The sequence below is a fragment of the Argopecten irradians genome, chromosome 7, assembly GCF_041381155.1.
Source record: "Argopecten irradians isolate NY chromosome 7, Ai_NY, whole genome shotgun sequence".
Classification (NCBI taxonomy): Eukaryota; Metazoa; Mollusca; class Bivalvia; order Pectinida; family Pectinidae; genus Argopecten; species Argopecten irradians.
The window spans coordinates 42,256,545-42,367,218 of NC_091140.1; the positions used below are offsets into that span (position 1 = coordinate 42,256,545).

Sequence of the window (110,674 nt, forward strand, 5' to 3'; positions counted from 1 at the left end):
CCATGGAGAGCAGGAATGTTTCTTAATTCTTTTTCAGAACTGTTGTCTAAAATGAAATCTCAATCCTCATGACCTTCAAAATGCTGAGAGGGAATTGCATTTTGCTATGGACTCCAGATATAATTATGTAGTAAGATTTCACTGAAAGCAATCTTTAGTGAAATCAATGTTGCATCAACAACTATTATAGTACATAAATGGATGGGTCAAAGAAGTAAACTCAACGGTATAGTACCGTATTTGCCGTAATTAGCACTCCCTCCTCTTCTGGAAAAGGAGTTTAAGTGGTATAAACGCTCCCATCGTATGAAATTAATGATGTTTTACATCTGTGTGAAGCTTCTGACATCAGCATTGTATCCCATAGTAAATGAAAATGGGAGTCTTTCACATTTTAATCACGACGTGAAGATCCATCCCAAAAGGAGGCATATGCTTGTTTACTGTAACATATTGATGTGACATTAGTACAGAAAAATTTAAAATATGGCCGATATTTTCTAAAGAGTTTTTTTAAGTCCGCAACTTACATTTTGGTTCCCCTATGATACAATTTTTAAGTGTCCTGGGTGTTAATTACGGCGAATACGGTGTACATGTACATAAATATGTACCCACTTTTCAAAATAACGACCTCTTGCAAAATGACTAAGCCGTTCTCCACTTCAAGGTTTCTGAAATTATGAATTATTATACAGTCTAGTTGTATCTTGCTAATGATGTTATCTGTGACAGGTTTTAAAAAAAATAAAAACTATGTTGTTGACGAAAAGATTTTTATGATGGATAAAAGAATAAAAGCGAATCCTGTGTTATTTTGTTTTTGGAGATATTATTGAGCATTGTTTATACACTCCATATCTTTCTTTTTAATAGAAAAAATAATTCAATATTTTGTTTACCGTTTGTAACATACATTTTTTCTATGATACAATTTTGAAAGTGTCCTGGGTTTACGGTGTACATGTACATAAATATACGTACCCACTTTTCAAAATAACGACCTCTTGCAAAATTATTAAGCCCGTTCTCCATTCAAAGTTTCTGAAATTATGAATTATTATACAGTCTAGTTGATCTTGTTAATGATGTTATCAGTGACAGGGTTTAAAAAAATAAAAACTATGTTGTTGACGGAAAAGATTTTTATGATGGATAAAAGAATAAAAGCGAATCTTGCGTTATTTTGTTTTTGGAGATATTATTGCGTTTATACACTCCATATATCTTTCATAGAAAAAAATAATTCAATTTTTGTTTGTAACATGGATTTTCGTGGCTGAAATTTTAACTTCATCAGTTCATAAACGAAAGTTAATGCAACAGAATGTCGTTTTTCAGGAAATTAAAGTATAAACTTTTAGAAGTTTGTGGAAATCATAAAGTTAGCAGTTATTTATTCTCCTGCTCACATTTTCGACCAAAGACATGTATGAAATGATTCATTCTTCTACTTACATTTTCAACTAAAGACATATTCATTAGATAATTCATTCTCCTCACATTTTGATCAAAGACAAATGCATTAAATTATTCATTCCTCTACTAACATATTCGACCAGGCATGCATTAAATGAGCCATTCTCCTGCTGACATTTTCGACCCAAGACAAATGCATTAATTGATTCATTTTTCTACTCACATTTTCGACTAACGACATATGCATCACATTAAAGCCAACATGTAGAAGATCCTCTTAAATTCGTTAACGCTAAAAAGTGTGTTACATGTACAGTATATTGAACATTCATGATCACTGGCCACTGTTTTACCGACAATTTTACTAATTCAACAAGCCATCGTATATTGTAGCTGCTAGGACACAACTGCAAGTCGGTGTTTTTTTCTCTGCGACATTCTTTGGCAAAAAATATCAACCCAGTGATATATTGGATTGCGACGCCGAGAAAAAAATGATAGACAAGTGACACGACGTAACGTTATGCTAAAACTCTAACATTGTTAGAACAATACAACTTCCGGTCATGTACAGAATGATGGTAGATGTAAGGAAAAGTATCACACATTTAACAAGTGCCACAAACGTTGATGATGGTCTTGGTAGCCAAAGTTTAGTGTCGTTAATACATAAGATATAATGTAAGAATATGACGTAGATACTGTGTAGAGTAATTTTACTGATCATTTTCAAAAGACATATAAGATCTCTAAAAACGGTCTATAGACACAGGCGGGTCCAACTTTATATCAACAGTAACGAATTCTCAGACCCCTATGGACATACAACATAGACGGAACCTGGACATGTTAAATGATTATTATGCTTATGTTCAACTGAAAAACGATGATTCAGTTTATTTTTATTGAAATATCCCCGACGTTCTACGAATATCATTAGCGCGTTATAGAGATTCCAAGAAAGCCTAAATATCATTCTGTTACATTCATCTCCACATATCTTCTACATATATTCTACATATCTCTCGTGAGAACGAAGGCTGTCGTGTAAACATAGTTACCCTGTTTAATCATGTTTTGATTAGCACGGTTAGACATGATGATGGGTTCAAATATTCTTTACATGGTAACCATGGAATCGTTTACATGGTAACCATGCTACCTTAGTTTCTGCTTTCTGAACTTTGACCTGAGTACTACAATGTTCTCACGGACACATATCTTGCATACAAACACTAAACATAACGAACAGATTCCAGTATACACCTTTCCGTTGATCGATCGCAAATGGGACAGATTTTCTTAAGAACGTACCATCGATATACTAGAGACGGTTACTGAACATTTATTGGGTGATCACATTTACGTCGTAATATTTACATTGTCACTGCACAGTACCTATATGTTGCTTCTAAACTCAATGTATGTTAACTTCCAATATAGGCATTGTCAGTTCTTTCTTATCTTCATGGCAGGCTACAGATCAAACGCTTTGACAAACGCGCCACTTTATGACGTCAAGAATAGACCGCGAAAAGGAAATCCGGCTTACTAATATACCTTCATCAGAGTTAACGAAAAGACAGGGTTTAAGTCAATGTGAGAATTCCCTGAAAGATTGGGTGTTTTAGCATATATATCATGTATATGCCAGAACACCCTGTGTTTGTGACACATCAATGCAGGTCCAAGATATGACCACCAATGCTTACTTAACATCCATAGTCATGACCAACCCTCGAGTATAGTTTGGGTTGTGTGTGTGAAGTGCGTTTGTGTTTTGGGAGACTGCGGTATGTATAACTCTTGTCCTTTTTATAGCGCTTTCTTAATGAAGCATGCAGCTTTTATACTATATATGTATATGGTTGAAATGATTTCCATAAAGTTCCGTATTTTAGATTATTTTTATATTGTTATCCAGTATAACCAATCTGTGCTTCGTTCATTTAAATCATTTAAATTGTGTTTTTCCTTCGTTGTTGTTGTGTTGTTTTTTTGTGTGTGTGTGTCTTGATAAAGAAACAGATTGCCCAGAAAATATGAGAAACAATGTCCGTACTGTTGATATTACTAACACAGGTCTTATATAAATATACATATGGTTCCATATTTCATATATACGCAGAGTAAGCTTCTGGTTACAATTTTCTCTGGCCACACATCTATCCCTCATTGAACGACAGGAAGAACTACACTATCGCAGGAAGTACTCACCTATGACGTACGTGTTTCACAATGTTTTAGTGTTATTTGAGAGCTATACTTAGAAATCTGCAATGGAATCCAAATTAATTTGTCTATTTTGTTTGTTTTAGTTGTATGTTATGAAGAGTAAAATCGATTAGTATTTCATGGACATTACATTACAAGGTTTCCTGTAGAAGGATGTTCTTCAGCTGCTAGCTAGTAAACCCTATACATCGGACTGTAAACAACTAAATTGAGCATGCGATTGAGTTACAGTTACGCGTATTTAATGTGTTGTTATTATTTTCTAAAGTGATCCTGTTTGTAGCTTAAACAAATAACGTGCCATGCTTGAGTACGACTGAAAAGAAATTGCGAAAATAAGTTGGTGCAAAATCTTTAAATTTCAGGAAAAGTAGAATTACAGAAATCTCGATTGCGAAATTCAAATCGCCATGAAAAATCACAAGACATGCAAAACGCGAAACTAAACCTTCGCAAATACTAGTTTGTTTTTAGTAATGTAAGATACATTATTTTCATGTGTTTTTTATATAACTATTATCACTCTTGTCATCACCGATATTTCCATTATCACTATATTTTACTTATATGTATGATTGATGTCGTCTTTAGATGAAGCATGGGACGCTGAACCTTCCAGGACACATGGTTCTATCTCCTTGCATTACTTTTTATCGACCATTTGGTTTTCACACGACGGAAATAAGTTGACTCTCGGTATATGATACGATAATATGTCAATAACCATACTCTTGCTATAAAATACTTTATTACAGTTCCATACACAGTGATGTGACAATACACAATACAACAAACTAAACAAACAGTCGGGAATGCTATATATTACAATGTGATGTTGTCTAGGATGGAAGCAATCTCTCTCAGGGTGCATAGCGGTTCCCATATTTCATTGAATAAGGAGACCGCAATGAACCCTGGGAGAGGCAATGAATCCCAGCCTACAAGCCCCACCCATAAGGGCCTCCAGACTAGCTACAATGAATCCTGGGTCTCCCAGAATGCATAATCCAAGATGGATATTTAATAGAGGCATCAGTATCAAACTGATTTCTGCAAGTTTTTTTCTTTACATAAATTAACATTAAATTAATTTGTTTTACTTCAGTTATTCATTAGAATTAGAGTAGGTCTTAAAATATAAACGTTTGCAGCCAATAGTCGGTATTGATATCAATGATCAATTACTCGGAGGCTTCATCTATAAATCACAATATAATTCAATAATTCAATAGTACTTGTGAAATAACAAAATAATGACGAATAATTCAATTAATAATGCCAGTAATTGGTATTAATTATCCTGAGAGTAAACACATACATGTATATGTATTAATTTTTCTTTTTTCATATGATGTTATATGAAACTGTAAATATTATTAATGAATCGATTGCTTAACGGAGTATTATTCATTACAATTCAAAAATAAAACCGAACTATGTAAATTACATCAAAGTAAAATATTACACAGTGTAGTATTCCATCGATTTGAAGAGTAGTCCAATATAATACTGTTCCGTTTTTTCAAGACATTTTAAAGATATTAAGCAGCTACATGCACAACTGAATTTGAAAATATACACTGTGAATAACATTATGATCAAATATAATACAAGATTCTTTATCATTATTTTAGCTACAAATGACTTTTCAATGTAAATAAAATTAGAGTCCAATATAATACTCTTCCATTATTTTATAGAGTAAATAAGTTACAAATGAATTTATCATATAGAAAACATTATAATCAAATATGATACTATTTTATTGTTTTAGAGGATAAGATAGCTACATTGTACAACTGAACTTAAATGTAAATAGCATCATTGTCAAATATAATACTTCATGTAATCATACAATGTAAATAGTATTATAGCCAAATATAATACTGAATGTATACATGCACTGTAAATAGTATTATAGTCAAATATAATACTTCATGAAATCATACAATGTAAATAGTATTATAGCCAAATATAATAGTATATATTCTTTTCAATTATTTTAACTACAACTGAATTTACAATATATATAAAAATTATAGTCAAATATATGTATAATACTATTCCGTTATTTTATAAAGTAAAGCAGCTACAATAATTATTATACTTATATAACACATTATAATAAAAATATGATACCGTTCCAGTGTTTTAGAGGATAAGGTAGCAACAACTGAACAATTTAAAAAATAAAAAAAATAGTGACAAATAATGCGTTATCATTGTTATCAATATTCGGCAGCCAACGAAAATAAACCATACCGGAAGTTGTTTATCTTGTTCAGTCATGTCAGATCAGAAAGAGGCTAAAACTACGTGTCTTAGGCTATGCATTAGAAAACTCTCCATTCGGATAGTCAGCGGGTTACACATCCGATATGTGTTGTTTGTTCCTTCTTTCCATCTGAAGTTCATACCTCAGATGTTCAAGTTCACGTTTAAGTTCACTGTTCACCTGGGAGTAATAATTCAGCTGAGCAATAGCTTTGTTGTTCTGCAGCAGAGCTCGTTTAAAATCAGAAATACGCCGCATCAGTTCTTCATTGTGAGATTCAACATTTTCGTTCGCCTGTAAAAGATAGGACACCTTTGCTCTCAGCTCTTCGTTTGTCTTTTTCAGATCCTCAGTTTCGTTGATGAAGTCCATTGGATGCTGTACCGGTTGCGGTTTGCTACGTTTTCTCCTTAGGGCCTTGTTTTCCTCGAGTAGTTTCTTTTCTGTCTGTGTTTTCTCTTTCAACTTTTCCGTCAGCACTTTAATCTCATCTTGAAGTTTGGACCTGTGTTCGATAATGTATTTCAGTTTTTGTTGTTGTTGATTCGTTTCGTTTCGCGGGCTATTCTTGACGTCACAAAGTGGCGCGTTCGTCAAAGCGTTTGATCTGTAGCCTGCCATGAAGATAAGAACGAGTTCCGAATGTCTCAATTTATGTTTTGGAAATGGAAATGAATTATATGAAAAACACGTGCTTTACGTGTTTGTTAAGACTCCAAATGGTTTTTTTAGCGTTGATCACGTTCTATTGTCTCAAACACTGGAAATCCACAATCACTAATAAATCCACTATTGAAATACAAGTTTCTGTTGACGTGAAGAGAAACACATGATATTGTCACCATAAACTGTGTCTTTAAATCTAACTCTTCTATTCTCTGTAATCAAATGCTGGTCACCATCCGTTGTGTCGCAAATCACTGCGTCTACATGACCAACCTTGTCTGTTAAATGACATGTTACCCAAACACAGCTGATGCCCGGATGGCTGACAGGTGAGGTTTCCGTTACAAACACCTTCGTCCCACCACCTATAAATTGTATGTTGTACAGTTCACACGGGGCGGAACAACATCAACGTAAACACTAATAGATACAAGCTATATTTACCAATTGGGTCCGTTGTATAATTAGTAGTCAACGCTCCGGGGCGTGTGTTGGGGAGGAAAACACACTGAGAAACCTTATCTGTTTCAATCCCACATCTCAGGAAATGATAAAAATATATCAACCCGCTTCCTGTGTGATAAGAGGTATCGGACGAAATTATAGTTTGAATGCAAAGGCAGAGTTGAAGATGTTGAAACAAGGTTTTAAAGTTCACAGACACCGCTGGTTTAGAGGGCCAGACGCTTGTGCTATCAATCATCCACCGTAGGGCCGCATCTTCTTCCCAAACTGCCAGGTTCAAATGACACAGTCTTAATGTAACTGATTCAAATCATTGAAAAGCTTTGCATCCCAGACTTAAAGCTTTTTATAACGTATATATCAGGAGCAAGCGCTTTGTAAAATGTATTTTCCGTAAGTTACGGTAACATGTCATGTTGAAAATAAACATCTGTATTTCACGTGCAGATGTTTGATATAAGATAACTCTGTATCACTACACTGTTCTTCTGTCCCTACGTGTGTAAGTGTAAAACAAACAAAACTTTTGTATGTTTTTCCCCCATTACAACAGTGCCATCTGCTTTTATCAACAAATAATATTTCATCGGAACTCTATGAGTAATATTACCGTATGGGACCCAGAGAAATTTTGTCCAATCCTTTCAATTGCCAGCATGTAGTACTATTTGATAAGATTAATTTTTGATACATTTGATTCGGTCGTAACATTTCTATCTTTTATCGAACTATATATATATAACTCTTAACTTGCTTCAAATGGTACAAGACCAACTCCTTCCATTGCACAACTCCATGTTAAATCAAATTTATATTTGCAATTAGTGGGCGGAAATTTTGCCATGTTATTTTTTCTTCACTAATCTATTGACAGACGTAAAGTTTGGTGAACTAACCTGTGAAAATCATTCAAATGGACAGACATACATTCATGATGCCTTATGAACATTAGAGTTTTTAACTTCATTAGCTTTTTAACATTACTTAGCAAACACCTTATAATAACACTGTAACATGTTAAATGACATTGTAGACCATAACTTGTCTACATGGTCTGACTTATGTACTCATCGTACCGCATAATAACAGTTAGATGTAAATATAATCATTTTTGGAAGTATTGCCAATCGTTTTTGGTATCGCTAAATCGATGTATTAATCATTCATAATCCATATGGGAGAAACTACGTCACACACATGGTTGCCGTTGCAATCTAAATGGCGGAAAATTGTTCGCTTCAAGGTAGAAAATGGTATGCTGTGTCACGACAATCTCAATAAGACAATGAGTGCACCGTACCCCAGACATTTCCATGTAACTGTAGCAAGTGTTATTTGTGTTATAAATCTCTCTGTTTCTTTTCAAACACTCCAACACAATTTCAAAATAGTGCAACGGCAACCATGTATGTGACGTAGTTTCTCCCACGTATAATCACTTTGCCCAGGATAAGTCAATACAGTGATATATGGGACAGAAAAAATGTTGAACTGGTTCCAAGAAAAGTACCATTGTATAGAGTCTAATTTATTTATTTCTATATGTCCACTTCCAGCAAAATCTGGAGTTGCGATAAGAGATCCGTGACGAGTAGCTTACCAAAGTTTATGCAAAGAGAAAAAAACATCTAAAACCACTAAGATGTGTATGAAAACTTCTGCAAAAACAGAATGAGAATAGAACCTGATTCATCGACGATACCCGCTTTACAAATCTAAATCATGATGATACCCGCCATATAAATCTAGGTCATGGCGCCACCGTTATACAAATGTTGGTCACAGCGACACCTGTCATATAAATCCAGGTCATGGTGACACCGCTATACAGATTCTAGGTCACGGCACCATCCGCCATGCCAATCTAGGTCAAATCAAGTGCAAATTAAATTGCGATCTCAAGGGAGAGAAACTGTTGGTGACAACAAAACACGGTTAATTAGTAATCACTTTGCAAATTTGATCTCAATTCAGAGAGGTGTGTAATGATTGTTCCACCAGTAGACAAGACTGGGTAATATTTTACTGATCAATAAGGATCAATAAGAATGAAATTCCTTGAATAGAATTTTTCAGAGCCCCACGAATTATGTGATAGTTTACATGTGCACCGCACAATACAGCTGTCATGTATCATGCTTGGATTCGTTAGGGATGTTAAATGTCAAAATTTTCTGATCATTGAAGATAAACGCAATTTTTAAAAATCTAACGTGGATCTGACGAAATGAGTAAAATAAATGTGAATGTGTTGGTAATAAACCATATAAGTACACTTTTTCGTTTACATGCCAAACGACGACAGTTTCATATTGGATTCAACATTTATACAAGCTCCACTGTTTTTGTGATAAATATTTTTCGCCAATTCTTGTAGCCTGCACAATACGCGAAAATTAGTTACATGCAAAAATAAGTTTTATAACAGTAAAGCTGTCGTCCAGCCTGGCGCACAAATGCTTTTAGAAATTTGCTGTTACCTTTTGTTATGTTTGGTGGATATTTATAATCGAGCAGAAGGTCTTGAAGGAAGCACGTGTTTTGTCTTATTAACCGTGACGTATGAACCTGTTGCTATAAATAGAACATAATCAGGATAGGATGTGATAAAACACGGACAAATTAGAGACTTAAACGATCTAACAAATGACCCGAAAAATTTTATAACAAGGGCAGCTTCTGTTGTGCGTTGACTGTTGCTCAAGTTTACGAGGGAGAGTTTGTCTATTGCATATACGTTAGCCGGAGGGGTGTATAGTTTACGAGAGAGAGTGGGTGAGAGAGAGAAGGAGAGAGAGAGAGAGAGGGGGGGGGGTTACATACGATTTAGATGGAGGGATAAAGTTACCTGTTACGTAAAATACATTTGTAGATGTCAACAGGTCTCTGTAGATTTAGCATGGAATTACATACTTCAAAAGTACATGTTTCTGTGTGATTTTATTCTAACGTTAAATATTTTCAATTGTAACAATTCGATTAAACTATCATATTTTTCATTCGCTATACTTTTTGGTACTTTCTGACTTTCATCCACTTTCCATCACTTGTAAGTCTATAGAACTTTATTACAAACAACCTTGTTTTAAGTAATTCATGGATACTCAACTAAGTAGCTTTTATTCTTCTTTATATTAGTGACATTCTCTTCTAATAGAAAGGTTTGCGAGATAGATGGCTGGAAAGTAAAAGCATATTAATTTTGGTTCTAATTGAAAGCTACCCAACTTATATTTGTGATTAAGATATTGTCGATCAACGTATTTTCGCAACGATAAAAGATGCTCCACCGCCGACGAATGGTGTTTTTCTTCAGTAAAAAAAGTTACTTATTTTATACCATTACCACCATTGAAAAGCTTTCGCTTCTTATTTTAAATCCTTATTTTAAATCAAGATAAACATATTGAAATTATTATTTGCGTCTCGAAAAAAATCAATGGCATTAATTATGCCCTATATGAAATTAAGTACTGATTGTGCATGCACTAAAACAAAAAATATTATTGTATATGTGATTTTGTCTTAATCTGGCACATATAAAGACGATTATACATCAGTTATTGTTCAAATGATGATTATCGTTTATGCTCTATCGGCGGTGGAGCATCTTTAATTTCGCGTTTTCATTTACATGCATTTTTTTCGCGGCGATTTTATTTTGCGATTAAGAGTCATATTGTCTACTAGATCTACGTCTGACAGTTTTTTCGCAGCGAATAATTTTGCGATTTCTACTCTCCCGCCAAAAACATAAAAAAAATTATCACACGCGAAAATCAGTTTGTTTACAGTATCACTGCTTGACCTAAATAAAATTTACACGTGACGAAGATAAGAACGTGAACGCTATTTACTCCGGAACATTTGGGCTGTTATTCTTTGAATTCTATGTTTATCCCTGCTGCAATTATTTTTGCTGTATGTCGTGTTTTTTTTTAATTTTTTTTTTATCACACAAGGGGCATTGGGGATTTTTTTTACTTTTAATTGTTTTTGTACATAAGGGGCGTTGATAGCAACTTCATTTTGCAACAGTGAACAGTACAGTTCCAGTTTGATCACACTTAACACCAGATAGCATTGACACCTACTGTAGACCTAATAGGAACTCCACGGATGTAAAACATTACATTTGATGTGATAGGTGTAATAATATGTAATTTTCTTCGACGGAAACCTTATAACGCTCAAACTGTGCATAAGAAAATAAATAGTTATTAAAATATTGAACTTCTTCTTTTATGAACGTATTTTAAGAAATTGAATGTAAACATTTCTCCTTCGAGGTGGACAACATACAGCATCGATAAACTAACACTTTTCGAGGGGCTGTGTCCTCGGTGGCAACTAGTTGTTATGAAAAATAGTCCCATATTTTCAAAATGAATGCCCTTGTGTCACATTGTAGGTCGATGCTAATCGAAAGTTACATCCGAGGCGTTCCGATGGATCGTAGACCAGAGCCACTAGCTCCCACCATAAAGTTTGTTCAGTTTTGTATCTTCCCCACAGCAGTAGTAACGGCAGGAAAACAGCAGGTGGACTGATCTGGAGCCATCAGAGAGGGACTTGAGGAAAGATTAGTAAAGGAGTCACTGACCGCCACACTACCCAGAACTTCAAGTCTATCTAAGTGTCAATTTTGCCGTTTCCTGTAGGTGTATCTAATAATTTAATCGCCACGTTTGAAGTAATTAATATTGCGACACTGTTAATAATGTACCAAGTAATTCATTCAACATTTGATTGAAGTGATGTTGTATCTATTATGAAAATCCAAAGGCTCTGTTTCTTTAAAACAATCACAAGGTGTTTGATACACTCACGTATCTTCAAGTTATTTTTAACTCTTTAATTGGTTTAATTGTGTTCGATGCTGGTCGTTTCTATTCAGTTTCGATGTTAGTCGCCTCCATTCAGTTTCGATGTTTGGCGCTTGCGTTCAATTTTGATGTTAGTAGCCTCCATTCAATTTCGATGTTGGTCCCCTCCATTCATTTCCATGTTGGTCCCCTCCATTTATTATCCATGTTGGTCCCCTCCATTCATTATCCATGTTGGTCACCTCCCTGTTGTTTCGATGTTGGTAGCCTCCTTTCATTTTCGATGTTGGTCCCCTCCATTCAATTTCGATGTTGGTCGTCTCCCTGTTGTTTCGATGTTGGTAGCCTCCTTTCATTTTTGATGTTGGTCGCCTCCATTCAATTTCGATGTTGGTCGCCTCCAAATAATTTCGATGTTGGTCACCTCAATTCAGTTTTGATGTTGGTCGCCTCCATACAATTTCGATGATGTTCGCTTCCATTCAATTTCGATGTTGGTAGCCTCCATTCATTTTCGATGTTGGTCGCCTCCATTCATTTTCGATGTCGGTCGCCTTCATTCAGTTTCGATGTTGGTCGCCTCCATTCATTTTCGATGTCGGTCGCCTTCATTCAGTTTCGATGTCGGTCGCCTCCATTCATTTTCGATGTCGGTCGCCTTCATTCAGTTTCGATATTGGTCGTCCCCATACAATTTCGATGTCTGTCGTCCCCATACAATTTCGATGTTGGCCGCCCCATACAATTTCGATGTTGGTCTTTTCCATTCAATTTTGATATTGGTCAAAAAAGCTTTAATGATCCTATATTAAATACTGTCGATTTCTTCTACAAAAACGGCGAAATTACCTATAGCTTCAGGCTAGAAAATTTGCGGGGCATTGGTCAATCAAAACCCCGAAATCAAATATATATATATGTTAAAATATTTGGCGTTGTCTGAGGCATTTCTTACATAAATATTGCAAGTTTTTAATTATCACAAAGCGATATAAACAGGCAATGTGAAGTATAGAAACAATCTTTATTGCTTTTTCATAATCACAGTCCATTCAAAAAGAAAACTGATCAATTTTTAGTGAGTACTCTTGTCTAACGGTAGTTTGCGCTGGTCACCTTGAGCTGTTGATAAAATTAGACAAAGTATGAAAAAATATGTGTTAGAAGAAACAAATGTACTTTTCTGGAGCACACATATTGTACTAAATAATCAAATCCTTATAGTCCATATCATCTATAACACGTAGTTATTCTTCATATTGATATTTGTTTGACATTCGTGTACAAATGTCAATGATCCTCACATTCTGTAGTAGACGTTTGTTATATATTTGGAATGTTACATTATATGTTACATTTTGAAGACATTATATACAGTCGTCATTGGCATCTCAAGGTCAAAATGCCATCAACGTTTCCATCAATATTGTAAGAGTACCTACTACAAAAATACTAATGTGCAAAATTATTTGTTACAATGTATGTGATGTGCTCGAGCTATTTTTTTCTGAAACATGCATTTTTCTGTAATGTACAAACAGTTCAGTGAATTGCATGAGTTCGTAAGGCATATAAAGTGAACCCTTAAGAATGCGAAGAATTTCGTCCCCAATCAAAAACCGTTAGGATCCTTTATTTCGCAAATACCCATATCCGGTTACCAATAATTCCGTCTGAATTGTGCGATTTCTGCATTATTGAGGGTTAAATACTTATGTTCAACGGCACTTGAGTAGTGACAAAATATTATATAACAATTCAGATATGTTAAGGACACTTATGTACCGCGTATAATCACGTGATATACACATAACGAGGAAGTATTTTTTACAGTTTATCAAATTTGACAACACTGCAGATAAAACAAAGGGAAAACACATGTTCTTCAGGAATATGGCGAGTTCTAAATACATATGTCGTGCCCAAGAACCCATTACATACACGTGTTCTCTCTGTGACAGCGAAGCTAATGTAAATTGGTATTGTAATGACTGTCAGGAAGCGTTGTGTGGTCGCTGTAAGGAAGTCCACTCACGCGGAAAGAAAACTAAAAACGACGACATTGTACCGATAGGGCGAGTTGACCGTCAAAACGAACAACCTATACCTGAGGTATGTAAACTACATCCCGGTAAATTCCAGGATCTTTTCTGTTCTGATTGTAAAGAAGTGCTCTGTTCTCTATGTGTCTCCCAAACGCATAAAAAACACAACTGGAAACATTTGGAGGAAACTGTCACAACAGTAAAGAGACATTTAAATGAACACATGACGACAATATCCCAAAAAGTAGAACTTTTTAAGACCAAAATGTCCAAGCTGGAAAGTGCAAACACAGCATCCTTCAAAAACATTGACGCATGTCGGAGAGAAGTAAAATTGCAGAGAACGAAGATATTAGCAGAAGTAAATTCTGTCGCGGATTCAGTGCTCGGTGAGTTATCGGCCTTGGAGAAAGGAGAATTGGAGACATATGAAACAGCTTGTCAACAATATCAGACCAAAGTTCGAGAGCTGACTCGCCTGCATGAACAGGTGAAAGTGGTGATTGCAAGTACAGCAGTTGGATCGATGTTGAAAACAGACTGGTCACTGAGCATAACACTGTCCCGGTATGACACAGAAATGAAGAATGTTGTACCGACACCATCTAGATTTGTGACCGGGAATATCAATCGAGACCTATTGAGGAAAATGTTGGGTGAACTACACCACGAAAGCCAGTACGAGAAGAAAGATATCAACAGTGAAAACATCCAGAAGATCTCCAAGTTTACTGTGACTCAAAAAACCCAAATAAACGGTATTTGTCCGGTGGACAACAATCACGCGTGGTTATCTATATACAAACACAAAGGTCTTGTACTAGTCAGTAAGGAGGGTGTTGTTACAGACACAGTGGTATTGGACTTCATTCCGCTTAGATTGGCCTTGATGGGGACAACAGACATATTGATGACCAGTACTCCAGTAACTACACTTGTGTATAAACTGTCACTACACAACAAACAAGTGACAACATTTGCTGACATCAGTCCATATAAAGCATGTGATGTCAGCATCCACCAGACAGGTGAGGTGTATGTTAGTACCAAAACACCGGATATAGTGATACTGAACCAGTCTGGGAAGATTGTAAGGAAAGTGACCTGTACCAAGAATGGAATCTACATCGCCTGTACGTCCACGGGTATAGCCGTATCATCAGGAATTGATTATATTGCTTCGAATGTATCCATTTTTGACACGTCAGGTACAACTCTACAGACATGGTCAGGTGAACTGGACAACAATCAAACGGCTAGCGACATGCATTTATGTAAGATGTCATATGACAGGTACGACAGATTGTTTGTACCAGACTTCGAAATTCATCGGGTATACGTCCTACAGAGGACTAGTACACGCGCCACGTGTCTTCTGGACCGGAAACATGGAGTGGTCAAACCTACAGTCGTGGGAGTAGATACGTGTGGGGACGTGTGGATCGGGTGTCACGACGGTACTGTCCACGTAATAAAGCTATGAACATTGACCGCAAACAGACATTTCAAATCCAATCCTCTGTCCGCGTTTTATGAGATAATTCTTCAATATACTTACTACCACTGTTCATGTGAAATTTATAAACGGATGATTAGGACATTTACATTTGTCTCGGAGAAACATATCAGATCGAATGCATCGTACACTTATGTAGGACTTTCAGGTTGATCATTTTTTTTATAGTGACACTGAATATGTAGCATTACTTTCTTCGTGTTGTTTGTTTTAATTTGTAAATATTTGTAAGAAACACTACATGTAATTGTATTGTAAATTGTTGTTTAATATTATATCGAGTCAAATCGGCCGATATTGTCATCTTTAGGAAAAAAATTAATACAACCACTTTGTTATAGAAGTCGTACAGTGATTATCTTAATTGTAATCTTTACAAAGAAGACATGGCTGAACGGGACAGTTACGTAGTAGAATTCGTGATATATTGACGATTGAAACAAACATTTTATGACGTCGTTTACCAGTGGCAAACACTTTTCAAAGAAGACGTCGTCTTTTGTCGACTTTTGATGTCAACGTCGGTTACTTCCTATTATAAAATCGTAATCAGATTCTGTCAATTTTCGAAGCAGAAATGGGCAAATTCTATTTTGATAATTTATATTATTACATATACCAGTTTCCACAATAAATTTATGGTTACTTGTACTGAATTCACACAATATTTTTTTTCTCAAAAATTCACTCCTTTTTCTGTATATTCTAATTCAGATTGACATCGATGAATATAAAATGTCATCAAATCATGTAAAAGGAAATTATCACAGAATATTTGCATAAGTTTGTACCCGTTTTGGATTCAAATGTTATGATAAACTCTCAGCTCTAAACTATACATCAGGCCACATTCATTTAAAAGTCGTTCGTATTCCGAAATATGCAGTCTTGGACCGTTCGGATTGAGAATGTTATGAGTTAGTCCTGCTTATTCCACTATGTATTTTCATGTTTCAGGCATTTCAAATTCTGTTCGACAACTTTTGACGGTTCAGGAAGGACATTTGGAGAATCTACTATCAAAGCACAATGCCACAATAATTGATTAGTTTACGGGGATATCTACAGGTTTACTGAGAAATATTATATCGGGACATTTTACTAGGTTGTGATATATCTTTTGTTTTGTACTTACCATTGGCACCATAGCCTAGTTACAATCATACCATGGACATATTCATTCACCCCACCTTCCGCGGTTAGTCTGCATGTGAATGTGTGAGATGAATAATGTGACTAATTAAATTCAAGCAACAATGTAAATATATATAGTTACTGAAAAATATCCAACAATAGAAAATAGAAAGTTAAAAACAGATTTTTGTCAATCCTCATGTGTACGGAAAAAAAAGTCTACAATTATTCTGCCATTTTTGTCAAGTCATAAAAAATTAACGCGAGATTTAAGTTCGTGAAACACGGCGAACCGATTCCTTCTCTATGTTGTCAGAAACTGAAGCGTCCATGGTCTGATTTTATTTATCGAAAATAGATGTTAAAGAAATCCGAATATCTAAATTCGAAATAAACGTATTCAACGAAATGACCACACATAACTTTAATTTGTTTATCAATAAGGGAACTTCGATTTTGTTGTACATGACATAAGCATGTATTGAATGAAACATTTAATTGATATAACGTCATTACATATCTAGACGTATGAAACTTCATAAGTCCCAAAATACTTTGAAGTATCGAGATGGCCTGTATGTAGAGAGAAAAGCAGTCGGAGATTTAGTTGTTTTTAATCAATTGGTGTAACATCTGCCTTCCCTTTCATTTCATTTCTTTCATATGTGCATATCTGTAAGCCTTAAGACTAAACAATTCTCCTGACGACTCTATGGGGGCACATTCTGTATCACTGTAGAACTTATGTTTAAATATAATTTGCATTTTTTTTTATTTATGACGTTACTAGATATGGAAGTAGTACGTAAAAAAGACAATGCTAATTAAAAACCTTTGTGTTCCGCGAGACGTGAATATTGATAATCATACAATATATCACACCTTGATTGTTATAAGATACGCACTAGTAAAACTCTTGATAATTATTAATTTTTAATTTATATTTCATTGTTGTAATCGAATTCTGAAATGTCAATCATCATTATAAAGATAATATTTCGGAATGGTGTCAAATTGACCACTCTAAAGCATAGAGTATCCAAGTGGACACGTTACCATTGGCCACCCATCACTGGGTCGTTAGATCAAAGATTTCTACCGGTTCCATATAACAAGGACTATGCTTATGTCGGTGGTTTTTCTCCTGGTACTCCCGGCTTTCCACGACTTTCTATAACGGACACGTCCCTAACCCTGTTTACTATGAGTAACCTTAACAACATGATATGTTATTGAAGGGTTGGGTCTCGGATATTAACGGCATTAGGACTAACAGGTTTTCGGACAATAAGGGCCTTCGGACTAACAGGCTGGACTATATGGGCCTTCGGACTAATAGGTTTTCGGACAATATGGGCCTTCGGACTAACAGGCTGGACTATATGGGCCTTCGGACTAACAGGTTTTCGAACAATAAGGGCCTTCGGACTAACAGGCTGGACTATATGGGCCTTCGGACTAACAGGTTTTCGGACAATAAGGGCCTTCGGACTAACAGGCTGGACTATATGGGCCTTCGGACTAACAGGTTTTCGAACAATAAGGGCCTTCGGACTAACAGGCTGGACTATATGGGCCTTCGGACTAACAGGTTTTCGGACAATAAGGGCCTTCGGACTAACAGGCTGGACTATATGGGCCTTCGGACTAACAGGTTTTCGGACAATAAGGGCCTTCGGACTAACAGGCTGGACTATATGGGCCTTCGGACTAACAGGTTTTCGGACAATAAGGGCCTTCGGACTAACAGGCTGGACTATATGGGCCTTCGGACTAACAGGTTTTCGGACAATAAGGGCCTTCGGACTAACAGGCTGGACTAACAGGTTTTCGGACAATAAGGGCCTTCGGACTAACAGGCTGGACTATATGGGCCTTCGGACTAACAGGTTTTCGGACAATAAGGGCCTTCGGACTAACAGGCTGGACTATATGGGCCTTCGGACTAACAGGTTTTCGGACAATAAGGGCCTTCGGACTAACAGGCTGGACTATATGGGCCTTCGGACTAACAGGTTTTCGGACAATAAGGGCCTTCGGACTAACAGGCTGGACTATATGGGCCTTCGGACTAACAGGTTTTCGGACAATAAGGGCCTTCGGACTAACAGGCTGGACTATATGGGCCTTCGGACTAACAGGTTTTCGGACAATAAGGGCCTTCGGACTAACAGGCTGGACTATATGGGCCTTCGGACTAACAGGTTTTCGGACAATAAGGGCCTTCGGACTAACAGGCTGGACTATATGGGCCTTCGGACTAACAGGTTTTCGGACAATAAGGGCCTTCGGACTAACAGGCTGGACTATATGGGCTCGGACTAACAGGTTTTCGGACAATAAGGGCCTTCGGACTAACAGGCTGGACTATATGGGCCTTCGGACTAACAGGTTTTCGGACAATAAGGGCCTTCGGACTAACAGGCTGGACTATATGGGCCTTCGGACTAACAGGTTTTCGGACAATAAGGGCCTTCGGACTAACAGGCTGGACTATATGGGCCTTCGGACTAACAGGTTTTCGGACAATAAGGGCCTTCGGACTAACAGGCTGGACTATATGGGCCTTCGGACTAACAGGTTTTCGGATAATAAGGACCTTCGGACTAACAGGCTGGACTATATGGGCCTTCGGACTAACAGGTCTTCGGACAATAAGGGCCTTCGGTCCTCGGACATTAACGGCCTTCGGACATTAAATGTTATCTTTAAAAAGAACAAATAATTTAGTAGTACTTCATAGTTTAACTTTTTAATTGGTTTCTTCAATAGAGTTGTAATTTTGGTCGCCTCAATACCGTTTCGATGCTGGTCGCCACTGTTAATTAAATTTCGATGTGATTTACAGATTATATAAATATTACTTAATTTATACTTTACATGAATCTGGATATCTGTAAAATCGTGCTCAGTCTGCGATTAAGGATTTGTGATAATATAAGTTAGGTTTCTGGGAGACAAAGACCTTTTATATATAATTCCATATACCTGGTCATTGAACGGAGTTCCCATGGTTTGCTGTACATATATAATACACATACAGGATTTAGCATTACGTTATCTACATGTTTCGATCGCCAAATGACGCCATGCGCTAAGACAAGGGCACTCATTAATTGTGTATTGCGTGATTAACTGGTCAATCTAATTAAATTGGTCACGTGGTATACCCGTAACGAGGAAGTAATTTTTCAAAACAGTTTATCAAATATGACAACACCATAGACTAAACAGAAGGACAACACAAGTTCGTCAGGAATCATGGCGAGTTCTAAATCCATAAATCGAGCCCAGGAACCCGTTACTTACACGTGTTCTCTGTGTGACAGTGAAGACAATGTAAACTGGTATTGTAATGACTGTCAGGAGGCGTTGTGTGATCGCTGTAAGGAATATCACTCCCGCGGGAAGAAAACTAAAAACGACGACATTGAACCCATAGGGAGAGCTAACCGTCATGGCGACCAACCTGTACCTGAGGTATGTAAACTACACCCCGGTAAACTCCAGGATCTTTTCTGTTCTGAGTGTAAAGAAGTGCTCTGTTCTATATGTGTCTCCAAAACGCATAAACAACACAACTGGAAACATTTGGAGGAAATTGTCACAACAGTTAAGAGGCATTTAAATGAACACATGACGACAATATCCCAAAAAATAGAACTTTTCAAGACCAAAATGTTGGAAGTGGAAAGTGCTAACAAAGCATCCGTCAAAAACATGGACGCATGTCGGAAAGAAGTGAACTGTCAGAGAACAAAGTTACTAGCAGAAGTAAACGATGTCGCAGATTTAGTGCTCGGAGAGTTATCGGCCTTGGAGAAGGAAGCATTGGAGACGTATCAAACAAATTGTCAACAATATCAGACCAAAGTTCGCGAGTTGACTCGACTGCATGAACAGACGGAAGTGGCGATTACATGTACATCCGTTGGATCGATGTTGGAAACAGACTGGTCACTGAGCACAACTCTACCCGGATATGACGTAGAGGTGAAGACAGTTACACAGAAACCACCGAGATTTGTGACCGGGAATATCAATCGAGATCTGTTGAAGAAAGTATTTGGTGAACTTCACCACGAAAACCAATACGAGAAGAAAAATATCAGCAGTAAACACGTCAAGCAGATCTCCAAGTTTACTGTTACTCAACAAAATCAAATAACATGTATATATCCAATGGATCGCAGTCACGCGTGGTTATCTATAAACAAATACAAGGGTCTGGAACTGGTCAGTAAGGAGGGTGTGGTCACAGACACAGTGGTATTGGACCTAGTGCCGTTAGGCCTGGCCATGGTAGGTACAACAGACATATTGATGACCAGTTATCCAACAACTACCTTTGTGTATAAATTGTCACTACACAACAAACAAGTGACAACGTTTGCTGGTATCAGTCCACATAAAGCATGGGACATCAGCATCCACCAGACAGGCGAGGTGTATGTTAGTACCGGGACACCGGATATAGTGGTACTGAACCAGTCAGGTACGATTGTAAGGAAAGTGAGCTATACCGAGAAGGGAATGTACATCGCCTGTATGTCCGCGGGTATAGCTGCATCAACAGGGAAGAAGTATATTGCTTCGGATGTATCCATCATTGACGAGTCAGGTACGACTCTACAGACATGGTCAGGTGAACTGGACAACGGTCAAACGGCAACCGACAAGATTGTTTGTACCAACGGTCAAACGGCAACCGACAAGATTGTTTGTACCAGACTTCAGAAATCATCATGTGTACGTCCTACCGAGGACTAGTACACGGGTCACGTGTCTTCTGGACCGGAAACATGGAGTGGTGGGCCCTACAGCGGTGGGAGTGGATACGTGTGGGGACGTGTGGATCGGTTGTAGAGACGGTACTGTACACGTCATGAAGCTGTGACCCGGATGTATTTCTCTGTATATTGAATTTAAACAGACATTTGAAATCAAATTCTTCGTTCGCGTTTACGAGATAATTCTTCAATATACTTACTACCAATGCAGACAATATTTCGAATTTATCAACACTGTAGTAAATATTGATAGCTATTCCTGTGGTATTCATGAACGGATGGACAAGACATTTTCACGCGTCTCTTAGAAATCTGTAATGTTTTCCTGTTGAAAGTATTGGACACTTGTGTATGATTAAGAAACAATTATATGCTGTTAAATGCTACTCAATTCTTTTGCGTCAGGTCGATCGATTTTATCATCTTGAAAAATAAACATATTAAATACGATCACTTTGTTAGGTATTTTATTATAGTAATTATCTTGATTTACAAACGTTTGATCATTTAGAAATCGACAATTCTTTTCAAAATATCAAATGTCAAAATTAAAGTTGTATGGTTTATGACTTTCCCTCATTTTTTCATAGAAAAACAATTTAATGTGGTCTACATATTTTTCGCTGCCTCTTTACGTTTTAAACTTTCCATATTTGCAGAGTTTGGTAAAGTTTGTATTTGCAAAGTTATTAAATAATTGAATTTAAAATTGGTTCTTTGTCTGTTCAAAATAGCTACGACCTGTGTCACGCGAATCTCAAGGGATTGCCATATTGTCGATAGTGCACTAGTACATATTTATACTGTATCAAGGTAAATTCCTCCGGCATCGGAGGACCCGCCTATATAATGGTACACACTCCACATGGGATTACTGGGTTGTTATATATTGATCTACGGGAAGTTTGAAACATGATGTTGACTATGGCGGTTCTTTCAAAACGTGTGATATTTCATGCGATATTTACCACAATGTCAATAGTATATTGGCGCTTTAATGGATTTGAACCATCCTATATAAGCGGCCATATCACACATTGTATGTTTTATTACAGTTTGTGGTGGTAAAAATTACAGGAAATACAACTTTTAAGTGATATAGAGGATTTTACATAAATGGTTACTTAATATGAATTTCACTAAACTCGTTAAATAATTTGGTATGCCACGAGCCTTTAACGAGTTCAATTATTTGATAGAAATATTTAACGAGTTTAATAAAGGAAGAAAAATAAAAATTAAAACTTTATTTATTTTACATCGATTGTGAAACAAGTTATACAACTTATACAAATCACTTTCCGGTAAAGCGCGCGAGTGGTCATAGAGTGGAAGGAAACCGGAGTGCCCGTAAAAAACCCATGTGATCGGGTAGGTGACTCCTGACCTTTTCACGTCCGTGCCGGGGATCGAACCCTGGTCGGCTAGGTGAAAGGCGAGCGGTTTAACCACTACACCACCCGATCACAAAAGGAGGGGTATCACTTTAGGCCATTTTACGACCATTCAGTGATAAGCAAAATGTTTTGTATGAAGATACATTAAGTTCAGCTGCATATTGTATGCAATCAAAATATCCGATTTTTTTCTGGGCTCATGGTAATTTCAAAGGTCACAGGGTAAAAATTAATTAAATATTGAAACAAACAGAGAAAGTATTTTTTGCAGTTTTTGCATGTAAATCTTGGGTTTGTGAAGTTCAGTTTAGAAAACTGATGAAAATTAAAGAAATAGGTCACAGTGACCTAGTGAAGCATTTGTTCTATTTAAGCATTGAAAAAGTTTGCCGAAAACTAAAATTTTTCAACGATTTGATAACTTGAATTTAATGTTTAGTATTGCATGTAGATCTTAATATGACCTGCTTAAGATGATTACATCCTATAGTCACATTGGCTAGGTTACGTGCATAAATTAGGCCACATTCTATAAATGGTATCATCTGTACACTAATTATAAGCATCTCCTGTTTCCCCATGTTTAAAGCAGGTTTCTAAGTAATCGTCCGTTACCTGCAACGATAACGTCAGCGGATTCCGTCGATTTTAGGAGCAGAAAACTCAAGAAGTCATATGTGCTGATTGGTCACATGCGGTACTAATATCTGAACCATCAAACCATTAGCATCGATCGTGCACCGCAATAGCCATTTCGATTTGCTTAAATCAGAAGTCCGATGTGGGCTGTCTGTGGATACTATTACCTTTGAAAAATATGCAGGCTCTTATATATATTTCAAATACAAACGAAATAGTAGGTGGATATCTGAGGTACCATCTTACTCTACTAAAGAATTTTCACATGAGCTGATATTCTTGCATTTGGAACCTTACCTATTATCAAACCAACATGATAATGATAACTTTACATGTCTTTAAATAAGCCCATGTCTCCTTTCAAAATGAAATCACTATAGTCCTAACATTTGCAATATATATTTAACTAAATCATAGAAAATGCCTGATTTTGCTTCCCGCAGCAGTGCGGCTTATACATTTGTACACAGGAAATTGCGTACATCTTTTGCTGAACTTGTTAAAACCGACATCTTTGTGCATGTTATAATGACAGATGTTTTCCGATTCATACCCAGATATCGATACCTTCTGGTTTACATCACGACAGCAGCACACAGCCGTATAATCGAGTGCTTACGCATAAAACAAGTCAGATAATTCATCGATAAGGAATGCGTCAAGCCTGTTCAAATCCTACTTTTGGCAATCATAATCATTGGAATGCTAGCTGTATACTGACTAACAGGTCCTCGGACAATAACGGCCTTGGGACTAACAGGTCCTCGGACAATAAGGGCCTTGGGACTAACAGGTCCTCGGACAATAACGGCCTTGGGACTAACAGGTCCTCGGACAATAACGGCCTTGGGACTAACAGGTCCTCGGACATTAATGGCCTTGGGACTAACAGGTCCTCGGACAATAACGGCCTTGGGACTAACAGGTCCTCGGACAATAAGGGCCTTGGGACTAACAGGTCCTCGGACAATAAGGGCCTTGGGACTAACAGGTCCTCGGACATTAACGGCCTTGGGACTAACAGGTCCTCGGACATTAATGGCCTTGGGACTAACAGGTCCTCGGACATTAATGGCCTTGGGACTAACAGGTCCTCGGACATTAACGGCCTTGGGACTAACAGGTCCTCGGACATAATGGCCTTGGGACTAACAGGTCCTCGGACATTAACGGCCTTGGGACTAACAGGTCCTCGGACATTAATGGCCTTGGGACTAACAGGTTCTCGGACATTAATGGCCTTGGGACTAACACGTCCTCGGACATTAACGGCCTTCGGACTAACAGGTCCTTGGACAATAAGGGTGTTCGGACTAACAGGTCCTCGGACAATAAGGGCCTTTGGACTTACACGTCCTCGGACATTAACGGCCTTCGGACTAACAGGTCCTCGGACATTAACGGCCTTCGGACTAACAGGTCCTCGGACAATAACGGCCTTCGGACATTAAATATTATCTTTATATATATATATATATGTATAAATCTAATGAATCTTAGAAGTACTTTTTAATTAGTTTCTTCAATTTCGATGTTGGTCGCCTCCATAGAGTTTTAATTTTGGTCGTCTCCATACCGTTTCGATGCTGGTTACCACTGTTAAATTTCAATGTGATTTACAGATTATATAAATTTTACATAATTTACACTTTACATGCACTTAATATCTATAAAATCGTGCTCAGTCTGCGATTAAGGATTTGAGATAATATAAGTTGCGTTTCTGGGAGACAAAGACCTTTTGTATATAATACCATATACCTGGTCATTGAACGCACAGGTCTTAGCATTACGTTATCTACATGTTTCGATCGCCAAATGACGCCATGCGCTAAGACAAGGGCACTAAGGAACTAAGAACGACGGCATTGTACCGATAGGGCGAGTTGACCGTCAGGACGACCGACCTGTAACTGAGGTTTGTAAACTTCAGGATCTTTTCTGTTCTGAGTGTAAAGAAGTGCTTTGGCTATATGTGTCTCCAAAACGCATAAACAACACAACTGAAAAACATTTGGAGTTTGGAGGAAACTGTCACCACAGTAAAGAGGCATTTAAATGAAAACATGACGACAATATCCCAAAAAATAGAACTTTTCAAGACCAAAATGTTGGAAGTGGAAAGTGCTAACAAAGCATCCGTCAAAGACATTGACGCATGTCGGAAAGAAGTGAACTCTCAGAGAACAAAGTTAATAGCAGAAGTAAACTATGTCGCAGATTTAGTGCTCGGAGAGTTATCGGCCTTGGAGAAGGAAGCATCGGAGACGTATCAAACAAATTGTCAACAATATCAGACCAAAGTTCGCGAGCTGACTCGACTGCATGAACAGACGGAAGTGGCGATTACAAGTACATCCGTTGGATCAATGTTGGAAACAGACTGGTCACTGAGCACATCTCTACCCGGATATGACGTAGAGGTGAAGACAGTTACACAGAAACCACCAAGATTTGTGACCGGGAATATCAATCGAGATCTGTTGAAGAAAGTATTTGGTGAACTTCACCACGAAAACCAATACGAGAAGAAAAATATCAGCAGTAAACACGTCAAGCAGATCTCCAAGTTTACTGTTACTCAAAAAAGTCAAATATATAGTATATGTCCAGTGGACCAAAGTCACGCGTGGTTATCTATATTCAAACACAAAGGTCTTGTACTGGTCAGTAAGGAGGGTGTGGTCACAGACACAGTGGTATTGGACCTAGTGCCGTTAAGCCTGGCCATGGTGGGGACAACAGACATACTGATGACCAGTTATCCAACAACTACCTTTGTGTATAAATTGTCACTACACAACAAACAAGTGACAATATATGCTGACATCAGTCCACATAATGCAAGGTACATCAGCATCAACCAGACAGGTGATGTGTATGTTAGTACCGTGAAATGGGATATAGTGGTACTGAACCAGTCAAGTAGGATTGTAACGAAAGTGTCCTGTACCGAGAAGGGAATGTACATCGCCTGTATGTCCGCGGGTATAGATGCATCAACAGGGAAGGAGTATATTGCTTCGGATGTATCCATCATTGACGAGTCAGGTACGACTCTACAGACATGGTCAGGTGAACTGGACAACGGTCAAACGGCTACCGACAAGCATCTATGTAAGATGTCATGTGACAGGTACGACAGATTGTTTGTACCAGACTTAAGGAACCATCAGGACTAGCTCACGGGCCACGTGTCTTTTGGACCGGAAACATGTAAAACCTGCATCAGTGGGAGTTGATACGCGTGGGGACGTGTGGATCGGGTGTGTAGACGGTACTGTACACGTCATGAAGCTGTGAATATTGAAGCGGATGTATTTTTGTGTACATTAAAGGCAAACATAGAAATAATACTAAAACTTGAAAATGAAAATGAAGCCATTTCGAATCAAATTCCTTATGCGCGTTCTGACTGTCATTGACGACAATTATTTGGATTTTCCAACACAAGAATCAATATCTTCCTGTGGTATTATGGACATGTACCTCGGAGAACTCTTATCAAATTTTCCAGTCAAAAGTGGTGAACACTTGTAGGTTGATAAAATCTGTTATATTGACTAAGAATATGTAATATGACTTTCTTCGTACGTTTGGTTTTGATTTGTAAATACATATAAGAAACAATATTATGTATTGTTAATTGCTGTTTAATTATATCGAGTCGAGTCGTCCGATGTTATCATCTCAAGAAACAAACATATTTAAAACAATCAATTTGTTATAGAAGTCGTACAGTGATGTAATTCAAACGCTTTTGATTCTTTATGAAACAACAATTCATTGTATTTGAAAATGTCCAATTTAGTTGATATACAGGATCCCATATAAATGGTTACTTAATATGAAATTCATTAACTCGTTAAATAATCTGGTACACCACGATCGAGTCTTAAAGTTATATGTGCCGTATTTTTCATACTCACGAATCAAGATGAGCTTTTAATATGTTATTAAACACCAAAAATTACCAACTTTTTGAAAATTACAGTGCTTTCAATGCATAGGTTTTAATTTTACATGTACAATTAAGAGCTCAAAATGATTTTAGGCAGTACTGCCAAAAATCATTGATTTACATCAATAGTGAAGTGAAATGAGTACATACGGTGAGACCATGAAGCCAAATTGTGGTCTACAATTTCATTACACATTTTTACAATGTTTTTGTAATTGTAAAGTGACTTCTGCAGGTATGATTTCATTTAAACATACTTAATGCATAAAAACAACAATTTTCCAGTACAAATTTCTGTGTTGTAACTAAGGTTTATAAGTCATCTGAAGTCATTTGAATGGTTTTTACAGCTTTATTCATCAAACCTTATGGTTTTAATAAATCAATGATGAAAAAAATAGCATGTCAAAATTATCGCCCAGTTACGGCACATATAACGTTAATCGATTTTCATGTTTTTAAATGGTTAAATGAGTTTAATATTTTTCATATTTCTTGTCCCCGGGAATAGGATTTCATTTATCACATGACCTGTATGTAATGAAATATAGATAAAACTTTCAATTTTGTAGTATATAAGAGTGGGAAAATTAGACTCAGATTTGACGTTTGCGTCTACAGAAACAATCATGCCACGTCATATTCGGAGTATGTTGTCATTATTACCTGTGTTGTCACCATAAGTTCAGTGCAATGTGTATATTGTATATTACACGAATGGTGACAAGACTGAACGTGCCAGCCATGTGATAAAATACGTAATACATTGACGATTGAAACAAACATTTTGATGATGTATACCTTTCACAAAGAGAATAATTGCCCATTTAGTCCCACGATAACGTCACCAGATTCCGTCGATTTTAAGAGCAGAAAACTCAATATACAAATGTGTTTATTCGTGACGTCTTGGTATATTATTGCATTAAATTAACACATACAAAAAGTTTTACTCTAAGTTGTAGCCCTTGTCCTTTAATCCAGGATGAATCTTAACGATATCCAATCACATTATTGATTTTTATTCTGGCCAGGAAAAGGGATGAAGTCACAGAGTCTAAAGAAGTTTATGATTATTGTTCTTTTAAATTGGAAACATTTGTCTGGTTTGTATTCAACTTCGATGTCCAATGATATTCAGTACGATACCCTTTTCAGTGAAATTATTGCACTGGATACGAATAGCTAGCAAAGTTAGTTTGCATTCTGATGAAGTCAAAGTGTCTAAAGAAGGTGATGACTATTTCCCTTTTGAATTAAAAATGTATGTCTGGTTTGTATTAACTTCGATAACCAAGGATATTCAGTATGATACTCTCTTTCAGGGAGAGTATTGTACCGAATACCATTGGCGAGTAAAGTTAGTTGCATTCTGACCAGTGAAAGGGATGAAGTCACAGTGTCTAAAGATGTTGATTACTAATTTCCTTCTGAATTGTAAACCTATGAAAGGTCTGTATTCATCTTTCATTAGAAGTATTGTACTGAATACGATTAGCTAACAAAGTTGGTTTGCATTCTGATTTAGTCATAATGTCTAAAGAAATTAAACACGTTTTTACGTCAAGCTTAGGCTTGATGTGTTTTTAATTCCTTACATGTAACAAGTCTTTTGCTAATTTTTCGAAAAGTTGTGTTAAAGGTTTTAACAGCTAACAATTAATTTATTAATACCAGGAACTGCCTTCTTCAGTGATATTCCCGAACACAGTGTTTTACGACTTTCATTTAATGACGCCGTCTGTAGGAATTATTCATAGAAATATTCGCAGAAATTAAAGTTGTATGTGCCGTATTTTTCATAGTAAGCTTTTGATATGTTATTTACTACCAAAAGTTGCCAACATTGTGAGAATTACGGTGCTTTCAATGCATTGGTTTTAATTTTACCAATTACAAATAAGAGACTGAAAAATGATTTTGTTAAGCAGTACTGAAAATCATTATGTTTTAATTGCAGTGAAACTGTCATATCTCAAAATCATTATTTTATGTCACATCTATCAGTTGATTAGTGAAAGTGCTTTCTACAGAATATTTCGTTTAAAATACACACAAGGCATAAAAACAACAATTTGACCAGGGAATTCTGTGCTGCCTAAAATTGTGATCTGACCGAGACCTTTGTTAACTATTTTATTTCACATTTTTCAGTGATTAATATTAGTGTCTAATAATTTTCGCCCCGGTACATATAAAGAAAAAATAAATAAATTTAAAGAAAATGTACATCTTTTTTTCTTTGAACAAAAAAGATGTTTTTCCGATTTTACATTTTATAATATTCGCACAAGGTTTTGAAAACAACAATTTGATGACAGTGATCATAAATCAGAAATTTAATTTAGTAAAATTGACATCTGAAAATAATTTTTCAAATGTGCTAAGGTAATCCTGAATAAAGATATAACACAGGCATTGTGCATTATATTTGAGACACTGCTTTTCATTATTTATAATGCAAGAAACAATCTAAACATAGTTAAGATCAATAAATGAATTTTTGATGTCATATAGCAACTCAAATTTAGAGTTTGGTTTTCCTTACGTTGATCTTATTAAAATAAGAATGTGAGCTGTTTCTGGAAAAAATTGTAACTTCACTCGAATTACATATCTTATACCAAATAAATTAAGTTATTATACTAAAAAATACCATCTATAACAAGTATTATTAGACTTCATAATACACAAAAATCCGACACTCGTTTTACCTTTCTGTACAATAGTAAAGGTCTAACATGGTACAAATATGGTATAAGTGAGGTATTGCGTCTTTCAAATGTCACAAAGAGATCTGAATATACATGTAACACGAGAAAAACGTTTTCAAGAAAAATGGTGACAATAGAGGAAATTGAGACTTATTGATTTTTTTTTTTTACATTTTTTACAAAAATTTAAAGTGTTTTTAATCTTTAGGATGTCACCAATTAAACCACATTTTTAATGGTATTATTAACAGCCGCCATTTGCATCTCAAGGTCAATATGACATCAACGTTTCTACAAATGGTAATAGTCCCTGTTATATACTAGTGAGTAAGATAATGCAATTTTATTCAGTGGTAAAATATGTGTGATATGCACGAGCTACTTTTTTTCTGAAACGTCCATTTTTTTTCTTATTTCTCAGTAATGTATAAACAGCTCAAAGAATTGCGTGTGTCCGTAAGACATGTACAGTGGGCTCTTGATAATCCGAACAAGTTCGCCTCGAGCCAAAAACATCAGCATTGTAAGATATCCAGTCGCTTTTATTCCGTTTATTTCGTAAATAATCCAATCCATTTCGTAATATTTCTGTCCGGTTTGTGAGTTTTATGGAGTATCGACGTCCGTATGTTCACGAGTTCTATGTACTTATGTGATGTAGAGTAAAATTTATCAGTTTGAACTCAGTCTGAGGTTAGAATTTGTTGTCATATAGGATGATTTGTAACGATCCCATGACCTGCCTGAATAATTTAATATATCGGCCTAAACGACTTCACAATTGCATTATAAATACAGTATTACGTTATCTTCTTGTCTTCAATCGATACAATATCTAAATTACGCAATCAGAAAGGTCAAGGATACTTATGTATCGCATGGTGTCAAGTGATATACCCGTAATGAGGAAGTAAATCCGCAATTTATCGAATAGACAACACTATAGACAGAGGGACATTACAAGTTCTTCAGGGAAATGGCGAGTTCTAAATCCATATTTCGTGCCCAAGAACCCATTATTTACATGTGCTCACTGTGTGACAGTGAAGACAATGTAAATTGGTATTGTAATGACTGTCAGGAGGCGTTGTGTGATCGCTGTAAGGAATATCACTCACGCGGGAAAAAAACTAAGAACGACGACATTGTACCGATAGGGAGAGCTAACCGTCAGGGCGACCAACCTGTACCCGAGGTATGTAAACTACACCCCGGTAAACTTCAGGATCTTTTCTGTTTTGACTGTAAGGAACTTATTTGTAATATATGTCTCTCCAAAACACATAAACAACACAACTGGAAACATTTGGAGGAAACTGTCACAACAGTAAAGAGACATTTAAATGAACACATGAGGACAATATCCCAAAAAGTAGAACTTTTCAAGAACAAAATGTTCAAGCTGGAAAGTGATAATAAAGCATCCATCAAAAACATTGACGCATGTCGGAAAGAAGTGAACACTCAAAGAACAAAGTTAATAGCAGAAGTAAACTCTGTCGCGGATTCAGTGCTCGGTGAGTTATCGGCAATGGTGAAAGGAGAATCGGAAATATATAAAACAAATTGTCAGCTATATCAGACCAAAGTTCGCGAGCTGACTCGCCTGCATGAACAGACGGAAGTAGCGATCACAAGTACATCCGTTGGATCAATGTTGGAAACAGACTGGTCACTGAGCAAAACTCTGTACCGGTATGACGTAATGGTGAAAACAGTTGTACTGAAACCACCGAGATTTATCACTGGGAATACAAATCGAGACCTATTGAGGAAAATGTTAGGTGAACTACACCACGAAAACCAGTACCAGAAAAAAGAGATCAACAGTAAACACGTCAAGCAGATCTCCAAGTTTACTACTACTCAAGAAAACGAAATAAGATGTATATGTCCTGTGGTCTACAATCACGCGTGGTTATGTATATCGCGACACAATGGTCTGGTACTGGTCAGTAAGGAGGGTGTGGTCACAGACAAGGTGTCATTGGACTTCAAACCGCTTAGACTAGCCATGGTAGGTACAACAGACATACTGATGATCAGTAATCCAGTAACTAAATTTGTGTATAAACTGTCACTACACAACAAACAAGTGACAATATTTGCTGACACCAGTCCACATAACGCATGCGATCTCAGCATCCACCAGACAGGTGAGGTGTACGTCAGTACCTGGACAACGGATATAGTGGTACTGAACCAGTCAGGTACGATTGTAAGAAAAGTGACCTGTACCAAGAAGGGAATGTACATCGCCTGTATGTCCACGGGTATAGCTATATTAACAGTGGATCGTTTTGCTTCGAAAGTATCCTTCATTGACAGCTCAGGTACGACTCTACAGACATGGTCAGGTGAACTGGACAACGGTCGAACGGCTAAGAACATGTGTTGTTTTAAAATGTCATGTGACAGGTACGACAGATTGTTTGTAGCAGACTACAATAATGATCAGGTGTATGTCCTACCGAGGACCAGTACACGGGCCACGTGTCTTCTGGACCGGAAACATGGAGTGGTAAAACCTACAGCGGTGGGAGTGGATACGTGTGGAGACGTGTGGATTGGGTGTGAAGACGGTACCGTACACGTCATGAAGCTGTGAACATTAACCCGGATGTATTTGGTGTATATCAAATTGATAAAAAGAAATAATAAAGATTTATGGAAATGAAAATGAAAACATTTGGAATCAAACTCCTTGTCTTCGTTATATGAGATAATTCTTCAATCTACTTACCTCCAGCTGGATCGTTGGACAAGCATAAGTTTAAGAAACGTTTGAACAGTATCTATTCGGACAGTGTAGACAATCTTATAGATGTTCGTCAATCTTTGTATGACCTGTCGTTAATGAAATTACGCGATACACCCCCGGTACACCTATCCGGCGTAAAAACGGAGGGAATTCTTCGGCTTTGGATAAATATTTAGAGGATATTTACATCCTATTCCGATGTGTAAATAGTGGGACAGAAGCTCATAAATTCAAATATATGCTGAGAACACACGATACGGGAAATTCGACAATAGATATGCACTCGCCTAACAACACTTCCGACGAATCGCTCCTACTCGGTGATAGTACCGCGTTAAACCATGTATATCCTACCTGTACAAACGAGTCACCCATGCGTAGCGGCGTGCATACCTCCAATAATCTGTTGGACATTGGAAATAATGTAAATAAACAAACTCTTGCTGAGTTGTTTATCCTTATTATGGGGATGAGGAACGAAATGACAGAACAGATGAATGAAATAAACGTCGTTTTGCACGAAGAAATAATGAATTTGAAAAAAGAATTGTGCGCTGTTATCACCGAAAAGGAAAACACGAACAGACAAACAGACAATTTCAACTCTAAAAAGCGACATTAGTGAATTACGCACACAACTTACTCATCGGGAGAAAATCATAACTAATCTAGAGACACGTAACAATACAAATCTAAACGAAGCAAAAATCAAAGTACCAGAAGTACTGAGAGACTCGGCTCAGGAAAACCAGAAACTGGATCCAGTAAATGATTTTATTCAAAAAGCGAGAATAAGCACGTCAAATGTTGATGTATAATCGAACAATGAACCCAGTAAATGCGTACTTTCCTCATACGCTGATGTAACAAGAAAATCGAGAGTTGAGCAGCATCCCAAACAAGTTTTGTCCGTTACACTCGATGATAGCAAACAAGTCGACTCAGAAAGACCACACCGCAATATGACCTTCTTTGGATACAACACACAACAACAAATGGGTCCGGCTGATGAGCATTCAGCACAATACCAATTTCGTGGCGTCAAACGCAATCCCCGAAAAAAACCAGCTTCTTATGTCTAGAATCATTGCGGACGCGTCAGAAGACGATGTAATAAACTCCATCGTTACATATGCGGCAAATGGCGGTATTAAAGTGACATACATGAAGATTATTAAGTTCTGGGGAGGTGAAGTCCCGACATACACAGCCCGACTTAATGTCCGAGAACAGGATTTTGAACAAGCGATGGACCCAAGCTCCTGGCCTGAAAATGTACTCGTACGTGAATGGGAATATCGCGATCGTTTCCATGGAAATTCGCGCCAAAATAAACAATCATCATGGTAGTGAGGCCAGCATACCAAAATCAGATATGTTTACTGTTTGTAATGGTAACCCTACTCACCTGGAACATACGGGGTATAATGAACGGGACCCCGATGCTCTCGAAGCTCTTGAATGGTACAGACATTGCCGTCATCACTGAGCACTGGCTTCTGCCTGAGCAAATTAACTTTCTCAATACCATTGACCACCATTTCAAAGCCTTCGGACTGTGTGATAGCCGTATACCGTTAGAACCCGAAAATAGGACTAGTAATCGTGGTTTTGGTGGAATTGCTATTCTATGGAGAAGCGGAATAAATGTATCGCCTATACTGGACGAAGGGAATGATAGAGTTATCTGCTGTTCCATTGAACTTCGTGACAAATCATGCATATTTTTAATAGGTGTGTTAATGCCATCTACAAATATCTCTATACAGGCATATGTAGATACTTTAAAATGCATATCTGATATCTTTGAACGCTACTCCGAACAAGGTCATGTGATTGTCCTTGGTGATTTTAATGCGCTATTCGACCGATCCTATGGGTGCAAAAACCACAGTAAAGCAAACGACAGAGGAATCCTACTACGCGAACGAAACTTGGTCTCTGTAAATTCGCAGACGTGGACAAATGGCGGGACATCTACTTTTATCTCCAAAGACGGACATGTATCTATAATAGACCATATCTTAATGGAAAATTGCAAAGTTGATTGTGTGCATGAGTGCTCTATATTAGATGACCATTACCTAAACTTGTCTGATCATTTACCTGTATGGATGAGCTATACACTTCCCCACGTCATTCAAAGTAATCATAAATGTAGCATATACTCCGTCAACTGGAAGAAGTGCACGCCTACACAAAATTCGGGCTACGCCAAAAGTATTAACGAGAAAATTTGTCAAAAACAGGCGCTTTTCTCAACGTCTAAAGATATCAACTTTCTTGAAAAGCAGTTCAAGACTAGTTAATTGCATACATGACGCTGCACAAGAAACGCTTCCAAAAAACGCTATCGGCCGTATCTCAAACCCTACTGGAACTACAACCAAGTGAAATATTTGCATAAAGCGATGCGTGAAAAACGCTCTCTTTGGCTTGAGGAAGGTAGACCACGTGGGATGGAATTTCACTCATATCGACAGTATAAAGAACAAAAACGTATTTTTAGGAAAGCACTCGATAACGCGCGGCAACAGTACGAGCAAAACCAGCTTTATGAAGTACAGGTAGCTGCAGAGGTAGATTCTGGAACATTTTACAAGGCAGTTCGTGCTCGAAAAATTAAAGGCCATGAAACGTCCGAACTGAGAATTGATGACAAGATATCTCGTGACTCAGATGTTAATAGACAGGCATGGACATATCACTACAGTGCGCTAGCGAGTCCGACACTCAAACCTCATTTTGTAAGCGCGCATAAATAACTAATAGACTCTAATATCAGTAGCATTTACGCACAAAGTTATCATAACGAGAACAAAATTTGTCAAGATGACATTACGGAACTAGAAATAATAAACGCTCTTAAACATATGAAGAACGGCAAAGCTGGATGTCATGATCATGTTGTAGTAGAACACATTCGCTATGGAGGCACGCACCTGTTTAAAACACTAGCCTTCTTATATAACTCTATTTTCGAAATCGAAGAATATCCACCTTGTTTTAAGCACGAACAAGTTATTTCCTTATTTAAGGGTGGAAAGAAAGACAGTTTGGACACAAACAACTATCGAGACATCACATTGACTCCAGTGTTACAAAAGTTGTTCGAAAAATCGTCTCTGAAAGAATATTAAAGTTCTGCAATAAAATTGATTTTCCACATCGATTACAGCAAGGCTTTAGGCCAAAGTGCGGAAGTATTACTGCTGCATTCACAGTAAAGGAAGCTATATGCCACCATCTTGAACGCGATACAAGAGTCTACCCTGCATTTCTAGACAACGCAGAGGCATTCAATAGTGTATGGATAAACGGCCTCCTTTTCAAGATATACAATATGGGACTCAATGGCAAAATCTGGCGAATTATCTCTAATTCATTTAACGACGTATATTCGTATGTGTTATATGAGGGAATAACCGGAAATCCATACAAGGTCAAGCAAGGGGTCGGTCAAGGTCGAACATTGTCTTCATGGTTCTTCCTAGTAATGATCAATGATCTCATTTACGAACTTGATTCAACTAACTTCGGTCTTCATATTCACGATCTACATTTACCAGGGATACTCTTAGCCGATGATACCCTACTTATGGACTGCTCTACTGGTAATTTGCAGAACCTCTTGGATATAGTATACGATTTCTCCTGCAAATGGCGCTTGAGTTATAATCCCGTAAAAAGTTCACTCATGATGTTTCACAGTGGCAGTAGAAAGCGCGTTCCAAAGACTGAATGTAAGCTAGGAGGACAACCTATCCAATGGGTCACCACCAAAGAGTACGCGGGAATAATTTTTACTGCAAATCTTCACTGTGATAAAAACATCAGGTCATCATGTGCGAAAGGGAGACAGATACTGAATTCTCTGATTAGTGTTGGCATACACAGTGGAGGTATGAACCCATTGACAAGCTGTAAACTCGTGCAATCTATGGTTCAGTCACGAATACTGTATGGATCGGAGCTTTGGGCTAATCCAACACAACAATCTCGCCAGGAACTCGATATTGTACAACGATACGCCGCCCGGAGGTGCCAAGGTTTCGAGCAAACGCCTCCATCTTTAGTCACAACACGCGCACTCGGGCTATGAGATATCTACGCCAAGGTTGAACGTAGAAAGCTCATGTTCTTCAATAAGCTTTGTGTGGCAAGTAGTAAATTTGTGTGGAAAATTATCTTTACAATTAGACTGTGCTCCTTTATATTCGGTGATATAATGATGAATACAGAAAGTTTTGTTCACGATATATTCATCATTTCGGGAAATCTAAACATCTCATCCCTGTTGCTGGACTGTGTGTTCGATGGATTTTGTCCTTCGCGAACAACTTGGAAGAACTTTTGCAGAAAAAACAGTCGAGGATTTATATTATAAAAACTGGCAAGACGCTATGTTATCTTTTTATATACTACAGACATACAATTCAATTCACTACACTCATGGTCCTAACCCGCTATGGCTACTGAGTCTAGAATACCCGAAACATACATGGAAACTTGCCGAACTGGTTAAATTATCATATCGTCATGAGAAAAATACGGTGACATGTAAAATATGTAAGAAAGAAACTGATGATATAACGGTTCATTTTCTAGTCCAGTGTCCGGCACTATTCAAAAGTCGCGATGCATAATTAGAGTTTTTAGTAAACGTATTTGACGTATCGGATTACGTAAAATTTGACCATTTAACAGACGAAAGACAATGCAACTTTATTCTTGGAAGTTCAAAGGACATTTACTTGGACCACGAAAAGAGGACTTTAATGATGTTGAACATTGCTGATCTGGTGCCTGCAATGATCTCAGAGATGAACACTCTTCTATGATTTTGTATATACTTTGTTGTTTTGATTTGATGTAAACAAAAGATATGATTGATGTAAATCTCTAACCAGAGGAAATAAAGAAATCTATCTTTCTACAGAAATTTGCTTTAGAATTTCCCTACAATGGAATAAATGTTGGTGACTTTTTGTTGTTGTGTTTATGGACGGACGGTTTAGACATTTAAATGTGACTCATAGAAATTGATCATGTTTTCTCCCAGTCGAATGCATATATGAACAAGTATATGTACAAGTACAAGTTGTGATGGTTTTAATTTGTAAATGCATGTAGGAAACAAATATATATTCTTCATTGCAAGGCCATGCCTTTCATTTTAATGAGCCGAGCAAATGACGAAATTAGTGTACTCTTAATTACTCTCAAACTTCAAAACCATCATTCAATCTTTTAACCATGTATATTGTATAAAGAAACATCTTTACAACTCTCAACAAATGTAATATAGAAGGAGGACAAATTATATAACATTTTAAGTAAAACTTTGATAAATTTATATAAAATTTCTTAATGTTTTCATATTTGTAGAGTTCATTAGCTGTGAAAATTTCATAATATTTGATATCTTATAATATTACTTATTAATATGTAATTTTCTTTCAAAGGTCAAAAATGGGCACTTTAATAAATAAAGAAATTCATCATTAATATCATCGGTATCACAATAGGGACACATTCTATTTGGAAAATCATAATGTTCTATCTACCATTTTTCACAATGAATTTATGGTTACTTGTTCTAAATTCACACATCAAAATATTTTTCAAAATCGCACTCTTTTCGTAAATTCTATTACAGATTGACATCGATAAATTTTTAATTTGCTTATATCTTTACCCATTTTGTACCAAATTATGATGGAACTGAGAGTTTCATATATAATATACATTAGACAATATTCCCTTAAAGCTTTTCAATGTAAATATTGCCGCCAAAATATGCACTGTCTTGGACCGAAAGTAGGATTCCATTGATTATATTGCCTGTATGTTGCAAATTTGTATAATAATCTTACACCAAATACAAAGAATTTGACTTTTTCAACAGCGGAAATTTTAAATTGGTTAACGTAAATATAAGAATTAATTATCAGTTTTGTTGCTTGCATTGACTGATGAAGAAAGTTTATCTCGTCCAAATTATACTTCATTTACACGAGATTAACTTTCTTCATTAGTCAATGCAAGCACCAAAATTGATAATCAATCCTTAACTGAAACCAATAATGATAATGTATACATTTAAAAAAGATATATTTGCCCGTTTATTCTAAAAAAAAGTTTTACTCAAAGTCGTGGCCCATGTTCAGATAACGGGATGAAGAAACAGTGTCTAAAGAAGTTTATGACTATTTTCCTTCTGAATTAGAATCTATTTGTATTCGGTGTAGTGATGTTTATTTAGTCCTCCATTTTCAATCCAAAATTTTTAAACTTCCTTAAAAAATATAATTCTGTGAACAGTCTTCTTCAATGAAATTCCTGAACCTATTATTTTACGATTTTCATTTAAACCCAAAACAACACTTCATGGCTTAGAACAAACCAAAAAGGTGTTCTATCGATTTCACAGAACACTTTACATATTCGGTACTTGTTTAGTTTTTTGAAATTGTGAAAATTTGTTTGGTGAAGTGATCATCAATATACAGACTTGTAATAGCTTCCAAATGTGTTATGATATCCCTGTATAAATATGTAATGCAGGCTTTGTAATTTCAAAATATCAGAACCTGCTTGAACTATTTAAAGAGCAGCCTAAACATAGTGAAGATCATCAATAATGTTTGATGTCATATAACCAGTCAAATTAAGGGTTAGTTAGAAAAAAATGTACTTTACTCGAATCACAATCAGCACAAGTTCTTCAGGAAAATGGCGAGTTCTAAATCCATATGTCGTGCCCAAGAACCCGTTACATACACATGCTCTCTCTGTGACAGCGAAGACAATGTAAATTGGTATTGTAAAGACTGTCAAGAAGCGTTGTGTGATCGCTGTAAGGAATATCACTCACGCGGGAAGAAAACTAAAAACGACGACATTGTACCGATAGGAAGAGCTAACCGTCATGACGACCAACCTGTACATGAGGTATGTAAACTACACCCCGGTAAACTCCAGGATCTTTTCTGTCCTGAGTGTAAAGAAGTGCTCTGTTCTATATGTGTCTCCAAAACGCATAAACAACACAACTGGAAACATTTGGATGAAATTGTCACAACAGTTAAGAGACATTTAAATGAACACATGACAATAATCCAAAAAGAAGAACTTTTCAAGACCAAAATGTCCAAGTTGGAAAGTGCAAACACAGCATCCGTCAAAAAATTGACGCATGTCGAAAAGAAGTAAACTTGCAGAGAACGAAGATATTAGCAGAAGTAAATTCTGTCGCGGATTCAGTGCTCGGTGAGTTATCGGCCTTGGAGAAAGATGAATCGGAGACATATGAAACAGCTTGTCAACAATACCAGACCAAAGTTCGCGAGCTGTTCCGCCTGCATGAACAGGTGAAAGTGGTAATTGCAAGTACAACAGTTGGATCGATGTTGAAAACAGACTGGTCACTGAGCATAACTCATAACTTGATATCCCGGTATGGACACAGAAATGAAGACTCTTGTACCGGCACCATCTAGATTTGTGGCTGGGAAGATCAATCGAAACCAGTTGAGGAAAATGTTGGGTGAACTGCGCTACGAAATCCAGTACGAGAAGAAAGATATCAACAGTGACCACATCCAGAAAAAAAATCAAATAAACGGTATATGTCCGGTGGACCACAATCACGCGTGGTTATCTATATACAAACACAAAGGTCTGGTACTAGTCAGGAAGGAGGGTGTTGTTACAGACACAGTGGTATTGGACTTCATTCCGCTTAGATTGACATTGGTGAGGACAACAGACATATTGATGACCAGTATTCCAGTAAGCACATTTGTATATAAACTGTCACTACACAACAAACAAGTGACAATATTTGCTAACATCGGGTCACATAAAGCATGTGATCTCAGCATCCACCAGACAGGTGAGGTGTATATTAGCACCAAAACACCGGATATAGTGATACTGAACCAGTCTGGTGCAATTGTAAGGAAAGTGACCTGTACCAGGAATGGAATCTACATCGCCTGTACATCCGCGGGTATAGCCGTATCATCAGGGATTGATTACATGGATTATATTGCTTCGAATATATCCATCATTGACACGTCAGGTACGACTCTACAGACATGGTCAGGTGAACTGGACAACAATCAAACGGCTAGCGACATGCATTTATGTAAGATGTCATGTGACAGGTACGACAGATTGTTTGTACCAGACCTCAATAATAAGGTGTACGTCCTACCGAGGACTTGTACACGGGCCACGTGTCTTCTGGACCGGAAACATGGAGTGGTCAAACCTACAGCGTTGGAGGTAGATACGTGTGGGGACGTGTGGATCGGGTGTCATGGCGGTACTGTCCACGTAATAAAGCTGTGAACATTGACCGGATCTATTTCTGTGTATATTATATTCAAACAAAAATTTCAAATCCAATCCTCTGTCCGCGTTTTATAAGATAATTCTTCAATATACATACTACCACTGTTCATGTGTAAGATAAGGACATTTACATTTGTCTCGGAGAAACATATCAGATCGAATGCATCGTAGGACTTTCAGGTTGATCATTTTCTTTTATAGTGACACTGAATATGTAACATTACTTTCTTCGTGTAGTTTGTTTTAATTAGTAAATATTTGTAAGAAACACTAATTATGTATTGTAAATTGTTGTTTAATTGTATCGAGTCGAATCGGCCGATATTGTCATCTTTAAAAAAATAATACAACCGCTTTGTTAGGTCCTTTGTTGTAGAAGTCGTACAATGATTATCTTAATTGTACCCTATACAAAGAAGACATGGCTGAATGGGCTAATTACGTAGAAGAATTCGTAATACATTGACGATTGAAACAAACATTTTTATGACGTCGTTTACCAGTGGCAAACACTTTACAAAGAAGACGTCGTCTTTTTTCGACTTTCGATGTCAACGTCGGCTACTTTCTATTATAAAATCGTAATCAGATTCTGTCAATTTTGGAAGCAGAAATGGACAAATTCTTTTTTGATAATTTAAATTATTACATCAACCAGTTTCCACAATAAATTTATGGTTACTTGTACTGAATTCACATATCATTTTTTTCTTCTTAAAAAATCACCCCTTTTTGTATATTCTAATTCAGATTAACATCGATAAATATAAAATATCATCAAATCATTTTGTAAAAGAAAATGATCACAGAATATTTGCATAAGTTTGTACCCGTTTTTTCATGCCACATTCATTTAAAAGTAGCTCGTGTTCCGAAATGTGCGCTGTCTTGGACCATTCGAATTGAGAACGTTTTGAGTTAGTCCAGCGTATTCCACTATGCATTTTCATGTTTCTGAAATTTCCTATTTAAGGTATTTCATATTCTGTTCCACAATATTTGATGGATCAGGGAGGACTTTTGGAGAATCCACAATCAAAATACAATGCTACAACAATTGGTTAGTTTACGGGAATATCTACAGGTTTACCGGAAAAAAATTCCCCTTAATACATCCACATATTATATCAGGATATTTTACCATGTTGTGATACATTTGTTGTGTTGTACTTCCCATTGGCTCGTCATGTATCTCCATAGCATAGTTACAATCATACGATGGATTTCTTCATTCACCCTCCCCCCATTCCGCGGTTAGTCTGCATGTGGACCTGTGAGATAATGATTGTGGCGAAATAAATTCAAGCTAAATATATATAGTTACTGAAAAATATCCAGCAACAGAAAAACATCTTTTCTAGAAAGATAAAAACAGATTTATTTGTCAATTCTCATGTGTGCGGAAAAAAGTCCACAATTATTCGACCATTTTGTCAAGTCATAAAAATTGAACGCGAGATTTAAGTTCGGACGAAACACAAAGAACCCATTACTTCTCTATTCTATCGGAAAATGAAGCGTTTATAGTCTAATTTTCTTTTTCGGAAATGGATTTTAAAGAAATCCGAATATATCAAATCCAAATAAACGTATGCGACGAAATAACCACTTATAAATTTGTTTGTCAATAAGGGAACTCCCGTCGTCATTTGCTTATATAACGTTGTTTAGAAAATAACTATTTTGTTGTACATGACATACGCATGTACTGAATTGAACATTCAATTGATATAATGTCATTATATATCTAAAAGTATGAAATCTCATACAATAGATTGTAGTCGGAAGCCCGTAAGTCCTTGGTCGTTAGCTCGAATATTACTACAGGTTCCATGTAACAAGGACTATGCTTATGTCGGTGGTTTTTCTCCTGGTACTCCCGGTTTTCCGCTACTTTCTATAACGGACAGTCCTTACCCTGTTTAAACAGGTTTTTCTCCTGGTACTCCCGGTTTTCCGCTACTTTCTATAACGGACAGTCCTTACCCTGTTTAAACAAACAGGGTATTCGGACATTAATTGTTATCTTTATAAAGAAAATCAAATGGATCTTAGTAGTACTTCATAGTAACGTTTTAATTGGTTTCTTAAATTTCGGTGTTTTTCGCCTCCATAGAGTCATTTACTCATCAGTTATTAAAAAATCGGGATATTCTCTGTTGTTTAGTTAATGTCCCGATTTTTTAATCATTTTTCAAATCTCATATTTTCTGACAAAAAATCACATGACTGTTAGGTATATTCATTAGTCCACCCACCAAATACAAAAATGTATTGTAACATCTGTAACTTCGAGCAATTGCCACACAGGTAACCCAAATAAAAACAAATTCAGGAAATACATATTTACAATTATTATTATATACTATTAATACAAGCAATATACAATAAGATATACAGTTACTTTACAAGATTCTTTTTACTATTTCTCTATTTTATAAAACCCCACTCACATCCAAACACTCATATCCTCTTATGATACACTCAGCAAGCGAACTTACACACTTTTATTATTACATTAGAATATACTTAAATACAACTAAAATTAACCTAACAGCCCTACAGTCTTTGTAGCATCACAAATATCACATCTGGGTTCAATCCTGATACTGATGATGTAATATCGATCTCCCTGAGACCAGGAACTGTCTGATAAACTCCGTCGAAGCTGTTGTCCTCGACGCTGCCGGCTTCAGTTCCAAGGCCCAATATAGGTATAACCACAACCCTCAGGTTGGACTAGCCGTGAAGGCTACAACCGAGCACACACTCCTTCGTGTCCTCTTTACCTCCCACAATCAGGTAATCGTTGTACGCCGCTTACATAGCGAATAAGTGCAGTATCTATGATACATGTGTATATCTGACCAATCTGGTCTCTCCCGGCTTCCGTATTTTTCTGTACTGGACAGCGAGTGCTTGCACGTGAAGCGTGACTGTATTATACGCTTCCTGCGAACATACAGGCATCAGCATTTCCATGCCCTTACTTGCCACGTTCTCCATTATCACGCCGGGTGGATTACTCCCTACGGCAGCCCAAACGACCCAGCCGTATAGTCGCGTATAGCGTAAACGCACATACTTACCCGTCGTACCGTCATACCGTACACATACTAAACTATTCTACCTACCTTCCCAATAATGAAATAGAGTCGGATTGTGACTCACCTCCCCACCTCGAGAAATAAACTTGGGCTAAAAAAGTTTCATTTCTTACCAACACATATCCGAAGTAGAATGTACAAAACCAATGCTAGAATATATACACTACCGTTGATACATTATATACATATACACTACAGTTCATAACTATCGAAGATTCTGTTGTCTCCGATCTGTAGATCACAGCTGAACACTGATTCACAGCCTGCTCAAACAGTCTGCCGCAACATTGTCCCTTCCTCGAATAGCACGAATTGTGAACCGTTACGGTTGCATCTGCAGCGCCCATCTCATAAGCCGCGAATTTGAACCTTTCAGTTTGTTCAGGTAGAGTAGCGGTTGGTGGTCCGTCTCTAGAATAAAGTGACGTCCATACAAATAACACTGGAATTTCACAATCCCAAACAACACCGCCAAACATTCCTTCTCTATCACTGAATACGAGGCTTCAGCTCCCTTAAGCTTCCGACTGGCATAAGCTATCGGTAGACGCTCTCCGTCTTCATCCCGTAGAAGAACTGCACCTAATCCGTAGTCGGACGCATCCGTCTGCAAAATAAATTGCTCGTCAAGATTAGGAAGTTTTAGAATAGGTCCAGCAGAAAGGAATTTCTTCAGTGTCACAAAAGATCTCTCCTGAGATTCTCCCCACTGAATCTTATGAGGCTGACTCTTCCTGGTCAGATCGGTTAAAGGAACTGCAATGGAGGCAAAATCCGGAATAAATTTGCGGTAATATCCAGCCATTCCAAGAAACGATCTTACTTGTTTCTTCGTTTGTGGTGTAGGAACATCCAAGATAGCAGTAAGTTTCTCTGGATTTGGAAGTAAACGCTGATCTCCCACGATATGTCCTAGACATTCCAAACTTCTATAGCCAATAGCACACTTTTTTCGGACGAGCAGTCAATCCCGCATTCCGTAACCGCAAGAAAAGATCATTTAGAGTAGACATATGTTCTTCCCAAATAGTGGTGTGGACCAGAATATCATCTATGAAACTTTCAACGTCAGCCATGTCACGAAGCAATTTCCTCATAAGACGACAAAAAGTTGCCGGCGCGTTGACAAGCCCAAACGGCATGACGCTGAATTGAAATAGTCCTACTGGGGTGGAGAATGCTGTTTTCTTTTCATTGAACTGGCCCCCTGTGCATAGAGTTTCAATTTCGGTCGCCTCCATACCGTTTCGATACTGGTCGCTTATGTTAAATTTCGATGGGATTGACAGATTATCAAAGTATTACTAATTTATACTTTACATGAATCTTAATATCTAAAATATCGTGCTCAGTCTAAGTTGGATTTCTGTGAAACAAAGACCTTTTGTATATAATGCCATACACTTTGCCGTTCAACGGTGTTCCTATGGTCGGCTGTACATTATAATAGATATACATGACATACATGTACCATTACGTTATCAACATGTATTCAACCAACAATCGACTCGTTCCGCGCTAAGTCAATGACACTTATTAATTATGTACCACGTAATGACGAAGTGCTTAATCTAATTTTATTGATCACGTGGTATACCCGTAACGAGGAAGTATTTTTTCCAAAGTTTATCAAACATGACAACACCAAACACAAACCAGAGGGATAGCACAAGTTCGTCATATGAAGAGTAAATATGGGGAGTTCTAAATCCATACGACGTGCCCAGGAACCCGTTGTTTACACGTGTTCTCTGTGTGACAATGATGACAATTTAAATTGGTATTGTAATGACTGTCAGGAGGCGTTATAAAATCGCTGTAAGGAAGTCCACTCACGCGGGAAAAAATCTAAGAACGACGACATTGTACCGATAGGGAGAGCTAACCGTCAGGGCGACCAACCTGTACCCGAGGTATGTTAACTACACCCCGGTAAACTCCAGGATCTTTTCTGTTCTGATTGTAAAGAAGTGCTTTGTTCTCTATGTGTCTCCAAAACACATAAACAACACAACTGGAAACATTTGGAGGAAACTGTCACAACAGTAAAGAGACATTTAAATGAACACATGACGACGATATCCCAAAATATAAAACTTTTCAAGACCAAGCTGTCCAAGCTAGAAAAAAATAACAAATCATCCGTCAAAAACATTAACGCATGTCGGAAAGAAGTGAACTCTCAGAGAAGAAAGTTAATAGCAGAAGTAAACTCTGTCGCGGATTCAGTGCTCGTCGAGTTTTCGGCCTTGGAGAAAGAAGAATCGGCGACATATAAAACAGCTTGTCAACAATACCAGACCAAAGTTTGCGAACTGTCTCGCCTGCATGAGAAGACGGAAGTAGTGATTAAAAGCACATCCGTTGGATCAATGTTGGAAACAGACTGGTCACTAAGTGCAACCCTGTCCCGGTATGACGTAGATGTGAAGACAGCTTTACCGAAACAATCTAGATTTGTGACTGGAAATATCAATCAAGTCGTGTTGAGAAAAATGTTAGGTGAACTAAATCACGGAAACCAGTACGAGAAGAAAGATATCAACAGTAATCACGTCAAGCAGATCTCCAATTTTACTGTTACTCAAAAAAATCTAATATTCTGTATATATCCAGTGGACCGTAGTCATGCGTGGTTATCTATAAACACATACAGTGGTCTTATACTGGTCAGTAAAGAGGGTTTGGTCACAGACACAGTGGTATTGGACTTCGTACCGTTAGGCCTGGCCATGGTGGGAACTACAGATATACTTGTGACCAGTTTTCCAGTAAGTGCATTAGTGTATAAATTGTCACTGCACAACAAACATGTGACAACATTTGCTGACACCAGTCCACATGACGCATGTTATCTCAGCATCCACCAGACAGGTGAGGTGTATGTTAGTACCTGGACATCGGATATAGTAGTATTGAACCAGTCAGGTACGATTGTAAGGAAATTGACCTGTACCGAGAAGGGAATGTACATCGCCTGTATGTCCACGGGTGTAGCCGTATCAACTGGGGATTGTAATGCTTCGGGAGTATCAATCACTGGCAAGTCAGGTACGACTCTACAGACATGGTCAGGTGAACTGGACAACGGTCAAACGGCTATCAACATGAAATTATGTGCAATGTCATTTGACATGTACGACCGATTATTTGTACCAGACTACAGTGGTAATCAGGTGTACGTCCTACCGAGACCTAATTCACGGGCCACTTGTCTTCTGGACCGGAAACATGGAGTGGTCAAACCTACAGCGGTGGTAGTGGATACGTGTGGGGACGTGTGGATCGGGTGTGAAGACGGTACCGTACACGTCATGAGGCTGTGAATATTGACACGGTTGTACTCTTCTCTATCTTACATTCAAACATAGATATAATAGTAGAACTTGGGAATGAAAAATAAAAGCATTTCAAATGAAATAATTTTTCAATATACTTACTATCACTGCCGACAATTATATAGATTCTCTAATACTGGAACACAGAGAGATATATCATGTTTTCCAGTCAAAAGTATTCAACACTTTCATGACTTTCAACTTGATTTCTTCTTCTATGGTGACAATAATATTGTAATAATGCATTTATTTTCTGGCGATGCTTTTTTATTCATTGTGCGTCAATATTGCTTTCTTTGTGGTGCAGGGGCTACTGGTTTTAATTTGTAAATTATAAATTTAAGTAAGAAAAGGTAATTTTACATATTGTTAATAACTGTTAATTAATTCGAGTCGAAACTTCACTGCAGACCTCAATTATGACCTCAAAGAATCCACCTGTGCCACCTATGGTCACTGAAGTTCACAAGAATTAGGAATTGTGCTCCATACGAATTAAGGAGAACCAACTCAACCCTCCGCAGAATGTTTTCCATCATGCCGGGGAAGTCTGGAACATCATATACGATATGTGAATCTAGGTGAAACTAGGTTGGAAACAGGAAAAACTCCCACATCCCTGAAGCCGATGTTTCTGATCTTAACTCTGACCATGGACAGTTGACAAGTTAGAACCACGATGGTAACCCGGTAATGTAATGTCACATCAGGTCACCGAGGTCGAAGACGACACTCTGGCGAGAAAGCACGCACAACGAAAATGATTAGCATTAAGAACTAGTGAAAGAAATATGTGACACTGTAGTAACCATCTTATATCTTGCGTTATACACAGGAAATAAACAATGGATGTGCTCATTCTAAAAGACACAATATGTTTCGAAAAGTGTCATGGTATTTACGGAACTTTAATTTGATACCCTATAGCTATTAGTTAGCGTTTTGCTGTAATAATTCAGTTTGAGAGGCTACTAGTCTACAAAATTTCGAGCATGAAAATGGATTATTTTGAAGTCCCACATAGATATTCAGCCAACTTTAAATTCAAATTTGTTAAGATATAAATCGTCAATAGCCAATGTTATATTCAGGAAATTCCAAGACACCAGGAAACTGTAGTGTTAGCGGTTTGGAAAAAATAACAATCATATGCCGCATCCGGTGACGTTTTGTAAACCAAATGATGGTATAACAAATCTCTTTTGCATTTCTATATATTTTTGTTGTTGTTGTTTTAACAGATTGATAAGAGGTCAAATAACTGATTGTGAATAATAATTTGTTGTTGGGAAACAATTTTGCTGCGTCAAGCCAAATATGAAAATATGCTGAAAAATTACCATTTTTGAGCTTAAAAATATTTTTTTTTTTTCATTTCCTGCGTTCAAATCACTACATATATTGGCTTATTTGGTCAACGACATGTATTTGTATCTATTGTGGTCATTTTGATACCTCATTTGTCTACTTCAGTTGAAAAATGCCAATGTTATGACTATTTTTCATTTTTCAGTGAAATTCGAGATGGTGGCCATCTTGATGACGTCATAACCGGAACTTATACGATGTTAACATTGGTTTTGGTTGTTTTTGTTGCTTAAACTGATTGACAAGTGGTCAAAAAACTTATTAGAAATAATAGATTGCTGTTGGGAAACATTTTTGCTGCGTCAAACAAAATATGAAAAATCACCATTTTTGAGCTTTAAATCCAATTTTTTCATTTCCTTCGTAGAAATCACTACATATATTGAATTTTTTGGTCCTGATATGTATTTGTTGTTCTATTGTGGTCATTTTGATACCTCATTTGTCTTTTTCGGTTGAAAAATGTTAATGTTATGACTATTTTTCATTTTTTTGTGAAATTCGAGATGGCGGCCATCTTGATGACGTCATAACCGGAAGTTCATCCCAACTTATGCAATGTTAACATTTGGATTTGTGATCAGTGGGTCATAAGGGTTCAGAAAAATATTGGTTCGGAGGTTTGGGGGGGGGGGGGGTGCATGTGGGACCCTCCTAGCCCATGGCCTAATGCCTAATTTTGCTTCCCGCGGCAGTGCGGCTTATACACAGGAAATTGCGGAACATCTTTTGCTGAATTTGTTAAAACCGACGTTTTTGTGAATTTTTAATAAATATTTTCAGATTTATACGAAGATGTCGATACCTTCTGGTCTACATCATGACAGCAATAAACAGCTGTATAAACCGAGTACTTACGTATAAAACACGTCAAATAATTCCATGATAAGGAATGTGTCAAGATGTGAATGCAATTGAACGTGAAGTTCAACATATTCAGAAGTCACTTAGGAAGTGTTTGACTTGTATAGCCTGTTCAAATCCCACGTTTAGCAATCATTGAAATTTGTTTCTCTGGAATATCTGAGTTTTCTCAATCATCGAAAACTTAAAACTCTATTATCACTGAAACACATGCAGGCTAGATCACAGCCTAAGAATGCTTCAGGAATTTAAAGCATTTTTTGTTTCCCTTTCCTTTCCATTAACACTAATTCATCAGCGACGTACAAGCATTTGGTGGGATAGTAAGCCGGCGTATCCGAAGTATTCGGAGAAAAAACCATCGGCCTGCGTCACTTACTGGCAACAGCCCTATGTGGATATATATCGCGCAACCCAGAGTGAAAAGGATAGCTGTAGAAAAAACATCTGAAACACCACGACATTACACCATTGAAAACAAAACAATAGTACTGGGACCCAACCAGTGGTCGTGACGGAACAGTAGTCGTGATTGTGTGCATATTCTACTGTGTACAGATTTCCAAATGTCTGGAGCTGCTGACGAATATTTCATGATAGTTTTGTTTTTTATGTTTAAATATTGTTCCTTCACGACTACTCGTAGGGTCCCGGAATAATTAAAATTGCCAAGGTGGTAAGGACTGCGATTGTAAGTTATAATGCAAAAATTAACTACATCTATTGTATAAATATTTTATTTCTACAAAAGTTCTATCTAAGAGTATTTCTTATAATTACACATAATATAAATATGTCACAATATTGTCCATTCCATGCCAATATCGTTTACATAAGTTGTTTTCTTAATAATTGCCTCAATGTATCGGAGATAGTCACACAAGAATTTAATTAAGAATACCAAATATAATCAGATATTTAAGTTACACCTTTTTAAACCTGAAAATTATTTCAAGACTCAAAATCTTCAGCAAAATATCTTTTGAAAACTGATTTGGGATTTGTTGTTTTTCTAGCTTAAAGCTGTGCATTCTCTGTAATAAAATAGATAAGGAAAAAGTACAAAAAATATTAATATGAAGAGGTTTCAACCGTAAAACCATGAAATCAGTGCCCTGAAGATGTCGTATTAATACTCACTTGATTTTAATTGTCTTTTAGGACGTAAAAGATCCGAACATTCTCCTTTATATCTATATATACATTTATACAAATACGTTTATAAACGTTTCATAATTTTTATGCAAACAATGTTTTAGAATATAAAAAATGGCCGCTTTCTGGTCGTGCCAAGAAGAAACGATTTACACACCATAATCAAAGCAATGAGTCATGGTAGATTAGTAAGCATTCTAAATACTCATGTCGCTGCGAGCACGGAACTCTGGCAATAACTCTATACCTTATCAAAATGGGACTTTCAAGCAAACACTTAAAAGGAGTCAAATTAGTATTTTCTTTGATCTTTTGATATGCTCAACCAGCACATATTCTAATTATCAATTCTTGACTTTATAAATTAAGATATTTCATTCCAGTAGGTAATTTTGTCAGTATATATACTGGATATGAAATTATTAAAAGATTGAGTAAGTAAATGAATTTGTTAAAACTGACCTTAAATTGACGTAACTATATCTAAATAATAAATAAATAATTGATCTAATGTTATTTACAATAATGTATATATTTAAATGAACAGCGATTGAACAAATTACATTGGACGAATTGATCCCAAATTACACGGAACGCAAATTAGCACTCGTAAAGACCCGCAGTGTTTTTCTGAACCGTTCACACATTCTGACAACGTCATATTTTTTACAATATCATGTCTGATGACGTCATATCGTTTAGTCGTTTAAATAGGTTGGTAAATGACGTCAAATCGTTTCGTCGTGACATTCGCCTTCCTGACGTAATGTCTTTCCGTCATGACGTCATAGCGTTCATCTCTTGGGGTCATAATATTTGTTACGTCGAGTTGCATCCGACAAAATTATAATACGATGTCATGTTATCGTCAAAGACTTTCACTCTTTACACTCTTTCTCTGTTGCTTGAACAATATATGACGTCAGCACGTGAACGCGTTTGTTTTAAAATACGTCAACAATGTGTAAACACAACGTCAACAATGTGTCAACACGATGTCAACAATGTGTCTATACAACGTCAATAACATGTCAAAACAACGTCAAATATGTCAAAACAACGTCAACAGTTCATGAACATTACGTAAACATATGGTCAACAATTAGTGAACAAAGTGTCAACAAAAATCGTCATTTTACTGTCTAAACCAGAAGGTAATAATTTTATAGAAACAATAAAATGAACAAATTACCTATATCTTATTTGTATTTAGTCAATTGTTGATCATAGTTGATATGTGCATTGATATGTTGACTTATTTGACTCGTTTTACTGTATATAATGTTGACACTGTGTAGTCTGTCTTATGTTGACACATTGCAGTCTATTATCGTCTTTCAGTGTTGACATCGAATGATACGTCATTAGTTTTTGTGATAAAACACGATGTATTCTCCAATTCATGATGCTTCTCTCATAAACTAATGACGTAATAATCAATCCTTTTTTAAAGAAATTAACTCTGCAGTTCAAAACACTGAATTATGGATCTAATGTCACTATGTCGTTAAAATAAATCTTTACCAATTTACTAAGCAGTCGACATTATTGCAACCGCGTATTTCACAGAGAACAAATCTTGCATAGTATTCCGATAGGATATGATAAGCAGGCCCGATAGTATGCAGACCCCATAGTAACATTTGTTCTCCCAAGGACAGACCTAAATCCATATCGTGTGTCTTCAGGTTTCTTTTCACTTAGAATAACACAGAGCTTCTGGTGAAACTCTACTTCCAGCATTCGCTCATAATCCTCTGTATCATCCAAATGTAAATCACTTAGGATTAAGACGCCGTTTAACACATACCGTTTCTGCATAAATTATTGTAGAATAGTGATAACACTTCCAAACTGCTGAGCATTGCCACAGTGACGCCATTAAGTCATTTGACGTCATTTCATCATTACACATGGTAACACAAGATATCAAAAATAAAAATCCACATGTGAAAACTTTTTCAAGCACCATTTTGAGTAGCACATAAAGTGTCCATATTAAATCCAATTTAAATCGTGCTTCACATTCCAGATCATTGTCTTATAAGGCAGATGTGGAGGGTTACGGCTTCCACATTTGAACTTTGATCCCTGCGTTTTGGAAATACACGCCACATAAACACGTGTTGTCTAAAAGATATTCCAATTAACAGTTGTAAAGCTGCCTGATATTTTCACTTGACACAGGATTGTAAAAATCATCCATGGTTCCATTCTTTAAGATATCAGAAAATTTTATGGTACCTTTTCCTTCTGGTAGGCATTGTACCATATTTTGGACAGACAAATGGCCGAATGAAACCTAAAGAAGATAAGAAGAGGAACACATAAGTGGTTGATGATATTCCATGCTAAAATTCCGTAGAAATTTTCATGCATTTCAACTACTTTGGTCTTCTTCATCTCGAACATACTGACGATCCACATTGCCAGGTTGCAGATGAGAAGAAAGGTGACGACGGCTCGGCCGGGCTTAGCCATCATCTGTTCATCATTCTCGGCACAGCGACAGAGGCCGTCAAGGATGAAGACGGTCTGAAGGGTGATCTGACATAGAGCCAGAGCGATCGTGACAAGACTAAGGATACCCTTGATAGTATCCGTCCCCATCTCTGAGCAGTAGGAGAAAACCGAGATTAGCGTGAAGCACAAGTAGATGTAAGAACCAGCAAGTGCCACAAGCAACAAGACCGAATCGACAGAGAAGAAGATGGTCTTGATGAATTTAAGGATGGACAGACGCATGTATCCCCAGACGATGCCGACACTTGTTATAACCATCAGGATGATCTCAGTCGTGAAGAAGACTTTAATAGCGTTGTCAGGGGATTCCACTCTCGTGTCGAACACAAAGAAGATTGCCATGGCGATGAGCGTGAGGACGGCCACTAGGAGGCCTAAGAAAAGCCCCTTGTTGGCCTTCTCGCAGTCGATCGCAGCGGCCCCTGCCGGTACAGAGCTGGTGAGAGAGGTGTGACTTGGCCACCTCTGCTTGATCCTCACACCGATGTACTGGTAGAGGCGGTAGATGATACCAGCTGCGATGATACTGTAGATGATAAGACTAGGGAAGAGGTAGGGAGAAGCAGATCTAGCCAGCGTTTCCTCTCTGTAGCAGCTTCCGGTCATATTGTCATCTGTAAATGTAGAAAAAATGGTTTTATTTTTCGGAATATCGTTACACATATCAATGGGGATTAGGAATTAGACAATTCACAATACATGCCTTTGTGATGACCAACTCTGTATAAAAACCTTCTGCTTATTACGATTACTTCGTTGGGCAACAAAACACAATATCAACACAAATAAATATGTGTGTAAAGACCACCTTGCTTTAAATACAATTTTCTGTCTGTCCACTGGGTACCAAGTCATTATAGACAGGTTATATAGTCCTATTTGCAGCCATGGTTATTCAAGGACGGTCACTTCCCGTGTATATTTTGGGAAGCGGAACACTCGTCCCTGTGAGGAAGGCTCTGGGTTCTGTCCCCTAGCCGTGACACACTATAGTCTATAAAAGCGGTACTTTCTGCTCCTGCTTAAGGGAATGGGACGATAGGTTCGCCCGTTGTCAGTATAATATGACAGGTTGGGGTGAGCTATCCAGTGTCTGTGGTGGTATACTTCAGTAAGATGGCACTATAAAAATGGCAAGATATTCTATTATTGCACAGACACGAATACACCACATAATTCTTGTTGCCAGTAACTTTTTTTTTGTAAGGAATTCATCAGTGTCTTACTTGGTGTGATGTTGTTGAGTTCCTGGTATTTCAGCAGGTTCACATAGTAATCTTGTCGGTAATCTTCGGCTGTTTCCGTGACCGCGGTTACTATGACAACGCACAGATTGGTGGCCATCAAGTGCATCATACCAAAACGTACAAGTGGCTTTGCCTTGTCAATCACCAGCTGTAACGATACAAAAATTTATTTATTAATTGATGTTTTAAACTAAAATGTCAAAGATACCGAGATAAGCAGAGCAATGAAAACATTTTAATTTGAAAATATTAATCGGTGTCTACAACAGACAGATTTTTAAAAAGACATACAGAAGTAAGATATATAGTTGGATGTACAGGGCAGTTATCTAATGCTGAGGTTCAAGGATTTTTTTTCGTAGAGATAAAAAGAATTCTTTACATAGCTAGACAATGGCTATGTTCGCAATTTTTATTTCATTCCTGGTAATGAAACAGCCAGACAAATTTTTAAATTAACTTATCTTATTCTTGGCATAACTCTTAAACCCAGAACCACCCCCCAAAAAAAAAAAAAAAAAAACAAAACATAGAGTAAATACTTGTCTGAAGAATCTGAAGATGAGAGTAAATATACCACATATCTTGTATGATATCCCTCACTATTAATTTTTCTATTTTTCAAACATAAAGCAAAGTTGTTTCATATCCACTTTGATGCTTATCAACGGGATTTAATTTTCGCCATCAAAATTAACCCCAAATATTCCCTTTTTACAGAAATTTCATTGTTTGAATGTTTTGAGCTGTAAGATAAACCGTCATCAGAAAATAAGTTTAGTATATCATTGACATGTTTCATCTAAGTAAAAAATATTTGAAATTTCACATATCTTCCAACTTCGCTAGCCAAGGGTGCCAATCAGTACGATACTCCTCCCGAAACAAAGAGAGCAACGTACTGAATATCTTTGGCTAACGAAGATGTATTATTTTCATACTAGTATTTTTTTTCCATTATAGTTTTGATTACCGTCTTCTTTTAGTGTTATGGAAACAGAGATCTACACAATGAGATATTTACGATCACTTCCATGTATCCTTGATTAAAATAATACTGTTTATTGTATTTTGAACATCATTTTATTTTTTACTATTAATACATCACAACAGTACTGGCATTTTAAGCAGTATACGTAAATAAAACACGACACTTATGAATCACAAGTTACAAAAAAGGCATTATTACTAAAATTATTGTTTACCAAGAAAACCAAACACTTTGTTCAATAAGTCATATAAATTATCAATTTACGTCCCTTTCGGAAAAGGACTCCGACAACATTTTCCTTTTCTAATGTATCTTAATTTAAACAATGATTTAAACTTTAAAACATATACTGAGATCGCTGAACATTTCAACTTACATACCGGTACAAGGATAACATTATGTGTGCTACTAAGGATAAACATATTCTGCAATGCTTGAAGGAGTACACGCGTCTGTAAAGTGAAAATTCACACACCACATGGTGCACCTTAAAGTGCATAGAGTACCCCAATATATATTTCAATATTTGGCATACGTATCTTATCATTCTAACGATTATTTCCCTAGTAACACAGGCCTTTCTGCAGAGAGTGTTCACGGTGGAATAAAGATGTCATTTGTTATCCTGAAAGTTTCACTGCCTCCTAGACTGAAGACTGATACTTAGCACCTTACATATAATATTCGTGAGAATTTTTAATAACTCGGAGAAAGTCAGTTTGAATTTTAAGACTTTAGATAAAAAAGAGAAAAGTTAGGCAGTTTGAGATACTGGTTGTGAGAAATGTCATCATATATTTCATTATTTTAACCATTAAATAGCAGTATGAGATACTGGTTGTGAGAAATGTCATCATATATTTCATTATCTTAACCATTAAATAGCAGTATGAGATACTGGTTGTGAGAAATGTCATCATATATTTCATTATCTTAACCATTAAATAGCAGTATGAGATACTGGTTGTGACTGGTTGTGAGAAATGTCATCATATATTTCATTATTTTAACCATTAAATAGCAGTATGAGATACTGGTTGTGAGAAATGTCATCATATATTTCATTATCTTAACCATTAAATAGCAGTATGAGATACTGGTTGTAGAGAAATGTCATCATATATTTCATTATCTTAACCATTAAATAGCAGTATGAGATACTGGTTGTGAGAAATGTCATCATATATTTCATTATTTTAACCATTAAATAGCAGTATGAGATACTGGTTGTGAGAAATGTCATCATATATTTCATTATCTTAACCATTAAATAATGTGCTGACTGCTGACGTTAAAACCAATCAAGTTCAATTTGTGAATGGGTATACATGATATGAGAAATCAGTGGCAGAAGTTTATTTTTCTGGCATTGTTGCTTATTAATCTTATCTATTGTCATTACATCTATACTTCTTCTATAATATGTTTCCTTTATTTAATCACATTGAATTTGCCTTTTGATATCGGACAAAGAGGATTGGGCAAAAGTTCTGACAACTTATGAATAAGCCCTCTCCAAACATACATACAGATACACATATTGAAGGCTAGTGTTTTCTTTAGGATCACATTATGACATTTTAAGTCACTAATTTGTTAAATTTATGTATGTATGTAACCCTTGTTACATGTTTGTACCTGAAGAGAACTAATTTAGTCACTGTTGTTCGAATACTTTTCTTTGTTGAAATAAGACTTAATAAAAATTTGATTTGGTTGAGTTCAAACATTCAATCATTGTGTCACCATGCAAATCATGTCATGTTAGGTATGCTATATTAAGGTATACTGGTGATGGTCGAAGCCTCCGACCCATGGCCAGAGTTTAGAAAATGACTCATAAAGACTCGCGGCGAGAAAGATCTTGTTATAGAATGTAAAACGCCTACCCTATCTGTCATACTATGAACATTAGTAAATCTAATGAGGGCTGAATGGTCATTATGTATAATTCAATCTAAAATATACACTTGATGTTATTAAATATAATAAAAATAATCATTTTGATTTCTATGAAAACATTTCGGGGAAAAGTTAGAGTGCCAAAACCGTGGGAGTTGCAGAAATAAACAATGAATGTGTTTAATAGATAATGGGTTTGATTGTTATTAACGTCATATTAACAGCCAGGGTCATGTAAGGACGTGTCAGGTTTGTTGATGGAGGAAAACCGGAGTACCCGTAGAAAAAACACAGACCAGCGGTCAATACCTGCCCCACATTGGATTCAGACTCACGACCTAGAGGTGAAGGGCTTGTTAATGGATAATGAAAACACGATATACTGACACTGATGTTTGTTCGCCAAGATAAATGAAATATAGGTTATCAAACAGGTGACTGTTGTTTATCGTGTTTATCAAGCTCGAGTTAGTTAAAGTAAATAATGAGAATTTAGATAAACTTGATAAATAATAAGGGGACTTGTTTATCTACAATTATATCTCCATTTTAATACTGTGTTGATCAAGCAAACCGCCACATATTGCGTCATACATATATCTCTCCCCTAAAAGTGGAGTGGCTAAATAGAGAGTCCATGTTCTGATGTTTATAGATTAAATAAACAACTACCTGTTACAAATGCAATAAAAAGAAAACATCCTATGAAAAGTAGTCATAAGTCCAAAGCTATATATGTGTGTAACTTATCGGAATCAAATATAGGTTGGAGATGACCAATCAGAGATTTGAGATGACCATTCAGATATTTGAGATGACCAATGAGAGGTTAGAGATGACCAATCAGAGGTTTGAGATGACTAATCAGAGATTAGAGATGACCAATTAGAGATTGGAGATGACCAATTAGAGATTGGAGATGACCAATTAGAGATTTGAGATGACCAATTAGAGATTGGAGATGACCAATTAGAGATTTGAGATGACCAATTAGAGATTGAAGATACCAATTAGAGATTGGAGATGACCAATGAGAGGCGCCATACTGGGGTTTGTAAAATATAAACCCTTATCAACTACTATTGAGTTTATTCTAAGAATTTTATCCATTTTGAAACATACATAGTTGTGGCATTAATTAGTACATTAAATATTGTATACAATAATATGATCGTACATTCATGCATGAAAATAACTCGATATATCTTAGCGAACAAGACTTTACACAACCAGTGACAATTTAGAGATGAACTAAATTATAAAAATTCTCTGGTAATCAACAGTGTATAAAATGTTCGCTTTTCTCAGTTTGTGTACATCAATGAACCGAAAATATCTAATAATTATTAGTGAACAATTTACTGAAACAGTGAGAGTTTTTTTGGATATTTCAATTTTTTGCAATTCTCAAGTGTTTTTTTAACAAATTCTCAATTCCTATAAAACATTGCCTTTGCTGTTGCTGAACGATTAGACATGGCAATCACATGTGGTGCGAGTATAATAACTGTATTAAATTACCAACAACAAATAAATTGATTTCTACAACGCTATTAACCCCAGATACATGCACACGAATGCTCTTCCTGATTCTGACACAAGGCACCAGATCAGACGAGTTCAGTAGGCAAACTGATGTTTATTTACTGAGGCTGAAAGTTAAATAACACCAGTTCCTTATATAAACATGTTAATTAACTACTGCACAACATGGCATCGTTCTCTCTGTTTATGGTTCACAGTGGTAAACGAGATATCTCCATTTCTCCTGCAGGTTTCAGAGACAATGCAGCTACTGTCCCCTAGTTCGTGTTCACAATCTCTGTGGTTATCGGTCATGTTTTTACTGCGAAACCTTCATCAAACATGAACTGGCTTATCAGTTGTCATAGCGAAACACTTGTGTACGTATTTCTTATTTTATCTTCAAGTCGATCTGACTTTCATTACTGTAAACTGTGCTGGTCCAATGTTATTGAATGCTGATAAAATGTTATTTTCAAATTATCAGAACATGGTTCTGTAATGCGTATTTCCACCGAAATGGTTTATTTCTAACAAGAACAATGATTGGTTTGAATTTACAGCATCATCCAATAACATTGCATATGACACCGTCGTTTGCAACGCCATATTGATTCCGCTATGAAAAGTGGACTTTCTCAAATGAACTTTGCTTCAAAAATGAAATAGAAGTTACAGAATTTTATTAATGAGGACTTAAGTACGATATTTTGCTAAAAATTGTGTTTTATATAAAAAAAACTAGTGTGATTCGATGCAGATAAAAATCTTGAGATAAAATGAATCTTTCAATAAGTTTGCAGTATCGAGTTCAAAGATTGTGACAGTATAATACTGTAATATAATGCTTTCTGTGATAGTTTTTGTTTGGGAATGCGTCTGATGAAGAAAACGTTGTCTCACATCCTCACCTGTTTAGGAATTAAAGAGTTCCTGAAGCACAAAAATAAGGGTACATGGTGTAAGCATTCTATGCTAAGAGGTGCTAATCCTTTGTCTGTCTTTTGTTAATCTTAAGACATGTTAGCATAGCGTATTGTTATCTGAAAGTATGTAAGAAGTACATCATATGTATGTATCAGGAATCTCGGGATTACTGGAACAACACCAGTAGACATGCCTGATAACAATAGCACATGCACACCTCCAGTGAGATACATCAATCAAAGCATTGTTAGCTTGACCACAAATTCTTTGATTATCAAATTTATTTTTTCTTGAAATAAAATCAAATTACTATGAAAGCTTAATGTTGCCAAAACGTGATCATATCAAACATCCACATACGTCTTTTTATTTATGAAAAACGGACACTTTTTCAGCGAATGATTGAATTTTGATATTTTGATAATAAGCTGATGACGCATAGTTACAGAGCCCCAGTGTCATATCTGCGACTGGCGTTTCTGTTATATAAGAATGCGTATTGTTTATCGTCTGGCTGTGTATGCTATACTAGATTACTGACACATATCATCGCTATACTGATACCCAATACACATTCATTTCTGACATGTGTTTGTAATAATATGTTGTTAGAGGTAACAAATAAAAACATAATATTTTAAAATATTTTTTGTGTTATAATTGTTCAATAACCAAGAAAACTCCACCAAACTTTTAGATTTCTAGATTATTTTTTCATCAACTCCCTTAATGCAAAATGTCGGCTTTTGTATCAATTTTGTTGATATTGTATCGATATTTTGGCCTCCTTACATGTGTATAATTCCCGTAACCACATTAACCCGTAACTAATGAAATAGTGGGGGCTCGATTAACAAGCATCCTTAATTATGTCAGGTTCATTAACAATTAATTCCTGTGTGCATAGTATAATTAATGTAACCTTAATTATGTAACAAAGCCTGCAAGCTTCATTTTCTCATTTTCGGTAAAATTGACAAAAATGAACTTAATGCATTTTCCTATTACTTTAGCCACACATAACTATGTAAGAAATCAATTATGAAAGACGTGCTTCACGTTGAGCTACATTCACGCGCAACATTCCGTGATATATAAATAGACTGATGAACTACTTATCGCGCAGCAATCAGCCAATTTACTACCATAATGAATGTAATCTACACGGTTCAGCCGACATAACGAATCATTACGCGTCTAGTTGTTTATAAACACCATCAACATGCCATTAGTCACAGTAAATTGTCAATTATCTCCCAACTATGTTACGATGTTATATGTATAATGTAATGTTTATGGTGGATCGTTCAGGCACCGCCAAGTTCTACTACTGTATTATCTGTTTACCGAAATAGCTTCGTTTATTGCGTAAAATTCGCGATGATGTATAAATCTGCCGAGTTGCGAATTCCTAATGATAAAAAGTGACACAAAAAAATGTGAATATCACAGAAAGAAGTCCAACTAAATGCTGTTTTGCCAACAAGTTAGTGTAAAAGTCCATTATTTTGGCAGTACTGATATTTAGCGCTTTTTCCACCAAAACTTTGGCGCTAAAATGTCATAGCGCTAATTGCAAAATGGGCGCATTCATCAATGCGCTAACCTGTTCAAACACTAACTTGCTCAAGCGCTAAATTGTTCAAGCTCTAACCTGTTCAAAATCAATTGTAACTAAATGTTTTGTGCCAAAATAAGAACGTTTAAGATATTACCTAGACTGGCAACCAGTCTAGGCATTGCCCACACTTTGGGAGTTTTTTAGCCAAGATTTATGGCGATTGACAGTCGCGATTTCAATTCAGCCGTAAAATTTTGGTGAAATGTTTTTATCTCAGGCGAAAATAAGTTTACAATATACAATTTCTGTAGCAAATGTTCTTTTTATGGCAAATTATGTTTGAGGAATGGTTTTGTATATCTACATGACCTCGTTGACGAGGTGGCGAGTGGATATCATATAAACATATAGATGCAGTTTCTTCCAGTGGTATCGAAAGATAATCTGGTAATCTTCACTGCATAATGCATTGTTTATATACAGATGTCAAGAATACCGTACGGAGAAATTATCTCGTGCGAATAGCTAAGCCAGTGACCCAAAGCGAAACTCAACTTGGCCAAGACGACCATATCATATGATTCAATGTTCATGAATATGCTACAAATGTATAATGTCGTTTTGATAAACTCTCCATCACCGTATAATTCATAATTACAATGTACATAATGTAGTAGCTAAAATAGTCAGAACAGATGATCTATAAATAATTTACCCGATAATGCAACAAATCCAAACTTGTTGAGACAAACTTTGGTCAAAAATTGACTTACATGTAGGTGAAAATCAACTGATGCTTTGTTTCATTTTACATCTAGTTGACCTATTCTACTTTATTCAATTACCACGAATATTTTTTTTAAACTATGATAACAAAGATCTGATAAAAGCAGATCTCTTAGAGATTGTACTATGCTGATATCAGTGTAAACACAAGTGTATTGTATCAATATGTTCTTACACTATTTGGCGTTTCTGCTGTCTAGCTTATCAGGTACGAAGGTACTTCTAGAAAGTAATCGTTACTCATGGCAGGAATGACATTCATGAGGATTCCCCGACGTTAATTAGCAATGCCTCGTGGTGGATTATCAGTGGTCCGTGACATTGGACGTTAACAACGCCACCTACTTCCGTTCACCTAATTCACAGGCATGACCATATCTTGTGATAAAATGTCAGGATCGAACATTCAGAAACACGAATGGGAACATTTTCCCGTAGAGCATGTAATGTTGCATATCAATGTGGACATGATTTTCTTCCATCAAACAAAATAATTATCGGCTCAGGTAATTCCCTGCAGGTGTGTATGGCAACAGGCCAAACGAAAGCTTGCAAATTCTCATCTGCTAAACTCATAACAAAAAGTCAGTGCTATTATGAAGCGGATAATATGTATATCGCTATGGATACGGTGGAGATAGGTGTAAAAGGGGATTCGTGTAGTTTCTTTGATTAAAGCTTAGCAAGAAAATAGAAAATTGATCGCAGAACCATCAATACTGGACATAAATATAGACCAAGAACGTGAGTTGCACGTTAAAAGCTTAATCAAAACAGGTACTGGTTTCCTTCTAACAAAATGCGCTTCTGTGCCAACAAAATGTTGCATGTATCTGCACTCAAGCATTCACCGTAACCAAACACTCGATGTTTACAAAGCTATATTTAACAGAATCCGCTGTAATTCAGCTGGTCTGCTGAGAGGGTGGGTGCTTGTGGTATTATAATGTAGTTTGTGGTTTCCACTTACGTAATGTATTTAGCACATGTCACTTGGTCTATTTTTGCCTGTTGCCTGAATAGTGATGGGGTGATGTTTTAGGAACACGTGTTACTATATCATATTTACAACAACTTGGATAATATAAAACATCGTATGGATGAGGCTTTGAGGAATGTGATGTTTTATTGAAGTGCACGTTTACCCTTATGTGATGTCTTTATTTGTTTATCTTGTTATTTACTTTCTAATGGTGACAATAGTTTTATTAATATGAAAAATGAATATTACCAAAATGGTATCATTGATGAATCCAAAGGCAATTTATATATTATAGATTCATTGTCCTCTTATGGTTTTATTTGTATGAATTTCCATAGTTACAGCATGATTTTAGTTGTATGAATTTCTATTGTTACCTCATGATTTAATTTGTATGAATTTCTATTGTTACCGCATGATTTAATTTGTATGAATTTCTATTGTTACCGCATGATTTAATTTGTATGAATTTCTATTGTTACCTTATGGTTTTATTTGTATGAATTTCAATGATTACCTCGTGGTTTTAGTTGTATAAAATTCCATAGTTACCTCATGATTTTAGTATATGAATTTCCATGGTTACCTCGTGGTTTTATCTGAATGAATTTGTATGGTTACCTCATGATTTTTGTTGTACGAATTTAAGTGGTTAGCTATGGTTTCCTTGGTGTCTTAAATGTATGAATTATCAAGATTACCTTGTGGTTTTTGAAGAGGAAGAATGTCTGGACGAAGGTGAAGAGGAGATGCATGACGTAGACGAAGATGAAGATGGGACTTTTACATTCCTCTGTCGTCTGCGTCTCAAAGTAGGTAGCGATGTGGAACCCGTCCAGAATAACACTGCCGCAGGCAAATGCTGAAAAATGCGGGAAAATCAGTCTTTAAACTTCTTTATGTTTTTTTAAAACAGCAAGCAACGCAATTTTCACACCATTTTATTCGGTAAAAGATATTCAGAATTATGTAACTCTTTAAAGTATATGCTGGCAAACAGAAACTAGTAACTGTTTCAACAATGCAATGGAAACCAACAGGTTGCCTCAAGATATAAATGGGCAAATCAACTCTAAAACAAAACTTTAGATAAAGAAAAAGATTATCATGTGTTTTTTCTGTTCTTTCATAATATCTTTCTAACAACTCTCAATGTATAGCAAGACAAATAGAACATAAACGCTAAGCCCAGATTAAGATATATAGAGATATTTCGCATATCCAACACATCGTTACTTACCCAGGGCGCCCAGTCTGAGGTAAAAGTTGATGCCTTCCCCGGCGTGTGCCACACCCCCGGGGGCCGGCATCTCCATGTGGCTGTGGTAACTCCCCACAGACACCTGCTCTGCTTTACTTTGGTCCAGAGGTTGACCCTCCTCCGACCTGTTCGCCCCAGCGTCGGCCGCTCGCGTCGGATATGGCGACGCAGTCGGCGACTTGTGGATACTTCCGTCATTGCGCACTGATATGCGGATGTTAGGTTCATAGTAGTTGTTCTTCACTTTGATTCCACTAAGGAGGCCGAGTTGGAAGTAAATCAACAAGCCGAGTGAGAACACATATAAGTACACCAGGAATACCTGTAATGGAACGGAGCAGGATTAGTTAAAGAGATTAAAAAAGAAAAAAAATATGAGCCAATAAAACAACTTTCATAAAGTCAGTTTTGCTGGTTTTACGAATTCCCTTTCTGTTGTCATATACTCATATCGATACATATTTCACAAAAAAATGTATATAGCACTGTAACATATATATAATTATAACGATTTCTAGACACTAATTGCTTTTTGTAATATGTAAGTACCAAGACAATAGCGAATTGTTCCTTATAACGCTAAATTGCAATGACCAACACATGATATAATAGGCGCCGATTCTGATCCCAATTTTTGGAGTATTAAAATACAAAACTACAGTTTAAACTAACAATATGCTATCACACCAATATAGAATGTCCTACAAGTAATTCCTATGGAAAATATGGTCTACCAGATTCTACCTACTAATTAAATCTAGTGTGACCGTGACCTTTACCTCCAGATAGAACTGATGGTGGCGCTCCCTGGCGGTCAGCGATGTGGCAGTAGAAAACACTATTCCAAGAACGACAATGATCAGGGCGTACAAACCGCATAGCAGCTTCACCAAAGACGATCTGAAATAGACGAAGGATATACAATCACACCGGAAGTCAGAAGTCATATAAACGGAAATACTAGATCCATGCCTTTGGTTTATCCTTTCAAACATGGATTCAGATTTATTTGCTTCAAGATATTTTCTTTAAAACTGCACTACGTTTTCAAAACGTATTTTAATTTCTAAATTTTAACAGTAAAATGAGTTTGATAATCTTGTAATATCTCAAAAGTTATAAGCTTATTATTGATACTACATATGCTGTCACTTTCTAAACAATTTGAATGATAAATCAAATTTCATTTCTATAACGCGGGTCGTTATATGTTTCTCGGTGTCATCCTTAATACCATGCAGTAGTTGACTATCACTACACCACGTGGCAAAACATAGAAATGAACCTTCTATGTCAACATAGATTTGTCATGCGGTTTATGACAGGTTCCTATTCGGACATTTGTGATATTATCTATTTGTTTTAATCTACTCAAACATACTTAATATTCTAGGTTTAGAAGTAAAATACAAAGCTTCATTTTGAATATAATAGCCGTTTCTTTATTGTGATATATTGCTTTAACGTATTTACATGTGTTTCTTTTAGCTAATCCTTCTTAGCAGTTCTCAATACCGGTAAAACTTGCGTCAGTTAATTAGCAACTATTGTATATCACATTTAGACTAAGTGCTGTTTACATGTTTGTTCCTGTATATATTGTATATAATCATTTTGTATTACTTGTTTATTCACTTTAGCCCTAGGTTTGGAAGTGTAGAGTTGGACATTTCTCCGCTCCGCACCCGACTGTAATAAATCATTATATAGAAAATTTCCTCTTTGGATTATCCTTTTACACAGACTACATTAGAGCTATTTTCCCCATAACACTAGCTGTAGCGTTGTGAAAGAATTACACAGGGAATCTTGCATTTGTGTGGTGGTTAAACTTTATCTTAGGCCCGTTCTGACGCCAATTTGCTATCAATTAACTTTTGTTTCAGAAACGTAGTGGCCATGTTCTGGTGGGGGAAAGGCATAAGGTCTTGAGACACATCGACCTGACTAATTGACGCAAGGTAATTCCACCATGAAAATCCAGAGATTTAGAGGCAATGGTTGAATCCTAAGACACTTTACCCACTCGGTCTCTGGGATATTACATCCAGCAAAAGACGACGTTTATAGATGAATCTACGAGATAACCACATATTAAAAACGCAAGTGCATTATATTGTGTTGTTTGCATCAAGCATTCACATTGCAAATCTAATTATACAAGAACAAACGTTGCGTTGTCTTTCCTACTTGCCTTGATGTACGAGCTTTGGACGGAACGTGATGTGGTAGGTACAGACAGATTGCTGTGATAAGCTAAGTTAACATGCTGAACACAATGGCAGCATGTGAATCAGATGCTTATCTGTACAAATCGTTCATCACCCGGAACTTCTCGTAGGCTTATCTCTACAGACGGTCAAGGCATGTACCTGTTCACACGTTTATCTATGTCTAACAAACAATTAGTACCATTAGAACACAACATACAGTACATGGACCGGGAAAGGCGAGGAATCCAGGCGCTCAAGGACACCGGTAGATACACATTGTGTGCTAGTATATATAAGGCCAAGGGAGACATGTAGCAAGGACAGAAATCTACACAAAAAGAAAGTCTGATCTTACTGTTAAAGTCTAAACATTCCCTGTATTTGGCATTGAAGCAATCCTGACTAGATAGACTAATATGTTATCAATTTCCAAGGTAGTCTGTCGCTTTATCAAGACACACATGGGATATATATTCTTGGTTAGTTTTTAAACTACTTCATAGACTTATATTCTGTTCTTAAATTCAAAAGACAATGAATCGGTGTTAGAATAAGCTTGTGACATTAACACAAAAGATTATAGACATAAGATTTTTGATTTCGTCGATCCCCAACCCCACCCCCTCTTAGGGATATATAGGGAACATGTGGGAACACGATTAAGTGAAAAAGATGAAAAACGCTATGGTTGATTTCCGCCAATACAGACAAAGCCGATTCAATTTCCAACGTACATTTACTGGAAATTTTCAACAAATCTACAATTAATGATGTATATCAATTTCTCTCGCTTAACCGATTTTGTTTTCTGAATAACGGTTTTGTTACAATATCAGATGTTTTGCTTGTTCCTTTGCAACGCCCTACGATAACTCAAATGAATTCCGTGACACGCGCTTTTATCAAACATGTAAAAACATGCCAGAAACATGTAATCGGCAAGAGACCTTCACCTTATGAAACATAAAATGTCTTTAAATCAAATCCACTGGAAAACGTCCAGAAGAGTGAATAAGAAAATAAGAAACATTTTGTCAAAGAACCGGAACGTAAAGGTGGCCATTTTGACCCCCGGCATTCGAAAATCTCAGTTTGTATGTCTGTACATTGCCGTCGCGGAGATAGTACAATAGGGTACGTGTCCGATAGAGAAAATTAGACAACAGGCAAATAACATACATTGTAGTTAATTCTTTGTCTTAAATGGTCATACTTTGTAAAATCATTCATTAAATACACACGTATACGTCATTCAACATTGGAAAAATCCTCGAAATGATATGTTATCATCGAAACTTTATCGAAATATGTCAGAACCCTGTCTTAATCCTTCATAAATGTTCATTTGAACCTTTACATCCATCAAAGTTCCGGACACTTTTTCTGACCAGTTTTGATTTCCAAAATTCGTCCACTCCCAGAAAGTCATTATCATCACATTTCGATTTTATTACAAACGACAAGTTCCAGAATTTAATCAAATTATATTGTTTGGTTTGGGTTTCACATAATACATGATAGTATTGATAGAGTGTTTAGGTCGATCCAGGAATAAAAGATAGAAGTTCTTAAAATCTTAAAATTATATGATTATCGAATTTACCTCTTTAAATAAAAAAAATATTTTGAAAAATGAAAGGTTCTATATTCAAGAAAACATATGCAACTATATAAATTCCAAACGTACGATTAGAGATAAAACCAAATATTCAAATATACTAGCCTTGAAAACTGTCAACCAAAAATAATTGACATAATTGAGCACGTGTAATTCACAAAGATGTTGTTCTTATTTGCAATATTTATCAATTTCCGCAGAACAACATTTGTAAGTCCGACTTCACGCCCCCTCTCACAAATGCAGCATGGCGTTTGATGGTGGTGGTAGCCGCCATATTGCTTAGATTTCTAAATCCTTTGGTAGTAATACATGCTTAACCTTATCCTCTAATATCAAGCGTTCAAATGACAATAACAAACATGTGAGAGACAATGATTGATCAAATACTTACGGAGCCGTATTCCGGTGTTGGAACCAGAATCTCATCATGTTTGTCTCTCTAGGGGTACACACATAAAACAAACGCTAAGCTCAACCAGACCTTCCGGAAACTGAATCAACAAACATTCCTCCTCCCCCGAATTATCAAAACAAGACTTAGAGAAATCTTTACAAGAGATAAAAGCGAGAGGAACTTCGTGCAAAGGCCGTCCGTGATAGCCGCCCTAGTACCAAGCACGCTGGCTGTTAAGGGCCCGCTCGATCGGCGTCTGTTGTAAGTACTTCCAGAGGCGGCACATACCGTGATTCTAATTAACGTGCAGAATCTTATGTTATGAGTAGCTATCCATTTCCATGTAGGAACTTCATAAATTAACCAAAAATACCACAAACAAAGTGTTCCCTAAACACAACTACATGTTGATGTTATCCGTGGAGTAAACATGTACAACATTCCAAAGTAAACAAAACTGTACGACAACAGATATATTAAACTATAAACAAAAAGCAAATGTCTTACACAGAGGGCATACATAAAAGTATTTTGTATTTACTGTATGGTAACATATCAAATTTTAAGAATGAACCATCATTTGACCAAATCGCAAAAAAAAGAAGAACAAAATTCAACACACATTGAAAACACAATTTTTGATAATCTAAGAGACGTGTAAACCAGTTTGTTAACCTATTTTACAAAACGTCAAACGGGATAAAACATGACCTTCTAGCGCGAGCTGACCTTTGACATTTAGCATCTGGTTTGCATACTTTCAAGTGTGAGTTACTGTCACCGCTAGAGGGATAAAAGGCTTCCACCGCTATGATTCATGCACGCTGATAATAAATAGCATGCGGGAGACGTCGCTTTGTGGTTAAAACCATCATTAAAAATAAAAAATACATTTAATTTTTTTAGAGAAACTAGCTGATGGTATTAAAATATCAAATTCATGTTTTCAAAATTAAAACAAAAACATCTAAACAATTGTTTTGAATGCATTGACAAATGTTTACATTATTATTCTTTTGGCGTTCATTGACAAACTGATGAAAGAAAGGTGAGGGCATTTTGTTTTTTGTTTACATACACATACTATATAAATATTTAGACATAACAACAGGATTTGCATTTATTATAGCTGTATGTGCCGTAATTTTCATACTCACGAATCAAGAAGAGCTTTTAATATGCTATTCACCACCATCAAAAGTTACCAACATTTTGAGAAGTACAATACTCACAATACATGTGTTTTAGTTTTATAAGTAAAAATAAGAGCTCAGAATTAATTCTAACATTACTGCCAAAATTCCTGATATTTAAGTCTACAATGGAGAACAGAGACTACAAACTGTCAACCAAGAAGCCAAATTTTGGTCTACAATTTCATTTCACATTTGTACAGTAATTATGGTAATTACAAAGTGTCTTCTCTTCAGAGATGTTTTCATATGAACATGCATAAAGCATTAAAAAAATATTACTGTACATAAAATATGTGGTGTTGGAAAATGCTTATAAAGCATAAGACATGTTTGCCCGTGTAGTCGAATGATTTTTACAGCTTAATTCACCAAAACGTATGATATTCAATAGATTACTGGAGAGAAAAAAGATGTTACATTTTCGCCTAGTATGACATATATAACATCATCAAAATCAATATATATCCATGTAATATATCTCTGCAAACGGTTAGGGCCCAGGACACCACCTTGATGTACGCATTTGAATACTTCAAATTCATTTTTGACCCGATAACTTTAGGGTGTATGCTAAATATACTTTCTGAATTAAATTGCACGTCGTCCTAGAAGATTCAGCCCAATATAAGTATCATCGCCATATGTTAAATTGTTTAAAGGCCTAAGTGTATACATTGAAAAGTGAACTGATCTTTGAAATTTAACATCTGGTTTTCATACATCAAAAACAAGTCGCTCTTATTTGACCTTTGACCTTGAGGTCAAGTTCACTATGAGCCAAAAGCAATGAATTTACGTAGTGCATGTCTGCTGCAAGTTTTTTTTCACGTACATTTTTTGACAGTTTGGAAATTATGGTTCGGACAAAAAACCTAAGAATAGATTTATATCAAAGTTAAGACAAGACATTGTCTATAGAAAATGGAAAACTTTAAACATCCTCAGTCATTTATCATCTGTACACAAGAGAACCAAAAGAACAAATACTTAAGCAAGACGCATTCCTTCGTCGATGGTAGATACATACTTGTAATCAAACCTATCAATTATCGAATCCAGTGAATGGGTTTGGGGTTTATTTTAATAAAGATACAATTTAGCATATGTACGTTTCTTTAACCTTGTATTTTGAAACAGTAAAGAATGCAACATAAGCAAGTCTTATTTTTAACATGGCGTAATAACAAAATGGGAGTTTAAATGGAATTGGACTTAAAATCCTAACTGAAGAAGTGGGTGCCAATCGTTAAGGCTATCTTCTCCCAGGGTAATGCATACCTGCAAGATCTTTAATAAAAACCGCCGCGTTTTGTGCCAATATTGTCTGTTTTTACACACTAAAGTATGTAGGTATTAAAACGGTTGCACTTTGTGCCAAATTTGCTTGTTTTTACATCTTTAACTACACATATTAAATTAACTATCCCAGGCTACCGTTCAAAAGATTTGCAATCTACAAGTGCGTCTTATGTCTTCAATAAATGAGAACGTTTTTCAAAAAGCTAGATTTTAATACTACCTTACTCAGATATACTTTGAGGTAGAGTATTGTTTATTTTTCTTTCTATATGATGTGGTTTATTTTTTTTTCTAAAAACAGGCAATGGCCCATGTAGGTTAAGTACCTACGGCTCCAAAGCCTTCAGTGAGATAGCTGTGTGTTTCCACTTGGCGGAAAGCTTCTTTTAATTATTGGGACAAAGAATCTGCAATGAGCTTCAAACTATTTTCCAGAAGGAAAGATTACACAGCTAACGTACTGACTAGTTATTTCTGGAGGAGCAAGATGTGCATACACTATATATCTATGTTTTGTTTTTGCACGGCTTTGTTAAGTGATTTGCGTATTTTTGTATCACTTTCCATTAAGATATATAAAATGCGGCAAATGCAACTGGTCCTTAATAACCCTGGCTGTCGATGAGACTTTAAATAAAAGGGATTGGGTTGTATTAGTGTAACGTCCTATAAACAACCAGGGTCATGTAAGGACGTACAAGGTTTGTTGGTGGAGGAAAGTTGGAGCACCCGGATAAAAACCGCCGACCAACGATCAGTACCTGGCAACTGTCCCACATTGGATTCGAACTCGCGTCTCAGAGGTGATAGGGCTTGTAGTAATATGTCAAGACATTTTAACCACTCGGCCACTACGACCCAATTTAAATAAAAACAGAGTTAAATGCAATGGCAGATATATAAGTATGGAAAGACACAATATTAGATCAATGATGAAATGTTACTTTTTATCAACTTGTTCATTTGAATTTTAGAGACATTGGTATAATATGTAGGTTACTCAAAGATGTTTCCATAAGCACTAACACAATCCAGTTCAGAGACTGGAGAAATTTTACAAAAATATGCGTCGACGTTTTCAATTCTTCAATCCTGTGCTTTCAAACGTCGAGGACATTGCAATTGTGATTATTATATTAGCTCTTCACTTAAAAATAAACGAACATTGTCTCCTGCTTAGCGCTCAGCATTAAGGAAGTGGGACGACTGATTCGCTAGTTGTCAGTATAATGTGACCACGTGGGGTGTGTTGCTTGGTGTCTTCGGCGACATACCTCAGTGATTTAACACTGTAAAAAGGGCAAGAGTTCCACTATACGAGAGGACGCAACACGAATATACCGGAGTCTCCGAAAACACGCACCACTCACTTCATACATGCAATACACCACATATATGGGAGGCCGTCCTTACATGATCCTATCTATAAGAAGGACGTTAATTAAATCAAACAAACAAACAAACATGCAAACTTGTGCAATATCTCTAGTCACATCTCTTGAATCGGTATGAAATGGTTATATAGAAGAATATGAGTACTAAAAGGAAAATCAACGCCCTACGCCTGACCAGTACATGAGAGTTGCTAGCAATAGTCTTAAGACGTAGAATGAATTTGGGCCAAGCTGTAGACTGCCAATGAACAATCACAGCTATTAACTTGGCCACCATACTTCTGCATTTTACATGTATCGCACCTCACGTGCATAAACATGCATCATTTAATAACTTTATGAGAGCTTAATCAGCGCGAGCCCACACGTTTAATTAACTTGTTATATATACATAGATACGGGAGGTCTACTCTGCTATGAAGTAATATAGGACCAATCATGTCTGCTTCACCCTGCCATTAAAACTATACATCTTGATAAAATTGTTAAGTTTAAACTGTAGTTATATTATGTAATAATTTTAAAAGTATCTTTGATAAAATTTTATACATATAGGTTAAGATATTTGTGCATTGCATGTGGTCCATTACAAAAATAGATAATAGAAAACGGTCTATGGGAAATTATATCACGTATTCTTGGAACCACATAATGTTAGACAAGACCATGAGCAGACGACATCAACGCCGGGTAATATCGCCATTTTATCTCCTATAGAGTGCGGTTATCAGTCTTAATAAACCTCAGGTTCACCCGCGCTACTTCCAGTGGCGGAGTGATATGTATTACATGTCACAGCTGGCCAACCGTCTGACATCACCGCACGCGCCGTGGCCGTGCGCACGTGACCCAGCATCTGTCGGAATCCACTCATTTTATCTATATTAATTTCCTATAACCCTTATCTCATTATGTGATCAACTAATGTAAAAGGTCGCAAAAATAACTAACATAAGTGGCCATCCACGTGTCCTATCAGGAAACGAGCTTCCGAGCACGTGACTTTGTTCCGCTATGTATGTGACCTTCATTGAATAACGTAAAAAATGTGTTCATCATGTGTCATATTTCATAAGATGGGTAAATACAAATGTATATTATATATACGTGTATCTATATATAAATAAAAGCAGCTGCCAGTTAGCTAGTATCATCATCATAAATTGTTCGGTGTTTCTTACTCAATATATTTTGATTAGCAGGAAAGATTGTTTATCCTGATTTCCTTTGTTAGTGAACCATTTTCAGTTACTTGTAATAAAAAAGGATGATGACTAACTTTACGATGTCCACCAACTAGAATGTGAATTTAACCAGGTACGCATAAAGTCCTTTAAAGTCAACAAGTTTCGATCCTTTCGATATTATATCAACTTCCAATGTGTCTGGCCACTGATCCAGTGTCGATCAAATCCATTAACGTGTTTTTTTTTATATAATTTATTTGTTATATTACAAAAATGTTCTTTACGTAGTTACATTTATAAGAATTAATAATTTTGTCACTTAACCAGTTCTTATTGATTCCCTCATGGTAACGAGAACAATGAAAAATTCGAATCGGAGGAGAAGATACATTATGTATTTTGATCAGTAAACGAAGAAGAAGGAAAGAAGAAGAATTAAGAGAGGGAGGGGGATGATACGACGAAACAGGAGCTGTTGTTGATGATGATGATGACGATGATGACGATGATGTTAATGTTAGTGATGAGGAGGAGGGGGGGAGGAGGTGGAGGAGGAAAATTTCAACGACAAAATGTGACATTAAAAACAGCTGTTGATACAAACTAAGGTTTGATATAAAGTTTCATCTTATCAATATAAACATCAGCCAATCGGCTAGTCACAGTAATGACTGCTAAACCAGCACCCTTCTAATAGTATCCTATATAAGTACAACCTAGGAGATGGGGCGAGATTGTGCATACCACTCTATCATATTGATATAAACAAGTAGGTTTGATGATAGCGGTGTATATAACACAGTTACAACTCAAACATCTGTTCAAGTGCCAGAGTCAAGTCCTCGTCTAATGAGATGTAAACTAAGATAGCAAATATGTTCCCACCCTGCACGCCCTCTACCGGCCTCTGTTCACTGCCCCAATCGAAAACCTTTGACACTTTCCGTATACGAAAAACAGTATTTTCTCGTTTACGGAAAGTGCCGAAAGGTTCCTGATTATTCAATGCCCCTGTATTCCTCATTTCCCCCTTTCATTCATAGTTAGGCAGAACTTTATGACCATTCGTCCACGATAGTCTACGTTAAAATCCCTTCCTAAATTTAATTGTCCGCCTTGGTTGTTTCGTGGCCCTTAAATTACCCTTTTCCTCTCTTAAATATCCCATGCATTTCCCTAGACATCCTCTCCTTTCTCCTTGGGATATTATGATTATAAGCTTCCTTGAAGTAATGACTTATTTCTTCCATTTCTATTTACCCTTTTTCCATCCCGTTTATTGCTAAACGCCTTTCTCTTCCGCCTCCCTGTTCATTTCTCCCGCCCGACCACCACGACATATCTCCCTCTTTCATCCTATATTTCCCAACTCAAAAGTGTAACCCCCCGCTCTTCATAAAACTACAATTATAATGCGTTAACTCATTTTCCCCTGAAGACACACTTAGGCACTTCTATGTTAATGACCAGAGCAGCCCATTGTGAAATTTCAGGGTTGAATGAGTTAACTCGAATTTGTATAACTCGAAGACCATGTTTAATACTAAGTATTTTGATGGTCCAAATAATACCTTTTCACTAAAGTAAAAGTATAAAACTGGAATACTAGGAAACTTGAAGTTTAACGTTGATTTACTTATTTTGTGTGCGTTTTGTTACTCTCAGCAATATATTTCTCTCTTACTCGAATACTCGGATGATTCGAAGTGTAACCTACACTACACTATATGACCCCTTCTACTTCAAATTAACGTGGTGTTACAAAATATTTTGTGTGCGCTCTTCCTTTGAAGACAACAGAAACAGTGACACCCAACTTCAAAGTCACACAGTCAACTAAAGTGTACCATTATCTTATTCTGTTTATGTATCTAAAGACCAAATTGCCTGCATATTCTGTTGACTTCGGAGTTGCTTTGACATATTCCATGGGATGGATATAACGAGTGTGAAGGTAACCCCTGGAGTATCGGGGGTGTACCATAAAATGTACAGATTAAACTAGTAATCCGATAACCTATAACAGTATACATACGTTTTACATATACTACTTGTAGTCTACGCGGAGTCGCTCAGTCTAAATGACATCGCTTTGTGGTGTTAAACAGATTTACTCCATATCTCTATCGGAAATTCAATTAAGACAGAAAATGTGCTTTTGGCGAAGAAAAAAAGTAATTTCCGGTCCTGCTTAATTAGTACCCCTGTAGAGATATACTTTACACAGGTCAACGCCATCTCTTCCAAAAATATTGTCCTGTCTTGATATTGAGTATACAAAATATGAGGAAACCAATATGAAAATGAGAAAACAAATGTTACTAAAATTTTACAATAAAAACACGAAAAAGTCTATCAGTAATCACTTTGTGGTGAAATACATCAATCCGAAGAGATTTCTATAGTTTTTTTGTTTTTTTTTACTTTTTCTTGTTCTTCTATTTCATAAAGAAATCATTGAGGCGGCAAGCAAAAAACACTTCCCTACATTCTTCTTCCTTTCACTTTCCACTATGTTTTTTTACAACATCAATGATATGTTGACCCAATTTTTTCAACATTGCTATGTACAGATATTTATTACCTACATACATGTTAAATGATGGCTGGCGTGTTCGAAGCTAAACAATTGCCAGATATTCTAGAACGAGCTATCTTCAGGGGCTTTGAGTTTGGGCTAAACGTTACACAGTTGTCTGGTACTGTTGTGAAAGTCGGTGGTTTTCTGCAAAGAACTCCTCTGATTCAATAATAATCAATCACATGTTTTCATAACTCCGGGGAAATAAGTGCATCGGATTTCTTTTTGACGTGACAATCTCTTATAGGGAAACAATTATATTAGTACATTATGTAGATTGAACGTCAGAAACAAAGAAAAAACATGGAATTTAGTAGGGTCGTCATAATGTTTTAAATAGCATGCAAAGTGTACAGATTAAATAGTTGTTGAGTGTATCACGCCTCAAGTTCCTTTATACCGAGCCTATCACAGCGTCTCTCTCTGAAGTCTTGATCGACAGGACGCTTGTCTCTAGTAGCCAGCATAACGTATACATGTACATGAAGCCAAATATTTCACGCGCGTTTTCATGCAATATCGTCACGCCCCATTTCATTACGGACACTTTACAAATTGTGCATACAGCAGAGTTTTTCTCCGCAATGCACAGTTAGCTTAAAAGTATGAAATTTAATAATCGTTTACATTTTTAATTTAGCACTGGGGTTTTACATGGTTCCAGCTTTGACCCATTCATGTTTATCAGTTTGAATTTGTGTCAGGCGCCTGTGATAGTTACTGTTTCACAGGAAAAAGAGGTTGAAGACGTGGTTCGTTTGTTAATTAAGTTAACTATACTAAAGGACAACAACAGAATGCGGGTTTAAATGTCTAAACATGTAAGAAAGTTTTGTGGAAAATAACACAAGAAAGAAAATGAAAGTGAATCTTTAAGGTTGACGGACGAGACTTTTGTACCCAGGATGATTTATAGCGTTCTGGTTTTATTAATAACTCGTTAATGTTTGGCAGCGTAACAAGTGGGGCGATAGATACTGGCACCCGTCACGGCCAACAGGTGGCGCTACAATCACTCACCGCCGACATGTCCGGGGAGGACTGCAGATATTGTGTGAATAATCACACTAGCTAAACATATTATCTACATCACGTTATATTAATTAGTTAATCACTTTGTCAATTAATTAATAGCACTTATCATTTTCGTCTATTTAGTATAATTCATAAAGTTTAAGGTGTTTATTACTATAGTAGCTAGGTGAAATGTGTAAATCTTAATACATCTGTGACCTGACTGGTCTACCCCGAAATATATATGAAGACGAGTTTTACTTATGAATGGCTAGGTTTCCTATCATTGAGTCCTAATCCATATTAGAATTCTTCTTCACGACTTGATGATATTCAGAAATTTACTACTCATCTATCAAACGTCCGATAATGTTTGAGTGTCGAGAAGAAATCCCTCTAGAAACTTGGTCAGACCTTCGTCAGAAATCAATTTTGTCAAAATGTCGAAGTCTGATGCCAGGGCCGAAGGAAACTTGGACTTATTTATCAAGACATAAGTAGATATGATAATTACTTACCGGTAGACAGAAGGCAGACGGGGCCTTTTAGATTTCTTTGGCGTAGGTGTGGACGCCTCTACCGGAAGTCCAACGGTGTCGTTCATCATTTCCTCCCCCATTCCGTTCTCTCCTTCTTCCGACATTTTGTTGAGGTACACGTGGTCCGGGCCTCCGTTCTCAGTACTGGGCGGGTCTTCTGCTGGTTCGTTAACAATATAAACACCAGATCTTCTCATGATCGAAGGAAAATGCCTGGTGAAAAAATAAAACAGGATTCTGTGTATTACGACAAAATAGTGGTGGTACTGGTCAACGCACGTGCATGATAAAATAAAAATAGCGCGCGTGCACTGACCACCGGTAATATAACTTAAAACACGTGGGAATGGTGAAGTGTCAATGTCCATCCGTTGTTGAGATAGCACCACAGGTACGACTGCTGTCAAGGAAATACGTATCTTGTCATTAGAACTGTTGTTAATGTATTGTGTGACATTGTCCGTTAAGCTATTATGTCAAATAATCAACCGGTGTCAGGGAATTTATTGGATTTCATTGCAGAAAATGTGGTGCAGTGAAAGATAATTAAATCCGTGTGTTGAAAATGTCGTAAATTATTAATTAACTTTTAAAGTAAAAATAGAATAGAAAAAAATGTTCTAATTAAAATTGATTCACAGATGATGTATCGAATCGAAATAAGATGGGTATAACAAAAGAAACTGCAATGCCATTCGGAAACCATCTCGGTAGTTTGTTTCCAAGACGAAATAGTTTCACAAATTCCTGAAATAATGACATAAAACAGAGGAACTAAATGTCTTACCAACGGCTGAACAGCTTGACGACTTATCACCACTTATGACACCGTATATTAAATTCCAGTTTAATTATCCCAAAGAACCCTGATATAGTAAAGGAGCTCCGAACGGATATTGTGCATTTGCAGTACTCCGAAAGTGAAGAGCTGTAATGAGCGGCACTGAAGTTTTCACAAGGGTCTGTCAAAACAATAGGTTTCCGTGATTAATCAAATCGTCGTACCGACCAACTAAGGATCCTCCAAAGGGTGGGCGTACCCCCAAACACAAAGACATAAGCCCTTCAACTTCCAGAGAAAAAAAACCTTGAGATCTTTAACCGAATGCGCCCTTTCAGTATACAGTCGAGGAGGCTTGTACGAACGCACCTCTCTAATAACTCTCCCAATAATGCCGTTGATTAGTCCAATGTGAAGTAAATATGTATCAGCCGTTCAGTGAATATCGGTTTCCCTCATCTTAGCCAGATAAACACGTTACGATTGCGGCAACAGATAACTGGTCCGGGTCGTCTCCCCCATGAGTATAGCACCGGTATATATTCCGGTAGGGCTAAAGCGAGGATGCAGGAGCGCGCGCCGGCACTTTACCTCGATGCCCTCGCTCAGCTGGTGTTGACAGCAGTTTTACAAAAAATGGAACACCTTCGAGGATATTAATTCTAAAAATATGTTCTTTATCATGTACATAAAACCTCATTTCCCGTATTTCAAGAAATAAAATTATATAAGTTTCAGTGATTATAGAATCGGATAACGATATATGTTCAAGGTGATGTTTTCAATGAGGCACTTGATTTTGAAACGGTTTATTATAGACAAAAAAAATAAAAAATAAAAAAACCCTTGGGGAGCCTCTCATATTTTAAAAAGATGTTACACATTTCATATCTTTTGAACCCTCTACCAATAACAGCAGCCATACATTCCGCGGTCTGAGCTGATGCTGGGCTGTGTTTATACGAGTTCCCGGTGCATATAACCCCCTCCCCATCCACCCCCTCCTCCCAACATCTGAATCCGCCTAATTGAGAGGACAGACTGACCGTTGGTCAGATATCGATAGTTAATGAGTGTTGTGAATAGGAGTGGTCAAGGAATGTTGGTGTCGGGAACCAATTAGCGGGAGGTTCACAGCTCGGCAATTGTATATTAATGACAAATTGGTATGGACAATGTCCATCCCATCATTGTCCACCCCGCCATACCTAATCACGCTCTGAATCCACTCCTTGGTCACCTTAGCCGAAAATACCAAGAGAGATTGAGAGAGAGAGAGAGAGAGAGAGAGAGAGAGTGTGTGTGTGTGTGTGTGTGTGTGTGTGAAATGTGTGTCTACGTATTTCGTCTAATTATATGTTATTTCTTAATGAATTCATGTTTTGTTTTATTTCCTTAGATTAATTTAATGTCATATTAACAGTAATGGCAGCTCCCTGGCTCATTTAAGGACGTCCCAGTTGAGATGGTGGAAGAAAGCCAGAGTACCAGGAGAAAACCACCAAGTGCACCAAGTGTCCGGCATTTGTCCCATGTGTGATTCGAACTCGGGGCCAGCTGGTTGTAAGATTTCGGTAATATGTTGGAATTTTTAACCACGCGACCCCCTCTGAACTCGTGTTCATTGAAACACTTCTTTTAACTCAATAAAGACTCTTCTTAATCAAAGACTAGACTGGTCCATTTTTAGTTAAGTTTCTAAACAAAAATAATTAATCATCCTAAGTTAGTCTTGGAATGATACAATGTATAATAGATTCCATCTGTCCTTTAGTTTCGTAAACAATACTATTTGTCTCGCGTATTCACATGCTTGATGCGTATGAACGAATTCTAATTTCCCAGTACGCTGAAGATTATTTGTACTAAAGATATGCATTTAAGTATACATTTCTTCACTCAATCTTTGTTATTTGCTTAGACAAAGAACGGACCTATCTAATAACAATAAGTTTAGTAATGGATAATGCAGTGTAATTATACTTATTTACAATATGTTAGTACAGATTGTAAAGACATCCCTGAACATCTTGCTACATTTTCTGAAAAATCTTCAAATGAGATCCTTCATTTTCCTAACTAGACAGAAAACGTTCGTTAATTGACTAACTCAGAGCGTTGCATATTTCCCATTCATTTTCTCCACGCGTGCATCTGCACGTCCACACCAGGGAACCACGTGTTTGTGTGAGGGATGCTAACAGTTGTTAGGAAATCTTACCACAAACCACAACGATCACGGAATAACATTACGGTCGGTTATTTAACTGGAAAAAAAAACAACCTTTACACCCCACAGAAATGCTTAAACTCCACTTAATAGCGCAAGATGCTTTAGGTATGTGCAGTTATTTACGTATTTATTGCGGAATGGTTTGTTTTGGTTTGTATAACAGGTTTTTAAAATACACGTATTACTTTTATTATTGAAAGTTTTTTTCATTATTTGAAATGTCTTTCTTGCAGGCGTTTTCATGTCATGACGGCGTCTTAAGCAGGCTGTGACATTTTCGTGTTTGTGACTCAATATGAGGACTATAACACGATTCTATACTGAATTTTATAGTACGATCTCACTGAACTATACACATAACATACCGAGCAGAAAACCCCGTTCGGATTAATTATACTGTAAACAAAGGAACCGGTCTTCCGGATTCAAAGTTACATGTGTACAGGGTTTATGAATAATATATAAATAGTAGAAATTGGTATATCTCTAGCTCAAAATCTTCCCATCAAAGGCGAATCAGGTCTTCAGGAACTAGGTCAAAAGCTCAATCGTCGGAAGTCAAAGCCTTTTCCAAACACGCAAACGTCCACCCAGTGGGGATAAACCACAAACCCTATTTCAAATGAATGAACTTTTGGTAAAGATACCTTAACCCTTCTTAAAAGGATTTAAAGCAAAAACGTCAGGTATTGTGGAGACGAACGCTGATAGATTTTTTCTCAAGGTCGCATGCACTTTCACTTCATCAACAAATACTCAGCTGAAAGAAAAAAGAACCAGAAATCCCGAGTGATTATAGAAAAAGGTGTACTGAAAGGTAGGGGCAATAACTCTATTAAAGAGAACATAATTAACATGGAGCCTTCATAACAGGCAAACGTTTCTCTTAAGGGAACAGAATCCAAAACCTTCGTAACAAGAAATGTGAGAAGAAAATGGACTTCGTTATAGGCAAGCATTGTTATGACATTAAGTATTATGAGCGCAGCCTAGCGGAGAGATTTGGTACTAAGGCAGGTAATCCAGTCTATACACATAAAAGGAAGCATGGCACTAGATTGAACAGCAATTCTTATCTGAACGCAAAGCCTTCAAAACGGACTAGTGCTCAACGAAAGAGGAAAGAAGTCCATGAAAGACAAGCGTGTGCTGTTAATTTCACACAGTTTCTATATATGGACCATGACGAATGCGAATGTCCTTGACATGATATTTTAACCTACAAATGTAGCAGATGTTCTTCATCTCTCTGTATCAACTTACGGTCTAAACAGAGAAGTATTCAAAAAGTTTTCAAAGTGCAAGCACATAATTCCGTAGGCGTGTGTGCTATGGAGTACATGTTTATCTTTAGCATCCCGTGAGAAAATTATCTAAAGTTTTAAATTCTAATGAAATTTAGTGGGAATCAACTAATTCCGACAATGAATTAATTTGACTTTAAAACATGAAGCGTTTACAGTGGAAATGAATCAGTTTGACTTAAAATGTGAAACGTTTGCTGTTGAGATGAATAGTTTGACTGTAAAACGAACTTGTTTTTAAGAGCAAATTTAACGAATTTGAACATTTTGATATGGCGAGGGAGCCCCGAACTCAAGAAAGATAATAAGCGATAGCGGAATACCAGAATACCACTAAAAATAGCCACGAAAAGATTGGACAATAGAATAAGCATACTATTAAAGTTTATTTTCAAACAACCCTGACTCTTTCATTTTTTTACAAGGATAGAATGATGCATATCATACGCTGACAATAGTTTACAAAATAAAAACATATTTGAACTATAGAAGGATGCGTATTTTTTTCAGAAGAATGAAGTAATTCAAAATGGTGAATTACTGTGTTATCGCATAGTTTAGGTAAACCAATTAAAGCAATAATTTATCAAAGAAGATTCAATTGACATTGGAAATATCGCTAAAGCAAGGGATTCTCGAAAATAACATTATCTCTAAAAAGAGCTAAATGAGTAAATATAAGAATCACAAAAAAGCAAATTGCTCTAAAATGAGCGAATCGTCAATATATGTACGCTTTCACTGACAAAAGAGAAAGAGATTTGTTTTTATGTTTAAACAATCAGTTTAAACAGTGTCATATCGGAAAGCAATGGTTTACAGTGTAATTTTTGAAAGCGCTAAATGAACATATGCAAAACAAAATATGAATATAAAAGAACACTCGACTTACCATCATTAGCGTTGCTTTACCGGTATCAGAGAGGGTAGGAAGCGGCAGAGCACTTGTGAGGAAATGTACAACTTTACTGGCTCTGGAAGGAGGTGAAAGAAACGTTTATGTTTTTTAAATTACATTTCCCAGGCTTTGTGAGAGAAATACACCAGACTCGGGGGGCTGACGACCGTTAACGCCGACTATTTTACCACCTGGTAAGTTAATAACCCCCTGGGTCAGAATAAAATCGTCCACATCAATGAATAAACCAGTTCAACATACAGAAATGGGGGAGTTTGATCGTTGTCTGTCAAATTGTAGAAAACGTCTGTTCAGTTGTAAATTTACACAAGCATTCAACAGGCATTCGAGTAGGTTGGTGCAATTTTGAAATATAAATCAAAAATATATTACCACAAGGAAAATAATTATCACGGATATTTTTTTTTTCGCCAATATACAAATTTGTGTCATAATTTAGATGAAGGTAGCATTTGTTATTGTTGTGACGTCTTCTGCTCCATCTGCGGTCGAGAGTATGTTTACAAGTGTTTATGTGGAGCGCGCATCTCAAGACACGTGTTCGCGTACAAGTACTGATTACTCGCATCGCGTAGCAAGAAGCACTTTCACTTATTATCTTTATAAGTGCAATAAAACGATAGAAAAAAAACCTACAAATCTTAATGAAAAACAAAATAGTCATTTCACTTTACCATAAAATAAAAAAACGTTTTTCAGCAATGGAAAGAAAAAGATCAAATTCGCATTTTACAGTATTGTAAACGATCATTAACTAATTTAACTGATAGAGTTATCTGTTGTGTGAGATCTGCTACTTTAACAAATCCTGCTTAACTGAAATAGTAGGATTTTCAAAGGAGACTTACCGAGCGGCCAAGTTAGATAATCTCAGGCAAAGCCTTGTCGGTCCTTATCTGAAGTTTTCAATTACTTCTCACATCCAACGACTTTGAAAGATGGCGTCGAGAAGATTGCAAACGTTATTTGAAAATTCTTTGAAAGCTCCTATTTCATGCGCAACGGGGTATAGTTCTGACAGCTAGATCGCCGGAACAGCCACGCGGTAACGCGGTGCATAAACTGTCTTTTGTGGGGGCGTCCGTAGAACAGCGTCACGCCCCAAAGCCAGATTTTACAACTAGTTACCATGGCAACAGAACAGAGCTCCATTTTGTGATGTTTATTCTTTTTCCTCGAGTTTATCTTTCTGTATCAAGGATAGCATCACGTGTTAGATTTGTAAAGTGCTACTGAGCTGAAACGGTGTTTAAAAAAAAAGTAGTTGAAAAAAACCTGACACGGTTTTATTTGTATATAAACAAATTTAACGGTCAAATTGACCTTTGTAAAGTTCATTAACCCCCGGTCACTGATAAGATAAGATATGCTTCTTGTATTTATATAACGAGAGATTGATTGCTTCATTAAGAGTAGGAGGTCAATGTTGCCGGTTGTTAAACTTTAGAAACAAGTGAACCATGAAGTTTACGCGTGCTGGTCATGTGTTACAAAGAAGATGGGCCCATGGAGCCAGAGTTTTGTTTTAACAGTAGTGAAGAATTAAAAGTCTCCCATATTAGGTACACTATGTAGTCCATATTATGAGGTACACTATGTAGTCCATGTTATGAGGTACACTATGTGGTACCTGTTGTGATGTACGCTATGTGGTCCCTGTTATGAGGTACACTATGTGGTCCCTGCTATGAGGTACACTATGAAGTCCCTGTTATGAGGTACACTATGTGGTCCCTGTTATGAGGTACACTATGTGGTCCCTGTTATGAGGTACACTATGTGGTCCCTGTTATGAGGTACACTATGTGGTCCCTGTTATGAGGTACACTATGTGGTCCCTGTTATGAGGTACACTATGTGGTCCCTGTTATGAGGTACACTATGTGGTCACTGTTATGAGGTACACTATGTGGTCCCTGTTATGAGGTACACTATGTGGTCCCTGTTATGAGGTACACTATGTGGTCCCTGTTATGAGGTACACTATGTGGTCCCTGTTATGAGGTACACTATGTGGTCCCTGTTATGAGGTACACTATGTGGTCCCTGTTATGAGGTACACTATGTGGTCCCTGTTATGAGGTACACTATGTGGTCCCTGTTATGAGGTACACTATGTGGTCCCTGTTATGAGGTACACTATGTGGTCCCTGTTATGAGGTACACTATGTGGTCCCTGTTATGAGGTACACTATGTGGTCCCTGTTATGAGGTACACTATGTGGTCCCTGTTATGAGGTACACTATGTGGTCCCTGTTATGAGGTACACTATGTGGTCCCTGTTATGAGGTACACTATGTGGTCCCTGTTATGAGGTACACTATGTGGTCCCTTTTATGAGGTACACTATGTGGTCCCTGTTATGAGGTACACTATGTGGTCCCTGTTATGAGGTACACTATGTGGTCCCTGTTATGAGGTACACTATGTGGTCCCTGTTATGAGGTACACTATGTGGTCCCTGTTATGAGGTACACTATGTGGTCCCTGTTATGAGGTACACTATGTGGTCCCTGTTATGAGGTACACTATGTGGTCCCTGTTATGAGGTACACTATGTGGTCCCTGTTATGAGGTACACTATGTGGTCCCTGTTATGAGGTACACTATGTGGTCCCTGTTATGAGGTACACTATGTAGGTACCCTGTTATGAGGTACACTATGTGGTCCCTGTTATGAGGTACACTATGTGGTCCCTGTTATGAGGTACACTATGTGGTCCCTGTTATGAGGTACACTATGTGGTCCCTGTTATGAGGTACACTATGTGGTCCCTGTTATGAGGTACACTATGTGGTCCCTGTTATGAGGTACACTATGTGGTCCCTGTTATGAGGTACACTATGTGGTCCCTGTTATGAGGTACACTATGTGGTCCCTGTTATGAGGTACACTATGTGGTCCCTGTTATGAGGTACACTATGTGGTCCCTGTTATGAGGTACACTATGTGGTCCCTGTTATGAGGTACACTATGTGGTCCCTGTTATGAGGTACACTATGTGGTCCCTGTTATGAGGTACACTATGTGGTCCCTGTTATGAGGTACACTATGTGGTCCCTGTTATGAGGTACACTATGTGGACCCTGTTATGAGGTACACTATGTGGTCCCTGTTATGAGGTACACTATGTGGTCCCTGTTATGAGGTACACTATATGGTCTCTGTTATGAGGTACACTATGTGGTCCCTGTTATGAGGTACACTATGTGGTCCCTGTTATGAGGTACACTATGTGGTCCCTGTTATGAGGTACACTATGTGGTCCCTGTTATGAGGTACACTATGTGGTCCCTGTTATGAGGTACACTATGTGGTCCCTGTTATGAGGTACACTATGTGGTCCCTGTTATGAGGTACACTATGTGGTCCCTGTTATGAGGTACACTATGTGGTCCCTGTTATGAGGTACACTATGTGGTCCCTGTTATGAGGTACACTATGTGGTCCCTGTTATGAGGTACACTATGTGGTCCCTGTTATGAGGTACACTATGTGGTCCCTGTTATGAGGTACACTATGTGGTCCCTGTTATGAGGTACACTATGTGGTCCCTGTTATGAGGTACACTATGTGGTCCCTGTTATGAGGTACACTATGTGGTCCCTGTTATGAGGTACACTATGTGGTCCCTGTTATGAGGTACACTATGTGGTCCCTGTTATGAGGTACACTATGTGGTCCCTGTTATGAGGTACACTATGTGGTCCCTGTTATGAGGTACACTATGTGGTCCCTGTTATGAGGTACACTATGTGGTCCCTGTTATGAGGTACACTATGTGGTCCCTGTTATGAGGTACACTATGTGGTCCCTGTTATGAGGTACACTATGTGGTCCCTGTTATGAGGTACACTATGTGGTCCCTGTTATGAGGTACACTATGTGGTCCCTGTTATGAGGTACACTATGTGGTCCCTGTTATGAGGTACACTATGTGGTCCCTGTTATGAGGTACACTATGTGGTCCCTGTTATGAGGTACACTATGTGGTCCCTGTTATGAGGTACACTATGTGGTCCCTGTTATGAGGTACACTATGTGGTCCCTGTTATGAGGTACACTATGTGGTCCCTGTTATGAGGTACACTATGTGGTCCCTGTTATGAGGTACACTATGTGGTCCCTGTTATGAGGTACACTATGTGGTCCCTGTTATGAGGTACACTATGTGGTCCCTGTTATGAGGTACACTATGTGGTCCCTGTTATGAGGTACACTATGTGGTCCCTGTTATGAGGTACACTATGTGTCACTGTTATGAGGTACACTATGTGGTCCCTGTTATGAGGTACACTATGTGGTCCCTGTTATGAGGTACACTATGTGGTCCCTGTTATGAGGTACACTATGTGGTCCCTGTTATGAGGTACACTATGTGGTCCCTGTTATGAGGTACACTATGTGGTCCCTGTTATGAGGTACACTATGTGGTCCCTGTTATGAGGTACACTATGTGGGTCCCTGTTATGAGGTACACTATGTGGTCCCTGTTATGAGGTACACTATGTGGTCCCTGTTATGAGGTACACTATGTGGTCCCTGTTATGAGGTACACTATGTGTCCTGTTATGAGGTACACTATGTGGTCCCTGTTATGAGGTACACTATGTGGTCCCTGTTATGAGGTACACTATGTGGTCCCTGTTATGAGGTACACTATGTGGTCCCTGTTATGAGGTACACTATGTGGTCCCTGTTATGAGGTACACTATGTGGTCCCTGTTATGAGGTACACTATGTGGTCCCTGTTATGAGGTACACTATGTGGTCCCTGTTATGAGGTACACTATGTGTCCCTGTTATGAGGTACACTATGTGGTCCCTGTTATGAGGTACACTATGTGGTCCCTGTTATGAGGTACACTATGTGGTCCCTGTTATGAGGTACACTATGTGGTCCCTGTTATGAGGTACACTATGTGGTCCCTGTTATGAGGTACACTATGTGGTCCCTGTTATGAGGTACACTATGTGTCCCTGTTATGAGGTACACTATGTGTCCCTGTTATGAGGTACACTATGTGGTCCCTGTTATGAGGTACACTATGTGGTCCCTGTTATGAGGTACACTATGTGGTCCCTGTTATGAGGTACACTATGTGGTCCCTGTTATGAGGTACACTATGTGGTCCCTGTTATGAGGTACACTATGTGGTCCCTGTTATGAGGTACACTATGTGGTCCCTGTTATGAGGTACACTATGTGGTCCCTGTTATGAGGTACACTATGTGGTCCCTGTTATGAGGTACACTATGTGGTCCCTGTTATGAGGTACACTATGTGGTCCCTGTTATGAGGTACACTATGTGGTCCCTGTTATGAGGTACACTATGTGGTCCCGTTATGAGGTACACTATGTGGTCCCTGTTATGAGGTACACTATGTGGTCCCTGTTATGAGGTACACTATGTGGTCCCTGTTATGAGGTACACTATGTGGTCCCTGTTATGAGGTACACTATGTGGTCCCTGTTATGAGGTACACTATGTGGTCCCTGTTATGAGGTACACTATGTGGTCCCTGTTATGAGGTACACTATATGGAGTCCGTTATGAGGTACACTATGTGGTCCCTGTTATGAGGTACACTATGTGGTCCCTGTTATGAGGTACACTATGTGGTCCCTGTTATGAGGTACACTATGTGGTCCCTGTTATGAGGTACACTATGTGGTCCCTGTTATGAGGTACACTATGTGGTCCCTGTTATGAGGTACACTATGTGGTCCCTGTTATGAGGTACACTATGTGGTCTCTGTTATGAGGTACACTATGTGGTCCCTGTTATGAGGTACACTATGTGGTCCCTGTTATGAGGTACACTATGTGGTCCCTGTTATGAGGTACACTATGTGGTCCCTGTTATGAGGTACACTATGTGGTCCCTGTTATGAGGTACACTATGTGGTCCCTGTTATGAGGTACACTATGTGGTCCCTGTTATGAGGTACACTATGTGGTCCCTGTTATGAGGTACACTATGTGGTCCCTGTTATGAGGTACACTATGTGGTCCCTGTTATGAGGTACACTATGTGGTCCCTGTTATGAGGTACACTATGTGGTCCCTGTTATGAGGTACACTATGTGGTCCCTGTTATGAGGTACACTATGTGGTCCCTGTTATGAGGTACACTATGTGGTCCCTGTTATGAGGTACACTATGTGGTCCCTGTTATGAGGTACACTATGTGGTCCCTGTTATGAGGTACACTATGTGGTCCCTGTTATGAGGTACACTATGTGGTCCCTGTTATGAGGTACACTATGTGGTCCCTGTTATGAGGTACACTATGTGGTCCCTGTTATGAGGTACACTATGTGGTCCCTGTTATGAGGTACACTATGTGGTCCCTGTTATGAGGTACACTATGTGGTCCCTGTTATGAGGTACACTATGTGGTCCCTGTTATGAGGTACACTATGTGGTCCCTGTTATGAGGTACACTATGTGGTCCCTGTTATGAGGTACACTATGTGGTACACTATGTGGTCCCTGTTATGAGGTACACTATGTGGTCCCTGTTATGAGGTACACTATGTGGTCCCTGTTATGAGGTACACTATGTGGTCCCTGTTATGAGGTACACTATGTGGTCCCTGTTATGAGGTACACTATGTGTCCCTGTTATGAGGTACACTATGTGGACCCCTGTTATGAGGTACACTATGTGGTCCCTGTTATGAGGTACACTATGTGGTCCCTGTTATGAGGTACACTATGTGGTCCCTGTTATGAGGTACACTATGTAGTCCCTGTTATGAGGTACACTATGTGGTCCCTGTTATGAGGTACACTATGTGGTCCCTGTTATGAGGTACACTATGTGGTCCCTGTTATGAGGTACACTATGTGGTCCCTGTTATGAGGTACACTATGTGGTCCCTGTTATGAGGTACACTATGTGGTCCCTGTTATGAGGTACACTATGTGGTCCCTGTTATGAGGTACACTATGTGGTCCCTGTTATGAGGTACACTATGTGGTCCCTGTTATGAGGTACACTATGTGGTCCCTGTTATGAGGTACACTATGTGGTCCCTGTTATGAGGTACACTATGTGGTCCCTGTTATGAGGTACACTATGTGGTCCCTGTTATGAGGTACACTATGTGGTCCCTGTTATGAGGTACACTATGTGGTCCCTGTTATGAGGTACACTATGTGGTCCCTGTTATGAGGTACACTATGTGGTCCCTGTTATGAGGTACACTATGTGGTCCCTGTTATGAGGTACACTATGTGGTCCCTGTTATGAGGTACACTATGTGGTCCCTGTTATGAGGTACACTATGTGGTCCCTGTTATGAGGTACACTATGTGGTCCCTGTTATGAGGTACACTATGTGGTCCCTGTTATGAGGTACACTATGTGGTCCCTGTTATGAGGTACACTATGTGGTCCCTGTTATGAGGTACACTATGTGGTCCCTGTTATGAGGTACACTATGTGGTCCCTGTTATGAGGTACACTATGTGGTCCCTGTTATGAGGTACACTATGTGGTCCCTGTTATGAGGTACACTATGTGGTCCCTGTTATGAGGTACACTATGTGGTCCCTGTTATGAGGTACACTATGTGGTCCCTGTTATGAGGTACACTATGTGGTCCCTGTTATGAGGTACACTATGTGGTCCCTGTTATGAGGTAGACACTATGTGGTCCCTGTTATGAGGTACACTATGTGGTCCCTGTTATGAGGTACACTATGTGGTCCCTGTTATGAGGTACACTATGTGGTCCCTGTTATGAGGTACACTATGTGGTCCCTGTTATGAGGTACACTATGTGGTCCCTGTTATGAGGTACACTATGTGGTCCCTGTTATGAGGTACACTATGTGGTCCCTGTTATGAGGTACACTATGTGGTCCCTGTTATGAGGTACACTATGTGGTCCCTGTTATGAGGTACACTATGTGGTCCCTGTTATGAGGTACATGTATGTTATGAGGTACACTATGTGTCCTGTTATGAGGTACACTATGTGGTCCCTGTTATGAGGTACACTATGTGGTCCCTGTTATGAGGTACACTATGTGGTCCCTGTTATGAGGTACACTATGTGGTCCCTGTTATGAGGTACACTATGTGGTCCCTGTTATGAGGTACACTATGTGGTCCTGTATGAGGTACACTATGTGTCCCTGTTATGAGGTACACTATGTGGTCCCTGTTATGAGGTACACTATGTGGTCCCTGTTATGAGGTACACTATGTGGTCCCTGTTATGAGGTACACTATGTGGTCCCTGTTATGAGGTACACTATGTGGTCCCTGTTATGAGGTACACTATGTGGTCCCTGTTATGAGGTACACTATGTGGTCCCTGTTATGAGGTACACTATGTGGTCCCTGTTATGAGGTACACTATGTGGTCCCTGTTATGAGGTACACTATGTGGTCCCTGTTATGAGGTACACTATGTGGTCCCTGTTATGAGGTACACTATGTGGTCCCTGTTATGAGGTACACTATGTGGTCCCTGTTATGAGGTACACTATGTGGTCCCTGTTATGAGGTACACTATGTGGTCCCTGTTATGAGGTACACTATGTGGTCCCTGTTATGAGGTACACTATGTGGTCCCTGTTATGAGGTACACTATGTGGTCCCTGTTATGAGGTACACTATGTGGTCCCTGTTATGAGGTACACTATGTGGTCCCTGTTATGAGGTACACTATGTGGTCCCTGTTATGAGGTACACTATGTGGTCCCTGTTATGAGGTACACTATGTGACCCCTGTTATGAGGGTACACTATGTGGTCCCTGTTATGAGGTACACTATGTGGTGGTCCCTGTTATGAGGTACACTATGTGGTCCCTGTTATGAGGTACACTATGTGGTCCCTGTTATGAGGTACACTATGTGGTCCCTGTTATGAGGTACACTATGTGGTCCCTGTTATGAGGTACACTATGTGGTCCCTGTTATGAGGTACACTATGTGGTCCCTGTTATGAGGTACACTATGTGGTCCCTGTTATGAGGTACACTATGTGGTCCCTGTTATGAGGTACACTATGTGGTCCCTGTTATGAGGTACACTATGTGACCCCTGTTATGAGGTACACTATGTGGTCCCTGTTATGAGGTACACTATGTGGTCCCTGTTATGAGGTACACTATGTGGTCCCTGTTATGAGGTACACTATGTGGTCCCTGTTATGAGGTACACTATGTGGTCCCTGTTATGAGGTACACTATGTGGTCCCTGTTATGAGGTACACTATGTGGTCCCTGTTATGAGGTACACTATGTGGTCCCTGTTATGAGGTACACTATGTGGTCCCTGTTATGAGGTACACTATGTGGTCCCTGTTATGAGGTACACTATGTGGTCCCTGTTATGAGGTACACTATGTGGTCCCTGTTATGAGGTACACTATGTGGTCCCTGTTATGAGGTACACTATGTGGTCCCTGTTATGAGGTACACTATGTGGTCCCTGTTATGAGGTACACTATGTGGTCCCTGTTATGAGGTACACTATGTGGTCCCTGTTATGAGGTACACTATGTGCCTGTTATGAGGTACACTATGTGGTCCCTGTTATGAGGTACACTATGTGGTCCCTGTTATGAGGTACACTATGTGGTCCCTGTTATGAGGTACACTATGTGGTCCCTGTTATGAGGTACACTATGTGGTCCCTGTTATGAGGTACACTATGTGGTCCCTGTTATGAGGTACACTATGTGGTCCCTGTTATGAGGTACACTATGTGGTCCCTGTTATGAGGTACACTATGTGGTCCCTGTTATGAGGTACACTATGTGGTCCCTGTTATGAGGTACACTATGTGGTCCCTGTTATGAGGTACACTATGTGGTCCCTGTTATGAGGTACACTATGTGGTCCCTGTTATGAGGTACACTATGTGGTCCCTGTTATGAGGTACACTATGTGTCCTGTTATGAGGTCACTGTTCCTGTTAGGTACACTATGTGGTCCCTGTTATGAGGTACACTATGTGACCCTGTTATGAGGTACACTATGTGGTCCCTGTTATGAGGTACACTATGTGGTCCCTTTTATGAGGTACACTATGTGGTCCCTGTTATGAGGTACACTATGTGGTCCCTGTTATGAGGTACACTATGTGGTCCCTGTTATGAGGTACACTATGTGGTCCCTGTTATGAGGTACACTATGTGGTCCCTGTTATGAGGTACACTATGTGGTCCCTGTTATGAGGTACACTATGTGGTCCTGTTATGAGGTACACTATGTGGTCCCTGTTATGAGGTACACTATGTGGTCCCTGTTATGAGGTACACTATGTGGTCCCTGTTATGAGGTACACTATGTGGTCCCTGTTATGAGGTACACTATGTGGTCCCTGTTATGAGGTACACTATGTGGTCCCTGTTATGAGGTACACTATGTGGTCCCTGTTATGAGGTACACTATGTAGTCCCTGTTATGAGGTACACTATGTGGTCCCTGTTAAGATGTACACTATGTGGTCCTGTTATGAGGTACACTATGTGGTCCCTGTTATGAGGTACACTATGTGGTCCCTGTTATGAGGTACACTATGTGGTCCCTGTTATGAGGTACACTATGTGGTCCTGTTATGAGGTACACTATGTGGTCCCTGTTATGAGGTACACTATGTGGTCCCTGTTATGAGGTACACTATGTGGTCCCTGTTATGAGGTACACTATGTGGTCCCTGTTATGAGGTACACTATGTGGTCCCTGTTATGAGGTACACTATGTGGTCCCTGTTATGAGGTACACTATGTGGTCCCTGTTATGAGGTACACTATGTGGTCCCTGTTATGAGGTACACTATGTGGTCCCTGTTATGAGGTACACTATGTGGTCCCTGTTATGAGGTACACTATGTGGTCCCTGTTATGAGGTACACTATGTGGTCCCTGTTATGAGGTACACTATGTGGTCCCTGTTATGAGGTACACTATGTGGTCCCTGTTATGAGGTACACTATGTGGTCCCTGTTATGAGGTACACTATGTGGTCCCTGTTATGAGGTACACTATGTGGTCCCTGTTATGAGGTACACTATGTGGTCCCTGTTATGAGGTACACTATGTGGTCCCTGTTATGAGGTACACTATGTGGTCCCTGTTATGAGGTACACTATGTGGTCCCTGTTATGAGGTACACTATGTGGTCCCTGTTATGAGGTACACTATGTGGTCCCTGTTATGAGGTACACTATGTGGTCCCTGTTATGAGGTACACTATGTGGTCCCTGTTATGAGGTACACTATGTGGTCCCTGTTATGAGGTACACTATGTGGTCCCTGTTATGAGGTACACTATGTGGTCCCTGTTATGAGGTACACTATGTGGTCCCTGTTATGAGGTACACTATGTGGTCTCTGTTATGAGGTACACTATGTGGTCCCTGTTATGAGGTACACTATGTGGTCCCTGTTATGAGGTACACTATGTGGTCCCTGTTATGAGGTACACTATGTGGTCCCTGTTATGAGGTACACTATGTGGTCCTGTTATGAGGTACACTATGTGGTCCCTGTTATGAGGTACACTATGTGGTCCCTGTTATGAGGTACACTATGTGGTCCCTGTTATGAGGTACACTATGTGGTCCCTGTTATGAGGTACACTATGTGGTCCCTGTTATGAGGTACACTATGTGGTCCCTGTTATGAGGTACACTATGTGGTCCCTGTTATGAGGTACACTATGTGGTCCCTGTTATGAGGTACACTATGTGGTCCCTGTTATGAGGTACACTATGTGGTCCCTGTTATGAGGTACACTATGTGGTCCCTGTTATGAGGTACACTATGTGGTCCCTGTTATGAGGTACACTATGTGGTCCCTGTTATGAGGTACACTATGTGGTCCCTGTTATGAAGGTACACTATGTGGTCCCTGTTATGAGGTACACTATGTGGTCCCTGTTATGAGGTACACTATGTGGTCCCTGTTATGAGGTACACTATGTGGTCCCTGTTATGAGGTACACTATGTGGTCCCTGTTATGAGGTACACTATGTGGTCCCTGTTATGAGGTACACTATGTGGTCCCTGTTATGAGGTACACTATGTGGTCCCTGTTATGAGGTACACTATGTGGTCCCTGTTATGAGGTACACTATGTGGTCCCTGTTATGAGGTACACTATGTGGTCCCTGTTATGAGGTACACTATGTGGTCCCTGTTATGAGGTACACTATGTGGTCCCTGTTATGAGGTACACTATGTGGTCCCTGTTATGAGGTACACTATGTGGTCCCTGTTATGAGGTACACTATGTGGTCCCTGTTATGAGGTACACTATGTGGTCCCTGTTATGAGGTACACTATGTGGTCCCTGTTATGAGGTACACTATGTGGTCCCTGTTATGAGGTACACTATGTGGTCCCTGTTATGAGGTACACTATGTGGTCCCTGTTATGAGGTACACTATGTGGTCCCTGTTATGAGGTACACTATGTGGTCCCTGTTATGAGGTACACTATGTGGTCCCTGTTATGAGGTACACTATGTGGTCCCTGTTATGAGGTACACTATGTGGTCCCTGTTATGAGGTACACTATGTGGTCCCTGTTATGAGGTACACTATGTGGTCCCTGTTATGAGGTACACTATGTGCCCCTGTTATGAGGTACACTATGTGGTCCCTGTTATGAGGTACACTATGTGGTCCCTATTATGAGGTACACTATGTGGTCCCTGTTATGAGGTACACTATGTGGTCCCTGTTATGAGGTACACTATGTGGTCCCTGTTATGAGGTACACTATGTGGTCCCTGTTATGAGGTACACTATGTGGTCCCTGTTATGAGGTACACTATGTGGTCCCTGTTATGAGGTACACTATGTGGTCCCTGTTATGAGGTACACTATGTGGTCCCTGTTATGAGGTACACTATGTGGTCCCTGTTATGAGGTACACTATGTGGTCCCTGTTATGAGGTACACTATGTGGTCCCTGTTATGAGGTACACTATGTGGTCCCTGTTATGAGGTACACTATGTGGTCCCTGTTATGAGGTACACTATGTGGTCCCTGTTATGAGGTACACTATGTGGTCCCTGTTATGAGGTACACTATGTGGTCCCTGTTATGAGGTACACTATGTGGTCCCTGTTATGAGGTACACTATGTGGTCCCTGTTATGAGGTACACTATGTGGTCCCTGTTATGAGGTACACTATGTGGTCCCTGTTATGAGGTACACTATGTGGTCCCTGTTATGAGGTACACTATGTGGTCCCTGTTATGAGGTACACTATGTGGTCCCTGTTATGAGGTACACTATGTGGTCCCTGTTATGAGGTACACTATGTGGTCCCTGTTATGAGGTACACTATGTGGTCCCTGTTATGAGGTACACTATGTGGTCCCTGTTATGAGGTACACTATGTGGTCCCTGTTATGAGGTACACTATGTGGTCCCTGTTATGAGGTACACTATGTGGTCCCTGTTATGAGGTACACTATGTGGTCCCTGTTATGAGGTACACTATGTGGTCCCTGTTATGAGGTACACTATGTGGTCCCTGTTATGAGGTACACTATGTGGTCCCTGTTATGAGGTACACTATGTGGTCCCTGTTATGAGGTACACTATGTGGTCCCTGTTATGAGGTACACTATGTGGTCCCTGTTATGAGGTACACTATGTGGTCCCTGTTATGAGGTACACTATGTGGTCCCTGTTATGAGGTACACTATGTGGTCCCTGTTATGAGGTACACTATGTGGTCCCTGTTATGAGGTACACTATGTGGTCACTGTTATGAGGTACACTATGTGGTCCCTGTTATGAGGTACACTATGTGGTCCCTGTTATGAGGTACACTATGTGGTCCCTGTTATGAGGTACACTATGTGGTCCCTGTTATGAGGTACACTATGTGGTCCCTGTTATGAGGTACACTATGTGGTCCTGTTATGAGGTACACTATGTGGTCCCTGTTATGAGGTACACTATGTGGTCCCTGTTATGAGGTACACTATGTGGTCCCTGTTATGAGGTACACTATGTGGTCCCTGTTATGAGGTACACTATGTGGTCCCTGTTATGAGGTACACTATGTGGTCCCTGTTATGAGGTACACTATGTGGTCCCTGTTATGAGGTACACTATGTGGTCCCTGTTATGAGATACACACTATGTGGTCCCTGTTATGAGGTACACTATGTGGTCCCTGTTATGAGGTACACTATGTGATCCCTGTTATGAGGTACACTATGTGGTCCCTGTTATGAGGTACACTATGTGGTCCCTGTTATGAGGTACACTATGTGGTCCCTGTTATGAGGTACACTATGTGGTCCCTGTTATGAGGTACACTATGTGGTCCCTGTTATGAGGTACACTATGTGGTCCCTGTTATGAGGTACACTATGTGGTCCCTGTTATGAGGTACACTATGTGGTCCCTGTTATGAGGTACACTATGTGGTCCCTGTTATGAGGTACACTATGTGGTCCCTGTTATGAGGTACACTATGTGGTCCCTGTTATGAGGTACACTATGTGGTCCCTGTTATGAGGTACACTATGTGGTCCCTGTTATGAGGTACACTATGTGGTCCCTGTTATGAGGTACACTATGTGGTCCCTGTTATGAGGTACACTATGTGGTCCCTGTTATGAGGTACACTATGTGGTCCCTGTTATGAGGTACACTATGTGGTCCCTGTTATGAGGTACACTATGTGGTCCCTGTTATGAGGTACACTATGTGGTCCCTGTTATGAGGTACACTATGTGGTCCCTGTTATGAGGTACACTATGTGGTCCCTGTTATGAGGTACACTATGTGGTCCCTGTTATGAGGTACACTATGTGGTCCCTGTTATGAGGTACACTATGTGGTCCCTGTTATGAGGTACACTATGTGGTCCCTGTTATGAGGTACACTATGTGGTCCCTGTTATGAGGTACACTATGTGGTCCCTGTTATGAGGTACACTATGTGGTCCCTGTTATGAGGTACACTATGTGGTCCCTGTTATGAGGTACACTATGTGGTCCCTGTTATGAGGTACACTATGTGGTCCCTGTTATGAGGTACACTATGTGACCCTGTTATGAGGTACACTATGTGGTCCCTGTTATGAGGTACACTATGTGGTCCCTGTTATGAGGTACACTATGTGGTGTCCGTTATGAGGTACACTATGTGGTCCCTGTTATGAGGTACACTATGTGGTCCCTGTTATGAGGTACACTATGTGGTCCCTGTTATGAGGTACACTATGTGGTCCCTGTTATGAGGTACACTATGTGGTCCCTGTTATGAGGTACACTATGTGGTCCCTGTTATGAGGTACACTATGTGGTCCCTGTTATGAGGTAACACTATGTGGTCCCTGTTATGAGGTACACTATGTGGTCCCTGTTATGAGGTACACTATGTGGTCCCTGTTATGAGGTACACTATGTGGTCTGTCTGTTATGAGGTACACTATGTGGTCCTGTTATGAGGTACACTATGTGGTCCTGTTATGAGGTACACTATGTGGTCCCTGTTATGAGGTACACTATGTGGTCCCTGTTATGAGGTACACTATGTGGTCCCTGTTATGATGTACACTATGTGGTCCCTGTTATGAGGTACACTATGTGGTCCCTGTTATGAGGTACACTATGTGGTCCCTGTTATGAGGTACACTATGTGGTCCCTGTTATGAGGTACACTATGTGGTCACTGTTATGAGGTACACTATGTGGTCCCCTGTTATGAGGTACACTATGTGGTCCCTGTTATGAGGTACACTATGTGGTCCCTGTTATGAGGTACACTATGTGGTCACTGTTATGAGGTACACTATGTGGTCCCTGTTATGAGGTACACTATGTGGTCCCTGTTATGAGGTACACTATGTGGTCCCTGTTATGAGGTACACTATGTGGTCCCTGTTATGAGGTACACTATGTGGTCCCTGTTATGAGGTACACTATGTGGTCCCTGTTATGAGGTACACTATGTGGTCCCTGTTATGAGGTACACTATGTGGTCCCTGTTATGAGGTACACTATGTGGTCCCTGTTATGAGGTACACTATGTGGTCCCTGTTATGAGGTACACTATGTGGTCCCTGTTATGAGGTACACACTATGTGGTCCCTGTTATGAGGTACACTATGTGGTCCCTGTTATGAGGTACACTATGTTGTCCCTGTTATGAGGTACACTATGTGGTCCCTGTTATGAGGTACACTATGTGGTCCCTGTTATGAGGTACACTATGTGGTCCCTGTTATGAGGTACACTATATGGTCCCTGTTATGAGGTACACTATGTGGGTCCTGTTATGAGGTAAACTATGTGGTCCCTGTTATGAGGTACACTATGTGGTCCCTGTTATGAGGTACACTATGTGGTCCCTGTTATGAGGTACACTATGTGGTCCCTGTTATGAGGTACACTATGTGGTCCCTGTTATGAGGTACACTATGTGGTCCCTGTTATGAGGTACACTATGTGGTCCCTGTTATGAGGTACACTATGTGGTCCCTGTTATGAGGTACACTATGTGGTCCCTGTTATGAGGTACACTATGTGGTCCCTGTTATGAGGTACACTATGTGGTCCCTGTTATGAGGTACACTATGTGGTCCCTGTTATGAGGTACACTATGTGGTCCCTGTTATGAGGTACACTATGTGGTCCCTGTTATGAGGTACACTATGTGGTCCCTGTTATGAGGTACACTATGTGGTCCCTGTTATGAGGTACACTATGTGGTCCCTGTTATGAGGTACACTATGTGGTCCCTGTTATGAGGTACACTATGTGGTCCCTGTTATGAGGTACACTATGTGGTCCCTGTTAAGATGTACACTATGTGTTCCTGTTATGAGGTACACTATGTGGTCCCTGTTATGAGGTACACTATGTGGTCCCTGTTATGAGGTACACTATGTGGTCCCTGTTATGAGGTACACTATGTGGTCCCTGTTATGAGGTACACTATGTGGTCCTGTTATGAGGTACACTATGTGGTCCCTGTTATGAGGTACACTATGTGGTCCCTGTTATGAGGTACACTATGTGGTCCCTGTTATGAGGTACACTATGTGGTCCCTGTTATGAGGTACACTATGTGGTCCCTGTTATGAGGTACACTATGTGGTCCCTGTTATGAGGTACACTATGTGGTCCCTGTTATGAGGTACACTATGTGGTCCCTGTTATGAGGTACACTATGTGGTCCCTGTTATGAGGTACACTATGTGGTCCCTGTTATGAGGTACACTATGTGGTCCCTGTTATGAGGTACACTATGTGGTCCCTGTTATGAGGTACACTATGTGGTCCCTGTTATGAGGTACACTATGTGGTCCCTGTTATGAGGTACACTATGTGGTCCCTGTTATGGTACACTGTGTCTGTATGGGTACACTATGTGGTCCCTGTTATGAGGTACACTATGTGGTCCCTGTTATGAGGTACACTATGTGGTCCCTGTTATGAGGTACACTATGTGGTCCCTGTTATGAGGTACACTATGTGGTCCCTGTTATGAGGTACACTATGTGGTCCCTGTTATGAGGTACACTATGTGGTCCCTGTTATGAGGTACACTATGTGGTCCCTGTTATGAGGTACACTATGTCCCTGTTATGAGGTACACTATGTGGTCCCTGTTATGAGGTACACTATGTGGTCCCTGTTATGAGGTACACTATGTGGTCCCTGTTATGAGGTACACTATGTGGTCCCTGTTATGAGGTACACTATGTGGTCCCTGTTATGAGGTACACTATGTGGTCCCTGTTATGAGGTACACTATGTGGTCCCTGTTATGAGGTACACTATGTGGTCCCTGTTATGAGGTACACTATGTGGTCCCTGTTATGAGGTACACTATGTGGTCCCTGTTATGAGGTACACTATGTGGTCCCTGTTATGAGGTACACTATGTGGTCCCTGTTATGAGGTACACTATGTGGTCCTGTTATGAGGTACACTATGTGGTCCCTGTTATGAGGTACACTATGTGGTCCCTGTTATGAGGTACACTATGTGGTCCCTGTTATGAGGTACACTATGTGGTCCCTGTTATGAGGTACACTATGTGGTCCTGGTTGATGGTACACTATGTGCCTGTTATGAGGTACACTATGTGGTCCCTGTTATGAGGTACACTATGTGGTCCCTGTTATGAGGTACACTATGTGGTCCCTGTTAGAGGTACACTATGTGGTCCCTGTTATGAGGTACACTATGTGGTCCCTGTTATGAGGTACACTATGTGGTCCCTGTTATGAGGTACACTATGTGGTCCCTGTTATGAGGTACACTATGTGGTCCCTGTTATGAGGTACACTATGTGGTCCCTGTTATGAGGTACACTATGTGGTCCCTGTTATGAGGTACACTATGTGGTCCCTGTTATGAGGTACACTATGTGGTGTCTGTTATGAGGTACACTATGTGGTCCCTGTTATGAGGTACACTATGTGGTCCCTGTTATGAGGTACACTATGTGGTCCCTGTTATGAGGTACACTATGTGGTCCCTGTTATGAGGTACACTATGTGGTCCCTGTTATGAGGTACACTATGTGGTCCCTGTTATGAGGTACACTATGTGGTCCCTGTTATGAGGTACACTATGTGGTCCCTGTTATGAGGTACACTATGTGGTCCCTGTTATGAGGTACACTATGTGGTCCCTGTTATGAGGTACACTATGTGGTCCCTGTTATGAGGTACACTATGTGGTCCCTGTTATGAGGTACACTATGTGGTCCCTGTTATGAGGTACACTATGTGGTCCCTGTTATGAGGTACACTATGTGGTCCCTGTTATGAGGTACACTATGTGGTCCCTGTTATGAGGTACACTATGTGGTCCCTGTTATGAGGTACACTATGTGGTCCCTGTTATGAGGTACACTATGTGGTCCCTGTTATGAGGTACACTATGTGGTCCCTGTTATGAGGTACACTATGTGGTCCCTGTTATGAGGTACACTATGTGGTCCCTGTTATGAGGTACACTATGTGGTCCCTGTTATGAGGTACACTATGTGTCCCTGTTATGAGGTACACTATGTGGTCCCTGTTATGAGGTACACTATGTGGTCCCTGTTATGAGGTACACTATGTGGTCCCTGTTATGAGGTACACTATGTGGTCCCTGTTATGAGGTACACTATGTGGTCCCTGTTATGAGGTACACTATGTGGTCCCTGTTATGAGGTACACTATGTGGTCCCTGTTATGAGGTACACTATGTGGTCCCTGTTATGAGGTACACTATGTGGTCCCTGTTATGAGGTACACTATGTGGTCCTGTTATGAGGTACACTATGTGGTCCCTGTTATGAGGTACACTATGTGTCCCTGTTATGAGGTACACTATGTGGTCCCTGTTATGAGGTACACTATGTGGTCCCTGTTATGAGGTACACTATGTGGTCCCTGTTATGAGGTACACTATGTGGTCCCTGTTATGAGGTACACTATGTGGTCCCTGTTATGAGGTACACTATGTGGTCCCTGTTATGAGGTACACTATGTGGTCCCTGTTATGAGGTACACTATGTGGTCCCTGTTATGAGGTACACTATGTGGTCCTGTTATGAGGTACACTATGTGGTCCCTGTTATGAGGTACACTATGTGGTCCCTGTTATGAGGTACACTATGTGGTCCTGTTATGAGGTACACTATGTGGTCCCTGTTATGAGGTACACTATGTGGTCCCTGTTATGAGGTACACTATGTGGTCCCTGTTATGAGGTACACTATGTGGTCCTGTTATGAGGTACACTATGTGGTCCTGTTATGAGGTACACTATGTGGTCACTGTTATGAGGTACACTATGTGGTCTCTGTTATGAGGTACACGATGTGGTCCCTGTTTGATACAGAAGAGTCCCTACGTACAGAAGAGCTACGTATGAAGGGAAGTAACTCTTTTTTAAGCTTTCTCAGTCAAGCGGTCACGATATTTCTGCAATTGTCTTCACCTATAAAGTATTTTCGCATGATTAATATCTTATCTCATTAGCCATGTAAACTTGGCATGACAGAACGTATTATCTCAACTCAATGTTACACTTGTTTGTGTCAAGTCTCTTTTCATGTACAGTCTGTAGACAAATATGTTTTAACGTCATAGGGACTTGTAATTGATTGGCGTGAATCGATATCGATATCGTGCGCGTAGTATGAAACAAAAAATAGTTAGATTACGTCCGTCAAATAGGTCACAAAAATATATAGCTCTTGTGTTCTACAACAAACGCACATTAATTGGATAATTACATCTGAATTAAAAGGCTTGATTAAAAATAATTAGTTTTCCGCCTGGTGATCGCGGAACGTTGTGTATTAGCGGGAATAAAAACAAAGGCTCCGATGTTATCGTTCGGGCTTATATATTGAACGGTTCCGGTTGAATGAACACGTGATGTTATTTGTATTCGTCAATACCGCGGCTATCAGTTTACCCAGAGTGCCATCGCAAACTCATTCATGGGTAAATTAAAGTGCACGAGTATATATGGAACATACATATTAAGATTTAGTCTTATATCTGCAAAGTATATCTGGATGATATACAAGTGTATTTTTACGACAGATAAAACAAAGGATATTTCCTTTTGAAGAGTAGATGAACAAACAGTTTTGATTTAAATGTCGTGAAAAAATCATTACATACAAAACGTCTTTGCATATATGTACTCGGTTAACGGGTTCGTGTTTAACCCATATCTGGAGTATTTCTGACAGGGTACACTTAAACTGTGATATAGAGGCTGTGGATATTGATATATTCTACCTCTAGGTAAGTAATAATTATTTTCATTTTGTGTCTAATTTATGGAAATTATTGTTAACATGATCTACATATATATATATATCAGAATTTTGATGATTGGTTGAATTACTATCCGATAAACAGGCAGTCAGTTTGATGAGCATACTGGTTATAAAATTAAATATTGTATAAATTTGTAAATGCCATATCGTCTATGTAATTCAGATATTTGAATTTATGGGAAAGTGCTTTTATATTAGTTGTACAACCCTGTACCCCGTCCCATTGCACCTCTAGAATATATTTAAATAAAATCAAGTCAAGTTCATTTCAGAAAAGCCTCCCGTATATGCAGTGTTGCGTCTGTGAAATGTGAGCGTGCTTTTTGTGATTACAGTATGTTTATGTTGTGTCTCTTTGTGATAGAGGAATTTATGTCCTTTTATATAGTGTTATCTTACTGTAGCATCCCGCCTGAGACACATAGCATGCACATCCCGCCCAGTCACGTTATCCTGACAACGGGCGAACCAGTCGTCCTTCTCCCTTTGTGATAAGCTACATGTATAAGCAGGAGCAGAAATTGAGAACAGAAAACGTGAGTTAAAACCAAATTGGACAGCCGAAGAACAGGCAGTATTCGGTGGGTTGTCTCCGCGAACTCCGCCTTTTATCACCCATCTTCAAATTATAGTTTTAAAAAGGACACAGAATAACAGTAAATCGAAGATGTCTTGATTGAACAGCGGTGATATTTATTAGGTTCAGGCCGGAAAATGATGTAGATACCACAATGTGTTTAGCGTTACGATGACGTCACTAGAAAGGCAGGTTTCTATCTTAAGGAATGTCTACTTACAAAATATTTAGTACGAAACAATGGCTATCTATTATAAATCACAAACTTGACATTGGTTTTTAAAGTCTATTGATATATGGTTTTAGTCAATTGTAAAAATTCCTGAAGGGAACTAAATATTTAATGTACGTAGTCATTGTTTTCTTGTGTTTTGTATAATGTAACCTGTTAGTATAAAATAATGCCTGTGGGTTCGAGCGACTGGTACCGTGTTGTATATAAATGGACTTTAATATGGACTAACGGGTATCAAGGAAAGGTATTTTACATAGTCGTTAAGGAATCGCTACAAGGTCGGAGCTAGAATTAAAATCCACTTTGTACTAATGTTACACCGGTTTCGACGTACCCGATAATACACATGTGGGTATAGCGTGAATAGATAATTTGATGTTCATTGACTATTGATAGGGTCTAGACTACATTAACCATCATTTTGAACTTTTGGCTAAGATTTTAAAATCATTATCTTGAAAATTTTCAATAGGTTTTGTAAGGGCTTGGTTTTATTGCTAATTTTGTATCCGAAACGAAATGGGCGTAATATTAAAGGGATAAATTACATATAGGTATATGTTTCGCTTATTAATTTTTGTTGATTAAAAGCTTATATAGACACTGACCTTATCATATGTCTGTTTTATTTTACTGGTTTTGAATATGATTGAGATTTTTATCAATTTTATTGGTTCACGTAACACGAAAAGACCACCGATAAATATAATTTGTAGTGTAGACCAAAGAATTGTATTTCAGAATAATAATTTGGCAAAAATAAGAATCAGAATTTGGCAAACTACATGAACGAGTCGCGTGCGGTCTATATGACATCATCATATTTGAAATGTCAATATTTACCTTCTGTTTTTATTTTTGGGTTCAATTAATCATGATATTATTTTAACGTAATAGTATTTGTTAAGAACGAAAACACCATTTTCATAAACAAAAGTAACTGTAAAGTTGCATTATAGCAGCCGAAATGGGAAATCTTTAGGATCATAAGATAGATATAGCTTTATTTGTCAGAGTGTCAAACTCGGCCATCCGGGTCAAAGGAAAACCTGACAGACCAATATATTTTTCCACCATAAACAATGTAAACATCAGTGTGATCCAGCATACTAACGCATGTGTACATGATATTCAGTTTTCTTCACCAAATCTGCAAACATCCTCCTTAAATGACCTGTTGGTAGAACGTTCAGACCAGTCGACCAACCAAACCCAAACCAAGTTCCGCCTTTTTTTTCTTATTTCCGCTAAGTAGTACAAGTGTTATTCGACAGTGCGGCGGAAGTTACGGGATATTGTGTGAAAGATTTTTCCAGCGAATCGTCAAAGATGTACTAGTATCAAATTTGCTCTTTGAAAAACTTTTCACGAAAACATATTTTGAAGTCAAAAATAAATATTGATATTCTCTGACATTTTAAGCCGCGCAATAGTTATTATTCTCTATATACACATTCACTACTACAGTGATATCACAATTGTGGTGTTTTGTTCTACAAGGTAGCTATATAGCATTACGTAGTAAACAATATATCGTTACTTAATCAGTATCTTAAAAACAAACATGAATTTTGAAAGAGTAAATCTCACCATTGATTATATTTATCTTGTTTCGAAAACTGCCCTGCAGGTAGGGCGTTAGAATTGTACCTGCTGCCCCTATTGCATGATCGTAAAAGGCGACTAAATTTAGGATCTTATCTTTTCTCTTCTTCCTAACTGACTTTATCTTTCCTAATGCCTCCCTTGGCAACGCCTCACTTTTGGCCTTGAGTTGAGCGTTCGCCCCTGTGAGGAAGGCTCTGGGTTCTGTCCCCTGACCGAGACACACCAAAGTCTATAATAGTGTTAGTTTCTGCTCCTGCTTAGCGCTCAGCATACAGGGAGTGGGACGACTGGTTCGCCCGTTGTCAGTATAATGTGACCGGGTGGGGTGTGTTGCTTGGTGTCTTCGGCGGCATGCGTCAGTGATATAACACTATAAAAAGGGCAACAGTTCCACTATACAAGTAGGCAGACACAACATCAATATACCGCAGTCTCCCAAAACACGCACCTCGCAGAACATACACGCAACACATCGCATACCTGGGAGGCCGTCCTTACATGACCATAGCTGTTAATAGGACGTTAATTAATCAAACAAACAAACAAACAATGTTTTGAAAATCCAAATTTGATCTCGGATATGATGAAGTAATATTATGATATATGACTCTATATCAATGAATCATTCATTACGTCCTTGATCTACCTTAGTCTAGCACTAAGCTTCATATACCAGGCAACCTACATGTACCAACATTGTTCTGCAGGATATAATCCCGAACCAGTGTGGGTTATAGCTGAAGAATGAGTAAACTATTGTGTAACCGGCTTCTATTCCGTCTTTGCATAATACAGAGTTAGCTCCCTTGCACGAAGGTATCGATTGTTACGTCATTATTTTGTGAGCGCAATTTACGTCGTTTTCTCAGAAATGTATGACGTTACGCTCGCAAACACGTGACGTAACAATCGATACCTACCCGCAAGGGTAGATAACTCTGTAATATGCAAATACAGAATAATAGATGTGACCTATTTCTTTCGTTGAGAAAAAATGCTGATTTTCAAACAATTTTGAAAACTATAAATACACAGGTTCATTTGTTTTTATTGATGAACTTATATTTATATTCCCACTGCACTTTACCTATTTGTTGTACAACCCAAGCCCAATACATGATGATTTCTTCTAGAATTTACATTGGCCGTTAGGCTCTGGCTATTGATAATTTCATAAGAGTTCAAGAGGACACAAAAAGCCTGGGTTTACATCAGTGTGCGGATTCAAAAATGGAATTTCAAAAAATGAATGAAAAATTCATGCAATAAAATTGATGTAAATGAAAATATTTCAGTATTGTCTGGCATATTTTGACACTCTATGTTGCACAAATGCCTGTCAAAATATGACAACCAATGCTTAAATCAAGACAACATGTCTTTGTTATTATTATTCGATCTGAATGTTTATATACTGTATGGGTGTTTCATTTCGCGGGAAATTTTTTCGATTTTCTCTTTATTACTTATTTATGAGTAGACAATTTCACACATCGTCAATATTACCGGTAATACGCTATAAGGGTTACTATTCATGTCAATGTTCCCATTGTATTCGCGGATATCTATTTTCGCGGAAATTGAGCACCAATTTTACTTCCCACGAATAAAAGGAACCACAATGTATACCCAAATTGAATGTTTCATTTTATTAAATTGAGATTAGAATTGAAATATGCATTATTTATATAGGGTTTTTGGCTATTTACTGAATATTTTGTCAATGTTTTCCCTCCACTGAAGCATCGCTCCTTCCTCGGATCCTTCCAAAGCCAAAGTAGAACTACTGTTTCGTCTTTTCAGATCATTAAATGGCGGCCAACCGACAGGTGCTCAAGGGACGGATAGAGCGGCTGAAATATGACCTTGAGAAATGTTTGAAGGAGAGTGAGGATATCTTACGACAATATCCCTGGAGGAGTTATACGGATGGGACTATTCAAAATAAGTACGAGACAATGCTTCGGTCCATTCGTTCCAACATGGAGAGAAAGCTGGTGAGTCTGATTTGAGGGTTACTAGAAGCTTGGATCTATTTCGCTGTCTAGCAATGATACAAAAAGTCAGAGACTGCCGAGAGTATTGTGTCAAAAGTTTTGTAGAAATCTAATTAAATCAACTGACGGACTCTTTTCTCTTAAAATTTATTACGCCACAGTGTCAACCAATCAGAAGCAACGTTACTAAATATTCTGATACCACATGTAGCATTGCTTGTGGTAATAAAAGTAATGCTTTATAGATAAAGGAAAATGAGTTAACAAATATAAAGTTTTTCAACCTTCAGTAATAAGTTATTAAAAATATAAACAAAAATAAAAAAACAAATTTTAGGATTTATTTGAAACGATCAAACCTCTGATCACAGATTGATACATCAGGTTTAAAACAACCAGAAAGGTTTTAAGGGCAAGCGCAAGATGAAATATTCAGAATGCGAGCTAGCCCTATGCGATATGCATAGTTCTTAGACAGTTCGATCGATTTCGTCAATAACCCGTTACTCCCAAATCTAATGCTATGGAAAAAATTCTGATCAAACTAATGTATTTTCATTTCGTTAATTGATATATTAAATACATGATCGATGCTATAATATTACTTTATGGATGTATAATGTTCGGAACCGGAAAAAGACCGCGGTCGGCCGATCGATCTGAAAATAATTCGTTCATTGAAGACATGACAGAATTATGGTGATTGTCACCGAGCGTTTAGCTTTAGTAACTTGATGTTAGTTCATTATATTGATTTGCTTTTTGTAATTCAGAATCAAGCCAGAAATAAATGGTAGACCTTGATCTACCACCCTGATCTGTTGGCAACAGTTATTTTACCGCTCACCATATGTTGTCAAGCCAAAATTGTCCTAAATGACCCTCGGTGGCCAAATGTTAGACTGGCCACTACTCTCTAGAATATTAAAACACCACAAAATTGAAATTGACTTGATGTTTTTGTCTCTACTGCATGTCTGATTCTAATTCAATTTCAATATAAGGGGAGATAATCTAGTATTAAAAGTCTGCTGAGGAAAATATTTTTTACAACTTTAGTCTGGTGGTCAGCCTAGCCAATGTCTAATAGTTAATCATCGGCTCATTATGTATAGGAGAAACGGCGAAAACTGTGGAATAGTCAAGATAATGAATTGTTGGAGGCCCGCAAGGGCCAAGAACTATTCATTATCTTGACTATTTCACAGCTTGAGGTGTCTCATTCTTAAAACATGGCATCGAATGTCATTTGTACTCGCCACTATTACTTTGGTATTGTTTAAGTATTCCACAGCTACAGGTAAACTCATATAAGACCTTGAGATCTATTTATGATGCATTCCATTGCCTTACTAAGAGAGCATGCATCATGATTTGCACGAACTTGTTGAACTTACACTGAAGCATTTGCTCAGTTTAGTTTTCACTGTTCAACATGGAGGACCAAACATATGTAGCTCTGCATGCATTTTTGAACAAAGTAGTAATGCTTTTTGGATATAAAGTTTAGTGATTGGGAAAAAAACTTTTGAAAAAAAAAGGGAAAAATAAAATAATCACCGAGATTTTGGATCATAATACTACATGTACAAAGAAAAATGAAATCACATGACACAAGAATATGTGTTTCATGAAAGCATTCCTGGGAAATTATTGTCTTCATGAAAAGTGTTGGGATGTAAATGTGTTTAATTTTAAGATGCCATTTTTACAGAATATGAAGTGTTTTGGATAAAAAAAGTCAAGCATGTGTAGTTTCTTTTCGACAGACAATTAAGCTAAGGTTTTATTGAATTCCATCTAAACCTTCTCCTTTTTCTGGTTTTATTAAAGATGAAAATTGCATGCATATAGAAATCACTGTAGAAATACATCGCTACAAGTACCGTGGATTTATCTGTAATAAAACGAGAGCTGTTCGAAAACAGAACAGGAAATGGTTGTTGTAGTTTGAATTTTGGATTTGTTTGTCACTTTCATATTACTATTTGTTCCATCTCTCCATTGATTTAATAAATGTGAATTCCCTAAAG

The 110,674-nt window shown here is 38.1% G+C and overlaps 7 protein-coding genes and 2 pseudogenes across 11 annotated transcripts in view; 6 read left to right on the top strand and 3 right to left on the bottom strand.

The window, feature by feature from the left end:
- Positions 1-6,019: 6,019 nt before the first annotated feature.
- Positions 6,020-6,550, bottom strand: LOC138327231 (rho-associated protein kinase 1-like). The gene has a single exon (XM_069273211.1). The coding sequence runs from the start codon at positions 6,548-6,550 to the stop codon at positions 6,020-6,022; it is 531 nt and encodes a 176-aa protein (XP_069129312.1).
- A 6,856-nt stretch (positions 6,551-13,406) lies between these two features.
- Positions 13,407-21,351, top strand: LOC138327232 (uncharacterized). The gene is given in 5 exon segments (XM_069273213.1): positions 13,407-15,328; positions 15,331-15,458; positions 17,820-18,394; positions 18,910-19,282; positions 19,807-21,351. Coding segments are annotated over 5 exon segments (4,185 nt in total). The 5' UTR covers positions 13,407-13,764.
- A 2,724-nt stretch (positions 21,352-24,075) lies between these two features.
- On the bottom strand, positions 24,076-25,461 carry LOC138327233 (microtubule-associated protein 6-like). Its single transcript, XM_069273214.1, has 3 exons — positions 25,282-25,461; positions 24,529-24,845; positions 24,076-24,490 (listed from the first exon to the last, which is right to left on the bottom strand). The coding sequence occupies exons 1-3, from the start codon at positions 25,459-25,461 to the stop codon at positions 24,076-24,078; spliced, it is 912 nt and encodes a 303-aa protein (XP_069129315.1).
- Positions 25,042-27,647, top strand: LOC138328491 (uncharacterized). The gene has a single exon (XM_069275320.1). The coding sequence runs from the start codon at positions 25,474-25,476 to the stop codon at positions 26,587-26,589; it is 1,116 nt and encodes a 371-aa protein (XP_069131421.1). The 5' UTR covers positions 25,042-25,473; the 3' UTR covers positions 26,590-27,647.
- A 3,374-nt stretch (positions 27,648-31,021) lies between these two features.
- Positions 31,022-37,865, top strand: LOC138328490 (uncharacterized; annotated as a pseudogene).
- Positions 37,866-40,304: 2,439 nt separating this feature from the next.
- Positions 40,305-41,201, top strand: LOC138327234 (uncharacterized). Its single transcript, XM_069273215.1, has one exon. It carries the CDS (start codon positions 40,305-40,307, stop codon positions 41,199-41,201), a length of 897 nt encoding a protein of 298 aa, XP_069129316.1.
- Positions 41,202-45,949: 4,748 nt separating this feature from the next.
- Positions 45,950-48,957, top strand: LOC138328492 (uncharacterized; annotated as a pseudogene).
- Positions 48,958-50,600: 1,643 nt separating this feature from the next.
- On the bottom strand, positions 50,601-84,415 carry LOC138328493 (proton channel OtopLc-like). 4 transcript variants are annotated; one of them, XM_069275323.1, is made up of 8 exons: positions 84,264-84,415; positions 83,389-83,470; positions 78,158-78,391; positions 65,520-65,640; positions 64,720-65,062; positions 64,181-64,341; positions 54,786-54,954; positions 50,601-54,173 (listed from the first exon to the last, which is right to left on the bottom strand). In XM_069275323.1, exons 3-8 carry the CDS (start codon positions 78,373-78,375, stop codon positions 53,272-53,274), a joined length of 1,914 nt encoding a protein of 637 aa, XP_069131424.1. In that variant the 5' UTR covers positions 78,376-78,391; positions 83,389-83,470; positions 84,264-84,415; the 3' UTR covers positions 50,601-53,271. The 4 variants fall into 4 exon arrangements, with proteins under 4 accessions (XP_069131424.1, XP_069131425.1, XP_069131423.1 ...); XM_069275324.1 differs by lacking the exons at positions 83,389-83,470; positions 84,264-84,415 and adding an exon at positions 79,329-79,504; XM_069275322.1 differs by lacking the exons at positions 83,389-83,470; positions 84,264-84,415 and adding an exon at positions 78,966-79,504.
- Positions 84,416-103,885: 19,470 nt separating this feature from the next.
- The window catches only part of LOC138328494 (uncharacterized), a 12,802-nt gene continuing 6,013 nt past the window's right edge, over positions 103,886-110,674 (top strand). Inside the window, exons 1-3 of one of the 2 annotated variants that reach the window (XM_069275327.1) lie at positions 103,886-104,189; positions 104,629-104,760; positions 108,448-108,641. In XM_069275327.1, coding sequence (XP_069131428.1) covers positions 108,456-108,641 — 186 coding nt within the window. In that variant the 5' untranslated portion in view covers positions 103,886-104,189; positions 104,629-104,760; positions 108,448-108,455. The remainder of the gene's footprint in view (positions 104,190-104,628; positions 104,761-108,447; positions 108,642-110,674) is intronic. The other variant, XM_069275326.1, reaches the window with a different exon arrangement.

What these genes read in the sequence shown, in the direction of transcription:
- LOC138327231 (XM_069273211.1), bottom strand. Translation starts at nt 6,550, where the DNA reads ATGGCAGGCTACAGATCAAACGCTTTGACGAACGCGCCACTTTGTGAC.
- LOC138327233 (XM_069273214.1), bottom strand. Translation starts at nt 25,461, where the DNA reads ATGCCTCTTTACTGTGGTGACAGTTTCCTCCAAACTCCAAATGTTTTT. An exon ending in ACGGTCAACTCGCCCTATCG is followed by an intron (nt 24,846 to 25,281) that starts GTACAATGCCGT and finishes TAATGTCCGAAG; the next exon opens with GCCGTTATTGTCCGAGGACC. An exon ending in GCCATTATGTCCGAGGACCT is followed by an intron (nt 24,491 to 24,528) that starts GTTAGTCCCAAG and finishes AGGACCTGTTAG; the next exon opens with TCCCAAGGCCATTAATGTCC.
- LOC138328491 (XM_069275320.1), top strand. Translation starts at nt 25,474, where the DNA reads ATGACGACAATATCCCAAAAAATAGAACTTTTCAAGACCAAAATGTTG.
- LOC138327234 (XM_069273215.1), top strand. Translation starts at nt 40,305, where the DNA reads ATGGACACAGAAATGAAGACTCTTGTACCGGCACCATCTAGATTTGTG.
- LOC138328493 (XM_069275323.1), bottom strand. Translation starts at nt 78,375, where the DNA reads ATGAGAAGATCTGGTGTTTATATTGTTAACGAACCAGCAGAAGACCCG. An exon ending in CGTCTGCCTTCTGTCTACCG is followed by an intron (nt 65,641 to 78,157) that starts GTAAGTAATTAT and finishes CGTCTATTTCAG; the next exon opens with ATCGTCTTTGGTGAAGCTGC. An exon ending in ACCATCAGTTCTATCTGGAG is followed by an intron (nt 65,063 to 65,519) that starts GTAAAGGTCACG and finishes GTTCCATTACAG; the next exon opens with GTATTCCTGGTGTACTTATA.